Source organism: Eucalyptus grandis, chromosome 3 (assembly GCF_016545825.1).
Source record: "Eucalyptus grandis isolate ANBG69807.140 chromosome 3, ASM1654582v1, whole genome shotgun sequence".
In the NCBI taxonomy this organism is placed as follows: Eukaryota; Viridiplantae; Streptophyta; class Magnoliopsida; order Myrtales; family Myrtaceae; genus Eucalyptus; species Eucalyptus grandis.
In genome coordinates this window covers 47,759,962-47,867,407 of record NC_052614.1, presented here as the reverse complement: position 1 = coordinate 47,867,407, position 107,446 = coordinate 47,759,962, and the positions used below count along the sequence as shown (strand labels likewise).

The 107,446-nt window shown below is 39.6% G+C and overlaps 8 protein-coding genes and 1 long non-coding RNA gene across 11 annotated transcripts; 3 read left to right on the top strand and 6 right to left on the bottom strand.

The window, feature by feature from the left end:
- Positions 1–537: 537 nt before the first annotated feature.
- Positions 538–2,201, bottom strand: LOC120291895 (disease resistance protein RUN1-like). The gene is made up of 2 exons (XM_039309695.1): positions 2,076–2,201; positions 538–1,848 (listed from the first exon to the last, which is right to left on the bottom strand). Exons 1-2 carry the CDS (start codon positions 2,199–2,201, stop codon positions 538–540), a joined length of 1,437 nt encoding a protein of 478 aa, XP_039165629.1.
- Positions 2,202–3,758: 1,557 nt separating this feature from the next.
- LOC108958634 (disease resistance protein RUN1-like) lies at positions 3,759–10,858 on the bottom strand. 2 transcript variants are annotated; one of them, XM_039308229.1, is made up of 8 exons: positions 10,602–10,858; positions 9,648–10,132; positions 7,274–8,390; positions 6,241–6,528; positions 4,617–6,153; positions 4,431–4,514; positions 4,166–4,328; positions 3,759–4,083 (listed from the first exon to the last, which is right to left on the bottom strand). In XM_039308229.1, exons 1-5 carry the CDS (start codon positions 10,737–10,739, stop codon positions 4,705–4,707), a joined length of 3,477 nt encoding a protein of 1,158 aa, XP_039164163.1. In that variant the 5' UTR covers positions 10,740–10,858; the 3' UTR covers positions 3,759–4,083; positions 4,166–4,328; positions 4,431–4,514; positions 4,617–4,704. The 2 variants fall into 2 exon arrangements, with proteins under 2 accessions (XP_039164163.1, XP_039164162.1); XM_039308228.1 differs by having other exon boundaries at positions 3,759–4,328.
- A 24,961-nt stretch (positions 10,859–35,819) lies between these two features.
- LOC120285868 lies at positions 35,820–37,206 on the top strand. Of its 2 annotated transcripts, XM_039310441.1 has the most exons (4): positions 35,820–35,961; positions 36,060–36,338; positions 36,422–36,548; positions 36,868–37,206. In XM_039310441.1, the coding sequence occupies exons 2-4, from the start codon at positions 36,316–36,318 to the stop codon at positions 37,033–37,035; spliced, it is 318 nt and encodes a 105-aa protein (XP_039166375.1). In that variant the 5' UTR covers positions 35,820–35,961; positions 36,060–36,315; the 3' UTR covers positions 37,036–37,206. The 2 variants fall into 2 exon arrangements, with proteins under 2 accessions (XP_039166375.1, XP_039166376.1); XM_039310442.1 differs by having other exon boundaries at positions 35,913–36,338.
- A 13,695-nt stretch (positions 37,207–50,901) lies between these two features.
- LOC104439798 (disease resistance protein RUN1-like) lies at positions 50,902–53,082 on the bottom strand. Its single transcript, XM_018871089.2, has 3 exons — positions 52,951–53,082; positions 52,494–52,754; positions 50,902–52,398 (listed from the first exon to the last, which is right to left on the bottom strand). Exons 1-3 carry the CDS (start codon positions 53,080–53,082, stop codon positions 50,902–50,904), a joined length of 1,890 nt encoding a protein of 629 aa, XP_018726634.2.
- Positions 52,952–62,663, bottom strand: LOC104430136. Its single transcript, XM_039309694.1, has 6 exons — positions 62,657–62,663; positions 61,084–62,564; positions 59,307–60,395; positions 58,849–59,109; positions 57,131–58,753; positions 52,952–54,041 (listed from the first exon to the last, which is right to left on the bottom strand). The coding sequence occupies exons 1-6, from the start codon at positions 62,661–62,663 to the stop codon at positions 53,163–53,165; spliced, it is 5,340 nt and encodes a 1,779-aa protein (XP_039165628.1). The 3' UTR covers positions 52,952–53,162.
- Positions 62,664–62,676: 13 nt separating this feature from the next.
- LOC120286430 (TMV resistance protein N-like) lies at positions 62,677–64,978 on the bottom strand. Its single transcript, XM_039309693.1, has 3 exons — positions 64,971–64,978; positions 63,751–64,867; positions 62,677–62,988 (listed from the first exon to the last, which is right to left on the bottom strand). Exons 2-3 carry the CDS (start codon positions 64,753–64,755, stop codon positions 62,677–62,679), a joined length of 1,317 nt encoding a protein of 438 aa, XP_039165627.1. The 5' UTR covers positions 64,756–64,867; positions 64,971–64,978.
- Positions 64,979–65,877: 899 nt separating this feature from the next.
- Positions 65,878–67,195, bottom strand: LOC108958628 (TMV resistance protein N-like). The gene is made up of 2 exons (XM_018871087.2): positions 67,060–67,195; positions 65,878–66,588 (listed from the first exon to the last, which is right to left on the bottom strand). The coding sequence occupies exons 1-2, from the start codon at positions 67,102–67,104 to the stop codon at positions 66,115–66,117; spliced, it is 519 nt and encodes a 172-aa protein (XP_018726632.2). The 5' UTR covers positions 67,105–67,195; the 3' UTR covers positions 65,878–66,114.
- An 11,610-nt stretch (positions 67,196–78,805) lies between these two features.
- LOC120291445 lies at positions 78,806–80,157 on the top strand. Its single transcript, XR_005549477.1, has 2 exons — positions 78,806–79,262; positions 79,918–80,157. It is a non-coding gene; the product is annotated as an uncharacterized LOC120291445 (long non-coding RNA).
- Positions 80,158–84,131: 3,974 nt separating this feature from the next.
- On the top strand, positions 84,132–84,575 carry LOC120291894. Its single transcript, XM_039309692.1, has one exon. The coding sequence runs from the start codon at positions 84,132–84,134 to the stop codon at positions 84,573–84,575; it is 444 nt and encodes a 147-aa protein (XP_039165626.1).
- The last annotated feature ends 22,871 nt before the right edge of the window (positions 84,576–107,446 follow it).

The window sequence follows — 107,446 nt, the reverse complement described above, 5'->3', positions numbered from 1 at the left end:
GGCAGCAGATGGCTTTTGGAGGATGCATCCTACAGGCTACAAATAACAGTAAACGGTGTTTTGGTGAATCGCACCTTTATAAAAGCAGTACAAATAGAACACTGACAATATATGGAGCAATTCAAGTGTAGGGGTTACCTTCAGCAATGGTTTTGATGCGGGACTGTTGATGCCGCTACCAATGGCTGGATGCCAAGAATTTGTCTGGGGTATTTTGTGGCCCTGCACAGATCCAGTGCAATATGCACAAAAGGAATTCGTGGAACCGATAAAATCCAACTTTGTTTCGGATAAAAAGAATTGTAAACAGAATTGGAGCATGTACCTTAGGTCGCTCTCCAGTTTCTTAGACTAAAAGGAGATGTCCTGTTGAACACGCGAAAGTACAACAGTAGTTCGTACAGGACGGAGACTATTAAGCCGCTGGGTATATGTCCTGTTTAACACGCTTGGATAATTTTGGTAGACTGGGTCGATCTTCAAAGATACCTTTCACCTTCCTGAGACGTGGTAAATCTTTGAGCCCGTTAAGGTTTGTCACACCTTGCAATATAAAATTATCAGGACTACCAGACGATTTAAATCTTCAAGACAAACAATCTCTGCTAATTCGCAGTATTTTAGTTTTAGTTCTGACAGATGATGTTGCAGACTAGAAAATGTTGGCTTCGGAATCTTGCAGTGTTTGAGCCGCAGAGTCAATAAGCTTGAGGAGGGAAGTTGTGCGAGGTCTAGCTCCTTCATGTAGGATAAAGAGAGTTCCCGGAGCTGAGTAAGGGCACTAAAATTCCCAGGGAGATTGGTGACCTTTGAAACGGACAGTTGCAAGGTCTCTAGACTTGGTAATCTCGTGATCCACTCAACATTTGGAGTTTGACCCGATGACCCCGCTTCTGGCTGCTTATAATCTTTCAAGCATAGCTCTTTCAGATTTGTCAAATATGACAAGTCGGGGACTGCCATGTTTCTGGATCCCCAGCGGAGACTGACTAAACTGGCGGGCAACTCTGGTAGTGCTTGAAGTTGGTTGCATTGAAGGACGTCAAGGATTTGGAGGCGAGAGTGACCGCAAATGCCCTGAGGCAGCCCAGCCACATTGGACAACGACAATCTCAAAATTCTCAAAGAGGATAAGCCTGAAATATCACAACTAACTTGGCCCCCCAAACTTCTGCAGCCAGAGAAATCTATCTCTTCCAGTTTCTCCAACTTCGCAATATCTTCAGGAAATTTTTGTAGGTGAGTGTGTTCCATCTTCAGCGTTTTCAGATATCTCAAATCCTTGACTGACCCTGGTAGTTCTATGATTCCAGTGTATGAAAGGTCCATCACCTCCAGCAGCCTCAGGTTCCCCATGGAAGGTGGAACTTCCAACAACCTCTCACAATTCCTTAGAGAAAGTCTCCGAAGATTCTGAGGAAACTCAAAAGGTTCCGGATTTCCCGGATGCCAATTAATAGCACCATCCAGAGCAAGACTTTCGAGTTTCGTTAGGTGGCCTATTGGGGATATATCTTTCAGCTTTTCACAGCCACAAGCACTAAGTTTTTCGAGTTTCTGCAAAGAAGCTTTTTGGATATGAATTGTTTCGATGCCAGTTCCATCAATCAGAAGTTCCTTCAAAGATTTCATCTGGGCTAGTTCTGGGGGCAACTTCTTGACTCGCCTGCAGTTTCTCAAATTGAAGGAACTCAAGTTCTCCAGTCCGCGAATGAATGTCCCAATTTGAGATAGCTGAGTACAATCTTCCAGTATCAGAATCTCCAAATTGACTGGAGCTTGAAAGTCCAACAATGCATGTAACTTATCACATCCTCGTAGGTTCAAGACTTTCAATTCCTCCACCTTCTGCAATGAATGTGCAAAAGAAGATATCAAACTTTACTCACTCGTACCTAAAATCTTAACTCGAGATTAAAAAAGCAAACATCGGCGATACCTCCATGATTTGCCTCCCGACTTGTGAATATTTGGTGGCCGGACTCCAAGACAGATCAAGAATGAGTAACTTTTTCAAATCATATTACATAGCTCAGGCCAATCAAGCCACCTCAAATCTGGAAGAAGATTCTTACAGTTTCCCTCAATCTCAGCCCCATCCAGTCAGGTACCTCAAATTCGATTTTTGCCAAGCGCTTCAAATGTAAAACGGACGATGCCAGCCTCTCCAACTGGGAGACTAATGCCTTCGATACATGCATTAGACTGTCAAGTGTCGACGGGGGAAAACGTACGAGTAAGTTGAAAACTTTAATTTCTTACTCCTTTTAATGAAACGAGACAAATTAGATTTACAAAAATCAAGCGAAATGTATCGCATTAGTTTTATATTTCAATATAACAGAAGTCGAAATTGACCGTAATGTGTATAGCAAGTTACACATGCTAATCAACAACATTAATTATTTGACAAATGAAATGGTTTAGTGCATTGCTGATATGGCTACCCCAGCTGCACCCAATATGTTATTTTTAAATGTCAGAGTGGAAAAGAAAAATAATAGAAATCGCAGTTCAAGAGCCATTTTATCTTCTCCCAACCACCATGTTATTCGAATTGGCTCCCCAAATGACAATCCCACCTCAATTATCGCACGAAAGCACTATATAAAAGATGACAAATGAAAGTAATTATCAATTAAATGCTAATTCTGTGGTAAAGGGCTGTTGAACCGGTGGGCACTGGGCAGAGACGCTAACTGAATAATACTTACTGGTTTATACATAGAAATTATTAGATGCCAGAAGATCATCTAAATCATCAGAAAGGAATATGGAATGTTTGCAAAAATAGCGACAGAAGAGAATGTAGGTGGACTAGAATACATTTATTCAAGCGAAATGTATTGCATTAGTTTTATTTTTCAATATAATAGATGTTGAAATTGACGGTAATGTGTATAGCAATTTATACATGCGAATCGACGACATTAATTATTTGACCCAAAAAAAGAACATTAATTGCAACAAATCGCCAATTACAGATTCTATCGGTTCTTAAACAAAATCAGCATTAATGAATCAATGACCAAAAAAAGTATGAACGTTTTTTTTTACGGGTTAATACCCCGAAAAACCCCAAACTGGTACACTTGTGACAAATTTACCTCAAACTATTTTTTTGACCACCAAAAACCCCAAACTGGTATATCTTTGACAAATTTACTCAAAATTGGTACACTTGTGACAAATTTACCCCCTGCTAGTTTTCGTTACATTTTATTACCAAATTATTAAGTTAAATGACACGTGACAGTTGACTGTTATAATTTTACGCTCTGTTTGTCACAGTTTACAACTTTTGTGATTTTTTTGTGGTATTAATCCAATTTAGCGAAAGGTATATTTGTCGCAAATTTACCAGTTTAGAATTTTTTGTGGTCGAATAAATTAGTTTGGGATAAATTTATCATAAATGTACCAGTTTATGGTTTTTTATGGTCAGTCGGGATAAATTTGTCACAGGTATACCAGTTTGGGGTTTTTTATGGTCAAAAAAATAGTTCGTGTAAATTTGTCACAAGTGTACCAGTTTAGGGTTTTTTATGGTCAGTCGGGGTAAATTTGTCACAGTTATACCAGTTTGGAGTTTTTTATGGTCAAAAAATAATTTGGGGTAAATTTGTCACAAGTGTACCAGTTTGGGGTTTTTCAAGGTATTAACCATTTTTTACTTAAAACAATACTTTTGCTTTTTTCAATCAATATGTATTTTCTAGCAATGTGAAGAGGAGAAGCAGAAGAAAAATAAGGTGTGCCTCGACAAAAAGCTCTGTTCTCCATGCTTTGTTATTATTTATAGATGTATAGATGAATACAGAGCATGCTTCCCATCACCATGAACTCGGATTCTATTCAGAGGTGCGAGAGGGAAGAAAATGGAATAAGAAGAAGAGAAGAGAACGATGGATGAAAAGTATCCTTTTCCATGCAGCAGATCAATTCAAAGACCCATCTCCCTCTTTCTCTTTCAACATCGCAATCATCCTACTCAATTTCACGATCACGAGCACACTCTCTTGTAGTTCCTTCTAATTAGATCTCCATCAAATCATTTTCGCTTCGCCATCCTATAATGAACTCCTGGAGATTCGGAACCCGATGACTTGATCAACTGAAACGAATAAAAGCAAAACTTGAAGGCGGTGTTGAGGACGAATCTCACTAGCAGAGCTGAAAATAGTGAAGGCCCGTGATGGTTCACGTCCGTGAAGTCCTCGCAACGTTGCACACGGATGCTGCATCTTGTTTTTCTTCTTCGTCTTCTCTTTCTTCGTGATTGAAGAGCTGAGAGGCAGCGGATGGCCTTTGGATGATGCATCCTAAGGCTACAAATAACAGTAAATGGTGTTTTGGTGAATCACACCTTCATATAAACAGTACAAATAGAACACTGACAAAATATGCAGAAATTCGAGTGGAGGCGTTACCTTCGGCAATGGTTTTGATGCAAGATTCTTGATGCCACTGACAATCACCTGACGAGAAGACTTTGCCCGGGGTATTTTGTGGCCCTGCACAGATCCAATGCAATATACGCATAAGGAGTTCACGGAACTGATAAAATCCAACTTTGTTTCGGTTAAATGAATTGTAAACAGAATTGGAGCGAGTACCTTAGAGAGGTGGCCACCCGGTTTCTCAGACTAGGAGATGTCATGTCGAAGACTCAAAAGTTCAACGGTAGTTCGTACAGGACAGAGACTATCCAGCCACAGACCGAGAAGAAGGCGGGAGACAAGTGTCCACTTCACATCCACGTTCGCGTAATTCTGATAATCTGTCAGCATCAAAAGGGTAAACTTGCACCTTCCTGAGACGTTGTAAATCTCTGAGCCCATTAAGGTTTATTATCCGGTTGCAATGAAAAACTTTCAGGACTTCCAAAAGCTTTAAATCTTCGAGACCATCAATCTGTGCTAAATCGCAGTCCTCTAGTTCTAGTTCTGACAGATGTTTCAGACTAGAAAAATTTGGCTCTGGAATCTTGCAGCGTTTGAGACGCAGAGTCCATAAGGACGAGGGAAGTTGTGTGAAGTCTAGCTCCTCCATGTAGGATAAAGTGAGTTCCCGGAGCTGAGTGAGGGCACAAAAATTCCCGGGGAGTTTGGAGACATTTCGAAGAGACAATTCCAAGGACTCTAGACTTGTTAATCTCAAGATCCACTTTATATGTAGGGTCTTTTGATTCAATGACCCCGGCTGCTCAATATCTCTCAAGCAGAGCTCTTTTAGATATGTCAGATATGACAAGTCGGTGACTCTCATATTTTTGGATCCCCAGCGGAGAATAACTAAACTGGTGGGCAACTTTGGTAGTGTGTGTTGGTTACATTCAAGTATGTCAAGGGCTTGGAGGCGGTGACAATGACGGACAATGCTCTTGCTCGTAGTCGTAGACAGCCCAGCCAAATTGGATGATGCTAAGCTCAAAAATCTCAAAGGGGGTAGTCTTGAAGTACCGGAACACATCTTGCCCCCCAAAGCTGTGCAGGAAGAGAAATCTATCTCCTCCAGGTTCTCTAATTTCATAATATCCTCCGGAAATTGTTCTAGGTGAGTGTGCGCCATCTTTAGGGTCTTCAAATTTTTCAACTCCTTGACTGACTTTGGTAGTTCTGTGATTGTAGTATGTGAAAGGTCCATTACCTCCAGCTGCTTTAGCTCCCCGATGGAAGATGGAAGTTTTTTGAACATCGAACAATTCCTTAAGGAAAGTCTCCGAAGATTCGGAGGAAATTCAAAATCTTCCGGACCCCATTTAATAGCATCATCCAGAGCAAGACTTTTGAGTTTCGTTAGGTGGGCAATTGGGGATATATATTCTAAACGTTGACAGCAGCAAGCACTAAGATTTTCAAGCTCCTTCAAAGAATCATTCAGGATATTAATTTCTCTGATGTCAGTTTGATCAATCAGAAGTTCCGTCAAAGATTCCATACGATGCAGCTCTCGGGGCAACTGCTTGACTCCCTTGCATTTTATCAAATTCAAGGACCTCAACTTCTTCAGTTTACTGAATGTCTCAATTGCAGATAACTGATCACAATCTTCCAGTATCAATATCTCCAAATGGTTTGGAGCTTGAAATTTCAATGATGCACCTGACAGACGACATCCTTGTAGATTCAAGACTTTCAATTCCTTCACCTTCTGCAACGTGCAAAAGAGCGCGTCAAACTTTACTCGCTTGTACCTGTCATCTTAAAACGAGATTTGAAAAGTAAAGGTTGGCCATACCTCCATGATTTGACTCCAGATTTTTTGTTTTCGGGGGACCACACTCCCAGACAGATCTAGAATGACTAACTTCTTCAAATGCATATCATGTAGCTTAGGAATGGAATGGCAATCTCGCCAATCAAGCCACCGCAAATTTGGGGGAAGATTCTTAGTTTCTCCCTGGATGTTGGCCCGGTCCAGTCTGAGATACTTCAAATTCGGCATTTCACGAAACCCTTCACATTCAAAACTGTCGACGGGACCCTCTTCAACTGTGAGACCAATGCCTTGGACACGTTCAGAACCCTGTCAAGTCTCGGATGGGGAAAAACGTATGAGTAATTTGAAAAGCTTTAATTTCTCTTATTCCTTTTAATGAAATGAGACAAATCAAAATTACAAAATCAGCGGAATCGTGTTAAGAACAAAATCCTTTATTTTCTGTTCGAGATTGGATAAAGACAAGTAAGTTTATGCTGATGGGAATGGAAGGTTTATCTGAAATCTTTAGTAAACCACTAAAAAAAAATCTGTTGACGAGGCAATGCCTCTCTATCAAACCTTTCCAGAATTGTACCATATTTTCTACAAGCCGCAAGTTGTTGGAAGACAAGTCAAAGTTGTTGGCCTCGAAATCTTAGTTTCCTTTGCTTAGTAAAGAAGGAAGAGAAACTGGCCGCGAATCATTGAGGCACCAAGCTGTCACTTTTAGAAAACAAGTTGACAAGTCGACTTGCTTGACAATTAAGGTAACTCCACTGACGTAGGACTACCACAAATAGATGGTTCCCTCTTCACACTTGTAGTAACATAGAGAGATGAGAGAAAAGTAGAGAGGCCAGAGAAAGCCTTAAGATTGAGAGAGGCTCACGGCTATGGAGAGAGTAATCAGTCCGAGAGCGCGAAAAAACAGGAAGAGTTGAGTGTTTGTAGGAGGCAGTGTCCTCTATGAGTATTGTAGCAGCTAGTTTTGTGAAAGTGAGATTTTGAGTGTTATAATTGTATCACGATACCCCAAACTCAACAATGTCTAGAGGCTTTGAAAACTTACCTTAGGATTGTCTAGAATTTCAAGTGCATCACTGTGATTCCAAAACCTGCAGCGCTTATGATTAACTTTTCTCTTGATAATGTCCCTGCCAAAGTCTCGTATCAGATTGTGCATTCTTAATTCATTATTTTCTCCTTTTTCCAACCAATGCAACTTGCGAAGGGAATCCATTCCCAATGGACTATAGTAATCACAAGCCTTCCACATGTAAGGGGGAATCCTCTCATCTTTATCAATAAAAAAGCATGCTATGTCGAGAAACATCCATTGTAAATGGGGATGTAAAGATTCGTAACTGTCCATAAAGCAGGGTGAAATATCCTCTGGTAGGCGGTTTTTTAAATGGTCTGAAGTATATCTCCATGTTCCTTTGTCGTTCCTTTTCTTGCTTAAATTTGAAGCCTGATGTATAATAGCCATAGGAAGCCCTCCAATAGCTTTGACGATGTCTATGGACAGGGAATCGTACTCGTAGTCTTGGGGAGCCTCCCCTAGAAAAGCATATCGACGAAAGAGTTGAAGCGCATGGTGGAGTTCCATTGGTTGAACGTCGTATTTTTCAACTGCTTCATCGTAACCATTTAAAACTTTTTCATTGTCCGTGGTCACAATGATTCTACTTCCTGGACCAAACCAAGTGAGCTTCCCAACTAACCTTTTGATTTGTTGATCCTCACACACGTCATCAAGGACAATGAGAACCTTCGTATTACTAAATGAATTTTCGATAGTCTTAATTCCAGCACTACAAGAATCAAGTGGTTCACGTCTTCTTTTTTGAAGGGTAGCAATTAACCTTTCTTGCAAAGACTTGACTTCTTCCGCCTTCATATCTTCGAGGAAGCTACATTTTTGAAACAACGAACGCATTTTGTTGTAGACAACCTTTGCAAGTGCAGTCTTCCCGACACCTCGCACACCACATATTCCGACGACACGTACGTCACTTCCACATACTCTGTTCGCTCGTCCATCTCTGTAGACAACACCAAGCTTTCTCATCATTTTTTGAACATGACGATCAAGTCCAACTAGTTTGTCGGGTAAATCTTGGTCATCCTTCTTCAACTCCTCCCTGACACGACCAAGAACTACATTTACGAGTTCGGACTCATACCTGCAGACATAAGAGATGAAGCACTGGGATGACAACAAAGTTAATATATATATATATATATATATATATATATATATATGGAGAGCAAGTTTTAATGCATGATCTATTTCCCTTTCATGCACATACCAATATCGACATTGATGTCATGCTATCTCCAAAACAGAAGTTCTCGCCAAGGGGAAACCAACGGAGTGTGGTGGACCAGGTCGGCTGGTCTAACTCGCATCGTGTCAAAAGTCGAGCCATTTTCAAATGGCCGTTTCAATCGAGTAAGTGGTTATTCGATGAAAAAATTAGGCAAAAGTCCTAAATTTATTATATTTAAATATTTTAATTTCATCAATTAAGTCATATATTTTATTATCTTTTATCAATTGAATTCATTTAATTAATTTTTCTGGAAATCACTAATACACTGATATGAATAATTTTTTGTAATATTTACTTTTGAATTTTTGTATTAATTTTTATATTGTTTTTCTTTCCTTTCTCCTTTTTATTTCTTTTCGAGATTACCGTTTATCTTCTTCTTTCTGCGTTCACCATCTTCGATGAACGTAGAAGCAAAAAAAATCGAACCAATCTTCTTCTTACTTTGTCCTCCATCGTTCCTTCGAAATGATGTCAAGCTCGGCGTCTTCGAGATGTTGACCAAGCTGGACAACTGCGCGCTCCGTCACGCGCGACCTTGAACCCTAGATCTGGAAGGCTCAACCTTTGTCGCGGCGTCGAGGTCGAGCCGCCAGATCTAGAGGGCTCGAGCTCCGTCGCGCCAGTGGCGAGGGCTTCGCGACCCTCCTCTAAACCATCACGGCCGCAATGGCCTCGCCCAGATTTGGACGAGGCTGGACCAGGACAGCGACGAACAGCGGTCACATTAAAAAAATATAAATAAAGAAAAGAGAAGAAAAAAAAATCAAAATATTATTAAAATTATCATCATCCACCAGTCGTCCGACAGCCGGCCATATCATGTCTTTATAATTTCCAACTGAAATTGATAAAAGTATAATAAATTTAAAACTATTATATAATTTTCCCATCGTTCAACCGGCACATAGAACTTTAACCTGTTAAAAACCAATCCATTTCATAAGGATAAACTCAAAAATCTCTCTAGCACGCATCATAATCCATATGCTTACACATAATATATGTTGGAAAAGGTCGGGGTTAATTTTCACATCATCCTATACCTTTTTAAGTTTTTCCACTTATCTGGGAAAGAAAATGGGAAACCAGAAGTAAAAGAATTACCCGTCCTTTACGTTCTTCCGCTCATCTCCCCTTAATTTCTTGATCTTTGCAAGAACCTCCCTCCATGTTTCGATGATTTTTGCGTCGACTTTGTCCTTCTTATGTTTATTTAAGGACCTTCCAAAATGTCCAAGCGGATCTTTTAAATCGGAGGGACTTACGTCATAGAAAATAGGGAGAAGAATCTGTCCATCTGATTGTCTACACTTCCACATTTGTTGCAGCTCCATGAGGCAATGTTCACTGGCAGCATAAGTTTTGGAGAGGATGGCTATGGAGATCGTTGACTGCTTGATCGCTATTTTTAGCTCCGGCTTGATCTCTTTTCCGGCAGCGAGATCTTCGTCATCTCTAAAGACCCGGATCCCTGCATCTACCAATCTGCTATAAAGGTGATCCGTGAATCCTTTGCGAGTATCAGGACCTCTAAAACTTAAGAATACTTCATGAATGATTCCCGACGACGATGAGTTTGAAGGTGATCCCTGTCAAATCAAGGGAAAAAAGAAAATGAAGTTTTATGGTTCCTATGATGAACCTAACAAAGCAAGCAACCTTAGCAACTGAATTTTGCTACTCATGCATCTTGATAGTTCCAAATTCTCACAATTTTCTTAGCAATCAAATGCCGCTGCTGTAAAAAAAAAAGGTCGGTGCATAAATTTACATGCAATCTTTTCATAATTTTCTCAAATTTAGGACATTTTAAATATAGGGGAAAGCAAAACAGTGCTCAACAGACCCAGCGTATAACATCATTAGTGCTCGGAGTTTCGACAGGATCTCATGATTTCGAACATATATTGGTTCAATCGTTCACGTTTAAAGAAGATTTGTAACATTCCAGACGATGCTTAGCAACTGAGGGGTTGAACTCCAAGCAGAGGATCGATTCCACCATATTCATGTCGATGAAATAATAAAAAAAATCCCAAAGATCCAGAGGAAACAAACCTCTCTTTTTCTCTTCCTTCCAGCAGCCACACCTTCAGAAGCCATAACTGGGAGAATTATTAGAAACGCCACGGACCAATTCTCTCTCTCTCTCTCTCTCTCGTTCTCTTGCAGAGGGCACAGGAGGGCTACAGACATTATTAGACAACATTATAGATCGCATTTTACCCATGACCAAGACCGTTGACTTGCGGGCACCGGCAACGCGCTTGGACAACCAGATGGAAAATTGTCGTCTAGTCCCTGTCCCGCGTGACTAATAATTGTAAGAAGTCATTAGAAAAGCTCGAGAAAAAAAAAAAAAAAAAAAAAAGCGACGAGAAGGACTTTCCAGTGGTTGGAATCGATAAAGCAGATGCAATGAATTGATTGGTAGCCCTCTCAAGTCAGTTCCATTCAATCGGATCGATAAAGACGACGCAATGAACTGATCGGTTGTCCTGTCAAGTCCTGGTTTTATATATATATATATATATAGATGGATTCCGTGCAGGGCTAGAAGGACGAGTTCCCCCGTCTAGAGCAGTGTCCTCCAGCTGGAACCGAAAGTTGAAAATGCACCCGGTCAGTGTCCTCCAGCTGGAACCCAAAGTTGAAAATGCACCGTTCGAGTCCGAGTCCAGGTAGACTTTTTAATTATAAATGTTGTTAGAGCACAGATATCTTTGTAATATTTCAAGCCACCGGAATGTCCAGCTTTGAGAAAATATTGTGTACACGAGGTATGCCACATCGATTGGTAGTCTCTCAAGTCAGTTCTCTTCGATAGGACCGACAAAGACGATGCAATGAACTGATTGTTAGTGCTCTCATATTAGGCCCGTCTGTAGAAATTTTGAAAACGCCTTGACATGTCGGCCTCCTCCCTTCGTTTAATGTGCCATAAGCGGGTCCCACCTGCACTGTAAAGAACGGAGCACTCTCTCTTTCTTCTTTCGGGTGCATTATTTTCTCCAAGGGATGTGACAGAGAGAGCGAGAGCCTGGTCATGGTGGAAACCATGGAAGCCCCCAGGGCAAAACCCTAAAGCTCCTCGGACACAACTGCGTCACGCTCTCCCTTGCCACAGGCCAGCGAGGCGTCTAGCTATACGTCGGCGAGGTCTTGGCCTCACCAAATCCGTGAGCGTAAGTGTCGCCAGCGCCAGACCTCGGCAAGCTCATCCCTTGCCTGGCCGGTTGTCGGCCACCAGCTGAGATAATGGAAGATAGAAGAAGAAAGAAAATAAAAAAGGAAATAATTATAACTTAGATTTTTAAAAATAATTTTATAAGGCTAAAAAGGAAATGAAAGTGTGCGTCAGCCTAGTGTTTGGAAAATGGGTTTTAAACTCTAATTTAAACCCATTTATTTAAGTCCTAAAACTCATTTAAGATGGGCTTTTCAAAATCAAAGTGATCTATATATAATTTGTTTATATTTTAAACAGATTTAGAGTATATTCAAGACCCATTTTTGACCGGTTTAGAAAAGACACAAACGCCTTCAGAGAAAGTATCGTGGGCAACACGTGAAGGGCAAGGCAAACGACGAGGCGGAGTCGTGAAGGGCTGTCGATGCCCAATGACTTACAAGGTGGAGTTTGATGGCAATTTCCCCGTGAATACTTGTTGCGCGATCTGATCAGGAAAGGTTTGCAGCGTTTGGCGGATTGCTTTTCTCGTATTACGTAAAAGCATCGTCTTGGTTAGACGACATAGGAAAAAATTCTAATAAAAATCTTAAATATCTCTAACAATCTAAAATTAAAACACTTCTTCTCAAGTATATTTAGTAAGTGCCTTGGGAGTACTTGGGAGACTTGGATTGTGGGTTAAAAAAGAGAGTAATGGAGGAAGCTTAAGGAATCGATGGGCAGTTGAGAAAGAGAGGGGTCACGGGTATATATACAAATTTTATGATTTGTACCCAAGCTCCTCAAGTTTCTCTTGTAGATTTATTTCTCCGTTGAAATTTATTTTGCCACATTGCCATCTACAGTGCACTTTAACAGCTTAGGTCAGTTGAGTTTTTTTCTTTTTTCTTTTTTTGGAGGGGGGATTGAATGCAGATATATATTTTTTAAGCAAACCGTGAGTCATATGAACGTGCTAATAACTATTCAAAAGAACAAAACTCCTGCGAAAATCTTTCCCTCCCTTTGTTTGCAGACATGCTTCAGGATCGATAGAATTTTGGCGAAAAAACATTAAAAATTAAGGATAAGGATTTGTGTATAATTGATGCAGGTTTTGAAATTTTAAAAAGCGAAGTGAAAATTAATAAACATTGAGGAGCCAACTGACATAGGGGCAGAGCGTGCTTTTTTCCGTCGTTCCTGTTTCTTCTCTTTTTCTTTAAGGAACCGTCTTAGGTCTGATAACATCCGAAAAAAGATCTTGAGGCAAAATTCTTGACGAACGTCGCCTACAAAATTCTTCAGAAAAATGGCCATGGTCCGCGAAACCAGAACCATGCCACGAAACGTAAATATAACTTTCAAAGAAGTCTTTCTCAATCAGATCAGACAAAGTTCAAGTCAAATCGGGGCTGAGTTTTTAGTAAACTACATTAAAACGGCCCAACGTGTAAGAGTTTTCCTAATATGTGGACTATATTAATTGACGTTGTAATTTACCGTTTAACGGTTATCATTTTACGAGATTTGATCTAAGGTGAGATAAAAGATTTCTTAATTAATCTAATATGAGGTCATTTCCATTTAGTGTGGGTAGAGTTGAAGCAAATTTAGCCCATAATGGGGGATCCGGTTAGAAACTCTATAAATAATGCTTAAGTCTCTCATCTATAAGTGTTTATCTAACACTAAACAGTAAGAGCCGCTTCATTAAGCCAGTAATACGAAGGGAGAAAGACTTGATGTATGGATAATTCCCTCAATGTGTCGGTAATCCCTTTTCGCTTTCGCTTTTAATAACGATTGATCTTAAAATAGGTGCGTTAATCTTTCTACTTAATTATATATATTATTGTTCTAGTTATGGAGATTTTGGGGTTGCACAATTTGCATCCAACACAACAATGAAAGATTACCATTCCTTCTTGAAAAACGATTCACAATTAAAGGTGTGCAAGATGGACCACTCAAATTGAGAACTGTCCAGACTAGACAAAACCGATCGATTTTAGTCCAATTCCTAATTTCTAAAAGTGAAATTGTGTCTAGCCAGTTTGATTTTCGATTCAAATGGAGAACTGGATCAGACTGACTATAAATATTTTTTTTTTATAATTTCTTAAAAGATAAAAGTGAATAGATTTTATCACCGCCTGCGGTGACCTAGTTGGATAAGTACTCTTATGACGTCTGCCCAGGACGGAGGAGTTCAAATCCCGCAAGTCGCACGGATCTTAAGTGCGACTCGGGGTGGTGAGTCCTCCCGCTTAAAAGACCGTCTCGGGCTTACTCGCCTGGCCATCGGCTTTCGGGGGGTTTTCTAGGTCACAAAAAAAAAAAAAAAACAGGTGAAGAGATTTTTTTTTTTTTTTTATTTCTTCATAATAAAAAGCATCAAGGAGTGGGGAAAAAATGAACAGTTCCATTAGCCCAACCCAAAAACCGATCACTCCTACTCATGATCCAATTGACAGCAAAGGCAAAGGACGAGGTGCAGTCACGAAGGGCGGAGGCGCCGGTGTGATTTGTCAAATGAGAGAGACCGAAGTCAGGGCTTCTCCATCCGGAGGGATTAAGAGAGCAGGGATGAAGAGAGTAGGGGTGTGCATGGTCCGGCGGGCGATTCTACCTAGAACCGAGGGAACCGCCCGCTAAAAACCGGTTCAGAAAAATTAGAACAGGATCCACCCGTTTGTTGCATGGATCCATCCGGAACCGGACCGTCGGTCCGGTCCGGTTCCGGGTGGATCCATGGAACCGATCTTGACACGAAATAATTTTGATTTTCAACATAGATCCACTACGTGACATCAAAACAAGCCAAAAAAAAAAAACTAAATTTAAGTACGTGGAGATGTGGATGGCGGGAGAAGTAAACGCAAGTAAAATGGTGATAGGATTAGGAGACGAAGACGAAGGGAGTGAGATGAAATTTAGGGTTTTTATTAGTAATTTTTTTTTAATATTAAAAAGGTTAGGTCCGGCCCGGTGGGCGGGCGGGTGGGTGGATCCACCGTGGGCAGAACCAAACCAAGCACTCCACCGGTTCCCAAAAATTAGAACCTGAACCTGATTCCTCAAGAACCGCCGGTTCCGGGCGGTTTCGGTTTTGGGTGGTCAGGTGGTTCCTGGGTATTTTGCACATCCCTACAAGAGAGTATAGCCGAATCGCGAGTCGAGAGGGACAGGGAGAGTGTGAAACGTGAAGAGTGAAGAGAGAAGGGGGTGCGTCGCGTGAGACGGGAGGAAGAGAGAGAACGTGGAGTAGAAGAGAGAGAGAATAGCCCGCAAGAGTTTGAAATTTTCCTAACGGGTGGGCCTGCGAGCAATACGTGTGACACGCTGAGTGAACGGATACAATTATTATATGTAATATTTTCTCGAAAGGCGGGAGAGTGCTGACAATTCCAACAAAGCGGGACCCATCTAAAAGACCAACATGCTCACGTGCTTCGTTTGACATATGAGACCCCACACGTCTTGACTTGACTTGACTTGCAGTTTGCATGAGTAACAAAATAGAAGAGGGAATAACGATCAACAAGATGCTCCAAGTAAAAGAGAACATGTTTTTGGACACAACTCTAGTTGGTAATCATATTCTCCAAACAGCTAACTTGATAAAAACTAGACTCTCCCATCCTTTTTATAATATCACGAGGGCAATAGCACAGAGAAAATTTCTTCAAAAGCATGTCTAAATAGAAATTGATAACTACACTAATGTTATGTTTGAAAACATTATATAGTAATTTCGTACCATTAAAAAGTGCCATGTACCACATTTTATTACTGAAAAATTATCCAAAAATTCGTACACTTATTGTACTTTTATTAATTCATTCATAAACCTATCAATTTTGTTAATTGAGTTTCAAATATTTTCACGTCTTACAAATTAAGTTAATCCAGTTAATTTCAATGGAAAATCGTTATTATTTATACCGGTTATCATAAGTGATGCGACTGACGTTAACATAGATAATTTTAATTATATTTTAATATTTTTTCTTTTTTTTTCTTCCTTCTTCCTCCTCTAGCTAGTGAGGTTACCCTCGTCGACATCTGATGAGCCTCACCTTGCTATTGGCGAGTCTTGCCCTCACTAGACTTGGCCGGTCGTTGAGGTTTGACAATCGACTAAAGTATGAAGAAAGGAAGACAGATAAAGAAAGAAGAGAAGAAATTAAAAAAAAATTATTATTAAAAATTATTCACATTAACGTCAATCACGCATTATAAAACAACAATCATCCACATTAATAATTTCATGCCAAAATTGATAGGATAAATTCAAGCAAAAAAATGAATTTTTTATGATTCAATCAACAAATTTAAAATATTTAAGATTAAATTTATAATTTTTTAAATAATTTGCTCGAACACGACACACTCTATTGTGTGTGCTTGAACGATGTTATGCTCTTTTTCGACCAAAAAAGAAAGATGCTGCGTTCTTATCATCCAACGATCCAAGACTCTCCATGCCGATCGAACCGCTATGATGCAAATGATTGCCCGCATACTTTTCTGCAGAAGTAGGGGGAGGTGCGCCGAAGGAGCCTCTACATGTCCCTTTTTTGACTTGACATGCTTTTCTATAAATAAAGGAAGCAAGGACGACCAATTCTCAAAAAAAAAAAAAAAAAAAAAAAAAAAACATCAATGAGAATGCTCCTAAATAATCATAGGTACATATTATAATGTTTCTATTTTTAGAAATAATTTTTTAATAATAATTTTTCTATTTTTATTATATGAAATAATAAAGAACGTATTTAGTAATTGTACAAAATTCTTATTCTCCAAATAGAAAAAGAACAAAAATGAATTTTGTACAATACTAAAAAAAAAAAAAATTGATGTAGAATTTCTTTGAATTTTTAATGATTTTATGAGATTTTTCTTCTTTCCCTTTCTTATGCTTCTTCCTCCTTTAGCTGATTGCTGAGCCTCGGTGATGGCTAATGATTGGCTAGAGACAAGAGCTGGTAACTTCGCCAACCTCGTGAGGTCGGGGTCACCGTGGCTAGACAAGGTCGGCCTCACCTTGGCTAGGCGAGGTCGAGCTTTAGAATAAAAGAAAAGAAAGAAAGCAACTTATTCCATAAATTATTTTTGGGAACAATTAGCAATTTTTTCCATTTCTTATTTATATTTCAAATTTATTTCTTGGCAGTTTTCTACTTTGGAGAATAGAAATATTAACCAACATTTTCAAACTAGTTTCTATTCTTTTTCAATTTAAGAGAACACAAAAAAAAAAAGAAGAATAAATTTTCAGAAATAGAAACATTAATAAACATATCCATACTCTCTGCTAACTAATTCAATAAAAATATTAGATTCTCTCTTTTTGTTGGATGGCAATATCCGATTCAATCTATAGTATCATGAAGGTCCCTTGCTAGCCTATGTTTGCGCCTAATAATGATGGTATTTTTGTTAATTTATTGAATTAATTAGATTAAATTAAATTAAGAAATGATCTTAAAATTTTCAACCAAAAAAATTAAACTAATTTCTTTGGGGAACATTACATGAAAATGCATTGGTCTTGTAGAAAATTTTCAAGCAATGATTATTTTTTTGCTTTAATTAATTTCTTTGTGTTACTAATAAGTCATACCATCCTCGCATTAGGAACGCTTGTGATGAAACCCGACTCTCATGATTATTAGTTAATTTTTTAACTATTAATTCAAATTTTAAGTGAATCAAATAACATTTTTTTTTTTTGTAATTAATGACTTTTTAAAGCTGAGAAATGAAAAGAAAATTCAAAATTCCACTAAAAGTGGAAAAAGTTCCTTCACCATTTGAAAACACGTTGGTTTAATCGCCATCGGATCCTTTCGGATCCTTTCTTTCGACTTTTCTTGGACCCGATCAACAAGCGAGTTGAATTTTTAAGACAATCGCGTGCGTGAGTGTGTTGCTCACATTGGATGCACGCGCACATGGGTGGCGAGTGAAGAGAGAGAGATGTCAGGTGAGGTCACGAGGACTATAATGAGAAAGCGGCAGTGGGGGACAGACACGATGGAGAAAATATTGGCTGCAGCTCTGACTCCAGCGTGTCTTCCTCCGAGTCCATTCAATGGGCGACACGTGTCGCCCGGCAGCCTACGCCGGAGTCCGAGCGCGCCCCTTATATTTTCGGTAAAATAATCTTCTTCTCTCTCCTCTAGCGCCCGTACGCTAGCCCCGCGCTCTCTCTCCTCTCGCGAGTCCGCACGCATTTATTGTATTCTCTTTCCTCTTCCCTCGTTCTTTCCTCCGAGTAGAAGAAAAGCCATTCCAAGCGAGCGAACCTTTCAAATTTTGAATCTCTGGTTTCGCTCTCGTTTGCTACTGTTGGGAATTACTGATCCCCGAAATACCGGATTCGACACTAAATCGAACCCCTAAATCAATGCGGAAGACGAAGCCCGGGAAAAACAACACGCATCACCGATCCTAAAGCACACCACGGATTCGAGCGTACCTTTTAGCCACAGATTAAACACCGACGTTGATGGAGGAAGAGAAACTGAGCAATTCGATCCGATGAAGCCTTGAAGGGAGGAAGAACAAGCCGTATGCGTTATTGTTCTTTCTTTTTTTTCTTTTGAGAGAGAATAAGCGCGGGAGAGAGAAGACGTGAATTCTGATTTTAACCAAATGTCATCTCTCTCTCTCTCTCCTCCCTTTTATACCCCCTTCTTTCCACGGGCCCTATTCCCATGGACCGGGCTTTTCGGGCCCAAAGATGGGCGGACGGGCCTTAAGCCCATCTAATAAAGCTTTCATCTCCCACTCGCACATGGTGGCCCGAACAGTATTCTCTTTACCTCTCTTCAACATTCATACCGGTGAATAATCCGTGCGACCAGCATACTTTGAGAGCTCGTTACTATACATCTGTTAGGAATATATAGCAGCTCATAATGGGCGTCACATTCCGAGTAGATTTAGTATGCGGTACCTAGATCGATCGATCACATTTATATCTCTCTTGATCTCTTTTAAACAATGATATATATTGTATTCACAATTATAATTATCATAAAGACAATCATAATTGGTCGACCAGTGAATACAAAAACTACAATGTGATTCTCCAAAATCGATCTTCCTCTTTCCTTCAAACTCTCAATTTCAGTCCAGCTTGCTTTTCTAGAAATGCCCCATTAGATCGAATCATCTCATGACCATTGGCAACACCCTAAGATAGCAAACACTAAATAGAAATCTTGAGAATAAGTAAGAGTCCTGAGGGGACTAAAAATTGAGGAACTCTTTTCCTCAAGAGTCTCACACGTCATAAAAGTTGAGATCAAACTTTTTGCCATTCTTATTGGTCGTCTCATGCATACGTAGTATGAAATATGTATTACGGTATTAACTCCTTTCCCATGGAGCATATGTCTGCACTTTTCAATACCGTACAGATGATAGTTTAGACATACCTAATGTCTAACTTGAGTTCACATATCTACTCAATCACAAAATTCATAGAACTCACATCTGGCATCATAGACAGATAAAGTAAAATATGTGGGGTATTTTACTTTCGGACATCGTAAGTATTATGTCCTCATCTTAACACTTAGTTAAGGCGACATACGTATTTTAAGCTTGAGCTCTCGATTATCACCTAGATAATAAGCTTAAAATCAGTCTCATCTCTATTTATCACACAATAAACAGAGGCGATTACCCGTGTGAGTGGGCTAATCTTTTATCTGTCCGACATACTTCTCAACTTAAAATAATACACTAAGTATTAAGATGCATAAAGATCATACAAAGATTCATAGGCATTAATGATGAAAACACAAATTCATCAAATGTGAACACTTAGGGAAATTACAATATTCAGTACATTAGCCTCTACGCAATCCTAGAGATTTCATATGGCCACAAAACACATCTCTAGGTATTGGCTTTGTCATAGGATCTGCTACCATTCTATGCGTAGTATGTATTCTAAGTTCACATCTTTTCGTGCAACCATATCCTTGACAATATTATACTTGGTATCTATATGTTTGGTCTTGCCATGATATTTTGGATCTTTGGTATACGCTTTTGCTGCTTGGCTATCACAGTTAACCAACAATTAATCTGCAGCACTTCCAATAACACCAAAATGATCCAAAAAATCTCTTAAGCCAAACACTTTCTTACACTGCGCCGATAATGCCACGAACTCAACTTACATCGTGGACAAGGCTATACACTTTTGTTTTTACTGCTCCAACATATGGTGCCATTATTCGGTAAGAGAACAAACCTAGAGGTAGATTTCCTTTTATTTAAATCTCCTCCCCAATCATCATCAGAATAGCCTTAGAGTCGCAGATCATTTCCATAATAACTCAGCATATAATCAGCAGTCCCCTTTAGATACCTTAGTATTCTTTTAACGGCTTTCCAACGTGCTTGACCTGGATTGGATTGGTATCTAGCTCACCATTCCAACTACATAACATATGTCGTCTTGTACACATCATAGCGTACATCAAGCTCCCAACAGCACTAACATAAGGAACATGTTTCATTTGTTCCTTCTCTTGTGGAGTCCTTGGACACAGTCTATGGCTCAATCCTTCACCTTTTGCAATATGAGTGTTTATGGGTTTACAATCCCATATCATTCATCTCAAAGTTGGAAGACAACTATCTCTTGACAAATTAACCAACTCCATATTGCTTCGGCAACCGTATATCATCAACATATAATGATATGATCACAAATTGATCCTTGGATCTTTTGATATATACACAATGATCCTCATCAATCATCGTAAAATCATATGCCATTATGGCATTATGAAAACGTATATACCATTGTCTTGATGACTGCTTAAGACCATATATCGACTTCAAAAGTCGACATATTTTTTCTTCTTGGCCTTTCACTATGAAACCAACAGGTTGTTCCATATATATCTCTTCCTCTAATTCTCCATTGAGGAAAGCAGTCTTTACATCCATTTGATGTAATTCAAGATCCAGACTAACCACTATTGCCAGAATAATGCGAATTGAGGTAAATCTCACTACAGAGAAAACGTATCTTCATAATCAATTCCTTCCCGTTGATTATACCCCTTCACCACAAGGCGAGCCTTATGCCTTTCAATCGAGCCATCAGCCTTTCGCTTTATTTTGAGAACCCATTTGTTCCCAATAGCTCTGCGTCCTTTTGGTAGATCAACCAGTTCTCAGACTTGGTTTGATTTCATTGACTCCATTTCCTCTTCCATTGCATTAATCCATTTTTCCTTACTAGGGCAATTCAGAGCCTCATTAATATTTCTTGGCTCATCCTTATCTCGTGGAGCAATTATAAAAGTTTCCCCTTCAATGTCAAAATGTCGACGGGGAATACTTTGGCGACTTGTTCGCTATATGGGAGATTGTACACTTAGCACATCATTTCCCATTATGCTCCCACTCGGATTAGATAATGATGATATCATCTCATCTTGTGGTTGTAATTAAGAATGAGTTGAATTCAATTCATCACTTCTCATATTACTCCCACTTGGACGAACTCCACTAATATCATTATCTTGATCCAAGGTTTCAAATAGGAGTAATATTCCCTTATTTCGCCCTTCTTAGGAAATTCATCCACTAAGAATGTGATATCCCGTGATTCAAATTCAGTTATACTCCCACTTTCCTGCTCACCTACGAACACATACCCTTTTGAGTGTTCGGAGTATCTCATGAAAAATACTCTTCTTTCATTTGGGACCATATTTCCTAAATTTGTGAGAGGATTCATTATAGGCAAAGCACAACCCCATGACTTAAGAAAACCTAAGTCCGGTTTTCTACCCGTCCATAACTCATATGGAGTAGAACTAACTGATTTGGAAGGCACTCGGTTAAGTATATAGGCAAGAAGATTAACAACGCATCACTCCAAAAAAGTGATATGTAAGTTAGCATGCGCCATCATGTACCTAACCATTTCAAAAGAGGGTTCTGTTTCTTCTCTCTCGCAACACCATTTCGTTGAGGAGTATATAGAATAGATAACTGTCTTTCTATTCCTTTTTCATCACATAATTTTCTGAACTCATCAAATAAATATTTTCGACCTCGATCGGATCTAAATACTTTTATTTTCTTGTCTAATTGATTTTCAACCAAGTTCATAAACCTTTTGAAACAACATAATGCTTCAGATTTATGAGAAATCAAATAGACATATCCGAATCGAGTATAATCATCTATAAAAGTGATGAAATAAACAGCCCCATGCCTTCTTCTCACATTCATTGAACCACAGACATCATAATGGATTAAATGCAGAGGAAATTCAGCTCTTTATCTTTTCCAAATGGTTTCCTTGTCGTTTTCCCTTCTAGGCAATACTTACATATGGACAAATCGACTTTTTCAATATTGCCCAACAAGCCCTCTTTGGCTAGTCTATTCATATGTTGTTGGCCAATATGACCAAGTCTAGCATGCCACACATTCACATCATTATCACATGAAGTAAAAGACGTGAAACAAGGGAATAACATATTGACATCACCACAGTCAACATTCAGTACAATGAAACCATCTAGAAAGTGACCACAACCATAGCAATTTGTATCTAAACACAAATCTACACCTCTATTATGGAAGTTCATATAAAAAACAAGTTTAACCAACACCAAAAACAGACGTTAAATTTCGACGAATCTCTAGAGCATATGGAACGTCATGTAGGAACAAGATGCGTCCACCACGCATGTTCAATTGGCAAGGTGTGCCAATCCCTTTAACTTCATTTCTGGAGTTATATCCCACATAGATCCACTTAGTTCCGTCGGTATCGTCGGAATTCCACGAAGGATTCTCTATCCTTCGCTACATGGTCTGTCTTTCATGAATCTACAAATCCACAAAGGATTGAATTCAGCCAATAATTCAGAACTTGACACATAATCAAGGTTCTCAAATGTACAAGAGGTGTTTACCTTCTTTGGCTCACAACACGCGAGCATAGTGACCCTTCTTGTCACAATTGTAACACCTCACCCTTGACATTTTCTTCACTTGAGGACGTTTTCCTCTCTTGTGTTGGTTAACTCTTGATCTCTTGCAATAAGGACTTGATCCTTTGCTTTTCCACATATTGAACGAATCAATACGTTTGCGCTTAGAGCTCAAAGCCCTTTCGAGCTAGAACCAAAGATAGCCAATGTCTATTTTCGGCTCAAATGCCGATAGACAAGTCCTCTACTAGCTCAAGGTGGCGCACAAGCATCCTCTAGATCTTCCATAATATGGTCAAGAGCTTCTAGTGCTTCTAGCTTTTTCCAGCACATATTGAATCTTCGTATTCAATATTCCACAATCATTGCCGTTCATATCAGCAATTATGTTCTTAGTTGCCGAAACCATCGATCCGAACACATCAGACTTATATGCACGAATAATTAATGCCTATCTTTTATGCATCCCTATTTGCATAGACCCATCATATTAATGAATAATTTCAAGTAAGGTTTCAGAATCAAAAGGTCACTATGTTTCCAATTATCCTCCAAAATCCTAACTTAAAACTATCATCAATATAATTGTCTTATGCAAAATCAATTCTATGAAGCTACAAAAACTTCTAAAACTACCCTGACTAATTACCCACAAAGAACCAAAGAATAATGTAAAAGCAATATATAATAGAACATCCAATAAAAACAATAATGCTTTCAATTAACACAATTAGGTAGTAATCATTACATAATATGTCCACAAATCACACTTAACATATATCACCAATACAACTAACACCAAGTCAAAGACACACGAACCGGGAAAGATCCTATTTTGTTCAATTTCTTGATCTTTTCCCTTGAAACAATACAATAATAGTCATTTACAAAATCCATCACAATTTTCTTATAGGAAGCAGCTCCGTTGACATCCCATATGCGATTCAACACATCTTGCCATTCAGGTGGAAGAGTGTTTATGAAAAATCGTACCATCTCTAACTATGACATAGGACGACCATTCCATACGACCTGTTGAATTTTCCCGTTGACTTCAAGGACATGATCAATTAAGTCACCTCTCTCCCATCGATGATTAGTCCGTCGCCTATCATCTTGGACAAGCCCTATCCTTTTGTTCATCGGTAATTGCGCGAATAGGTGTGCGCAACCTCAAGGGAGGCATTGTTCCTGCAACAAATGCAGAACAAATAAGGGATCACATTATAATCCACATAGACTTAATTGAAAAAGAAACACATTCTTTTCCTTTTCCTCTTTTTTTTTTTTTTTTTTTTTTTTTTTTTTTTTTTTTTTCGGGTCAACGGTCAAAGTCAACTGTCGTCGGTCAATGGTGGTCAACGGTAGTCAACAGTCAACGGAGGTCACCGGTCAACGGTCGTCGGACCGGTCGGCCGGTGGGCCCGGTTCGCGCGAACCGACGGCACGCACGTCTTTGTGCGCAGCTGACGTCATGCAGACGTCATCCATCACGTGCGCGCGCGTGCCGGGTCTCGCGCGGGTCGGGTCGCCGGCGGGGTCGCCGACCGGTGACCGTTGGGGTCGTCGCGTGCCGACGCCATCGATGACATCACCCTAGCGGTTATTGACCGTTGGGTGACGTCATCCGACGCCGGACGCGTCGGTCCGCGGGCCGGCGCATGTCGGCTCACCGGCCGGCGGTGCGCACGCGCCGGTTCGCCAACCGGCACGTGTGCCGCACGCTCTGGGCGACGCAACGCTTCCGAGCGCGTCGCGCCCACGCTCAGCGGCTTCTGGCCGCGCGTGTGGGCGCGTGCGGCTTCTCCCGGCGGCGCACGACATACCTCCAGACTCGTCTCAACGTCGCCTTTCTCCCCATCTTTTCATAAAATAGTTTCGACATACGAAAACTCAGTAAAAAGGCATTAGAACGCTCGGGTGTCGGGATTTTTGTCCCGATCCGTACGGCCAAAAGTTTCTTCGCGCAAACTCAATCAAAGAACATGAAATTGATCGGGAAAACGTGAACTAGGGCTCTGATACCAATGTTGGGAATTACTGATCCCCGAAATACCGGATTCGACACTAAATCGAACCCCTAAATCAATGCGGAAGACGAAACCCGGGAAAAACAACACGCATAACCGATCCTAAAGCACACCACGGATTCGAGCGTACCTTTTAGCCACAGATTAAACACCGACGTTGATGGAGGAAGAGAAACCGAGCAATTCGATCCGATGAAGCCTTGAAGGGAGGAAGAACAAGCCGTATGCATCGTTCTTTCTTTTTTTTTTCTTTTGAGAGAGAATACGCGCGGGAGAGAGAAGACGTGAATTCTCCGATTTTAACCAAACGTCATCTCTCTCTCTCTCTCTCCTCCCTTTATACCCCCTTCTTTCCACGGGCCCTATTCCCATGGACCGGGCTTTCTAGGCCCAGCATGGGCGGACGGGCCTTAAGCCCATCTAATAAAGCTTTCAGCTACCCCGCGCTCGTTGTTGCTGCTCCGGCATTGCGTTTGTCAAGCGGTCGTTCCTCGCCGTCGCCCGCGCCGCTCGTCCTGTCGCTTCCTCCGTCTCTCGCCGGCGCTCGCTCTTTGCTCCGTTGCTTGCTCCATCTTCGCTCCGGCGCCGCTTTCCTTCGCATATTAATCGCTTGGGCGGCCGAGATTTGGGAGATCCCATTTCGCAACCGCCCGCAGAGCAGCGTCAACGCCTTCCGGGCCGGTTACGAGATTTGTGGGATGTGTACACGCAGAGCAAGAGCAGTAGATTGCCCGGAGTTACGGCGGGACGCCTTCCGGACCGGTTACGAGTTCTTGACGAGTGACGTGCCGGGCGTTCGCAACGCCGCCGTTTCGGAGATCGTGAAGATTTCCCTTCGCTCCTTCACCTTCTCCGATCCTCTCGCTGCTCATTCTCGTCCTGCGGCAACCCATTATCGACGAAACTTTCAGAGGCCAATTACCATTTTGGCAAGGAGAGAGTGCAGACGAAACTTTCAGAGGCCAAGTACCATTTTGAAGAGAAGAATGCCGCCCTCGAAAAGCTGAGGGCTCAGCTCGAGGCCTACATGAGATCCAAAATGAGTAAAGATGAGAATTCTCCGAAATCAGAGAAAGCCAAGGAGCTCGAGGCGTTCTTGAGCGACAAGATCAATCTTGAATGCGCTGAAAACGAATTATTCTAAGAGAATAAAGAAGCTGATGGAGAGGAGTGCAAAGGAAATGAATCCGCAGAAAGCGATCTTCATTCGATCGAATTGAACATGGACAACAACACCAGGAGCTACAAGTGGAGCTACGCGCACGACGATACTAATCAAGAGAACTCGAAATGGGTCTTGGTAAATAATGAGTTCAACTTCAATGGGAGGAGATCTTCATCCAACAAAATTCAATGGGAGAGCATCTCCTTAAGAAGAGGAAACTCTAAAGGGGCGAATCTTCATGATGGTGCCAGAACTCATGACAACCTGAATGGGTTCGACGCAGGGAGACTAATAGAGTTCTTCTCGCCAGCTAAAATGGACAGCAACAAGGAAGACGAAACCAGAAGAAACAGAGTGCTCGCAGGCCTGAAGGACCATCAGCTGTTGAATTTCGCTAGTCCGATCAGGCCATGGAGCCAGTCCTTGCCTCTGCAAGATCACGGCATGGAGAGTTGGACTGTGGGAGAGTAATGAATGCGAAATCGAAGCGAATCAGGATTAAAGAGTTTTTTTCCTTCTTCCTTTTGCGCTCATCTCCATGTTAGGCAGGGAATACTAGAAATTGCTAGCAAACGATGTCCTCGCGTTAGTCCTATTCGAGAATTTTGATACTATAATTGTACGTGTTGCCGGTCTAGTGCTGATGTTAAAAACCATCCCAATTCGCAATTTTAGTTCTTGCTGCTAAGTACCATGTTGATGTTGCTGCTGTCCCAGTTTGCAAGACCGGTGTCATTTGCCTGAAAGAACTTATAATAAACTTTTCCACGAGAGTTATGATCAACATGAGAGAATAATTCCACCTATGCTCTTCATCATTCCATGTGCTCCTTAACAACTCATTTCGTCGTCAACTGGCCAAATAGATTCTCTGGCATGAGGGCCAGCATTTGTTATAAGATAAACCGCCTGTCGAAATAAGACCAGGTGCATGGAACTGGAAAATATTGAAACGGCGAAACCCCAACCCCCCAAAAAAAAAAAAAAAAAAAAAAAAAAAAAAAAAACTCGACACTGAGCTACCGAAAGAAAAGATCGAATTAATTCATGAGAAAAGTCATTAATGTTCTTATTTCATTGCCAAGATACAGACTAGTTACAAGAGTCCTACTGCACAGGATACAGACATGTTTACTGTGCAACTGAAATATAACATTGCTTTCTCAACTATCAAGCAGGAAGTATTTATGAACTATGTTGCTTGCAATCAGAATTTACAATAGCCCATGAAGTCGAAAAAGTCGAACAAACAATCAGGAGTCGAAAAAGTTGAAACAAACAATCAGAAGGTTCCCACTGGGACCAACATTTGCTAGGCGTTTTTGCCATGATTCGTTCCCTCTCCTTTCTTCTCCAAGACGCCTTTTCTTTTGCGAAATGCTTCATGAGGAAATTAATCTGGTGAGAATGAGACCTCTCTTCATGGATCAACTGCTCAACCTGGATGATGGAACGATCGAGCTCGACTCCTAAGGCTGAGACGAGGGCTATAGTCGGTTTATGTTGCTTCTCGAGAGCACCGACCCGAAAAAGAACTTTCGGAAGCTCCTTCCACGTGGTTAAACTACTAACGACGTCCTTTAGAGGGCTCAATGACAAGAACCAAGACCTCATAAACTCATGACTTCCATCCAATCTCTGAAAGGACAAGTCAGCGACCAAACTCCCAAAATTTCACAAGAAATGCCCAACTTCTCAGCACTAAAAGTTCTGCAAGCAAATGAAGCCAGCGACGAAAGCATTATAGAAGAAGGGGGTTTTGAAGGGCGAGGATGGGTTGCCGCAGGACGAGAATGAGCAGCGAGAGGATCGGAGAAGGTGAAGGAGCGAAGGGAAATCTTCACGATCTCCGAAACGGCGGCGTTGCGAACGCCCGGCACGTCACTCGTCAAGAACTCGTAACCGGTCTGGAAGGCGTCCCGCCAGAACCCGGGCAATCTACTGCTCTTGCTCTGCGTGTACACATCCCACAAATCTCGTAACCGGCCTGGAAGGCGTCGACGCTGCTCTGCAGGCGGTTGCAGAAATGGGATCTCCCAAATCTCGGCCGCCCAAGCAGATTAATATGCGAAGGAAAGCGGCGCCGGAGCAGAGATGGAGCAAGCAACGGAGCAAAGAGCGAGCGCCGAAGCAGAGACGGAGGAAGCGACAGGACGAGCGAGCGCCGGGCGACGGCGGGGAACGACCGCTTGACAAACGCAATGCCGGAGCAGCAACAACGAGCGCGGGGTAGCAAACGAGAGCGAAACCAGAGATTCAAAATTTGAAAGGTTCGCTCGCTTGGAATGGCTTTTCTTCTACTCGGAGGAAAGAACGAGGGAAGAGGAAAGAGAATACAATAAATGCGTGCAGACTCTGCAGAGGAGAGAGAGAGCGCAGGGCTAGCGTACAGGCGCTAGAGGAGAGAGAAAGAAGATTATTTTACCGAAAATATAAGGGACGCGCTCGGACTCCAGCGTGGCTGCCGGGCGACACGTGTCGCCCGTTGAATGGACTCGGAGGAAGACACGCCGGAGTCAGAGCTGCAGCCAATATTTTCTCATGTGACTCGGATAAAAAGAAGAAAGAGAGAGTGGCCCACGAGAATTAAATAGATAAAGAAATATTAAATAGGACAAAATGTACTCGTTCAAGAGCGTGATCCGCATCATGATAAAGCATTGTTTTGCTCAATTACACTAAGGTAACTTTATCTTTTTGTTCCCCAGTATCATGATAATGTTGGAAGACAAAAAGAAAATTCAAATTTCACTGACAGTGGAAAAGTTCCCTCATGAAAATAAAATTCAGATATCTAAATGACTTTTATTTTTATTTAAGTAAATATTACTTCTAAAATTTCAGATGATAGCATTGAAATTCACAATCTTATTAAATAGCACGACTAACCTCATGAATCATATAGTAAAAAATCTAAAAATCCAATCAAATGATTTAATAGTTGTTAAATATGATGGTGCAAATAATCAAATATGAAGTCCAAAATTTTGTTAATTGACTATTAAGGATCCGTTTGTTAACCGAATGAATAGTAACTAATTATATTCTTTTATTCTCAATAATAGATTTGGAATAAAATCCATTTGGTAAATTTTTGGTTTCATGAATAAATCTGGAACAAAATCAAAAGGTAAAAATACTTGCTTCTTTATTCAAGAACAATTTCATAATTAAGCCTGATTTTTCTTCTTTTCTCTTCTCTTTTATTTTCTTTCCTTTTCTTCTTCTTCTTTTTCTTCCTTTTGACCAGTCCATGACCAACGACCTTGCCGGAGCGTCACCGACTCCGGGTGACTCAAGCTACAGTGAAGCTCATAGGCTTGAGCCTTGCCATGAGCTAGGCGAGGCTCGGCCTTGCCTTGGTTGGGCGAGGTGGATCGACGACCAAAAGAAGGAGAAGATGAAAAGGGAAAAATAAAAGAAAAATAGAACAAATTAATAAAATTCTTAAAAGATTTAAAGAAAATGGTTTGGACTAGAAATTTTAAAAGTTTTACGAATAACATTTTTATTTCGGAAATAAAATTTTTTGGCAGTTATTAAATACCTTCAAATGCTTATAAATTATTTTCGATAATGAATGGTTATCAAATGCACCATAATTATCCATACTTAAATTTTAGGCAACTAATTCAAGTTTTCATTTTCTAAATGTACCAAAATAAACAAACAATAAATATCAAGAATGCCCAATTCGTTCCATTTCGAATTTGCATGAGTCTAATTCATCGGACCTTAGCCTGCAAGGTTAGCCCATAAACCCCAGTCTAAGTCCATTATCCAAAATCCATCACTCTTACCGACCGACAAAAACACCCACGACTCGGATCATAATGATGTATAGCTACTTCAAAGAGCATACCGGTAAAACTTTGGATTCTTTTCAAGTTGAACAATGGACGCTATGAATTTTGCTGACAAATCGAGAACTCAGTAGGGCAGAATGATCTAACTGCGCCTTCAACTTGCCAAAGGCACCGCAAAATCCCATTAGGACACTCCATGAGGCCAAGGATGAGGTGGGCATTAAAGGTTATGCAATCTAAAACATTTACATTCTGTGATGCTCTCCATTGTGGACATGAGGGGTTAATTGTCCTACATTGGGACATCACACAGAGCATGCCATCTTTTCTGAGCTGAGACAATGCATTTCCTTCCATAATTCCATTGTCTACGGTAGAGGAACGTAACAGAGAAAGATTGAACCAAGGGGGTCGGGGACCCCAGAGAAGAACTTATCATATAACCTGAACAGAGGATTTCACTGACAATCGGAGACATGAAGATGCTCATGCCTTCAAGAGCAACAAGATGAGCAGAAGAGTCAACGGGAGGAAGGAAGAGGGAAAGAAGAAGATAAACATAGAAACGAAGAAAGAAAAAGAAAAAGAAAAAAGTTTTTGGACTTTTTTTTTTGTCAGTTCTACTCTATTCCTACTCTAACACTCACTTTCAGACTTTTGTCCGCTCTTGCAGGGCGTGGGAGTCGAAACCCACCCTTAAAACTTACTCGTCCCCACTCCCATTCCCTCCGAGAAGGTGGGGATTCGAACCCCTCACCTCCCCTCTTCCATATTGGAAGGGTGGCCACTGAGGCGAAAAGTCTTTGGACTTAAATGCCCCTAATTATGATTTGGAAAGTGGCATGTGAGATACACATGCTCACTGGGCCTTTATTTGAGGCAAAGTCCACTATTTAAGTTTTATTTGAAATTTTACCCCAAAAAAAGTGCTCGGGTGTTCTTTTGTCCAAAAAGATGAGATAAATAATTATTTAATTGGACCACCGCCTGCAGTGGTCGCAATGGTTTATGCTCTCTCCCCCTAACATAAGGGGAGGAGTTCAAATCCCCTCACGGTTGCTAGGGATTTTTAAGTGTGGCGTCGGGGTGGTGGGTTATCCGCTAGCGTCGCCCTAGGATTTACTCTCCGACTATCGGCCGTGCGGGGTTTTTTGGGTCACCAAAAAAATAAAAATTTAATTGGCATATAATCAAATAGCAACATAGTTAAAGCTTACTAAGATGTTAGATTGTCAACTTTGATGACAGGTTATGTTGCCTTGGTAAAAAATATCAAATAAATGAGTGTGTTTGGACTCAATAAGGAAAGGTAAAGCAATTTCGATGTATTTTGGAACCCACCTAATGCTTACAACAAGACAAGCCACTCGCGAACTGAAAATTAAAGAAGGCAGAGGGTAAATGAGGTAGATGGATACCAGATGACAGAACATAGGTCTTTACCCGACTTAATATATGTCAAAACACATTCCCCGCATTTAGGCCACAACTCCTGGATACTGCAAGGGTAAATCTGAAAGTAGAAGACACGATCATGGAGAAAACGCTTTAATCGGTCTATTCACTTCTTCTCTTTTAACTACTGAACTAAGACAAGCTTGAGACACAAACATCCTACAAGACATAGCAAACCTCAAGAAAGATAAGTTACCTGCCTAATAATTATGAAATGGCCTGAAACAGTACTAAAGTTGGTTTCTTTTTTTGGATTATCGTTTGCTAATGGATCACACTAGATTTCCTAATTCTCCATTTCTTTCCCCTTGTCTACTTATAGTGTGACTTTGGGACTGGAAGAACCTCAAAACACAGTTGCAATTAATAGTTTTGGTGATGGTCATCCTTGGACAGCACTGGTATATCATGATTTTTTTATGAGGCTCCAGAACTCCTCAAGTAAGTGGCCTTGCAATAAAACAAAACCTATCCGTCAGTCCGTATCAATCTTATGGGACTGAAAGTTTTGAGAAAGGACATGGTAGAGGTTTCTTTGCAATATAAACAGAAAATAGTGTTAAAATGGAATGTTTTCCATGACCTTTTCCTCTCTTTTTTTCCTAATGTTCTAAAAACAATTTTATCATTTCGTTGAAACACCTATATCTAATATAGACCTAATTACCCACCAAAAAAAAAAAAAAAAAACACCAGGATGTACGTGCCTTACTTGGTTTGTCCCGCACCTAAGTCCCAATGACAAGAATGATATCACCAAATTAAATAAAGTTATGGAAAGAGTAGTAGAAGATTAGATAAACAAGAAAAAAAGAAAAAAAAATGTGGGAATAGATGACACCCCCTTAGAAACTCCGCTAATCTGAAGTAATCTGCCTTCTGTATTCATGGGCTTTATGGTGTATAATGTTCTGAATGCCGGGTTAAGAGTGGGTGGAGAGAGAGAGAGAGAGAGAGAGAGAGAGAGATAGAGATGGTCAGCGAGAAGATTCAGAAGGAAAAATGAATGGCAATCGCCCGGTCCCGTCATGTTTATTATTCTTCACTCTGTTATGTGGAAGGAGAAGTGAGCCTATCATTTTCATGTTCTCTTCCTCATGATTAAGGTTGTATTAAGGTTGTGGAATACCGATATATATATTAATTTTTATATTTTCAAAACCCTAATTAACTCTCTCTCATGGTCGGCGCTCCTCCTTCCTCAGTCCTCAATGCTCCTCAAGCACTTTCCCTAAAAAAGAAACCCTAACCTCTGGTCGCCTCTTCGTCCTCCTCATGCACGATCCTCTTAATTCTCTCCCGTCATCTTGCTATCAGTCGCCTCTCAGCTAAACTTTCACCTCCAGCCCCCTATCGCCACATCACATTCGTGGCCTTACATACGACCCTCCCTGGCAGTCGTGGTCTCACCTCTCTCTCTTACTCTCGACTCAATGCAACGGTCGCTCTCTTGTTATCATTGCTTGATTTCTGTCACTGGAATGGGATTTCTTATGGGAATGCGGAGTTGATTACGCTAGAAATAAACACTCAATTTGGTGTCACTGACAAAAAAAAAATTGGTGTCTTCTCTCTTTTATGGGAAAAGTTTCGCAATTTTTTTTTCATTCAATTTCTTTTACGTTTCGTAAAACATGGAAAGCTACATCATCATGCAAGAGTGCTCAACCAACAACACTTAAATACACTGAAAGTCGAACAAAATGTATCCACATGACATTAATAGAGTAAAGAACCTGAACTGTGTTAGGAAAAATTAAACACCGCTTTCATATTAAGCCTCGAATAGGATCCCAGCCATGCCTGACATAAAAAATGCAATTAGTCTAGGCTAATGAATGCAAATTTCCCTAAACTTTGGCGATAACGAAACGTTAAACCTAGATATGAAATTGAGTATAAAATAAAATAATGCCGTGATGAAATTCGTACCTAAATGCAATTTTTGTTGTAAAATGTTGCGTTGCGAATATATAATAGAGAAGAAATTGAGAAGAGAAAGCAAGTGAACACCAAAGATAGTAGAGAAAGCCAGAGGAGAGAGTTTTATTTCCAGTATCTCACTGTTATTCTGTATTGTTGTATGTAATGTACATCAAAATTAAACTCCTATTTATAAGAGAACAAGAATGTACTTATCATTAATATTAATGTATTGAATGATATATGTACTGGATAAGGGATATGAACGTTCATTGTATATGGATATGTACTTAGAACGTTTGATACAAATGTACCATAATAAGTAAATTGGATAAGATGAATATAATGAATATTCATTCATGTATTTCAAAACTCCCCATTGAATATTCATTGTATTAATTATGAATATGCATCGAATGATACTGTATTATTAAAAACCTTAACTAATGGGACAAAAAACCGGACAAAAGGGAAAAAAAGTGCAGAGCACAAACTTGATGATTTCTCCATTTTATGAATGCATTAATTGCCTCGTTAAAAACTTTAAGCCGGAAAAATCCTGTGGGAAAAAACCGGACAAAAAGAAAAAAGAGTGCAATGCATATATAGCCACTGTTGGGGCTAATCAATCTTGCATCTTGTGAACTCACCGCATATCAATGCATAGTTTATAATACTTCTCCCTCAATTGAGCCATATAGCCATTTCTGTGGCTAATCAATCTTGCATCTTAGTTGTAGAGTCAAATAAATATCATACAAGGTTCATAAGAATTTCATAACCACATGAAAGAACAATAATAAGTAATACATTTAAAGCGAAATAACTAAAAATAAATCATTAAAATCATAAAATTCAAAGTTCAAATCATCATCCACCAATCTGATGTCTCATCAAAGTAATCAAAGGTTCTAAAAAAATCAAAGACATCTAAGGATGCATTTGCTACTTTAGGAGCAAGAGGAGTCCTACCAACGAAAATATTGTTGGTCTTAACAGTGGTTATGGTAGTATGATTGATTTCAATGGCATGAGATTCACCACGCTTACTCGTATTTTTAAAGATGCTTGGTATATGTTAACAAAATGCCTTGGCGTACGATAGGTACGTGACCAGTGCCCAATCATGCCACAACGATGACAAATACTTTCAGTATGAAGACTTGGCAGTCTTGAGACCTATGCAACACTCCACAAATCCTATGAACCGGTTAGGTGTCCGGTTCATTTGGTGGATTGAATGAGGAGTTAGATGGTACCCTTGGTTGGGAACTTACTGTGTTAATCACATTTTTTGGCTTCTCTTCTTTGCCATGATTCGGGTCAAAGTTTGATTTCATAAGGCGGTTAAATTTTGTCACGCCCCGAGCCTCGAGCATGCGCACATCCCTCGGTGGTCGATAGAATTTTGCGACGTTCCCAAGTCTCGTCGCCGACCCTTCATTTTCATTGCACATGCGGAAGCGAATTACTAATCCCCTGACCTCAACAAACATGGGATAGAAAAGCAGGACAACAATTTCCAAATCAAAATACACATTCATAAACACCTCAAGTTTATACAAAAGGTCTATGTCAAAAGAACTACCGAGCCACCTATGCTCCCCGACCCTTCCGCTTCAAGCTCCTGGCTCTTCACACTAGGGACCTGAAAATGGTTATTCAATAACCAGGGAGATATAAATCTCAGTGAGTTCCACCCCTAAGCCCCGGTTAGTAGGGGTGAGCGTGGTTCCCGGGTAGAACCGAGAACCGGAGAACCGAACCGCAGGTTCCGGTTCGGTTCCCGGTTCTAAAGGGACCGGTTCCGGTTCTCGGTTCCCTTTTTCAGGGAACCGGCGGTTCCGGTTCTTATGGGAACCGGAACCGACGGAACCGAACCGGTCAAAATTAAAAAAATAATAATAATAATCCTATAACACATTATTTCTCTTTTCCCCACGTGATTCCCCCTCTTCCCTTTCTTTTTCTCTCTTTCTTTTCTCCACTTTTTCCTCTCACGTCACTTCCGCCCCCAACTTTTTCTTTTCTTCTCTCTCCTCTTTCCCCCTCTCTCGGCCGAAACCCCCTTCTTCTCTTCTTCTTCTTCTTCTTCCTTTCCTTTCCTCTTGCTCGCCGTTGCTTCACCCACCACCACACCGCCGCCTCACGCTCTACTCACCACCACCACCACCACCACCACCACCTCTTGGCCACCGAACCACCACCACCCCGCCGCCCCACGCTCGTCCGACGAGCCATCTCGCCGTTGAGCCCAACGAATTGTCGCGCCGTTCGCGCCGACCCTCACCGCCGTGAGCCACCGCCGCCGTACCCAAGCCACTGTCACCACCTCTTGCCACCGCTCGGCCGTCCGGCCGTCGTTGCTCGTAACCGCCACTGCCTCCGCGTAACCGATCTCTTCCCCCTTGGCCGTGGGTTGAGCCGCGACCGCCGCCGTCTCGCCGCGCCGTCCGTGCCGCCGTTGGTGCCGTGAGACTCATGTCTTCTTCGCCGTCGCGCCGTCGCGTGCTCGCAGCCGCCCAACCTCCCTCAACACCCTCGAAGTTCTTGGGGTTCATGTGGAATCCCCGTCCCGGGTCATGGAGCTTGCTGCTATCATGGCCATTGCACTTACAAATGGAGGGGTTGGTGAATTTTTCTTCTACTGTTCTGTCTCTCTTTTCGTTTTAGGGTAAAATTTGAGTTTTTGTGAAAGATGGTATCCATTTGTTTTCGATTCTTCCTTTGCGGGGCAAGCCTCCAGATTGGCAAGATTTCATAGGCATCGTCACTGTTTATAAACTCCACTATTAGCTTTATTGAGGAGAACAATGTTGGTAACGCTACGGTTTGAAGAGCTCGCTAAATCGATTCTAACCACTGAAGTCGAGGTTATCTAATGAACTCAGAGCATGTGCATTGCTTTTTTGGCTGCGATAGTTAGTTTTAAAATGGCTTATTTTGCTTCATGTTGCGTTCTTTTTTATAGGAAACAAAGTGATAATCATAATATAGAAGAAGCCAAGAAATTGACCCATTAACTTTATGCTTCAATTTCTGGGCATCCCTTAACCGAGTCGTTACTGTACTTTGTATCAATTGGTTAGTGCTGTGCTGGCGCACTTCATCTTGAAGGAGAAACTACACAAGTTAGGGATGTTGGGCTGTGTGATGTGCATTGTCGGTTTTGTCATAATTTTCATCCACGCACCGCAAGAAAGTCTCATTACTTCTGTTCAAGAAATATGGATTATGGCGACTCAACCAGGTCAGTCTTCAGGCTTGGTTTATGTGTTCTTTATACGATCACTGATTTGCTGATAACTGACTGCATTTACATATCTTTTTCAGCTTTTCTGCTTTACATCGACTTGGTAATCATGTTGGTGTTCATCCTGGTTTCCATTTTTCACCTAGATGTGGGCACACGGATGTGCTAGTTTACACTGGCATCTGCTCATTAATGGGCTCTCTCTCGGTAAATCAACTGCTTCTCGCATCTTTTGGGATTTTTCTTCCTTCCAACCTACTTTAGTGTATTTACGCCAACCAGATTGTTGGAAGCTCCACTTAAACACAAGAGTTGACCTTGCATCGTTAGCTTTAGGTAGATCATTGATTCGGGGTGCAGGGAGGCTCATCACCAGGGACAAATTGTATTCTTTTCTGATTCTTTTTGTCCTGTCAAAACAAAGTTAATGAGTTACAATAATTGTTGTGGGGACATGTCTAAATTACTTCTGCATATGGGTATTTTTTCTTTCTCAGTTTTCATAAGTTGTATGATCTATCTGCAGGTGATGAGTGTGAAAGCCCGTGGGACTTCTTTGAAGTTGACTTTTGAGGGGAAGAATCAGTTGATCTATTCCGGAGACTTGGTTCTTTATGTTGGTGGTGGCTACATGTGTAGTTACCCAAATGAATTATCTCAACAAGGTCTGTCCCAAGATGTTATCCAACTTTAATTAGCTAACTTGCTTAATGCTGAATTTGTAAATTTCATTTGTCATTGCCTCACAACAATCGATAATATTGAATGACACCAAATTTCATCTTTTACAATAACTTTTACTTTTCCCATATGTTGAGATTACATAATATTGGGAGAAAAGGAAGTCATTGAATATATGCATCTTTCTTAACTAGATTTTCACCTATAAACTTGAAAATCTATGTTCCTGTGGCCTTTTGGCAAGGTTACTGCCCTCCTTCTTCATTGCTGGATGTGATCTGTCCTTTTCATTTACCTATGTGGTAATTCTTTATGTCGGGATTGGGGAGTTAAATCTCTTGCTTCAGAAACTATTTACAGTTGTTTTTTATTGCAAAAGGTTTCTTTGGGTTCTGTTTACTTGTGGATGATATAGTGCTTGATGAGAGCTTATCTTAAGAGCTTTTCTTAGTCTGCTTGGTTTCTATTTGGTTTGTCTATTTCCTTTTTGTTATAGTTCAAATCTGAAAATGAAAAAGAAAAAGAAAAAAAAAGAACTGTTGGAACCTGGAACCGACCCGAACCTCGTGACGTGGGTAGGTTCCGTGTTCTTGGTTCTGACGGGTAGGTTCCGGGTTCCAAGCGGAACCTGGAAGGAACCGGGAACCGCTCACCCCTACCGGTTAGTACACCAACTCAACTCGGGGTATCTATCCGAACTACCCCACCACAAGGAACAACCAAAGTCGATTCGCATACAACCTTACCTGGTATGCCATACCCCGCACGATATCACTCAGCATGATACACACAAAGCACATGGCCATTAGCTGATACATTTCATTAATCACATACGAGTCGCGTCACAAGCAATCTCACCTGGCCATTGCCACACTCTGCACGTTATCGATTCATGCGTGTGTGCCATAAACGATGTGATTCACTCACGCATATAATTAATGCATATAACAATTTCACACATCAATGCATCGATTCAGATCGAGCTATCAATCAATCGACTCAGTTGATTACATGTCAACTTGACCTTGCCTCGGTTACTTAATTGATACCGTACATTTCTCTCATGATGGAATATCTAGTCGTCGAGCTTACATGCATTCTTCAAGACGACATACTTATTCATAGAGCCCACGTGCATTCTCCAAGGTGATGCATCAGGTCACCGAGCCCACGTGTCTCTTTAAGATGCCATACTAAATCAGTGAGCCCACGTGCATTCTCCAAGGCGATGCATCAAGTCACCGAGCCCACGTGTCTCTTTAAGATGCCATACTAAGTCAGTGAGCCCACGTGCATTCTGCGATGCATCAAGTCACCGAGCCCACGTGTCTCTTTAAGATGCCATACTAAATCAGTGAGCCCACGTGCATTCTCCAAGGCGATGCATCAAGTCACCGAGCCCACGTGTCTCTTTAAGATGCCAAATATACTCATTGAGACCACGTGCATTCTCCGAGGTAATGCATCAAATTACCGAGCCCACGTGTCTCTTTCAAGATGTCATACTTAATCACCGACCCACGTGCATTCTCCCAGGTGATAGACCAACTCACCGAGCCCACGTGCCTTCTCCGAGGTGATGTATAACCTACCATGGATCCACTATACACATTTCTGGCGTTGTAAACCGACGCCCGGTATTTTCTAATTAAAATACCTATATTTCACAATCATCTCACAATTATACAAATCATAACTCAATTCATTCGGATGCCCATGCATTTACACATCCATTCACTTCATAAAATCAACACACATGAATTTTAGACATTTTTCGCATTCTGGATGAACAGTGCTCGTGAACAGTACTCGGTGAACAATACTTCATGAACAGTAACGCGAACAGTACCTCGTGAACAGTAAATCATGAATAGTGTCGCATGAACAGTAATTTCCAGAATTTAATAAACTATAAATTAAATTCAGAAATAATTAAAAGCATTAATTAAAGCAACCATCAATTAATTAAAGCCAAGCATACTTAATTAACCACATAAACCACATTAAGCAAATAAAGCAATATTAAGCTAGACTAATCTAATCCATCCATCTAACCACCTATCTTAGGGCTAATACAACTTAATTAAATCACTTAAACTAGAATTAAATCTAACTAAACCAACCCTAAGCAAGTTTAGGCACTAATCGAAGGATTAGGAGCTAAATTCACCCGTTAAGCGGGCCGGAGACACCGACGCGGCGGCGACGACGGTGGCTACGCACCGGGACCTCAACAACGACGATCCAAGGCGGTCCCAAGCTCAACACAGCAACCACAGCTCGGACTCCCACCGAAAACACCGAAAACACCCGGAGGAGAAACCGAGTTGAACGGCTTGGCCGGAGCTCCGGCGAGGGGTTTGGCCGGCAACCGGCGATACCTGGGGGTCTTGGGGTCTTGCTGGAGGTTGGGATGAGCAAAGGAAGGATCGGAATGGGAGAAAAATGGCCGAAAACGCGAAACAGTGCGGGCCGCGGGCGGACCGACGGACTAGCGACCGGTTCCTTCACGGCGGCGACCAGGCCTACCGGCGGCTCCGTTCAGAACTAAATCGATCTCGTTGGAACGGTCTGTCTCTCCCGGTCACGGTGATATGTGGCTCGTTGGCTGATTCATCCGGGAAGACCACTTTTGACTCGATTCTTTGACGGGGTCACCGGGAGCGTAAACCAAGGAGAGGGAAAACGAGGAAGAGAGGAGCTCGTCCGCTGGAGGCCGAATGGGGGAGAGAGAGAGATGTGAGGGCTGGTGTCACACCTCATTAAGGCCATTAAATGGCCACTTCAATTCCCCCATACAAAGTGACATCATCTTCTCTCTCTTCCTTTGCCTTATCCACATGCTTTTAGGGGCATTTAGGTCATTTCCACCTTGCACAAATTACTCATCTGACCTTGGGCTGAAATTGGTGGATGGCCCTAAGGATTGGGCTTGGCCATGAATAGGAATGGGCTTGAAATGGCCAAGAATTGGCCCATGGGCTTAGAAGATGAATAATTGGTTTAGGCCCAATGGGCTCATTTGCTTGGCTTAGACCCACTATGGTGGCCGTCCCACCTTGCGCCTAAGGCCCACATCGGCTTGGCTCGGCCCACTTCCTCACGTGCTTGCTTCCTCGGTCCGAAAATCCCTTTTTCAATTGGTCGGCTTCACGGCTCGTCGACCGTTTGATGTAGCTTCATCCAAAGTCCGTCCCAGGACATTCCCGATAATTCAAGTCCAATCCTAAGTTCTCTTCCCATGTCAATTTCGCCAAATTCCATTTCGATTACAACTCAGACTAACGGGTGGCTTGTGAGGATTCACGCGTGACCGACTAGTGCCAAACCATGTTCAAGACATCTCGACGCATGGACGTCCTTGACCGCATGAAATTACGGGGATAGATTCTTATTTCAAAGTACACGACATCGAGGATCGACATAGGGTCGTTCGTGGATTCGATAACAATGTAAACGGAATCACCCGTCGTTCCATTATGTTCTGTTCGCGAATCGACTTTTAGTCGTCCTTAGAATCAGCCTACCTATCTACGTGGATCGTCCTCACGTAAATCTCACGGTCAAGTCGTTTTCCTGTGTCGAGTCCTTTAGTCGTACGAGTTTGTCATCATTAGCCTTTTCCCTCAAGGTCGTATCTCAGAGTGATCAATTCCGAGTGAGATCAACCAACAATGCATTGACGAAATTCACATCCATTCATTCCTCAGAGGACTCGAATTTCAGGATGTCACAAATTTCCTGTCATCCCTTCTATAACTATGTTATTACCTGTGCTTATAGTCCTTAAAATGACCAGTATTTTTTTCAAAGTTAGCATGTGCTTCAAGTAATGCTTTTGAGCCAGCAGATCTAAGATCATGATTTTATTCGAAGCATGGAAGGTGGAAAACAATTCCGCATCAGCAAGTTTGATATCGCATAACTCAAGCCGAGAAATAATATCAAATAAAGCGGAATTATAGTCAAATGCTGATTTAAAATCTTGCAGTTTGAGATTTTGCCATTTATATGAGGGTCTCAAACGGATATATATTGGTTCTATAGGCTCACATGCAAATGACGGCGAATAAAAATCAGCGCATTTGCTTTATCCTTTTCATTTGAGATTCCATCATCTGTAATTGCATTAGCGAGACCTTGCCCCTAGAGGTGCATTTCCATGTCAAGGCACTAGGATAGATAATTCTTTCCACTCACTTCCAGGATGTGGAATTTGGGCTTTTCAATATTTGCCATAATCATTGCAAAAATAAATCATTAAATTTAATTAAAAGGATTTCCAAATATCTATCGCCACTTCAGGAGCACAAAAATACTTTTAGATTTGAAATTTGTAAGAAAAATAAAATGAAGAATTGATAGAAGAAGATGAAGTATAAGTTGATTAATAAAAGAATATCCACCTTGCAAAATATACTTACTTAGTCGGTAGATTTTCGTGCTGATAACGTGTTGTAAAATGTTGTGTTGCAAATATATAATAGAGAAGAAATTGAGAAGAGAAAGCAAGTGCACACCAGAGATCTAGAGAAACCCAGAGGAGAGTTTTATTTCCAATATATCACTGTTGTTTTGTGTTGTTGTGTGTAATGTACGTAAAAACTAAACTCTTATTTATATGAGAACAAGAATGTACTTATCATTAATATTAATGTATTGAATAATCCATATACTGGATAAGGGAGATGAACGTTCATTGTATAGGGAGATATACTTAGAACGTTTGATACAAATGTATTATAATAAGTACATTGAATAAGATGAATATAATGAATATTCATTCATGTATTTCATAACAATTTCAATTTTTTTTAATCTTTTTTCATCTCCAATATTTTATATTTTCCTCATGGAAAAAACAAACTAGAATCTAAGATAACATCCAAGGGAGACGAAGCACACACTGGACGGACCAAGGCCCAGTCCGGATTAGTGCACACATAACACCCACAATAAATCACGTAGGATAGGCTTGTGTCACTAACCGAATTCTCCCATACTCAAGTACCCTTGTGAGTAGAGCTGAGTGTGATTGGGGTGAAGAATGAGTAACATAGAAGGGATGATACAACTGGTTCTTAAGAGTGGCGTCAAGGTATTTGTGCTAGAAGTTCTATGATGGAACGATTACAACTACTAGGAGTTCTAAAAGTAGATTTGGCTTGCCATGTATAGATGGATGAGGAGTTGATGTTGCTCTCACCATGGCAAGCTGAAACTAGTTGTTGCGCCTTAATGTTCTGTGTGTTTTGCTCAAGACATTGGATACTCGAGCTAAACTAAGTGAGATACAATCCTATGTGATCATGCAATTCGACGTACTCTTCTTAGAAACAATTATTAAAAGAAGGCCGGTCCGATGATTTCGGCTCACTAGGCGCCACACAGGCTGTTTCATGGCCAAGAAACTACCGGTCCATGACACTTGAATGTCAATTACATAAGTGCTTGGTGCAAAATGAATGGGCAAACACTAAGGCTCTATTTATTTCGCGGAAAATAAATGATTTAAAAAATATTTTTTCTTCTAAAAATGCTCATTTGTAAAGCTTGAAATAATTAAGTAACAAATTTTTTTTAATCAACTATTACAATTTATGTCTAAATATTTTTGTGAATCACAAAAATATTTTTCATTTATTCATTTTTGTAAGTGATAAAAGCGATCAATTTAGAAAATTGTTTTTTGAATAATTTATTTTTCACAAAACAAATGGAACCTAATTCTAGCATCGTAGACGTCAATATAAACATGAATATGAGAAAATCAACTAACGTGACATGATGAGGTTCACCACTAAGGGCAAACACGACTTCAAGGCAAAATCGTTGTTTTTGGGTAAGCAAACATAATGGCCGGTGATGAGAACATTAAGACGCGAGCACATGATTTAAGCATTAAACAAGACATAATCAAACCTCATATTCGGGCTCATCAAACTGGTAGGACCGAGATAATGAGTTTACAACAACCAATAAGGCGAGGCAGACTGACATACTTGGCTTTAAACTACAATTTCGCGCTCGGCAGATCTGATGAACAAAAGATGACAGGGAACACACGAAAAACATAAGACTCCTACCTTAAATGATGGAAGGAAATAAATGAACAAGCTTGGATGGACCTCTCTCAAATTTCTCACTCTCGTTTCCTGCTCAACTCGCTCGTGTTGTCGGCCAACCTATAGCTCACGGCCGAACTTGATGGAAGAATGGTAACAATTCGAACAATATTGAATCAACGCAGCGGAATAAAATAATCTCTCCTCTTGTGTAAACCTAACAGAAATTGATATAATAGAATAAAATGAATACCAAGCATGCGAACACAAGACGATTTTTTACGTGGAAAACCTCCTCGATGTGAGGAGATTAAAAACCACGGGACCGGAGTCCACTCGAAATTTTTCACTATCAACGAAATTGGGTGAACAATGTTCTTCTCTAGCAAATACTAGAGGTACATAGTAGCAAATACCTCAAGAACATAATTCTTGGTAATACACATAAATTTCACAAGAGATCAAGGATAAATCTGACCAAAAACACAAATTTTGATCAATCCACGAAAAACTTGATGTAGGCAGCTTCAAACGAAAATCAAACTGTTTAGATTCGAGAAGATTGCGCCATGAACATAATGACAAAATTTCAGCTCAATCGGACCACGAATCGACCTCCAATGCCAGCTTGATGTAAATCAGATATTGCCTCAACCTCCAGATTTTCTGCTTTCTCTTTTTCTCTTGTTACTATTTCCTTTTGCGGCTATCACTTTATATAGATAGTGAGGAACCTTATTTTCTCATATAACTTATTATATAGGCTCAAGCCTTTTTTGGGCTTGCAACTCATTGGGTTTCCTCCACATAGGAGTGAACCTATCTAACAAATCTTCCCCATGATAATGTGTAGGGATTCACCATTCCTGCTATCAATTGGCAATGTTCAAGCTTATCTCTTGGTAAGAGTCTTCGTCATTATATTAGAGCCATTATGATCTGTATGAATTTTCTCAAGTTTCAAGAACTTTTCATCTAGAACATCCCTTATCCAATAATATCTAACATCAATATGTTTCGATCTAGAATGAAAAGATGAATTCTTATCAAGATGAATTGCGCTTTGGTTATCACAAAATAGCACATATCTCTTTTGCTTGAACCCAAGTTCTTCTAAGAACTTTTTCATCCATAGCATCTCTTTACTAGCTTCAGTCGCTGCAATAAATTCAGTTTCGGTTGTAGAAAGTGCAACACACTTCTGCAATCTTGACTTCCATGACACAACTCCACCCGCAAAATAAATCAAATAACCAGAGGTAGATTTACGAGTATCCATATCTCCTGCCAAGTCAGAATCTGTGTATCTAACTAATTCAAGTTTCCCGGTCCCAAAACTGAGTTTCAAATTTGAAGTTCCCCGAAGATACCTCATAATTCACTTCACTGCATTCCAGTGCTCTCTGCCTGGATTTGACAAATAGCGACTAACAACGCCAACTGCGTGTGCCAAGTTTAGGTATGTACAAACCATCGCATACATTAAGCTTCCTATAACTGAGGCATATGGAACACTTTCCATATCTTTCTTCTCTTTATCAGTCGTAGGACTTTGCTTCATATTTAACTTAAAGTGGGCAGCAAGAGGAGTACTAACCACTTTAGCCTTGTCCATGTAAAATTTCTGAATGATCTTCTCGATATATTTCTCTTGCGACAAAAACAACTTCTTAGCATCTCTGTCTCGAGTAATTCTAATGCCGAGAATCTGCTTCGCCGAGCCCAAGTCTTTCATGGCAAAAGACGTGCTCAACCGTTTCTTCAATAACTCAATTCTTGAAGCATTCCTGCCAATAATCAACACATCATCAACATAAAGCAATAGAATAATAAAGTCATCATCATAAAATTTTTAGACAAACACACAGTTATCTGAGGAAGTCTTCTTATAGCTTTGTTCTGTCATAACTGACGTAAATTTTTTATACCACTGCCTTGGTGCTTGTTTTAGACCATAGAGATTTTTCTTCAATTTGCATACATAATCCTCTTTCCCTTTCACTTTAAAACCCTCACGTTGTTCCATGTATATCTCTTCCTCCAAGTCACCATGTAGGAAGGTTGTTTTGACATCCATTTGCTCAATCTCCAAATCTAGGAAATTTGCCAAGCCTAATACCACACGGATAGAAGACATTTTCACTATTGGAGAAAATATATCATCAAAATCAATACCCTTTCTCTGACCGAATCCCTTAACAACCAATCTAGCTTTGTATCGTGGTTGTGAAGTATGTTCATCTTGCTTCAACCTATATACCCATTTGTTTTTCAAAGCTTTTTTACCTTTAGGTAATTTCACCAACTCAAAAGTATGATTTTCATAAAGTGACTGCATCTCATCTCGCATAGCATCAAACCGATTGCTTTTGTGCTCATCTTCTATTACTTCTGCATAGCACTCTAGTTCACCTGCATCAATTAATAATACATACTCATCTTCAGAATACCTAGTGGAAGGTCGTCGGTCTCTAACGGATTTCCAGACTGGAACATCCAGTGGAACATCTAATTGAGCCTCTGGTTCAGAAAAATTATTATCCGTTTCAACATGTTCAGGAACATGTGCGTTATTTGGAACATTGACTTCCTGTTGCTCTTCATCAACCTGTGTAGGAATATTTGTAAGAGGTCCTGGATCCAAATCAACCAAATTATCACTAACTTGTAGTGCTGAAGTCATCTATGTTTTCTCAATATCCTCTATTGTTTGATCTTCCATAAACACAACGTCTCTACTTCTTACAATTTTCTTTTCAATCGAATCATAAAATTTGTAGCCAAGCATATTCCGTCCATAACCAATAAATATGCATTGTCGTGTTTTCACATCAAGTTTAGATCTCTCATCTTTGGGAATATGCACAAATGCTTTGTACCCAAAGACATGCAAATAATCATAAGAAATATCTTTGCCTGTCTAAACTCTATTAGGAACATCAAACTCTAAAGGAACGTATGGAGTAAGATTTAATACATGCACAACTGTACTTAAAGCCTCACCTCAAAAGGATCCAGGTAGTTTTGATTGTGAAAGTAAGCATCTTACCCTTTCAATCAGTGTTCTGTTCATTCTCTCAGCTAAGCCATTTAACTGAGGCGTCTTGGGAGGTGTCTTTTGATGTCGAATACCTTGTTGTTTGCAATATTTATCAAAAAGTCCAATATACTCTCCCCCATTATCAGTTCTAATGCATTTCAATTTCTTTCCAGTCTGTCTCTCAACTGAAGCCTGAAATTGCCTAAAAGCATCTAACACTTGATCTTTAGTTTTCAAGGTATGAATCCAAATTTTCATTAAAAAATCATTTATAAAGGTAACAAAATAAAGAAATCCACCAAGTGATTTTGTTTTCATAGGACCGCAGACATCGAATGTACTAAATCCAGTATACCTGACTTTCTTGAAGGAGGGGAGCTTTTAAATGTAACTCTATTATGTTTTCTTGCTAAACAATGAGCACACTTCTTTAGCGCCGAACTTTTCAATCCTAAAAGCAGCTTCTTCTTGGCCAATATTGACAAACCCTTCTCATTAATGTGACTGAGCCTCTTATGTCTTAACTCAGCTGTATTTTCGCTGTCTACCGTATTAATTTTTTCTGTGGACAACTTTGCCTACATAATGTACAATGAAGAATATTTTTCACCTCTAGCCAAAACAAGAGAACCTTTGGTGAGCTTCTATTGACCATTGCTGAAGGTGCTGCAATACCCTTCATTATCCAACTTGCCTGTAGAAATCAAATTCAAGCGAATATCAGGTATATGTTTAACATTATTCAATACTAACCTTGTGCCATTGGTGGTTTCTAGGCACACATCACCGATGCCTACAGCTTGAGCTAGCCCATTGTTTCTCATCTTCACAGATCCGAAGTCACCTGACCTGTATGATGTAAAGAAATCCCTACGAGACGTAACATGAACGAATGCATCACTATCAATTACCCAACTGGTCTCATGAGATACAAAATTCACCACATCACTATAAAAAATAATGAGAAAGTCTTTTTTAAGTGCAGCAACACGATTGTCATCACTGTCATTATTACTTTTATTCTCTTTACCTTTCTCCTTTTGTTTATCTTTTTTTAACTGGCGACAAAACCTTTGAATATGTCACTTCTGATGACAATAATGGCACTCAACATTAGCAAATTTATTATACTTACCTCTGCTTTTATCTCTATTTCTCGGACCTCGAGACTCACTTCTTCCTCTTTTTTCAACAACCAAGGCATCGTAATGTGAAGAGGACAATCCTTGCGTCTTCCTTCTCATCTCTTCATTCAAAATACTACTCTTGGCCAAATCCATGGTAATCGTACCATCTGGGGCAGAATTAGACAAAGATGTCCGAAACGTCTCCCATGAGTCCGGCAAAGTACCAAGTAACCATAGTGCTTATATCTCATCATCAAATTTGATTCCCATCGCAGCCAACTGATTTATAATTCCTTGAAAAGAATTTAAATGATCAGTCAAACGAGTACCATCTTGATATCTCAGAGCTATCATCTGTTTTATCAAAAATAACTTATTATCCCCAGTCTTTCGAGCATATAACTGTTCGAGCTTATCCCATAAATTGCGTGCATGTGTTTCCTTAATAATATGGTTCAAAACATTATCATCCACCCACTGCCTAATATAACCACACACTTGACAATGAAATATAAACCATTCAGCATGAGTTCTATTCTCTGGTTTCTCTTCGGCAAATACGGGCAAATAAAAATCTTTCACATATAAAAGGTCTTCCATCTTCCCTTTCCAAATATGATAATTTGAACCATTCAGTGTAACCATTCTACTCGTATTCGTTTCCATTGTTTAACACAAGGCAGAAAAATCAAATAATAACCAGATGCTTTGATACCACTCTGATGGAAGTACGGTAACGATTCGAACAATATTGAATCAACACAGCGGAATAAAATAATATCCCATTTTGTGTAAACCTAACATGAATTGATATAATAGAATAAAATAAATACCAAACACGCGAACAGAAGACAATTTTTAACGTGGAAAACCTCTTTGATGTGAGGAGATCAAAAACCACGGGACCGGAGTCCACCCGAAATTCTTCACTATAAACGAAATTGGGTAAACAATGTTCTTCTTTAGCAAATACTAGAGGTACATAGCAGCAAAGACCTCAAGAATATAATTCTTGGCTATATACATGAATTTCACAAGAGATTAAAGATAAATTTGACAAAAAACGCAAGTTTTGATCAATCCACGAAAAACTTGATGTAGGAAGCTTCAAACGAAAATCAAACCGTTCAGATTCGAGAAGATTGCGCCATGAATATGATGACAAAATTTCAGCTCAATCGGACCACGAATCGACCTCCAATGCCAGCTTAATGTAAATAAGATATTGCCTCAATCTCTAGATTTTTTGCTTTCTCTTTTTCTCTTGTTACTATTTCCTTTTGCGGTTATCACTTTATATAGATAGTGAGAAACCCTATTTACTTATCATATAGGCTTAAGCCCTTTTTGGACTTGCAACTCATTGGATTTCCTCCACATAGGAGTGAACCTAGCTAACAGAACTCACTCTCATTCACTCACTCACGGTTTGGGAGAGCTATGGGAGATGCTCTCCAGCTCACTCTCTATTTCCGTTACTCCCTCTCTCTTCCATGGCTTGAATGGTTACGAAGTGAAGAAATTTCTTCTTTATACTCCCCAATTTATGCTCACCGTTTGGACCCATTTTTGGGGTGCAATGGAGATCCTTGTCCAAGCTCAATATGGTGAGGTCTTCTGTCCGATGGTTTATACTATGCACGGGGTTATTTGCCAGTCAAAGGGGAGGGGATTTGTCCGCTGGTTCGTGCCATACTTAAGAGTTATTGTCCATTCAAAAGAGGTAGCCCTTTTGCCTAAGGGTTTGTTCCATGCTTGGGGTTCAAGAAGTCTATTGCCCCTTGGACTTAGAGGTGTATGGCCGACCAGGTAGATCCTATCTTGACTACTTTGGTTCAAATTTAATGTGCCATTGTTTCCCTATATGGTATAACTAAAAAAGCCTTATCTGCTTGTCCAATCTTTTCCTATTTAATCACCAACGTACACTTATCTTTCCGATCAGGACGTAGACAAATTGCAGGTGGATCTATGCGCTTTCTCTAAGTTCCGCCGTTTGTTCATTAGCTTCTTAGGAATGAAGGGGAAGACATAAGGACAGGGGCTTTCCGGGCTAAGGTAAGGAAGGCAGCCTTTACTACTGTGAAAGCAATTCCTTTGTGGGACTTGGATTAGCGGCATATCCACTCTTTTCAAGAAGCAAACGGACAAAGGAGGCAAATTAAACGGGTTAATGTTGTGAAAAAGTGAAGCAAAATGGGTGATTCATTCGAGAGTGGTCATTATTTGGATGAATTTTAAAAGTAAATGATACGAAAAATGAGATATATGAACTCAAGTCCACGCAAAATGCAATATGCAAGTTTATGCAATATAGATATCTTTGGTTAGGGATCAACTTCCAAATGAATTCGATCCCTGATTTTTCTTATGAAAAGCACAAATAGTCTATAAGCAAAAATTTAAGTGTAAATACTATATTTAAATTAAAAGAAGAACCAGAAAAGTTGAACAACATGTAATGAAAAATAAATGTAAAAATTAACCACGTCGCTCATGTTGAATATGCAAAACATCCTTTCCTTTCAGATAAGCCTATGACAGCGTCGATTTGGCAGGGGAATTCATAAACTTGATTTAGAAAAGAGGAGACACATGCTAACTAAAAATTTGACAAATCGACTTAAGGCATAAGGTCATAAACCATAGGTAAATAAAGAATGAGAACTCAAAACAACAAACTGACCTAATTCTCTAACGGCCTGTTTGTTTATTTGTGTTTCGTTCCCCGAAACAAAAATTTCTATTCTTTTATTTCGGGAACCAAAAAGAAGAAAAACGCGTTTGGTAAAACTTTTATTCTCGGAAACAAAAATCTATTTTTTTTTTCGAGAATAGATTTGGAACAAAAACAAGAAATAGAAAAAGTTATTTCTTGTTCGCGGGAACAATTCCGAGAAACACTTCTTTTTTCTTCTTCTTTTTTTCTTTCGTTCTTCTTCCTTTGGCCGGTTGCGGGCCTCGGCCTCGCTAGGCCATCGCCTGGTCGGCGTCGCCGGTGGTTGGGTGAGCTCGAGTTTTGCCAGGCCAAGGCGAGGCTGACCTCGCGCTGCCTAGGCGAGGCCGAGCCTTGCCGGGTGGCCTTCGTGGCCGATTGGTGAACGGCCAAAAGGAAGAAAGAAGAAAAATGAAAAATATAACAAAAAAATTGAAAAATTAAAAGAAACAAAATAATTATACAAGTTTACCAAACACATTTATATTCCTAGAGTAGAAATTTTTTCAGTTACCAAACGCGTTCTTATATTCAGAAATTGTTCCCTGGAACAGAAACAAAAAAAAAAAAATTTCTATTCAAAAATTGTTATTCGGAATAGATACGTTATCAAACGCGCGTTAAATGACAAATCTGCCCGAAAGTAGCATGCACTTGAGGCGTTACAGATTTTGCCAGCTGAATTTTTCTAGGAGAAAATCAACCGGTGCACGACTTTCCTTTCGGAAGAGACCGATGTGCTCGCCTGGAGGGGCTGCCTTTGGCTCACGGCGGTTGATTTTGGCCTCGACCTGTCTTCAAAGGGAATTCAATAAAGTCAAGCTTGAAATTAACTCCAATAAAAATGCCTTATTCGTCTGCTCCCCTATCTTCCCTTAACAGGGTGTATGGCCATGCACAGATATCAGTTAGAACTGAGGAGAATCCAGCATCACGTAACCGGAAAACGAGCCATTACACGCTTCAATTCATCCTGTATTTGCACCGACTTCTCAGCCGGACATTCACTGATATTCAGCTTTTCCAAAGATGTTAATTTTTCTAGGCCTTCGATTTGACTGATCATTTTGCATCGAATGATCTCCAAAACTTTCAGCGACTTCAAATTCGAAAGATCAGGTAGACTGAGGTCATCACACTCAGATAGAATCAAACTTCTCAGTGAGGTTATCTGGCCAATCCCATTGAGATTTTGTATTTTGCAGTTTGAAATATCTAGCCTCTTCAGGGCTTCAAGCCCTTCAAGCCCTTCAATCTCTTCTACCGCAGAGTGGTAGAGCTTGAACGCTAACAGCTTATTGGGAAGCTCAGATACATCTCTACAGCTCAAACCAGGAGGGGTAAGCGTTTTGAGCCTTTCGAGGGGAGGAATATCCGTCAGCACAAACTTCAGCTTGATAACTTGCGAAAGAGAAAGTTCGAGTTTCCTCAGTTTAGGAAACGATATTGGGAAGGATTGTTCGCCAATCATTCGTGCCTTCAGGTCCCCATCACTTAAGCACAGCTCCTCCAATTCCTTCATATCTTCAAGAAGGGGTATGGCTTTCATCCTTTTAGAACTCACACGCAGACAAATTAGAGAAGGGGGAAGTTTCGGTAACTCTTCAATTTCATTGCACTGAATTAAATCCAGGGTGTGAAGACCAGAGATGGTGAATATTTGAGGGGGGAGGCTAGATATACTGGAATGCCCCAGCGTCAATGATCTCAGACGATGTAGTCCGTCAATATCACCGGGAATGGCCCCCTTCAAACTCCGACACCAGGAAGCATGTAGTTCTTCGAGCATGTTTAGAGTCCCAATCTCCCCAGGAAATGTTCGAATGAAAGAAGAGTCCATTCTCAGCACTACCAAGCTTTTCAGATTTCTTATTGAATCGGGGAGTTCAGAGATACTAGTCGCCGATATATCCAACTCCTCTAGTGACCCCATTTCACCGATAGAATATGGAAGCTTCTTCAAATAACGGCAATCCCTTAAAGACAAGCGTCTTAGCTTGAGCAGCTCCCCCAGTGAGCTCGGGAGCTCAGAAATTTTGGCACCATCTAATGAGAGATCGGAGAGAGCAGCCAGATAACAAATCGAACTGGGCAGGTGAGTCAATGCGAAGCACTTCAAGCCACTGAGAATTTCGAGTTGCTTCAAATTGCCTATGGAGATGGGGATCTGCCGCACGGAAGTCCCGTCAATAAAGAGCTCTTTCAGAGCTGTCGTACAACCTAGTTCCACTGGCAACCTGTTCAATTGGGAGCAGAACTTCAAATTCAGGGAAACTAAACGTTTCAAATTGCCAATTGAAGGATCTAGCTTCACCAAATGAGAACATCGTTCAAGAATCAAGATTTCCAAATCTTTGTAACCAGAGAAGTCAGGAGTGAGCAGTAAGTCAGAACACCCAGTAAGATTCAAGACTTTCAATTTCTCCATCTGCAAAGCCAATACAGAAAACACGCACATGGTCAATTCACAGATATTCAACTCGAGAAAGAAAATATAAAACAACCAAATGAATACCAAACCACCTTGATATCACTCCAACCTCTCCAGTCTTCCGTGAGTTTGCACCATGACAGATCAAGAATGACCAACTCTGTTAACACAAAATTTTCTGCACTAAAATCCAAAGGACACCTTCGCCAACAGAGCCACCTTAAACTAGCAAATGCACCTTCAAACTTTCCAGAAACTTTGACATTATCCAACTTGAGAATCCTTAGTTCTGGCATCATCTGCAAATTTTGAGCTGTGAAGTTAATGTGGGGAGCTTCAACGTCTTCCTTTCCCTACATTTGACAAAGTAACATAATCATCAGAAGCTATAAACCCATACACCCATCTGAAAAAAGAATATTTCCTTGTCCTACGTGCTAAGGTGTACATATATGATATGATTCCTTGAGAAAAAATGGAAAAAAAAATGTAGCCTGCATGTCGAGGTGTCTGTTTTGCCGGATAACAAACTGAACCAAAAATTTTTACCTTCTCCTGTATGTAAAATTTTCTCCCAATTGAATCTCCAGATATCTCTTGCTCAAACATATCTTTGCCACGGCGTCTCAGCAATTTGTGCATCTGCAATTCATTGTTTTCTCCAATTTTTGCAAGGGGCATCAGAATGCAACCAGAGGATAGATAACAATTGGGCCACATATATGAAGCAATTCGGGCATCCACACCAGAGATAAAACATGCTATGTCCAGAAATATATCTTTTGCTGTTGATCTAATTCTTTGTAACATATATCCAGTATTTCTTCAAGGCCAACTGTCGTCTTTTGAGAACTAGTCGAACGTTCTTCCATTGACTTCTCCATCTTTTTCCATTCTTGTATTGATTTACCCCGCAAAAATGAACCGACAACTTCAACTGCTAATGGTAGTTTCTCTGTAGCATTGACAATGCGGTTTGAGAGTCCATCATAATCAGGTATGGAAGATTGCATCCTGAATGCATGCTTCCAGAAAAGTTCAAAAGCTTGACCGTAATCCAACTCACTAACCGTGTAGTTACAAACCTTGTCGGAATCAAACTCTTCGAGAATTCCACTATTTTTGGAAGTCACAATTATTCGACTACCTGGACCAAACCAATCAAGCTGGTTTCCTACAACTGCATGAAGATCAGATGGCTTTGCCACATCATCGACAACTAATAGAACTTTCATTTCACGAAATATATCCAGGAAATCTTCTATTGGTTCATCGAAAGAAAGATCTTCTCGATCTCGTTCAAGGATATCATGTATCAACTTCTTTTGCAAAAACTGAATACTGTGAGGATTTTGTGTGGTTTCTTCGACCTCCGAGAGAAAGCTACAACTGTCAAAACAAGAAGAGATGCGTTTGTATACAGCCTTGGCGAGAGTCGTCTTGCCAATTCCATCAGTTCCACAGATTCCAATAATGCGCACCTCATCATTGACTTCCATCTCCAGTAAGTCGGTGATTTGTTTTGCACGATCATCAATTCCAACTACATTCTGAACGGCTGCAATCGCATAATAATTCCTATCTGAGGTTGCCACGTCTGCTGGTCGCTCTCTAGCTTTATCTTCCACTTTCTTCATCCTCTGCAAGAAAAACAGAATTTTCACCTAAGTATTATTGTAGACGGAGGAAAGAACAAATATCACCCGATCAGTCTCTCTCATATGACATTCCTTTAGTTCCAGGCATAGATACAAGATAATCATCTGTCATCGAATTGTTCTTATTGATGCAAAAATACGCGGACACTTATTCTATCAATCTCTGATCCATAATTCAATATCTACTCTCACACAATATTAATAAGGAAACTTGGGTAGTATCGTAATCAAATTAGGCCTTCATTTGTTTCATGAAAAATGAACGATTTGAGAAAAAAAAATTCACAAAAATAATCACTTGTATCACGTGAAATAATTAGTTAATTAACCATTTTTTTTTTTTATCAAGAACAATCTACGCCTAAATAATTTCGAGGGCGATGATAATATTATTTATTTATTTATTGTTGTTGTAAGCGATACTAGTAGTCATTTTTAGAAAAAGTATTTTTCAAATCGTTTATTTTTCATGAAACAAACAGAGCCTAAGTAACATTAGCATTTTGGAAGTTGGATGCTTAGTTTACTGACCAGATATTTCAACTTTCAAGAAATCTTGATATGCACATCACATCAATGGTCACGTTAATTATTAATTCTGTTCTAATCTCTGTAGTGTAAACAAGCTCCCAACAGCAAATGAGCACAATGCAAATAGGACTAACGTCTTAAATTCAGATGGTAGACTATTTTTAGACTCCAACTATGCAATGATCGATATTAAGTTCAGTTTACCTTCTAATACATACAAATTTCTTTGGTTCCTTCTGCATTATCATTCCTCACATTTTCTTGTGTTGTTGTTTCCAAGTCGAATGATCTACATTCAAATTTCGGAGATAGACGTCCTGGACTAATGGAAAGCAATGCCTAAATATTCTCACCGAATTCGAAATACACGTTCCGATACCACACTCTATTTTACAGATACTGAGCTTTTCTTGATTGGTTCCTTCTGGTCACTTGGTTACTTTACATGTAATTATATCCTTAAATTGAATGTCAATTATCAATTGAGAACATTGTCTATTCGCTACAGATTTTTTCAAATTTCTTGCTCAATTAATAGGTGGCCCGTTTACATTGGCACTTACATCTTTTTCATGGGACAAGCACGAATTGACAAAGATCAACAATCGAGAAAGAATTGAAAAAGATTGGCATGTGGACGAGCGATTGGCATCCATATTTGAAGGTATAAAAGACGACTAGGGGAATGAGGGAGAACATGCTGCTAGTGCTAGGGTGAACAAAGTTGAAATCCTTTCGGGCAAAGAAAAAATTTTGCCCCTCATTTTAGCCCCATGTCGATTTTTTTTTTTTCAAATTCATCCCTTTGATGACTATTTGCAAAACCAGCTGGAAATGAAAAACACCCTAGTCTGCATGGCACCTGCATCTCAGCAAATCGTTTGTTTATCGAGCACATCTACCTAAGGAAGACATTAGAGGACGAAATCGTAGGGAAAAAGCAATACTTGTTGAGAGATCGAGATGAAAGTAAGGTATATGGCCCAAAATAAAGAGTCGCAAATAATATGAGGATCAAATCGTATTTTTTTCCATTTTCCTGACTTAATATAACAGTTTTATAGACCAGTCCTAGTATACCCGGCATTAATTTTGAATTTTTTTATTTTTTTATTTAGGGTCTTGAGCAAGAATAATTCGAACTCATAGTACTCGAACCAAAATGGAAACAACTAAATCATCTGTTTCTCTTTCTAACTGTCAGTATTTAGCGTTCGTAAAGATTTTAGATGCTCGATTAAATGAAATTTTAATTCCGACTGTAAAAATGAGTAATATGAAACCCTAAAACTAAAAGCAAAATCCACTCCAAACATTCCCCAAGTAAAAGCAGAAGGCCGTCGAAAAATGAGAAACGAAAATGCACCTCCTCTGAGTAAGCCGAAAAATGAAAAATAAAAAAGTAAAGAGTCATGCTATTCTAATTCCATGTCCAGTTCCGTTTCTTTTCTATATTTCACGTTATTATATTAATTATTCATCTCATTCTCACTTCAGTTACATAAATCTTTTCTTTTGGGATAGTTTTGACGTACTACATGTACTACTATCTTTTAATGGTGTACTAATATAAATTCAATTGTTTTGCATTTTGAAACTAAAAAAGAGTTTTGTTTTCCATTGTTCCAATGAAAAATCCATAACCATCGGATACATTGTTTCAAGTTACTTTATGAAAATCTTTATATTGTGGTATTCTTTTTTAATTTAAAGTATTATGCTTCCAAATTACAAGTCTCTTTTTTGTCATAAGTTGCATTTTTAGTAAAATAATGCTTTCGCTTGTATAAAAGTTACATAGTGATATAAATAATGAATATTTGTTTGAGCAATATGTGCTTTAATTTATTTTGAAATAGTGAGCCGACGTGAATTCCCCATGGTGGCAATCTGCTATAGTACTAAAATCGCAAAATCAACTAGTCAAGCCCATTGGTGGCCAAAAGTAGAAACTATTCTAGTGTACTACGTAAGTACGTATGCATGCACCGGCAAAACAGCAAATAAATGTGTGACAAAATTATTGTTTAACGGGCGCGCGTGCTAAAAAACTAATGGATGCGACATGAATCAATTTTTTTTTTTTTTTTTTTGAGAAGGGTGAAGAAAGGTAATCAATAACTTTTTAAAGTCTACGGTCTAATGCGCAATAATGCCAAAGTTTAATAGGGCGATCATTGCTAAAAATTATGAAAACACATATGTTATAATATTATGTCCAACGCTCGATTATATAACAACGAAATAAATTCAAAAATTATTACGACACATTTATTAATTTGATACGAAACAACATTTCAAATTAAAAAGAACACGTCGAAGGAATATTTGAAATTATTTAAAGAGTATCCCTGATAAATTTTCTCCATTGTATTAAAAAGTATACCTTAGTCCATGTAAATTTCAGAACAATATTTTAATTTTTTACGATTTGTGTAGTTTTACCGAATTATAGCATCAAACTGAAATTATAATAAATCAATTTTCAAACCCATGCATTCACGTGCATCTACTTTATATTTATGAAGAAGATATCGCACCTTATTTGATGCATCCAGAAGAATCTCCTCTCTGTTACGCTTCGAAGATGTCGCACCTTGTTTGATGAAGTCCCCATGCCCCTGTTTTTCGACTGATCGTGCCCTTACATCCTTAATCATATTCTGTACTTGCACCGAGTTCTCAGCCGGACATTCGCTGATATTCAGCTTTTCCAGAGACGTCAATTTTTCTAGGCCTTCAATTTGATGGATCATTTTGCATCGTCTGATCTCTAAAACTTTCAGCGACTTCAAGTTTGAAAGATCAGGTAAACTGAGGTCATCACAGTCAGATAAAATCAAACTCCTCAGTGAGGTTATCTGGCCAATCCCATTGAGATTTTGTATTGTGCAGTTTGATATATCTAGCCTCTTCAGGGCTTCAAGCCCTTCAAGCCCTTCAATCTCTTCTATCGCAGAGTGGTAGAGCTTGAACGCTAACAGCTTCTTGGGAAGCTCAGATACATCTCTACGGCTCAAACCAGGAAGGTTAAGCGTTTTGAGCCTTTTGAGGGGAGGAATATCTGTCAGCCCAAACTTCAGCTTGACAACTTGCAAAAGAGAAAGTTCTAGTTTCCTCAGTTTAGGAAACGATATTGAGAAGGATTGTTTGTCAATCATTCGTTTCACGTTGGGTTCTGGCATTGGCAGTTTGGACGGAGGTTGGGATGCCTTCGGGTCCCCATCACTTAGGCACAGCTCCTCCAATTCCTTCATATCTTCAAGAAGGGGTATGGCTTTCATCCTTTTAGAACTCACACGGAGACAAATTAGAGAAGGGGGAAGCTTCGGCAACTCTTCAATTTCATTGCACTGAATTAAATCCAGGGTGTGAAGACCCGAGATGGTGGATAGTTCAGGGGGTAGGTTAGATATACTGGAATGCCCCAGCGTCAATGATCTCAGACGATGCAGTTCCCCAATATCACAGGGAATGGGCCCCTTCAAACTCCGACACCAGGAAGCATGTAGTTCTTCGAGCTTGGTCAGATTCCCAATCTCCCCAGGTAATGCTCGAATGAGAGATGAGTCCATTCTCAGGACTCTCAAGCTTTTCAGATTTCTTATTGAATCGGGGAGTTCAGAGATACTAGTCGCCGATATATCCAACTCCTCTAATGACCCCATTTCACCTATAGAATATGGAAGTTTCTCCAGACAAAGGCAATCCCTCAATGACAAGCGTCTTAGCTTAAGCAGCTCTCCCACTAAGCTCGGGAGCTCAGAAATTTTGGCACCTTCTAATGAGAGATCGGAGAGAGCAGCCAGATAACAAATCGAACTGGGCAGGTGAGTCAATGGGAAGCACTTCAAGCCACTGAGAATTTCGAGTTGCTTCAAATTGCCTATGGAGATGGGGATCTGCCGCACGGAAGTCCCGTCAATAAAGAGCTCTTTCAGAGCTGTCGTACAACCTAGTTCCACTGGCAACCTGTTCAATTGGGAGCAGAACTTCAAATTCAGGGAAACTAAACGTTTCAAATTGCCAATTGAAGGATCTAGCTTCACCAAATGAGAACATCGTTCAAGAATCAAGATTTCCAAATCTTTGTAACCAGAGAAGTCAGGAGTGAGCAGTAAGTCAGAACACCCAGTAAGATTCAAGACTTTCAATTTCTCCATCTGCAAAGCCAATACAGAAAACACGCACATGGTCAATTCACAGATATTCAACTCGAGAAAGAAAATATAAAACAACCAAATGAATACCAAACCACCTTGATATCACTCCAACCTCTCCAGTCTTCCGTGAGTTTGCACCATGACAGATCAAGAATGACCAACTCTGTTAACACAAAATTTTCTGCACTAAAATCCAAAGGACACCTTTGCCAACAGAGCCACCTTAAACTAGCAAATGCACCTTCAAACTTTCCAGAAACTTTGACATTATCCAACTTGAGAATCCTTAGTTCTGGCATCATCTGCAAATTTTGAGCTGTGAAGTTAATGTGGGGAGCTTCAACGTCTTCCTTTCCCTACATTTGACAAAGTAACATAATCATCAGGAGCTATAAACCCATACACCCATCTGAAAAAGGAATATTTCCTTGTCCTACGTGCTAAGGTGTACATATATGATATGATTCCTTGAGAAAAAATGGAAAAAAAAAAATGTAGCCTGCATGTCGAGGTGTCTGTTTTGCCAATAACAAACTGAACCAAAAGTTTTTACCTTCTCCTGTATGTAAAATTTTCTCCCAATTGAATCTCCAGATATCTCTTGCTCAAACATATCTTTGCCACGGCGTCTCAGCAATCTGTGCATCTGCAATTCATTGTTTTCTCCAATTTTTGCCAGGGGCATTAGAATGCAACCGGAAGATGGAAGATAGCAATTGGGCCACATATATGAAGCAATTCGGGCATCCACACCAGAGATAAAACATGCTATGTCCAGAAATATATCTTTTTGCTGTTGATCTAATTCTTTGTAACATATATCCAGTATTTCTTCAAGGCCAACTGTCGTCTTTTGAGAACTAGTCGAACGTTCTTCCATTGACTTCTCCATCTTTTTCCATTCTTGTATTGATTTACCCCGCAAAAATGAACCGACAACTTCAACTGCTAATGGTAGTTTCTCTGTAGCATTGACAATGCGGTTTGAGAGTCCATCATAATCAGGTATGGAAGATTGCATCCTGAATGCATGCTTGCAGAAACTTTCAAAAGCTTGACCATCGTCCAACTCACTAACCATGTAGTTACAAACCTTCTGGGGATCATACCCTTTGAGAATTTCCTTATTTTGAGAAGTCACAATTATTCGACTACCTGGACCAAAGCAAAGAATCGGGTCTCCTACAATAGCATGAAGATCGGATGGCTTTTCCACGGCATCGACAACTACTAGAACTTTCATTTCACGAAATATATCCACGAAATCTTCTATTCTTTCATCAAAAGAAGGATCTTCATGATCTCGTTCAAGGATATCTCGTATCAACTTATTTTGCAGCTGAATTCCAGCAGAACTTTGTGTGGTTCCTTCGACCTCTGCAAGAAAGCTACAACTGTCGAAACAAGAAGAGATCTGGTCGTATACAGCCTTCGCGAGAGTCGTCTTGCCAATTCCATCGGTTCCATAGATTCCAATAATGCGCACCTCATCGTTGACTTCTATCTCCATTAAGTCGATGATTTGTTTTGCACGATCATCAATTCCAACCACATTCTGAACAGCTGCAATTGCATAATTCCTATCCGAGGCTTCCATGTCGACTGTTTGCTGTCCAGCTTCATCTTTCATTTTCTCCATGCTCTGCAATAAAAAGAGAATTTCTTCACCAAAGTATTATCATAGATAGAAAAAAGAACAAACGTCACCTGATCAGTCTCACTTTTCTAACATTGCATCACTTCCACACATGAGATTGAAATTATTTTCCAAATAAGATTTAAGTACCAGAAAACGCGGTCACATATCTTCAAACAAAGGAAAAATTAACAATTTTCTTGAAAAATTTCTCATAAAGCATTTTTCCATTTTCATGAAGTTTTCCCACAAATAAACGCACCCTAAGGCTTCGTTCGTTTCGTGGAAAATGTGGCGTTTCTAGAAAATATTTTCTAGGAAGATGATAATTTATTCTGATGTTTAGCTAAAACATGAAAATGGAGTAAAAAATATTTTCCGTTGTTCAGTAAGGAAAATCTTTCTTTCCATGCACTCCTTTCAATATTTTTTATTTTATTTTATTTTTTAAATTGAGTTTTTAATTAATTTTTTTCATTTTCTTTTTTTCTTTTTCTACACCGACCGGCCACAAGTGAGGTCAAGCCTCGCCAGGTCCTCACCCAAGGCCAGCAAGCTTGGGTGAGGTAGCCGAGCCTAGAAGCATAGTATCTATAAGCCTTCACTTGTAAGAGGGAATCCTCTCATCCTTTTCAATAAAAAGGCATGTTGAGCAATATCTTCACTGTATGAAAAACAAAGATTAGTAACTGACCTTGATGGCAGCTTCGACTCCATCCTTCGGCTGGTTAACATCTTTGAGCTCATTAAGGTTTGTTATACCGCTGCCTCGAATAATATTCAGGACTGGCGAAAGCTCTAAATTTTCGCATATGTCCAATTCAACAGGATGGGAGAATATTGGTAAACTGGGACGAACAGAAAAGATACCTTCCACCTTCCTGAGACGAGGTAAATCTTTGAGCCCATTAAGGTTTGTTATACCGTTGCAATGAGAAATTTTCAGGAGTTCCAAAAGCGTTAAATCTTCAAGACCATCAGTCTCTGCTAGATCGCAGTACTCTAGTTCGAGTTCTGACAGATATTTCAGACCAGAAAATTTTGGCTCTGGAATCTTGCAGTGTTTGAGACGCAGGGTCCATAAGCTTGAGGACGAGGGAAGTTGTGTGAGGTCTAGCTCCTTCATGTAGGATAAAGAGAGTTCCCGGAGCTGAGTAAGGTCACTAAAATTCCCAGGGAGATCGGAGACATTTCGAAGAGACAATTCCAAGGTCTCTAGACTTGTTAATCTCGTGATCCACTTTATATCTAGGGTCTCTTGACTCAATAACCCCGCTTTTGGCTGCTCAGCATCTCTCAAGCAGAGCTCTTTTAGAAATGTCAGATATGACAAATCGGTGACTGTCATAATTTTGGATCCCCAGCGGAGACTAAGTAAACTGGAGGGCAACTTTGGTAGTTCGTGAAGTTGGTTGCATTCAAGTATGTCAAGGGCTTGTAGGCGGTGACAGAGACGGCCAATGCTCCTAGACAGCCCAGCCACACTGGATGATGTTAATCTCAAAAATCTCAAAGAGGATAGTCCTGAAATATAGCAATGAATGTTGCCCTCCAAATTTATGCAGAAAGAGAAATCTATCTCCTCCAGGTTCTTTAAGTTTACAATATCCTTAGGAAAATTTTGTAGGTTAGTGCGTGCCATCTTTAGCGTCTTCAAATTTTCCAACTCCTTGACTGACTCTGGTAGTTCTGTAATTTTAGTACCTGAAAGGTCCATTACCTCCAGCTTCTTTAGCTCCCCGATGGAAGGTGAAAGTTCAAAGAACTTCCCACAATTCCTTAAGGAAAGTCTTCGAAGATCTGGAGGAAATTTAAAAGCTCCCGGACACCAATTAGTAGCATCATCCAGAGCAAGACTTTTGAGTTTCGTTAGGTGGCCAATTGGGGATATATCTTCCAACTTTTTACAGCCGCAAGCACTAAGATTTTCAAGCTTCTTCAAAGAATCATTCAGGATATTAATTTTTCTGATGTCAGTTCCATCAATCAGAAGTTCCGTCAAAGATTCCATACGATGCAGCTCTTGGGGCAACTTCTTGACTCCTTTGCATTTTCTCAAATTCAAGGACTTCAACTTCTTCAGTTTACTGAATGTCTCAATTGCAGATAACTGATTACAATCTTCCAGTATCAATATCTCCAAATGGTTTGGAGCTTGAAATTTCAATGATGCACCTGACAGATCACATCCTTGTAGATTCAAGACTTTCAATTCCTTCACCTTCTGCAACGTGCAAAAGAGCGCGTCAATCTTTACTTGCTTGTACCTGTCATCTTAAAACGAGATTTAGAAAGTAAATGTTGGCCATACCTCCATGATTCGACTCCAGATTTTTGGGTCTTGGGGGACCAAACTCCTAGACAGATCTAGAATGACTAAGTTCTTCAAATGCGTATCATGTAGCTCAGGAATGGAACGGCAATCTCGCCAATCAAGCCACCTCAAATTTGGGGGAAGATTCTTAGTTTCTCCCTGGATGTTGGCCCGGTCCAGTCTGAGATACCTCAAATTCGGCATTTCACGAAACCCTTCACATTTAAAACTGTCGACGTGACCCTCTTCAACTGTGAGACCAATGCCTTCAACACTTTCAGAACCCTGTCAAGTCTCAGGATGGGGAAAACTTATGAGTAATTTGAAAAACTTTAATTTCTATTATTCCTTTTAATGAAATGAGACAAATCAAAATTACAAAATCAATGGGTATCCACTACGTGTTCTAAATTTTGTGAAGAACAAAATCCTTTCTTTTCCACTCGAGATTGAATAAAGACAAGTAAGTTTATGCTGATGGGAATGGAAGGTCTATCTGAAATCTTTAGTAAACCACTAAAAATATCTGTTGAAGAGGCGCCGCCTCTCTATCAAACCTTTCCAGAATTGTATCATATTTTCTACAAGCCGCAAGTTGTTGGAAGACAAGTTAAAGTTGGCCTCGAAATCTTAGTCCACTTGCTTAGTAAAGAAGGAAGAGAAACTGGCCGTGAATCATTAAGTTAAGGCACCAAGCTGTCACTTTTAGAAAACAAGTTGACAAGTCGACTTGCTTGACAATTAAGGTAACTCCACTGACGTAGGACTACCACAAATAGATGGTTCCCTCTTCACACTTGTAGTAACATAGAGAGATGAGAGAAAAGTAGAGAGGCCAGAGAAAGCCTTAAGATTGAGAGAGGCTCACGGCTATGGAGAGAGTAATCAGTCCGAGAGCGCGAAAAACAGGAAGAGTTGAGTGTTTGTAGGAGGCAGTGTCCTCTATGAGTATTGTAGCAGCTAGTTTTGTGAAAGTGAGATTTTGAGTGTTATAATTGTATCACGATACCCCAAACTCAACAATATCTACAGGCTTTGAAAACTTACCTTAGGATTGTCTAGAATTTCAAGTGCATCACTGTGATTCCAAAACCTGCAGCGCTTATGATTAACTTTTCTCTTGATAATGTCCCTGCCAAAGTCTCGTATCAGATTGTGCATTCTTAATTCATTATTTTCTCCTTTTTCCAACCAATGCAACTTGCGAAGGGAATCCATTCCCAATGGACTATAGTGATCACAAGCCTTCCACATATAAGGGGGAATCCTCTCATCTTTATCAATAAAAAAGCACGCTATGTCGAGAAACATCCGTTGTAAATGGGAATGTAAAGATTCGTAACTGTCCATAAAGCAGGGTGAAATATCCTCTGGTAGGCGGTTTTTTAAATGGTCTGAAGTATATCTCCATGTTCCTTTGTCGTTCCTTTTCTTGCTTAAATTTGAAGCCTGATGTATAATAGCCATAGGAAGCCCTCCAATAGCTTTGACGATGTCTATGGACAGGGAATCGTACTCATAGTCTTGGGGAGCCTCCCCTAGAAAAGCATATCGACGAAAGAGTTGAAGCGCATGGTGGGGTTCCATTGGTTGAACGTCGTATATTTCAACTGCTTCATCGTAACCATTTAAAACTTTTTCATTGTCCGTGGTCACAATGATTCTACTTCCTGGACCAAACCAAGTGAGCTTCCCAACTAATCTTTTGATTTGTTGATCGTCACGCACGTCATCAAGCACAATGAGAACCTTCATATCACTAAATGAATTTTCCATATTCTTAATTCCAGCACTACAAGAATCAAGTGGTTCACGTCTTCTTTTTTGAAGGGTAGCAATTAACCTTTCTTGCAAAGACTTGACTTCTTCTGCCTTCATATCTTCGAGGAAGCTACATTCTTGAAACAACGAACGCATTTTGTTGTAGACAACCTTTGCAAGTGTAGTCTTCCCGACACCCCGCAGACCACATATTCCGACGACACGTACGTCTCCTCCACATACTCTGTTGGCTCGTCCATCTCTGTAGACAACACCAAGCTTTCTCATCATTTTTTGAACATGACGATCAAGTCCAACTAGTTTGTCGGGTAAATCTTGGTCATCCTTCTTCAACACCTCCCTGACACGACGAAGAACTACTTTTACGAGTTCGGACTCATACCTGCAGACATAAGAGATGAAGCACTGGGATGACAACAAAGTTAATATATATATATATGGAGAGCAAGTTTTAATGCATGATCTATTTCCTTTCATGCACATACCAATATCGACATTGATGTCATGCTATCTCCAAAACAGAAGTTCTCGCCAAGGGGAAACCAACGGAGTGTGGTGGACCAGGTCGGCTGGTCTAACTCGCATCGTGTCAAAAGTCGAGCCATTTTCAAATGGCCGTTTCAATCGAGTAAGTGGTTATTCGATGAAAAATTAGCCAAAAGTCCTAAATTTATTATACTTAAATATTTTAATTTCATCAATTAAGTCATATATTTTATTATCTTTTATCAATTGAATTCATTTAATTAATTTTTTTTTTTTTGGAAATCACTAACCACATATGTAGTGGACACTGATATGAATAATTTTTGTAATATTTACTTTTGAATTTTTGTACTAATTTTTATATTGTTTTTCTTTCCTTTCTCCTTTTTATTTCTTTTCGAGATTACCGTTTATCTTCTTCTTTCTGCGTTCACCATCTTCGATGAACGTAGAAGCAAAAAAATCGAACCAATCTTCTTCTTACTTTGTCCTCCATCGTTCCTTCGAAATGATGTCAAGCTCGGCGTCTTCGAGATGTTGACCAAGCTGGACAACTGCGCGCTCCGTCACGCGCGACCTTGAACCCTAGATCTGGAAGGCTCAACCTTTGTCGCGGCGTCGAGGTTGAGCCGCCAGATCTAAAGGGCTCGAGCTCCGTCGCGCCAATGGCGAGGGCTTCGCGACCCTCCTCTAGACCATCACGGCCGCAATGGCCTCGCCCAGATTTGGACGAGGCTGGACCAGGACAGCGACGCATGGCGATCACATTAAAAATAAATAAATAAAGAAAAGATAAGAAAAAAAATCAAAATATTATTAAAAATTATCATCATCCACCAATCGTCCGACAGCCGGCCATATCATGTCTTTATAATTTCCAACTAAAATTGATAAAAGTATAATAAATTTAAAACTATTCATATAATTTTCCCATCGTTCAACGGGCACATAGAACTTTAACCTGTTAAAAACCAATCCATTTCATAAGGATAAACTCAAAAATCTCTCTAGCATGCATCATAATCGATATGCTTACATATAATATTTGTTGGATCAGGTCGGGGTTCATTTTCACATCATCCTATACCTTTTTAAGTTTTTCCACTTATCTGGGAAAGAAAATGGAAACCAGAAGTAAAAGAATTACCCGTTCTTTACGTTCTTCAACTCATCTCCCCTTAATTTCTTGATCTCTGCAAGAACACTCCTCCATGTTTTGATGATATTTGCGTCGACTTTGTTATCCTCCTCATGTTTCTTTAAGGACCTTCCAAAATCTCCAAGCGGGTCTTTTAAATCGGAGGGACTAACATCATAGAAAATAGGGAGAAGAATCTGTCCATCTGATTGTTTGCACTCCCACATTTGTTCCAGCTCCATGAGGCAATGTTCACTGGAAGCATAATGTTTGGAGAGGATGGCTATGGAGATCCTTGACTGCTTGATCGCTATTTTTAGCTCCGGCTTGATCTTTTCTCCGGCGGGGAGATCTTCGTCGTCTCTAAAGACTTGGATCCCTGCATCTACCAATCTGCTATAAAGGTGATCCGTGAATCCTTTGCGAGTATCAGGACCTCTAAAACTTAAGAATACTTCACGAGTGAATCCCGGTGATCCCTGTCAAATCAAGGGAAAAAAGAAAATGAAGTTTTATGGTTCCTATGATAAACCTAACACAGCAAGCAACATTAGCAACTGAATTTTGCTACTCATGCATCTTGATAATTCCAAAATTCTCACAATTTTCTTGGCAATCAAATGCCGCTGCTGTAAAAAAAAAAAATCCTGCATAAATTCACACGCAATCTTTTCATAATTTTCTCAAATTTAGGACATTTTAAATATAGGGGAAAGCAAAACAGTGCTCAACAGACCCAGCGTATAACATCATTAGTGCTTGGAGTTTTGACAGGATCTCATGATTTTGAACATATATTGGTTCAATCGTTCACGTTTAAAGAAGATTTGTAACATTCCAGACGATGCTTAGCAATTGAGGGGTTGAACTCCAAGCAGAGGATCGATTCCACCATATTCATGTCGAAGAAATAATAATAAAAAAATCCCAAAGATCCAGAGGAAACAAACCTCTCTTTTTCCTTTCCTTCCAGCAGCCACATCTTCAGAAGCCATAACTGGGAGAATTATTAGAAACGCCACGGACCAATTCACTCTCTCTCTCTCGCTCCCGTTCTCTTGCAGAGGGCACAGGAGGTCTACAGACATTATTAGACAACATTATAGATCGCATTTTACCCATGACCAAGACCGTTGACTTGTGGGCACCGGCAACGCGCTTGGACAACCAGATGGAAAATTGTCGTCTAGTCCCTGTCCCACGTGACTAATAATTGTTTAGAAAAGCTCGAGATAAAAAAAGAAAAAAGAAGCAGATGCAATGAATTGATTGGTAGCCCTCTCAAGTCAGTTCCATTCAATCGGATCGATAAAGACGACGCAATGAACTGATTGGTTGTCCTGTCAAGTCCTGGTTTTATATATATTATTTTATTTTTACTTTCTCAGCTTGGAAAACGAGGATGGATTCCCTGCAGGTCTAGCAGGACGAGTTCCCCTGTCTAGAGCTAAGCACGGTCAGTGTCCTCCAGCTGGAACCCAAAGTTGAAAATGCACCGTTCGAGTCCGAGTTCAGGTAGACTCTTTAATTATAAATATTGTTAGAGCTAGGGGCGAGCATGATTTAGATTGGACCGATCCACCCCTTAATTTTAGGATCAATCTACACAGTATTAGTTCTCAGTTTTTGGGATTGAAAATCGACCCTATTTAGCTTGGGACCGAGGATCGAACCGACCTAATGGGTTTAGTCCGGTTTCAAGGTCAATCCAAGACCAACTGATAATTTTTTATTTCATTTTTTATACTCATTGAAAAAACAATTGAGGACTAGATTGACCGATGGATTCGTCAATTCTAAGGTCAATCCAAGACCAACTAATAATTTTTTATTTCATTTTTTGTACTTATTGAAATGGCAACCGAGAACCGGACCAACCCAATGGGTTTGATGATAAGCAAGGTCAGTTAAGAAAGACAAGCGATGAGGGTTTAGTGAGATAAGCATCAAGTGTTGAGCGGGGAGCAACAAGCCAAGCGAGCATCTAGTGGTGAGTGGTACGAGTGACCCAAAGCGAGCGATGCGAGTGTCGAGTGGTGAGCGGAGAAGTTGTTTCTTTCGATTTTGGCAAATTGAAGACTAAGAAGACAAATAAGACGAAAAAAAAAAACGAGTACTAAAAGATGATGCCGTAAGGAGCTGTTTATGCCATTTTAGACGCCGTGAGAACTTCTCACAAAAACATTTTCCTCCTTCATAATTATGACTATTGATCTTGTAAAAAATATTAGAAATCTAAAAATCTAAGTTATTAAAGAATAATGTAAAATTACTTGAACTCCTCACTAAAAATTATTTAATGTTATTGACATCGTTTATTTTAAGGTTATTCTATATAAAAAAAATGATAAATAATATATTAAATATATAGGGTTGATCTGAGTTGAACCGACCATGAACTTTCAGGATCAATGACCAACCTGTACATCCAGGAATCTTAGGACCAAGGACCGACCCAATCTCCCTGCGAACTGGACCAGGATCAATAGGGTTGGGCTGGTCCAAGGTCAATCCAGGGTTGACCCTAGACCGATGCTCGGGCCCAGTTAGAGCGCAGATATCTTGGTAATATTTCAAACCACATGAATGTCTAGCTTTGAGAAAATATTGTGTACACAAGTGTACCACATCATATTAGGCCCATCTATAGAAATTCTGAAAACGCCTCAACATGTATGCCTCCTCTCTTCGTTCAATGTGCCATGAGAGGGTCTCGCCTACATTGTAAAGAATGAGGCACTCCCTCTTCTTTCATATGCATTTTTTTTCTCCTGAGAATGTGTGTGTGAGAGAGAACGAGAGCCTGGTCATGGTGGAAACCATGGAAGCCCCAGGGCACAACCCTAAAGCTGATCGAGCGCAACTGCGCCATGCTCCCCCTTGCCACGGGCCAGCGAGGCGTCTCACTAGACATCAGCGAGGTCTCGACCTCACCATATCGGTGAGCTTAAGCATCGCCAGCGCCAAATCCTGGCAAGCTCAAGCTTCGCCGGCTTCCAACGAGCTTGTCCCTCACTTGCTTGGCCTGGCCGGTCGCCGGCCACCAGTTGAGATAATGCAAGAAGAAAGAAGAAAAAAAAAGAAAAGAAAAGGAAATAATTATAATTTCAATTTTTTAAAATATTTTTATAAGACTGAAAAGGAAGAGAGAGAGTGCGTGAGCCTAGTGTTTTGGAAATTTTTAAAACCCATTAAGTAATCAAAAACCCTAAAATTCGCCTAAATCGATAAATTTATCCCAAATTTTTTTATTACACAAAAAATATAAAACTTTGCCAACTATAACACATTTACTCAAAAAAAAATTATAATACAAAAAATCCTAAATTTGTATTTGCTTGACATTTATCCCAAATTATAGAGGATTTTTGTCTTATATGTTATAAATTTTGTTTTCATTTTTCTCTCTTCCTTCGAAGGAAGTCGGGACGCTTGCCCTCGCCTACGTCCCTCACCGATCGCCCACACCCAACACCGCAAGGGTTGTCCTCGCCTGACCTAGGTCGGGCGGCCCTCGCATCCAGTTGTCCTTCACCATGGCCGGCAGAGGGAAGAGAGGAGAAAGAAAAAAAGGAAAAAGAGAACATAAAAAGGAAAATTAAAAAATCAAAATGTCATTGACCACGAGTTTGGGATAAATGTATCACAATTAGTAAAATTCGGGTTTTTTTGGATAAAAAAAGTTTGGAATAAATTTTTATTATGGACAAAATTTGAGATTTTTAATGCCTTTTTCCTTTATTTTAGTCTTAAAACTAATTTGAGATAAGCACTTCAAAATTGGAGTGATCTATATATAATCAATTTATATTTTAAATGGGTCTAGAGTATATTTAAGATCCACTTTGATAAGTCTAGAGATGACACAAAGGCATTCGATGTCACGCCCCGATCCTCTGAGCGCATGCCCATTCATCTGCAATTGATTAAATAGCGACGTCCCATGACGCATCGTCGACCCATTCATTTTAATACGCACGCGGAAGTATATAAATAATCCCCAGACAATAAAACAATTGGATAGGAAAGTAAGGCTTTGATTTATTTTTATTTTAAAAACCAAACAAGCCTTTTATAAACAAACAGGTTTATTTACAATATCGGATTGTTTATAAAAATATCGGCTCAACAAAAAGAGAACTGTCCTATGATCCACTAGTCAAACACGTTCGCCAATTCTTCGGTCTCCACCTTTCCAAATTCTAGGGCTTCCGATCCTCCACCAACTCCATCTAAGGACCTGAAAATTATTATACAATAATTAGTAAGACAATGTCTCAGCAAGTTCAACCCCCTAAAACCCAACCAGGAAGAAAATACGCCCTAAGAGCTGCCTAAGTACAATCACGAGTTAGAGGACTTACCTTGACCTCGGTTCCTTCCTGTAAGTCAATTCAATTCATACAATCATTGAATCATATCATCACATCAAGTCAAGAATTCAGATCAAGACATCAATTGATTGACCTAGTCGATTCCAAGACAATGAGAGCCTCTCGCGGTCATTTCAATAACTCATTCCCGACTATTAATCACGGCCCAACGGACACAACCTATTTTAGCTGATAATCATGACTCAATGGGCACAACCGATTCCAAGTTCGGTGGTAAATCACGGGCCGATTAGGCGTTACCTCTATCAGGTGGCAAATCACGGCCAGATTGGGCGCTACCTCTATCAGGTGGCTTTCTTAACTTAACCCACATTCTCACATGGTTATTCACCCGCGGTCCATGACATTGAGCTTCACACTTAATTTCCTCAATTAACATAACGTCATGACATATTTTTTCGTATTCAACATACCTGATAAAAATTATCGTGTGTGGGTACACAGTCGGCCTTAATCAAAGTACAATATTTTAAATTTAGAAAATCCCACTATTTTATATAGTCCACCAAAATATTTTTGGCGTTACAAACCGACGCTTGGTTATTTTCTAATCAATTACTGAAATTAAATGAATTTAAGAATAAATTCCAAAAACACAAATCATGTACAATCAACACAAATTAGAGCTCAATTAAATAAAGATCACACCACCGCAATCGCAGTATAAAATTCCAGTTACCGTTATTCCGGTCTAATTTCCAGAAAATAAATAAATAATTAAATAAATAATGAAATTAATTATTAAATACTAAAATTGCAAACTTATGCTCGTAAAGCCTAATTGGAAGCTGAGACGGACCCATAAAATTTCTGAATCAATCTAAATAAATACTAGAGCTTGTCTAGACCTAATTGCACTAACTATCCACCTAACATGCATCGATAATTAATTAAATTCACTAATCAAATCTAACTAACCACCTAATTCTAGCTTAACTTAAACTAATCAATCCTTAAGCATTATTAACTTACTAAAAGAGGATTAGTGAGTTAAACTCACTTGTTTATGGAATCGTTCGGTTCAAATTGATGGGGATGCGACGGGGCTCGATCTTCTCCAAAGTAGCGATGGCTTTCGAGCACGAATTGGGCCTGGAAATTGACCCGAGGGAGCCCATGACACTACTGGATTTCCACGGCTGCTGGGGCTGCTTTGAGCGGCTGATTCAGTGGGAGGAACGGCTACATTTGCGGCTTCAAGCGGGCTGTTGAAGAAGTCGCGGAGCTAGACCAAAATCGAGCGGGCCGTGGGCGGTGTTCTGGCGCATGAAGATGCGGAAAAAAATGGAGTCTTCGAAGGTGGGGTGAATGAAATGCACAAAGCCGAAAGGGTTGGGGTCTGTACCGAAAAAGAAAAAGTGGAAAAAGGGGATAAGGGAGAGAGGGAGAGAGAGAGAGAGAAAGGAATTAGAGAGAAGGGGTGGGGTTGGTCGGCCATGAGGGGAAAGGAGAGAGAGATTAGATTAAGAAAGAAAAGTCAAAGAAAATGGGAGAGAAGGGAAGGACACGGCAGAGAGCGGGGATGTCGTTTTTTTTTTGTGGGGGAGGGGAAGGGACGTGAGGCCAAGTGGGGAAAAAGAAAAAAATTAAATAAAACTAAAAGAAAATCTTATAATTGAATTTTTTTTTTTATTTCACTTGCTCTTGTTTAATTCAATTTGGTCCCCAAAAATCTCCATGCTAAACCGCTTGATCCTCACTTGCTTTCTTGCACCAAATTTCCTCAAACAACAAGTCTTGGGCAACAAAACGGCAATTTCCTTTAATTTTGAATTCTATTTCATTTTTCTGAATTTGATTTCTAAACAAACTTCTCCGATTGAGATCCAACTTGTAGAGGAAAAAGCCCATAAATTTTCCTTTCACTAATTCACTTACACTAGATGCCACAAATTCCTTCAAATTGGTCAATCCGAATTTCCGTTTGTTTTCCGAATCGTTCAAAACGATTTTCCGTAAAAATCTCAAACTCGCCAGAAATTCCTCGAAAGATAAGTCGACGTTTCTAAAATGATTCATGACATGACAAAACTTTCAAGTTCTGAACTCGAGTTCAAATTCACAATTAATTTCAATTTGACACAATTTTAGCGTGACTTAACCTACCGGGTTGCTTTTAGGAATTTTTGGTGCAATTGACCCGTGATCAATTTTCTTCAAGCCACACGTACCTCTTCGACACATTGGTGGCTCTCGATTATCGTAAAGACCTCAATGTTTCAAATACGGACAGAGGACGCCAAAACGACAAAAAAATCGGACTAGTGCCGATCGACGAAATTTTGCAAATTAGTGGAATCACCCACATTTAGCCATACATCTTAGTCAAACCGGCCTATCTCCGATCTCTGATCAATTTTTAATTGTGTTGTAATGACCCTTGTATATTAGCACGGTCGAGCAGTCGATTCGTAGTTGAATTCTCAAGTCTATTACGTTTAAAATCCTTTAACGGTTTCACCTGATAGTCTAGTTATCTCGTAAGTGACAATATCAGAGAAAAACACTATAGTCGCGTCTCTAAAAGGCCCGACTTATTTAATTGAAATCAGAACTGAATTTTCAAGATGTCACGTTCGGAGAAAATATTGTGGGCAACAGTGAAGGGCGAGGCAAAGGATGAGGCGAAGTCGTGAAGGGCTATCAAAGTCGTTGACTTTCAAGGGGGAGTTTGATAGCAAGTTCCCCATAAATACTTGTTGCACATTCTGATCAGGAAAGGTTTGTAGCGTTTGGCGGATTGCTCTTCTCGTATTACGTCAAAGCATCGTCTATGTTAGACGACGGGGAAAGTGCTAAAAAAGTCCTAAACCTTTTTTTTTTTTTTTTTGTCGATTTAGTCCTAAACATTTTTACGTTATGCTAATTCGGTCCTTTCAAGCCAATTTTGGCTGGATTTTGCTAATTGGACGTTGACCGGTTGACATGGCCTAATCGGCATTGACATGGATAATTTTTAATCATATTTTTATTTATTTTTATTTATTTTTCTTTTTCTTCCCTCTTCTTCCTCGAGTGGTTGTCGGACCTCGGCAGGCGGCCGAGGCGACGGCTGGCGAGGTCGAGGTTGACCTCCCGGCCACCTCGCTAGTGGTCGTGAGGGCAGCCTCGCACTGGGCCGCGAGGCTCACGCTCGTCGGATCTAGTGAGGGTCGAGCCTCGCCCGCCCAAGCCTTGAGGGCCAGCGAGGGCGAGCGTTGCCAGCTCGGCGCGAGGCCAGCTCTCCCCGCTCTATTCCCCGATCCCAATCTCGCCCTAGAAATTTCCTCCCTCTCGCTTGTCGTCGTCGTCTCTAGGGTTTACGAGCTCGGGGTGTCCTTGGTCACGTAGCTCGGCCCCCGAGATATTTGCTTGGTTTCCCCGCGACGGCGTCGGGCGAGGCTTGACCCTCGCCGGATTCGGTGAGGGCGAGCCTCACCGCCCGGCAAGGTGGCTAACGAGGCCGCCCTCACGGCCACCGGCCGTCTTCTTTGGCCGATCGCCAAGGTCCAGCGATTGGCTGGAGGAAGAAGTGGGAAGAAAAAAAGAAAAAGAAAAAAAAAAATAAAAAAAATATTCAAAAATATTAAAATATTATTAAAAATTATCAACGTCAACGCCAATCGTGCCACATCGTTGACCGGCATCCAATCAGCAAAATTCGGCCAAAATTACCGGAAATATCTGAATTGACACAACGTAAAAAGGTTTAAAATTAAATCGGCATCAAAAAGGTTTAGGACTAAATCGACATAAAGACAAAAAGGTTTATGACTTTTTGCACTTTTCCCGTTAGACGACATAGGAAAAAATTCTTTAAAAAAAGCTTAAATATGTCCAACAATTTAAAATTAAAACACTCATTCTCAGGTATATTTAGGAAGTGTCTTGGGAGTGCTTGGAGAGAATTGGATTGTGGGTTAAAAAAGAGTGACGGAGGAAGATTAAGGAATCGACGGGCAGTCGAGAAGAGAGAGATTACGATATATATACAAAATTTATGATTTGTACACAAGCTCCTAAAGTTTCTCTTATAAATTTGTCCATTGAAATTTATTTTGCTACGTTGCCATCTACAGTGCATTTTCGCAGCCTAGGTCAGTTGCTTTTTTTTTTTTTTTGTGGCCCGGGGGGGGTTGTGGAGATGAATGCGATTATATTTTCAAGAAAACCGTGAATCAAATGAACGTCCTAATAACTATTCAAAAGAACAAAACTCCTGCGACAGTCTTTTCCTTTCTATGTTTGCGGACATGCTTCAGGATCGATAGAATTTTGGGTAAGAAACATTAAAAAAAAATAAGGATAAGGATTTGAGTCTAATTGATGCAGATTTTGAAATTGTAAGGAGCGAAGTGAAAATTAACAAACATCGAGGAGTCAACTGGGTGGGCGCAAAGTGTGCTTTTTCCCATCGTTCCTGTTTCTTCTCTTTTTCTTTGAGGAACCATCTCAGATCTGATAACATCCAAAAAGAGCTGAAGGCAAAGAGAAGGATGCATAAAGCTCATTGACAATTCTTAATGAGCGTTGCCAACGAAGTTCTTCAGAAAAATGGCCGTGGCCCACGAAACCAGAACGATGCCTCGAAACGTAAATAAAACTTTGAAAGAAGTCTTTCTCAATCAGATCAAACAAAGTTCTAAGTCAAATCAGGGCTCAGTTTTTCGTATACTACATTAAAACGGTCCGATGATGAAGGATTATTATTCCTTCTTGAAAAAACGACTCACAACCCAGCGACGGCAAATGCAAAGGACGAGGCGGAGTCGCAAAGGGCGGTGACGCCAGTGTGATGCATCAGACAAGAGAAAACAAAGTTAGGGCTTCTCCTCCATCGTGAGTCCAGTGGGACGAAGAGTGAAGAGTGGAGAGTGGAGAGAAGGAAGCGCGTCGTGTGAGACGGGAGAGAGAGAGAGAGAGAACGTGGAGTGGAGAGGGAGAGCAGCCCGCGAGACTTTGCAATTTTTTTAAAAAGATGGGCCCGCAAACAACACGTGTCACACGGTGATGGCTGACGTGGCACAATGGTCGTAGATAACATTTTCTCGAAAGCGAGGAGAGTTTTGAAAAATCCAATAAAGTGAGACCTATCTATAACACGCTATAACGTGGAACGGCCGGTCCATCTACTATTTTATCGAAATGTCTCTTGCAATTTCAACATGATCACGTGCTTCGATGGACATATGAGATCCAACACGCCTTGACTTGACTTCTACCCCGAGGTGATTCTAGTTGGTAATTATATATATATATATATATATATATATATATATATATATATATATATGTATGACCCAGAAAACCCGCGCACTGCACCAAACATGGACAGCCTCGATGTGGGCCAGGTAACAGGGGGATAAACCCTAGGCCACGCTAGTAGATGACCCACCACCCCGACGTCGCACTTAAGATCCCATGCGGCCAGCGGGATTCAAACTCCTCTCCTCCTCGCAAAGGATCATGGAAGCCTTATCCAACAGGCCACCGCAGTGGTGGTGATGGTAATCATATTTTCCAAACAACTAATTCAATAAAAACTAGACTCTTTTGCTGGATGTATGTGCAAGGTCAATGTCTCATCCGTTTCATAATATCACGAGGGCAATAGCACAAAGAAAATTTCTTTAATGACAATATTTTAAAGCATGTCTAAGGCCCCGTCGGGTTTAGTATTCCCAAGGGGCTTTTCGCCCCGAAAACCCCTTGGAAAAAAATTTTGGTGTTTGGTTTAGTATTTGAAGGTGTCTTTGGCCAAATGCTGGCCTGTGAAATGTTGAAAACGCAAAGTAGGTGGGGATCTGCTTTGGACTTTTAGCATTTCGGAAATGCAAGTCCACCTCTACTATTCATCCGTTGACTTCTTTTTTGTTTTTTGTTTTAAACCGATCATCTTTCCCACACTCTAACCGCCGTTGATCGGCGCGACAGAGTTTTATCGGATTTTATTTTTATTTGTTTAAAAATAATAAAAACCCTTTGCAAATGTTGGGTTCACCTTTTTTTTTTTGGTCATTTTTATCTTTTGACAGTCAATAGCCCAACTTTTTATCAATACACTAGAATGATCATTAATTAACGAAGATGATTAATACTAAAATAATTAAAAAAATTATTCAAAGTTGAAAACAAACCTAAAAGAACTTAGGCCAAAAGTTGAGCTTTGCATATAATTTATAATCAAATTCTTTTAATATAATTTTAAATAAATTTACTAATATATATCATTTACATTACTCTTAACATGAAAATATAAAAGATTATTTAGTCATTGTTTCTTTTTACAATTTTAAAAATACTAAAACTAAAAAAACTTAATTTGGTCACACTAAAAGGCTTTTCAAATATATGTTTTCCGAACAGTCTTGCATTTCCCTAAAGCACTTTTCGGTTATAGTTTACCAAACAGTCTAACATTTCAAAAAACCCCTTTACTTCAAAGGTATTTGCATTCTTCCAAGGGCATTTCCCAAAAGCCGAACCAAACGGGCCATAAATGGAAATTGATAACTAAACTATTGTTTTGTTCAAAATATGATATAGTAATTTCATACCATTAAAAAATGCTATGCACCCCATTTTGTCATGGACACGCAATGAGAGAATTATTTAAAAAGTCTTAAAATTATTTTATTTTTACTAATTTAGTCATAAACTTATTAATTTCACTAATTAAGTTCTAAATCTTTTCACGTTTTGTCAATTGAGTCTATATAATCAATTTTGGCAAGAAATAATTGACATAAATGCTAGCGTCACTAATATTAACGTGAACAATTTTTAATAATATTTTAATTTTTTGAAATTTTTATTTTTTATTTTTTCCTTTCCTTTTTCTTTCCCATCTTCCTCCTCTAGTTGGTGAAATTGCCTCGCCCTCAGACGAGCCATGCCTTGCCACTAGTGAGGCTTGTTCTCACTAGCTCTCAACTTTAGCTAATTGCCGAGGCCTGACAATTAGCTAGAAGAGGAAGAAGGGAAGACAAATAAATAAAGAAAAGAAAAATATTAAAATATTACTAAAAATGGTCAACGTCAATGTCAATTGTGTCACATAGTACATCCATCATCCATATTAACGATCTTCAAACGAAATTGATCGGATATACTCAATTGATAAAATGTAAAAGTTTAATATTCAAAAGTTTAAAAAGTATATTAAGTATATGACTTTTTAGACAATTTTTCGCTACACAAAGCATACTATTGTGCATGTTTGAACAATGCTGAGTTCTTTTTCTACCAAAAAAAGAAAAAAACTGTGTTCTTATCATCCAACGATCCATGACACTTTATGCTGATTGAACCGTTATGATGCAAATTTAGTGCACGCGTAATTTCCGCAGCAGTTTGGGGGAGGTCTGTGGAAAGAGTATCTGCAGGCGCCTTTTTGGACTCGAGCGCCTTTTCCATTAACAAAGAAAAAAAAAAAGACAACCAATGGGAATGCTCCTAGTTGGTAATCACATTCTCCACTAACTAATTTTTTTTTTTGATTAGACTCCACTAACTAATTTAATAAAAGTCTTTTTGCTGGATGGCAATGTCCGACTCAATCCATATTACCATGAAGGCCCCTCGCTTCAATGATGATGGTATGTGAGTTAATTTATTGAATTAATTAAATTAAATTAAATTAATTCCTTTGGGGGATATTACATAAAAAAGGCATTGGTCCGGTAGAAAATTGTCAAGCAATGATTTTTATTGATTAAATTAAAATCTTCGTGTCACCAATAGGTCATGCCAACAACGCGGGTTAGGAACAATTATAATGAAATACGACTCCTATGATTATTCATTTATTTTTTTCACTAACAATTCAGATTTTTAGTGAATTTTTTTGGCGATCAAATAAGATTTATGTAACTGATTTTTTAAATTAAAAGTTTAAAAAAAAAGCTCCACAAGCGAGTAGAATAATCAAAAGTATACCACGCGCGTGGGTGTGTTGCGCCTAGGGGTGAGCATGGTTCCCGGGTAGAACCGGGAACCGAGAACCGAACCGGAGGTTCCCGGTTCTAAAGAGACCGGTTCCGGTTCCCGGTTCTATTTTTCTAGGAACCGGCGTTCCCGGTTCCGGTTCCGGTTTCAATGGGAACCGGAACCGGCGGAACCGGAACCGGTCAGATATTTTGAAAAAACAACCCAGGAGCACCCACGTCATTTCCCCCTTCCCCTTCCTTTTTCCCTCTCTTTCTTTCCCCCTCTTTTTCTCTCTCTCTTTCTTTTTCCCCCTTTTCCCTGCTCACGTCACTTCCTGTCCCCCAACTTTTTCTTTTCTTCTCTCTCTCTTCTCTTTCCCCCTCTCTCGGCCGAAACCCCACCCCTTCTTCTTCTTCTTCCTCTTCTTCTTCATTCCTTCCTTCCTTCCTCTTGCTGGTTGCTGGTTGCTGCTTCACTCACCACCACACCGCCGCCCCACACCCTACTCACCACCACCTCTTGGCCACCGAACCACCACCACCCACCGCTCGTCCGACGAGCCGTCTCGCCGTTGAGCCCGACGAGCTGTCGCGCGGCCCCTCGCCGCCATGAGCCACCGCCGCCGTCCCTAAGCCACCGTCACCACCTCTTGCTGCTGCTCGCTTGGCCGTTTGGGTCGTGATTGCTCCGAACCGCCACCGCCGACGTGGTTGAGGCATCGGATCATCCTCAAGATGAAAGCGATTGGGAAGACGGGGATCCTGATGGAGACATTATTTATGTGGAGTAGGTCTAACTGCTGCAGAGCAATAGCACTATGTTGCTAGACTGGGCATACTGCTGCTTAACCGGTTAGTTTGGTGTTGTCTTTGTAGGGAAGAGAATTTGTTTTCTTCTGTTCAATGACAAAATACGATAGCAATCGTATTGTAGGGTGCAGCTTAGCCATATTCTGGATCTTGTTGGAACAAATTGTTATTTATGTGCTATATTTTCATAGGATTGTATATGTTATTGTCTACTGAAGGAATAGCCAATGTGCCTGAAATACTTGGCACTGTATCTATATTATTTGCCACTCTACTCAACACTGCCCATTTGGGGTGAAGAATCTTCAGCTGATATTGATTTGACCATCTTCTTTTGCCGGCCTGAAATGGGAAAGAAATTATCAGCCGATTGATTCTCTAGTTAAATGCTAAACCCAATAGACAAGCTGAATCCTTTTGTTGAGGCAGTTTGCAGTACATGCAGTCCAGGCCTTCATTTTGTTGTAATTGGTAAATCTCATGCATCAAACTAAGAAAACGATGATTTTGCACTTCTTCTGCTAGTTTACGGCACAATGAACGGATTTGCAACTGTTTGCTTGTCCCGGGATAGATACATTTACTGAAGCACCATACGCATGCTCTTGTTGGGTTTTAAGCTTTCAAGTTGTTCTTTCAGTGATGCTACTTATTATTTTCAGAATGACAACTGAAAAGTCAGTCTCTCTTCATGCAGGTTTAGGGCGGTAACAATAAACCGCTCTTGTGCAGGAAAGGAGGTTTCATAACATCATATGGACTTGAAATATATCCTGCCGATCTTTGATGCAATCCTCATAGTTTTGTCCTTGCATTTGCCAACCGCACGCCATGGCAGCTATATTGAGCTTGTACTTTGTGTATCTGAGCATGTTGCCGTAACTTTTTGCAAGGAGCGCATAGCAACGACGTGGCACCTACTTCTTACCCACTCAAATCAAGAGCGAAATGCCAAGAGCATATGCTCATACAACATGCCCGTAGTTATTATTATGAAACATATTAACCATAAGGAATCACCAAATTATACATTAGACAATGTTTTATCTAGAAAATTATGAATTTAGTTGTCTATTTGGATGTAAAAGATTCACATTGTTGCGTATTGGCAGGTATTGAAAATGGAGAGCCAACTATTGAATTATTTCGGCTTCCAGATATTCGCGCCCACTACGAAAATGAAAAAAAAAGAAAAAAAGAACCTGTTGGAACCTGGAACCGATCCCGGAACCTGTGACAGGGTAGGTTTCAGGTTCTCGGTTCTAACGGGAGGTTCCAAGTTTCAAAATGAAGTTAACCCGCACCCGAGGGTAGGTTTCGGAGTTCCACCGAACCAGAACTTGGAACCGCTCACCCCTTGTTGCGCCTATCGCATGCGCTTGCGCAATGGGTAGCGAGTGAAGAGAGAGAGAGATATGTCAGGTCACGACTCACGAGGACTATAATGAAAAAGAGAGAGCGGCAGTGGGTGGCAGACACAGTGGGATTAGGATGAAAAAAGAGAAAAAGAGAGTGGCCCACAAGAATTAAATAAATAAAGAAATAATTAAATAGGACAAAATGTATTCCACCGAGGGTGTGATCCACACCATGATAAAGTGTTTTTTTTTGGTCAAATACATCATGATAACTTTATCTATTTGATCTCCAACGTCATGATAAAGTTGGAGAACCAAATTCCCACTACCCTCATGAAAAAAATAAAATAAAAGGTTATCAATGACGACTTTTTAAATTATTTTAGGTAGATATTACTGTTTAAATTTCAGATGATAGCATTGAAATTAAATAACTGTCCATCCCCATCTTAAAATTAGCTCGACTACCCTCATGAATCAAGAAAATCAAATCAAATGATCTAATAATTGTTAAATCTGATGTGTTGCATGCAAATTCATGCCCATAGTTTCCTTCATTGACAACTAACTATCCACACTTGAATTTTAGCTGGCTAATTCGTGCATCTAATTCACGTCCATTTTCCATGTTGCATGAGTCTAATTCTTCGGACCTTAGCCCGCAAGGTTAGCCCATAAACCACAGTCTAAGCCCATTATCCAAAATCCATCACTCATACGGACCGATAAAAACAACAAGGACCCGGATCCTAATGATGAATACCTAATCAAAAAGCCCGCCAGTAAAACTTTTGGATTTTTTCAAGTTGAACGATGGACGCCATGAAATTTGCCGACAAACCGAGAAATTAGCAGGACAAGATGATCTAAACGCACTTTCGACTCGCAAAAGGCACGGCGAAGTCCCATTAGGACACTCCATACGGCCGAGGATGAGTTGGGCATTACAGGTTCTGTAATCTATACATTTACTCAATCATTCTCTGAAGCTCCCCATTGGGGACATGAGGAAGTTGATAGTCCAACATTGGGACATCACACAGAGCATGCCATCTTTTCTGAGCTGAAACAATGCATTTCCTTCCATTGTCTATGGTGTAGAGGAAGGCAACGGAGAAAGATTGAACTAAGGGGGTCCAGCACCTCAGAGAAGAACTTATCATATAACTGAACAGAGGATTTTATTGAGAATAGGAGACATGAAGATGCCCCCGCGTTCAATAGCAAGAAGATGAACTGAAGAGTCAACGGCAGGAAGAGGGAAGAAGAAGATAAACATGGAAATGAAGAAAGAAAAAGAAAAAGAAAAAAGACTTTGGATGAAAATGCCCTTGATCATGGTTTGAAAAGTAGCATGTGAGATACATATGCTTGCTAGACCCTTATTTGAGATAAAGTCGATTCTAAGTTTTTCTTTTTTAATAGAAAATGAGCTCACTTTAAGTTCTCATTTGAAATTTTTCCCTTAAAAATGTGCTGGAGTGTTTATTTGTCCAAAAAGATGAGGTCAATGATTTTTTAATCGGCATATAATCAAATTAAGCCTCGAACAGGATCCCAGCGATGCCTGAAATAAAAAATGCAATTAGTCTATGCTAATGAATGCAAATTTCCCTAAACTTTGGTAATAATGAAACGTTAAACCTAGTTATCAAATTGAGTTTAAAATAAACTAAATTCCGTGATGAAATTCTTACTTAAATGCACTTCCGATTTTTTTTAATCAAATGCAATTTCCAATTTTTTATATTTTCCTCATGGAAAAAACGAACTAGAATCTAAAATGACATCCAAGGAAGGCGAAGCACACACTATATGGACCAAGGCCCGGTCTGGATGAGGGCGCACATAATGCCCAAATAAATCGATAGGATAGGGTTGTGTCACGGACTGGATTCTCCCCTACACAAGTACCCCTATAAGTAGAGCTTGGTGTGATTGGGGAGAAGAATGAGTGATGTGGGAGGGATGATAAAACTAGTTCTTAGGAGTGGCATCTGAGTATTTGTGCTAGAAGTTCTAGCATATAACGATTATAATTACTATGAGCTCAAATAGCGGGTTTGGCCCCTCATGTATAAACTGATCAGGAGTTAATGTCGCTCTAATGAGACTATAGCAAGCTGAAACTAGTTATTGTACTGTAATGTTCTTTGTGTCTCGCTCAAGACATGGGATGCTCAAGCTAAATTGAGTGATACAATCTTGTGTGAAGATGTGATTCGCCACATCATTCTTAGAAACAATTATAAAAAGAAGGCCCGTTTGGTGTTTTCGGCTAACCAGGCGTCGCACAAGCTATTTCGTGGTCCAGAAAGTGCCGACCCGTGACACTTGAATGTCAATTGCATAAGTGCTCGGTGCAAAATGGAGAAGCGAAAACTAAGGTTTTGTCCGTTTTGTAGAAAATAAATGATTTAAAAAATATTTTTTTTCCAAAAATGATCACTTTTATAGCTTAAAATAATTAGTCAATGAAAAAATTCAATTAATGACAACAATTTATGTTTAAACACTTTCTTATGGATGATGAAAATATTTTTCGTTCATCTATTTTTTTGAGCAATAAAAGCAATTAATTTAGAAAAAAATTTCAAATCTTTATTTTCTACAAAATAAATGAAACCTAATTCTAACATTAGAGCTCGTTTTCGGGTGTTTTTGGAAATATTTTCCAAGAAAATAACCATATTTTTTGTTGTTCGGCGAAAACCTGAAAATGAAGTAGAAAATATTTTTCACTGTTTGGTGAGAAAATCTTTTCATCTATGCACCCCTTTTAATAATTATTATTATCTTTTAAAAAATCGATTTTTAAATTACTTTAAATTACTTTTTTTTCCTTTTCTTTCCTTTTCTTCTTATTCTTCATTGGTCGGTCGCCGCCACAAGTGAGTTGGAACCTCACCATAGGCCGTGATCGGGCGAGGCTCGAGCTAAGCTCGCTCAAGGCAAGTCGAGTGAGCTGGGGCCTTGCTAGATTTGACCACCTAGGTGGGGCTCTCCCCCTCATTGGCCTCGTGGCGAGGCTCTAGCTTGCCTAGGGCCGTTGCTAGCCACCATCATGGCCGACAACTAGCCATGGCCAAAGAATAAGAAGAAAAGGAAAAAAAGATATATATTAAAATAAAATGAAAATTAGTTTGGTGAAATAAGTTATGGAAAATGTTTTCTATTTTTAAAAAGTGGAAAAATTTTCTTACTTTTGAATGTGTTTTTGTTGACATATAAATTTTGACGACCCAATTATTTGTTCATAGAAAATTAGGGATTGATTTTTAAGCTCTAAAAAAAAAAAATCCATCGAGCAAATAAAAAGGAAATAAGGGGATGATCAATTTAATTGATTATGTATGGAAGATGGGAATTCTAACTAGCTATTCTTGCTTCAATTAGATATTCAATCTCGGTAAATTGGGAGTTTTCAGCCAAAGATCAAGAAATCAAGAGAATAAAAGTCAACATTCACATAGATCCGCAGGGAGTACAAAGACTTAATGAATGGATTGCAGATGGCTTCAATAGAAATAACTCCTCACCCGAACCAGAAACGATGGCCTCTGTCCTTTGGCAAATCTGGAAAGCGCGTAATGGTTTTATATTTCGTCGACAGCGTTTGGACGCGATGCAAGTTGTCGATGAGGCCCTCACCACCGCTAGAGTTGCTTGTTTATCCCAGTGCAGATCATCGGGAACAGGAACAAGAGCAGCAATAGGACAGCTACAAATTAACCTTGGCGAACTGTGGAGACCCCCAGATCCAGGCTGCATTAAGGTGAATATAGATGGAGCTTTTCAATCTAACAGCAAAACAGGGACTATGGCGTGTATTTGCAGGGATCAAAATGGGATGTTGGTCGACGGACTCACCAGAGATTTCGACGCCTCGACAGCTTTGCAAGCGGAGTTCATGGCTCTTACCATCACTCTTTACCATCTGCTAGACACTGGAAGACAACGAGATCCACCGATCATCAAGTCGACAGCCTCATTTTAGTAGAATCGGTCAATGCCTCTACGCCATTGCCATGGGAAGCTCGTGCAATAGCTGCAGAGGCCGTCAGTCTCCTCTCCCGTTTCTCATCTTCTAGGGTAATGCATTGCAAACGGCAAGCAAATTCTGTTGCGGATTGGGCTGCAAAGGCCCATCAAAATGGGCTCCTCTCTCAAGATTGGGCTACCTCGCTGCCTTACTTTTTGCTTACCTTACTTTGTTCTGATGCTTTTGCGGCTGGTTGTGCTGTTTGTAATTTATCCCCGTTATGTTAATATTACTAATTCTTTCGACCAAAAAAGAAAAAGAAAAAAAGAGAATATAAGTCAAAATGGAAACCAAATCCAAAATCGGTGAGGATAATGGCCAGATTACTAAATTGAAAGGAAAGTATCAAAGAATTATACTCATCAGGGCTGAAATTCGGTAATCCCCACATTCAAAGAAGCGTAGCTTCGAACTTTCTAAAGTTAAGTGGAGGTTTTCTTTATAAAAGAATGGCGTAGAAGAAATTCAAGGGGGCGACGAAAAAGGATTTGTGTGAGAAAGAGTGAAAAGCAGAAAGAAAAAGTGTGAGAAAGAGTTGAAAAAAAGGAGACAAGCTTTTTCCGTCCATTTCAACAAACTTTTTCTTCTCTATATCAAAAAAAAAAAAAAACAAACTTTTTCTTCTGACAAGCTGTAGAAGGAAAAGAAAGGAGACTGCAGCAAAAGGGAAGAAGTCAGTACACAGAGAGAGAGAGAGAAAGTACAAAAAAAAGAAGAAGAAAAAGGCGAGGGTCTTCTTCTTCAGCAGTCCTTCGACCGGCGACCCAGCATCGTGACCCCCGTCCGTCGCCGCGTGCACGTCCCCGCGAGCATCGCCGCGCCCCGCGTCCGGCGACCGCGCCCGACGCCCGACGATCGTGCCGTCCGCCCACGCTCAACGTCTGCAGCTCCACCGTCCCGTAGCTGCCCGCCCGTCTACAACGCCTCAGCCTCAGCCTCCGCCGCGCCTCAGTCGACCTCCGACACAGCGATCCAGCGCCGCTCGCCACTGCACCAGCAGCCTACACCCCCGAGCCTCTAATCGCCGCGTTGCCACTGTTGCACTACCACCAGCAGCACCTCTGTAATTCGCGAGTACCGTCAGCAACTCCGCCCGCGACCTGTGCCCGTCGTCGCTGCTGGTTTGCCGTGATCTGTAGCCCAGCCACCGCTTGACACCGCGAGCACCCAGCACCGCGCCTTAGCCCATTCGCCTGCAACTCCACTGCCGCTCCTCCCGTGATCTGTAGCCCAGCCCCGGCTGTCTCCCTCGTTGGCGGCGTAAAGCGTCTGTAGGCTTTTTAAGTCCGCGTCAAATTCCAGGGTTACAGGCGGTGGAAACTACCAAGCTGGAGTATGGTAGGGGCAGAGGGAATTTCCGATGGAGCGGTGAAATGCGTAGAGATCGGAAAGAACACCAACGGCGAAATTCCTATGATGCAATTGGAGCTTATCGACAGAAAAGAATCAATTTAGATAGTCATTTGTGGCTTCGATGGCGACTAGATCAATGCATTATTGCTTCAAGAGAAGTTCCAACTCAGCACTCTTTGCAATTTTAAGAAGAGTTGCTCTTTGGATAGCACCGTACCATGAAAGTTGTAAGCTGTGTTCGAGGGGGAGTTATTGTCTATCGTTGGCCTCTATGGTAGAATCAGCCGGGGGATCGGAGAGGCGATGGTTTACCCTGTGGGAGGTGTCAGCGGCGCCATTAGTGAGCTCGAACACCACTCTACGCAATTTCATTTGCGAAGAAAAAAAAAGGGTTAATACTCTAAAAAATCCCAAATTGGTACACCTGTGACAAATTTACCTAAAATTATTTTTTTTATCATGAAAAACCCCAAACTGATATACCTGTGACAAATTTACCCCGACTAATTATAAAAAACCATAAACTGGTATATTTATAACAAATTTACCCCAAACTAATTTATTCGACCACAAAAAAACTCCAAACTGGTAAATTTGTGACAAATATACCATTCACTAAATTGGATTAATATAAAAAAGAAAATCACAAAAGTTTTAAACTGTAACAAATAGAACATAAAATTATACAAGTCAACTGTTATGTATAATTTAATTTAATAATTTGACAATAAAATTTAACCAAAACTAATAGAGGGTAAATTTGTCACAAATATACAAGTTTGGGATAAATTTGTCAAAAGTATACAAATTTGGGATTTTTGTAGTCAAAAAAATAGTTTGAGGTAAATTTGTCACAAATATACCGGTTTGGAGTTTTTCAAGGTATTAAGTAAAAAAAAAAAAAGAATGGAATTATCGAATATATATCAACCATTCATTCTATCTTATCTTGATTTGATTGCACTTTTTTCGCACTTAGGAGAGCTATTATATTAAGAGCTTTCTTTCCTATTAGTTGTATCTTTCCATCCTCTTATTTGTGGCTCCATTTGGAAAACTGGAGCTTCTATGGGTGCTTTAGGTAAACTAAATCAACTGAAACTCCAACCGGCTGAAGAAGAAAACAACGTTCATTTTTTGAACCCATTTTTAAAGAACTCAAAAAAAATTATAAAATTACAAAAGAATCATTTTTTAGTTATACAGGTTTTAAAAATAGATAATTTTGTATCTAATTGTATAAAGGTGGGCGTAGATCTATGAATAGGAGATGTTGTACAAGTATCTACGGGTCCTAAATCATCAACGTGAGTTCTCCAAGCACGTTGAAAATTCGGCCGAGAGTCGCTCCGCCGACGGAACACTTAGAGGAGTTCAGAAAGACCCTATGAAGCTTTACTATTCCTTGGGATTGGCTTTGGGCCTTTCCTGTGCAACGAGCCATCAATAAAAGTAAAGGGGTTGGATCAGGAATCCAATTTTGGATTCGGTATGGATAAAAGATCTTCCTATTTAGAAAGAGCGGAACAATGTGCTTTTTCGAAATCAGACTCTCTTTCTTCCAGCGATGAAAATGCATCTTCAGAAGGCTATGAAAGATAAGGCTATGACCTTTAAACATGTTCCTGATGTGCCCATGAATAGAAGACTTCAACGAAGCTGGAACATCCATCCTTCTATTTTTGATTGATGGAGGTTTTCTAGTTTTTGTTGTCTTTTGTTTCCTTTTGTTGTCGTTGCTCCTTTTCTCGGGGAACCATGGCACCCTTACACTCGTTCTAGACTTTTGTCTTCTTGAGTGTCTGTTTTTGTTGGTGCCAAGCCTCCCTCTTGTTTTCTTTCTTGCAAAATCAATATATTACTTACCTTTACCAAAAAAAAAAAAAAAGATCTTCCTATGTTATACTATTCAATTCTCGATGATGAGTTGATTTGATAGCTCGGAAGAATCCATTTTGTTATTAATAAACTAGGAAACGGGAAAAGAATAACTGAAAGAAAGGAAATCAATTAGTTATTCATGAAAACAGTTATTTGTGAATTGTTTCAAGCAAATGTGCATTCTCCTCTTTTTTTGGACAAAATAGGCAAACCCCTTTTTTCTTTTGATATCTCCGGGATGATAAAATTCATTTTGAAAAATGGACATATAAAAAAACAACAGAATTAAGAATTTCGGATTATACCGAGGTCTACCCAATGCTAGATGCAGAGGCACATAATAGATCGATATGAATATCATGAGATGTCCCGCAATAAAACCCGTTGTTGCTGATATCTTATTCTCGGTTCCTTCTTCTCCTTCTTCAAGAACTTGAGCTCGGAGAAGGAAGAGATAAGAGGGCCCTATAGAGAATGAATAAGCGATATTCACTGGGCCAAGAACACCCCCGCGAGTAAAAGCTTCCACGACCGGTTGACCAAAATGAGGATCCCAAATTGCAAAAGCATCACTAACTTGCGCTCTGACCCGAGTAGCATGGGGCACGTGGAATCCCATGCGAACCAGCAAGGACCTGTCCAATTTCTAATGAATCAAGATAACCATTTGTTCCCGTATAAATAGTCATTATCTGTTCTTCCACCATGAGAGGGGTTGCTTGGGATTCCCCATGGGGGTGGTGAAGGGAGAGCCCCAACTGGTAGAAAAAAAACCCGCAACCCCTTGGGGAGACTTGCTTACTTGGTTCGAAACATCTGGAAGTTTGGCTCTCAACCCATGCCCAATAGTCTCTGCCTTAGCCGACGCTTCGCCAAACGATCGTAGCTGCGCGCCCTTTCGCCACCGCAATGCTTGAACAACCCGTGCCACACCTTCGCCTATCCCTTTTGCCCGCGACGCCTCGCCAATTGCTAGAGTAGCTCGTCTCTACCGCTCGTCACCCTTGCCTGCTCGCCGCTGGAGCCTGACGTTGCCAACGCCGTAGCAACCTGCACCACCGCCTCTACCCGAGCACCAGCGCCCCTACCTCAGCCGTGTTTTGCCTTCGTTGCCACCCTTTTCAAGTTCCCTTAGGTAGTTTTTAATTTTATTTTACTTTATTTTTTAAAGTTTAGTTATTTAAATTGGAACATTGAGCGTCGATATTTGTAAATCTTGTAGGCATTATCCGCAGGGGTTTTTCCCAAAATTATTGTAATTATTAATTTGATCCGTAAGACTTCGGATCGGATTTTTAATTATTTTGAATATTTTTTATATGTTGTGATGTTTAGAGTTAGAGTGATCGTTAATTTAACCCGTGCGACAATAGGGTATTTTTTTCGATTATTTTAATTATTTATTTGATGAATGTCTTGATTAGTTTAGATATAATAATTGCTTGTCTTGGAAAAACACTAAAATATATAAAAATAAAAAAAATCAAAATCTGGCATCGAAGCATGCGGGTTTAGTAAATTAGGATTACATTTTTAGAACTACATTTTTAGGGTTGCACGTTTAGGTAATTTTTTGGAATAGATTAGGATTTATTTTTTGTATAGACAAACTCTTAAATAATGTTTGCACATTTTTATTAATCTCATTTAAAAATAATAATTTTCTAAGATAGGATAGGGTTTAAGTCAAGTTAATCCCTAAAATAAATTAGAAAAATATTTATTTCTAGATAGTTTAATTAGGGTTTTTATTAATTCCGAATTTCAATAAAAAAATACAAAAATATTAAGTGCATGTTAATTAGTTTGCATAATAGGTTCATTTAATTAGAATTTGTTTGTTAGTAAAATTAGGTAAAGTAGTTAAAATGCATGTTTTATAAAAAATTCTAATTTCAAGAAAACCCAAAAAATAATTGCTTACTTTGTGTGATGCAATTTATTTATTATTTTCTTTTATTTAAATGTTTAATAGTGGATGAGCATCCATGTGGTCACGATATTTGCATGATTGTAATCTAGGTTAAAATAAATCTTAGCTGCATGCAAATTTTTTTTTTTTAAAATAAAAAGAAATGATACCAAAAGGGCATTACAGAAATCCAGTGTAACTAAGTCCCCGTACCTAAAATTGTTGGTTCGTAGGAGTGAAATAATTCTCCCATTATTTTACTTAGGTGTCTAATCGACCTACTATAAACTGATTAGTGGCGACTCTTAGATAAAATCATTTGCACGTTATATATTTTAACCTTAAGTCACGAATTAGTATGGGCTTGGGAAAGCCCGAGCTAAATTTAAAGACTTAGTAGTCCATTAGCCTAAATCATAGGTGGTGCACCCGAAATTTAGGTCGCAACAGTTTAGCGACTTCGCTGGAGACTCATGTTAAAACACTTAGTGGACTAAGGCTAATTTTTCTTCTTCTTTTAAAAATGTTTTTGTTTGGCAGCAAGGACACCAGGTATGTCCCTAAGAATTCTAAGGTGTTAAATGTTTTTGCATATGGAAGGTATAAAGGGAGTATCTTTGCTAACTCTTGTCTTGCAGGAAGGTGTTGGGATTAATGATTTATTTTTCCCAATTAGAAGTGTTGTTTGCATTTAAATTGTTGTGCATGTTTTACTGCTTTTAGCACTACACTATTACACACACAACTTGCGGTCGGACTTGGGCTGCGATAGGATTCTTAAGATGGTGTAGAGAAGGATCCTTCCTCCAAAGCGAGACTGCTATGTAGAGGTTGACATTCTCTTCCCCGAAAGTCTTTCTTGGTATCGAATATGTTTGTCCATATCCGCGAGATTGCGTGACTATTGGGCATTCCATTTGACTAAGCTAGAGTTAGGAGGACCTGACACGTTAATGCGAGATTACAACGGTCAAATCATCCTCTTAGCTCCATTTTATTAAGCCATCTAGATAGAAATCGAGTCTCACATCTCATGTGCATGTCTATGTGATTGCCGTTGATTTTCCTTGGTGAAATAAGTCTTCTATCCCTATACCATGCAATTTATTTTGTTGTACTTTTGGGTCGGTCTATGACAATCTAGGTCAATCATTGATTTAATTCATTTGTCAATTAGAAATTAAATGAGAAAATTGCCAAGGAATGAGGCATTTGAAAGAAAAGGAAACTTTAGAGAATTTTTCTTCAATTCATTTCTAGGAAATTTGGTTTTACCAAGATGTCTATTTTTTAGGAAATTCCCTTCTTGTACGAACTTCTCATGAATAAAAAAATAAAAATAAAAAAATAGATTAGTTCGCTGTCATGGACTGACTCTCTATTTATACCTCATGCTTACATGTTCATGTTTATTTGAATTAGGTGATTATGGGGCAATCTCACTCACCCATCTATACACGGTCGAGAGCTAAAATGGCGGATCAAGACGAGGTGTTGGATCGTATCATTGTCAATATGAACAGATTACACACCTCCAAAGTCAAGTCAATGAATTGTCTGCATCGTGGCTTGTCTCGTCAAGCAAAAAGGTTGTGATGACATAGGTACTCTATCTTCAGTGAGAAACTGTGATTTAAATAAGAGAGCCAAGAGGACTTTTGAACCGCCTCATTTTCCTGAGGTAGCTGAATTTGATGCCACCATGAAGAGACTAGTGACATATCTAGAAGAAAGAATCTCTAACTTGGAGGGTTCACATCACAAGATCAAGGAGGGTGAAGAACTCAAGCACACATGATTCATGTTCCTAAGTAGTTCGCTTTCCTTATTTAATTATGGGCATGTTTAGTTGCACCTTCCCTTGCGGGGAATTCTTATTGCTTTTCAGGGATTGGTTTAAATTTCTTCTGTTTTGCTTTCTTTTAGTGCTTGAATATCACATTTTTCATTCCAATAAATGTAATTTGATTGATGAATATCATTAAAATTACAAGTTTTATTTTGAGGACATGATGGGATATGCCAAACTAGCCCGATGACGATATCCAACAATGAAAAGAAAATATCATCCAAGGAGAATTCTGAGGACTGGGCTTCTTCATGCTTCCTCATCCAAAGAAAAAAAAAAGAATAAAAAAATCATTTTTGAAGCCATTTCCAAAAGCATGCATTAGGTTAGCTCTATTTAATTTTCTGACTCATTTACTTCATATTTCAGAACATTACTTTCTTGGCCTGATAATAAAGCATATGAAGGCACATTGGGTCGCAATGATTTGGCTAAACTGTTACTCAACAAGTTTGAGACACACTTCTAAAGAGAGTAAAAGAGGATTATCCATCTTTGGTGAAAGAGTTGACAAATTGAGAACACTACAGATTCTAGTAGTGACATGACTGCGATAAAATCTCGATCCAAGCCAAAATGGATGTGCAATTTGAATTCACATTGATGTTGCATAGTATTCTATTCATGCATGTTCTCTTGTGCAAGGGCAAAGGCGGATTTTCAGTTTTCATTGATAAGGACAACCTAAGGACATCCATTGCTGAGGCAATCCCATTATGGAACAATCCCCCACATGAATATTTAAAACCATTTTTTTTAGTAAATTATTTGAATTTAACAAATTTTCATGCTAAAAGCTGTTTTTTTATTTATTTAAAAAAGGATTTTGCATGGTGACTCTTACATGTTTTGTCCACCAATTCCACTAAAGAACGTTAAAATGGACTAATTTAATGAATGATGTGGAATGAATTGAGCATACTAAATGAGACGAGTCGGGATGAAGAAAGGCGAATCATATCCTATACATAGTCCCCTACTCATACACTTGTGAGATGAGTGTAGGAAGTTTCATATCCACAAGGTAAAGAGTTCTCTCGTAAAAAGTACAACAACGGAAATGATGAGGGGCATGTTTATTTCTCTATCCTAAATACTAAAGGTGATCCCTTGCTTAACCCATTTGTGCCCCATTGATTATGGAGATTCTTTTCGAATTACCCCTGTCAAGAACCACCCCACATCAGGGCAAATTGGAGGTAAGACAGCATCATGAGGTGAGGAAAATGAAAAGAATTTTTCTTGCTCTCATTTGCATCAATCTTCAAATCGTGCTATTACATTGAATTCGGCAAAAGAACCTTTCAAGTGCCATAATTTGGTAGAAATGGACACTTAAGTGCTATAACTTATGAAAGGTACACTTAAGTGCCACATTTTAAGAAAAGTGGGACACATGAGTGCCATCTCAAATGGCGAAGCTGGCCGGAAATCATACGTGGCATTAAAATATTAATATTTCTCACTGATGTGTCTCGCCGGAGAGCTAAGTCAACTCGAATTCATCCCAAACGACGTCGTTTTGGGTGTTGGCCCAAAATAGAGCCCTTAAATCGTGAAAACGCTGTCGTTTTGGCATAATTTGAATTTTAATATAATATACAAATTAATTAAATTAAATTTAAAACTAAATTTATTTAAAAATTTTAAAAATAAAATTTAAAATATTTAAAATATTTACAAAAATTTACAAAATTTACAAAATTTTTTAAAAGTTACAAAAAAATTAAAAAATTTACAAAAAATTTCAGCCCTTAGTAGCCTCCTTTTTTTTTAATTTTTTAATTTTTTTGTAAATTTTTTAATTTTTAAAATTTTTAAAATTTATTTTAATTTTTTTAAATACATTTACATTTAAATTAAATTTAATTAATTTTTATATTAAATTTTTTACCACGTCGCACCAAAACGATACCGTTTTGCATTCGCTTCGCTAGAAAATTGACACGTTAGTGTTTTGGCCGGATTGGCACTCAAGTGATCCATTTTGCTCCGATTTTGGTACTTAAGTGTATTTTTTTGTAAGTTATGGCACTAAAGTGTCATTTTCTACCAAGTTATGGTACTCTAGGGTCTGAATGTCCATTGAATTCATATGGTAATTTAAGTGCCTTAGGATGATGAAGAATATTTCTTTCTCTATCCTATACAGTTATATCGTTTGCATAGCCCACTTACGCCTGCAATTTCATTTCTTTAAACCCAGTTGGTGATCATCCCCCACATTGGGGCAAGGCAAAAGGTAGATGAAGACCCTTGAAAGTTCGAGTGCCATTCAAAGTGTAATTGCTTGACGTATGCATTGTGCGCAAGAGTTGAAATCAAAATAGAACTAAGGGGCATGAAAAAACAGTGTGTTTGGAAAAAGCAAGGTCAATGCCCATGAAAAGAAGTGAAGAAAAAAATGCATGAAAACTAGAGGCATGAAAAAGCGGTGTGCCTAGTAAAAGTAAGGCCGATGCCCATAGATATATATATATATATATATATATATATATATATATATATATATATATATATAAAGTCAAGAGAGGTGACTATCAATTGTAAAAGGTTGCATTCCTCATGGAGTAGCATTCAAAGAACACAAATACCGAGCTTTTACAGTTAGTGGAGCACATTGCCAAAACAATCCCTGGTGAAAAAAAAAAATTGGTGGCAATGCCAAGATAATCATCAGCTCTCACCCTTTACACATCTTTCAGCCTAATGATCCTTTCGTTTCTTAACCTATGAACCCAGCCTATATTACGCCCCTTACAAAGTCTCTTCAGATTAGGGCATTTGAATTAATATGAGAGTTCATATGTTTATAAACATCGCTCGAAGAAGTGCAAGCAAGATTATTTCTTTCTCATTCTGTAGGGTTTTTGACTTATAAACCCGGAGATGATTACATGATTATTCTTTTAATAGCCTTGACTCAAAGAGTCCATTGGTTAAGCCATTGACCAAGCCCACATTATGGTCCCTATTAAAGATCCCTCCGATTGGTAACGTCGTACCGCTTGCGAGAATACTCGGACCCTTGTCGATATGGTGAGATGGAGTGATTCTCCTAAAATAGCCTTTCTGAATGAGAGTAAGTGAAAGTCCTTTCTAACTGAAAGTCTCTCATTTAGTATTCTTAGGAAATCCATGTCATGAATGAAAATTGTCTTAAACAATAATTTTCTTTAGTGAAAATTTGGGTGATGCAAAGATCATTATGCATGAACCTTGATTGAATTGATAAAAACTTCAGTGGATTTTGAAGTGCGCATTCCATAATAGCTTTAATTGCTTATTTCTTTGGTGAATGCACTTTTGCTCTAATTATGTCTGACAGGTAATGTTTTCTCAAAGACCCAAGAGCTCCTGACATTCAAGTTCCTTTCAAAATGCCTCATGATATTAGGAGATGAGAAACCTTCATGAACATTTAAGGTGCATCCTTAATGTTCCTAAAATTTGTTTCTACCAGGAGATGAAAGGCCTCCATAGGATATCTAAGTCCCAGAATACATATCCCTAAGAATCAGAGATATCACCAGGTAAGTATATCTCTACCCATACTCTAAATACTTGTCATTGCGCGGATATTCTCGACACTTGACTCGGTCAAGTTGTCCCTTTATATTGACATGGCATGCTTTCGTAGCTTAGGGTCCCTTTCATCGACCCGGCGTGCTTCCGCAGCCTGGTGTCCCTTTATATTGACTTGGCGTGCTTTTGTAGCCTGGAGTCCATTTCATCGACCCGGCATGCTTCCGCAGCCCAGTGTCCTTTTATATTGACCTGGCGTGCTTTCGTAGCCCAAAGTCCCTTTTATCGACCCGGTGTGCTTCTGCAACCCGGTGTCCTTTATATTGACCTGGCGTGCTTTCGTAGCCCAGAGTCACTTTCATCGACCCAGCGTGCTTTCATAGCCCGGTGTCCCTTTATATTGACCCGACGTACTTTCGTAGCCCAGAGTCTCTTTCATCGACCTGACATGCTTTCGTAGCCCGGTGTCTTATATATTGACCTGGCGTGCTTTTGTAGCCCAGAGTCCATTTCATTGATTCAGCGTGCTTTCGTAATATGGTGTCATTTATATTAACCTGTCGTGCTTTCGTAGCCCAGAGTTCATTTCATTGACCCGGCGTGCTTTCGTAGACTGATATCCTTTTCATCAACTCAGCGTGCTTCTATAGCCCGAGTTCCTTTTCAGAAATTGAGAGCCTGTGGATTTCACCAAAATCTTTCAATCTGTTTTTGACATCTCAATTTGGATTTGAATGTCATGTAAACATCTCACTCTGGATATGAATGTTTTTTTTATTTTTCTTGTTATACCTTAGTCTAGATTTAGGTATTTCGAGTTCCCAAATTTTGACATCTCAGTTTGGATCTGGATGTCTTAATTATTTTCATCTAAACATTTCACTTTAGATGTGAATGTTTTTTGATCTTTCTCGTTATACCTTAGTTTGGATCTAGGTATTTCGAGTTCCAAAATCTTGACATCTCAGTTTGGATCTGGATGTCTTATTTATTTTCATCTAAACATTTCACTCTGATGTGAATGTTTTTCGATCTTTCTCGTTATACATTAGTTTGGATTTAAGTGTTTCGAGTTCCAAAATCTTGACATCTTAATCTGGATCTGGATGTCTTATTTATTTTCATTTAAACATTTCACTCTGGATGTGAATGTTTTCCGATCATTCTCGTTATACCTTAGTCCGAATCTAGGTATTTCGAGTTCCAAAATCTTGACATTTCAGTCTGGATCTGAATGTCCTTTTCGATCTTTCTCGACTCTTCAAGAAACCTAAGTGAAGACCGGGTACTTGTGGAGTAAGTGAAAATTTATCCTATACCTCAAGATGCTCTATTGCACTGATTGGTAAGTAATTATAGGTATGCTCTCTCCTTTTGCATCAGGCATTTGCATTAGCATTTTCATGCATTATATAAAAAAAAAATACATTTCAAAAGAGATTCGTTTTCACAAAAAATAATAATAATCATTCGATGTATGTGCATGATCAAAATTTAGGTCTTAATTTGTCTTTGAAGGCAACCTCTACGAGCTCATCTTTAAAGAGGGACAGTTGTTGATACCTAAAATTTGGCAACCCAATTATTTGTTCATAGAAAATTAGGGATTGATTTTTAAGCTCTAAATAAAAGAAATCCATTAGAGCAAATAAAAAGGAAATAAGGGGATGATCAATTTAATTGATTATGCATGGAAGGTGGGAATTCTGACTAGTTATTATTGCTTCAATTAGATGTTCAATCTCGGTAAATGTGAAGTCGAATTTCCAACCAAAGATCAAGAAATCAAGAGGATAAAAGTCAAAATGGAAACCAAACCCAAAATCGGTGAGGATAATGGTCAGAATGATAAATTGAAAGGAAAGTATCAAAAAATTATACTCATCACGGCTGAAATTCAGTAATCCCCGCGATCAAGGAAGCGTAGCTTCGAACTTTCTAAAGGTAAGTGGAGGTTTTCTTTATAAAAGAATGGCGTGAAAGAAATTCAAGGGGGCGACGAAAAAAAGATTCGTGTGAGAAAGAGTGAAAAGTAGAAAGAAAAAGTGTGATAAAGAGTGAAAAAAAGGAGACCAGCTTTTTCTGTCCATTTCAACAAGCTTTTTCTTCTGACAAGCTGTAGAAGGAAAAGAAAGGAGATGGCAGCAAAAGGGAAGAAGTCAGTAGAGAGAGAGAGAGAGAAAGTAAACAAAAAAAGAAGAAAAAGGGGAGGGTATTCTTCTTCAGCAGTCCTTCGACCGGCGGCCCAGCATCTGCGACCCCCGTCCGTCGCCGCCTGCATGTCCCCGCGAGCATCGCCGCGCCCCGCGTTCGGCGACCGCGCCCGACGCCCGACGATCGTGCCGTCCGCCCACGCTCAACGTCTGCAGCTCCACCGTCCCGTAGCTGCCCGCCGGTCTGCAACGCCTCAGCCTCAGCCTCCGCCGCGCCTCAGTCGACCTCCGCCGCGCCTATCCAGCGCCGCTCGCCACTGCACCAGCAGCCTCCGCCCCTGAGCCTCTGATCGCCGCGTTGCCACTGTCGCACTACCACCAGCAGCACCTCTGTAATTCGCGAGTACCGGCAGCACCTCCGCCCGCGACCTGTGCCCGTCGTCGCTGCTGGTTTGCCGTGATCTGTAGCCCAGCCTTCGCTTGACACCGCGAGCACGCACCACCTCACCTCAGCCCATTCGCCTGCAACTCCACTGCTGCTCCGCCCGTGATCTGTTGCCCAGTCCCAGCTGTCTCCCTCGTCGGAGTCCGACGCCGCCGCTCTTCTGCAACCCGCGCCCAGCAGTCTCTGTCTCAGCCAACGCTTCGCCAAACGACCGCAGCTGCGCGCCCATCCGCCACCGCAACGCCTCAACAGTCCGTGCCGCACCTCCGCCTGTCCCTTTCGCCCGCGACGCCTCTGCCAATTGCTAGAGTAGCTCGTCTCCGCCGCTCGTCACCCCTGCCCGCTCGCCGCCGGAGCCCGACGTCGCCGACACCGCAGCAACCCGCACCACCGCCTCTGCTCGAGCACCGGCGCCCCTGCCTCAGCCGTGCTTTGCCCTTCGTTACTACCCTTTTCAAGTTCCCTTAGGTAGTTTTTATTTTTATTTTACTTTATTTTTTTTAAAGTTTAGTTATTTAAATTGGAACATTGAGCATCAATATTTGTAAATCTTGTAGGCATTATCCGTAGGGTTTTTTCAAAAATTATTGTAATTATTAATTTGATCCGTAAGACTGTCGGATCGTTTTTTTAATTATATTAATTTTTGGGTATTTTGATAGTAATTTAATTGTTAAATCATTATAATTATTAATTTGATCCGTAAGATTTCGGATCCGATTTTTAATTATTTTGAATATTTTTTATATGTCATGATGTTTAGGGTTAGAGTGATTGTTAATTTAACCCGTGAGACGATATGTTATTTTTTCGATTATTTTAATTATTTATTTGATGAATGTCTTGACTAGTTTAGATATAATAATTGCTTGTCTTGGAAAAACATTAAAATATATAAAAATCAAAAGAATCAAAATCTGGCATCGAAGCATGTAGGTTTAGTAAATTATGATTACATTTTTAGGACTACATTTTTAGGGTTGCACGTTTAGGTAATTTTTTGGAATAGATTAGGATTTATTTTTTATATAAACAGACTCTTAAATAATGTTTGCACATTTTTAATAATCTCATTTAAAAAAATAGTTTTCTAAGATAGGATAGAGTTTAAGTCAAGTTAATCCCTAAAATAAATTAGAAAATTATTTATTTTTAGATAGTTTCATTAGGGTTTTTATTAATTCCGAATTTCAATAAAAAATGCAAAAATATTAAGTGCATGTTAATTAGTTTGCATAATAGGTTCATTTAATTAGAATTTGTTTGTTAGTAAAATTAGGTCATGTAGTTAAAATGCATGTTTTATAAAAAACTTCTAATTTCAAGAAAACCCAAAAAATAATTGCTTGCTTTGTGTGATGCAATTTATTTATTATTTTCTTTTATTTAAATGTTTAATAGTTGATGAGCATCTGTGTGGTCACCATATTTGCACGATAGTAATCTAGGTTAAAATAAATCTTAGCTGCATTCAAAAATATTTAAAATAAAAATAAAAAGAAATGATACCGAAATGACATTAAAGAAATTTAGTGTAACCAAGTCCCCGTACCCAAATCGATTAGTGGCGACTTTATCGCGACCCAATCTCGCCACCTTTGAAAAAACGGGGAAAGGTCGGGTTTAGGAGTACTTGATCACGAGAGTTCCCTCACAAGATCATGAGCTCTCCCAAGCTCATACTTTGAGCGACGAGTTTATTTATGCGATCTAGTTGTTTATGACAACCTAAAAATAGACAGAAGTCGCCACTAGCCTTGTTTTGAGGGTCGACTAGAAAATCCAATCGAGGATCGAAAGTGTTCCCTCAATTCCTACGCAACAAAATATCTAGGTTCGGAGACTTGGGTTATGCTAATATTTCTATTAACGCCCTTTCGGTACCTAAACAATATGTTGTGTTTTCCTAACATGTCAATGCATTTCTTTTTACATTTTCGGGATCATTAGTTCTAGAATAAGTGATCATGCGTGGTTTGTTACTTTTATTCTCTTCTATTCCTAGAAAAACATGAAAGAAAAACAATAAATGAAATTGAAATTGCGAGACAATAAGTAAACAATCAAGGAAAGCAGTAAATCTATCATGCAATCCTAAAAAAGTATAAAAGAGAAACACAATTAAAAAGATAAAAGATAAAGAGAAAACCCGCAACTCGTAGGGTTTTATACAACAGATGGGACTCGAGACATTTGTCGGGAAAACAAATGGTACATGATAATGGTCGGAATGGACATCGACCTCTACCGTCTTCACGTTTTCTCTACCTTTGGAGTTCTAATCTAATCCTAGCTTAAGAAATTTATAACTAGGCACACACAGTAGAAGGAAACAAACATCACAAATAAGATCAAAGCAATTGGGGTAGGGACGTACTTGAAATTTTTGCAAAATGGATGTTTAAAATGTTGACAAAATTTCGGGTGTCAACAGCTGCCCCTCTTTGGGTAGGAGTTCAAAAAGGTTGCACTCTAAGATAAAATTGATACCTGAAATTTTTAGTTGACTTGACTTTGAAAATAGAAAAAGATAAAAGCAATGATAGTTGGTTAGGGACGTGCCTGATACTTACCTTTGCTCATCGGGGTATCTAAACTCTTGTTGAGGTTTATTTACGTCTTTCGCTCTCTCTCTCTCTCTCTCTCTCTCTCTCTCTCGTGAAATGGAATGAAGGAAATAAAATCACTAAATGAAAAATGAATGATTTAAGGATAACCACTAACCTAAAAACAAGGTTTAAGGATCATCTAGAACCTAGAGAGACAAGGTTTGAGAATAACCTTGAATCTAAAGACAAGGTTTAAGGATAACCTAGAACCTAAGAAAACAAGATTTTTACGGATAACCTAGAACCTAAAGGCAAGGTTTAAGGATAACCTGAAACCTAAGAGATAAGGTTTAAAGATAACCTAGAACCTAAGAGACAAGGTTTAAGGATAACCTAGAACCTAAGAAACAAGGGGTATGGTTTAGTGTAACCAAAAATAAAAAACAATGATATGGCTTAGGATGACCAAAAACCGGTTCACTAAGGAACAAATATTTTGAAAAAGCATTTCGAGATTGCTTGAGAGCCAATCTTGCGAAATGATGTCAATTGTCAAATTCCTTCAGAGAGGTTTTTAATAAAATGAGATTTGATTAATCATCTAATAATTAAGTCAAATATGCCAACTGAAAATATCCTAATCAAAAGAAGTCTTTCACACTGACTCTCAAAAGGGCTTTTATTCCCAACCATTGATATGAGAAAACTGTTTAAATCTCACTGGAGAAGTCTCACTTAACCTATATCTAAGGCTTTCGAAAACGTTCACAGTAAATACAATCCATTGATCAAAAGGTCTTTTGAAAGGACCATAATGATGGCTTGGTCATGGGCTTACACAAAGGGTGTGTACTTTGAGGCCAAGAAATGAAAATTCAATCAATATTTTCATTGGGTTTACAAGTCAAGAACCTTGAAGATAAGATAAGATAGGATTGCTTCCACTCCTTCTAGCGGTAGCTCCTATGTGATACTCTCATTTCAACTCGAACCATCCCAATCGGAAGTGACTTCGGATAAGGGTTGTAATGTTGGTTCGGGTGAGGCTTAAAAATGCTTGAAAAACTTTCAGATATCACAGGTTAAAAGTGAGTGATTATCTTGGCATCATTATTATTACACGACTTTTCAAAAATTTGACTCTTGAAATTTAACCTATCTCGAGAGTCCTTTTGATAATTTGTCTTAAGACATGAGAGCTTCACTCTTTGTTTTAATGATATTGCTTGCAATACATGTTTTCTCTTGCAAGGCATTTCTTTTGTTTTTCGATTGATGGTCTTTTGCATGACCATTAATTTCGCTCTTCTTTGCATTTTTTCTTCGCATTTTTTTATCATGGGCATTAGCCTTACTTTTACCAGGCACATTGCTTTTTCATGCTCCTAGTTTTCATTCTCTTTAAGCATCTAGGACTCTCGAGTGACATTTACAAACATTATCAATATTCTCAATTTTGTTGGTAAATCATGTGCCTTGCTCCAGTGTGGGGAGATAATCATCACCTGGGGTTATGAAAGAATTGTATAAGGTTCAAATTGGCTAAGCAAAGAATAATTGTGTTTGCGGTAGTGAACGGAATGCTCTTCGTCACTTTAGGATGCTTTAAGTTTCGGTAAGAAATCACCTGAAGCTAGCACAAGAAGATTGATGCAAGTGAAGGCAATACAATCTTTCTTAATCTTTTGCTCCATAATTTTCAACCAAGACCCCCTATTTTGCCCCAATGTGGGATTGTTCTTGACAGGGTTATTTTGGAAATGCTCATTATTTGGCTCAAAGTGACTTGCAAGGGATATCAATAGTGTTTGGGATTGAGAAATGAAATGTCTTTATCATCTCAAACCATGTATTCACTGTGAACGAACCCTATGCCATAAGACATGTTTTTTTTTTACTCAATTCTCTCAAGGAGTATATAAGGATGTGTTTGGTAAAGAGGTTGCCTCTCATTATTTTAGGCATTGCCACTTGGCATATTTAACAATCATTTTCAGGTTTTCCAAAGCACACTTTGGTCAAATTCAGCTCCCTGGGAAATGAAAATGTAGTGAAATTTTGTTTGAAAAAACATGTTTCCTTGACCCTACTGGGGAGAATTTTGGAAATCAGGTTAAATAAAATTTGTGGACAAAACAAGCTTTGCTCAGCACAGGAGTACACTTCTAGAATTCTAGAGAAGATGGCAATTTTTTGAAAGTTCTGCATTTCTGAGATGAACCTCTTGTGAACAGGTAGAATCTTTATCAAAGATCCCGCAAGATGAACAAACATGCAAATGCAATATGTATGCATGCTATGCATAATGCAAATATCCTAAAGTGGCTCAAAGGCCTTTCACTTTATTCATGGATAATATTTCTTGACAGCATCAGCATTTACTAGTCTTGGCAATTCTTGACCATCCATTTCTAAAAGAATTAATGCACCACTGGGTAGCACTTTTCTTACAATATATGGACCTTCGTAGTTTGGAGTAAACTTCCAATGAGGATCTAGAATGATAGGTAAGACCTTTCTCAAAACAAGATCGTCTAATCTTGCGGTTGAATGACTTAACTACTCTCTTCTGATAGCTTTGTCCATGGCATAAGGCTTTTACCCGCTTTTCATCAATCATATTAAGTTGTTCAAATCTTTGCTGAACCCATTCAGTTTCAGAGAGCTTGATTTGAGAATGTATCCTCAGTGAAGGGATTTCCACTTCCACGGGTAACACGGCTTCCATCCCATAAATCAACGAGAATGGTGTTGCTCCAGTTGAAGTGCGAATTGAAGTTCAATAAGCAAACAAAGCATATGGCAACCGATCATGCCAATCACGATAATTTTCCGCCGTTTTGGCTAAAATCTTCTTGATGTTCTTATTTGCCGCTGCTACAGCTCCATTCATCTGTGGGCAGTAAGGAGAAGAATTCAAATGGTGAATGTGGAATTCTCCAAGTAATTCATCCACCACCTAGTTGTTCAAGTTTGATCCATTGTCTATGATGATCGCTTCAGGAACTCCATATCGAGCGATGATATCATGATGGATGAACTTTGCCACGCTCTTTGCAGTAACATGTGCATAAGAATTGGCTCCAATCCATTTGGTAAAGTAATCAATGGCTACTAAGATAAAACGGTGTCCATTCGATGCTTTAGGATTAATTGGTCCGATGATGTCGATGCCCCACATTGAAAAAGGCCAGGGCTTGGACATTTGATGTAGCTCATTAGAGGGAGCGTTGATTTTGTCTCCATAGACTTGGCATTGATGACAACACCTCACATTCTGAATACAATCGGCTTCCATGGTCAACCAATAGTAACCGAGCCTCATGATTTTTCTTGCTAAGAGATGACCGTTTATATGAGTGCCACACTCTCCTTCATGTATTTCTTTCATCAGGTGTTTAGCTTCTCGTGCATCCACGCATTTCAGTAAAACTGAATCGAAAGACCTTTTATAAAGAGCTCCTCCACTGAGGAAGAATTTGGATGCCAATTTTATCAAATATTTTCGGTCATGGGCTTGACTCCCTTCGGGAAATTTTCCTTCTCGAAGGTAATTCATGATGTCATAATACCAGGGTTAACCATCAAGTTCTTCTTCAATCATCAGGCAATAAGCAGGCTTTTTCAAAACATCAATTTGCAAAGGATCAACGCTTAAACTATCAGTTACTTGTAACATTGAAGATAAAGTCGCCAAGGCATCGACAAATTGAGTTTGTGATCTTGGCAGATAATCAAAAGAGATTTCATCACATTCCTTGACCAAGTCTTCGGGATATTCACGGTAATGAATCAACTTTACGTCCCGCGTTTGCCATTCACCTCCCGTCTGGTGGATGATGAGTGCAGAATCACCATAAACTTGAAGCTTTCTGACTTTCATATCGATAACTAGTTGCAAACCAAGGATGCAAGCTTCATATTCAGAAATATTGTTGGTACAAGGGAATACCAACTTTGCAACTACTGGATAATGTTGACCTTCTGGAGATATTAAAACTGCCCCAATGCCAGAACCAAAAAGTTAACTACACCATCGAAATACATGGTCCACTTGTTAGGTGAGCCCAAATAAATTCGTTCATTGATTTCATCACAATCATTAGATTTCCTGGGATTTTTAGCCAACATATCGGCTATGGCTTGCCCTTTGACAGACTTTTGTGACATGCTTTGAATATCAAACTCAGAGAATAATATTTGCCATTTAGCGAGTCTCCCAACCAATGCGGGCTTCTCCAAAAGATATTTAATCGGGTCGTTCTTAGTCACCAGAAGGATGTGGTGATGAAGAGTGTATTGCCTCAGTTGGTATAAAACCCAAATCAAGGCTACACAAGTCTTTTCCACTTCAAAATATCGAATCTCACAAGTAGTAAACTTCTTACTGAGGTAGTATATGGCACGCTCTATTCCATCCCTTGGTCCTTTTTGTGCTAACATGGCTCCTAAAGACTCTTTGTGAATGGTGAGATCAAGATTAGAGGCACGCCTTGGATAGGTGGTATGAGCATAAGAGATTGCGAAAGATATCGCTTAAGTTCTTCAAATGATTTTTGACATTCTTCATCCCATTTGACCTTGGCGTTCTTTTTTAACAACTTAAAGAACGGCTTAGCGGTTTCTGACAATTGAGACATAAATCTTGCAATATAATTCAATCTTCCCAGTAAGTTTCGGACTTCCTTAACAATAGAAGGAGCTGTCAAGTCGCATATGGCCTTCACCTTAGAGGGATCGATCTCGATACCCTTGTTACCAACTATAAATCCAAGAAGCTTCCCAGACTTTGCCCCAAATATGCATTTTGCAGGGTTAAGCCTCAACTTGAATTTCCTTAATTGATCAAATAGTTTTCTTAAGACTTCAACATGATCTTCACCTTATCTTGACTTTGCAATCATGTCATCAACATAAATTTCAATCTCCTTATGCATCATGTCATGGAATAGTGTCACCATGACTCTTTGATATGTTGCCCCTGCATTCTTCAAGCCAAAGGGCATAACTTTGTAGCAGAATGTTCCCCATGGAGTGATGAAAGAACTTTTCGTCTTGTCTTACTCTTTCATCCATATTTGATTATAACTGGAAAACCCATCCATGAAGGAGAACAGTTCGAATCCGGCAGTACTACCAACTAAGACATCAATATGTGGCAGAGGAAAATCATCTTTAGGGCTTGCCTTATTTAGGTCACGGTAAATAACACATACTCGGACTCGTCCATCCTTCTTCATAATCGGGACTACATTAGCAATCCAATCAGCATAATGGGTGACTTCAATGAAACCAACATTTAAGAGCTTCATGATTTCTTCTTCAATCTTTTTTGACAACTCGGGTTTTGTCCTTCTGAGCTTTTGTTTCTTCGACGAAACATTAGGATCAAGTGGTAACGCATATTCCACGATCTCAGGGTCTAAACTCGGCATATCAGCATATGACCAAGCAAAAACATCTTGGTACTCTTTCAAAAGCCTAATTAATTTATTAGCATCCGCTTGAGAGAGACCTGCCCCAATCTTGGTTTTTCTAGGGTTATCTCGATATCCTAAATTCACAGTAATTGACTGTTCGATGGTAGGAGGTTTGGACTGTTCATGTCTGAGCCATTCCTTTTCAATAACTCGAGGATCATCTTCATTCTCTGAGTCGGAATAATGGGGTTCGTCACAATCTTTTGAATGCGAATCCGAACCATGCAAATGACTATCGTGATGTGAAATGTCATGCCTGAGATGCAATCAAAAAATGGTTAGTATTATATATACATATATATATATACATATACATATACATATATATATATATATATATATATATGTATATGTACATATACATATATATATATAGACACACACACACACACACACATATAAATGGATGCAATGTATGTAAATGTCATGAAAAATTTATTTTCAAATTCAATTTTTTTTTCCTCATGTCATCGGACGTCCTCGTTCCACTAAAACATTTTGAAACTATAGATCGTGTGGAGGCTCAGGCCTCAAAGCATCATCATAGGACTGATTTGGGAAACCTCACACGTCTATTAACAAAACGTGAAGTTTATTGATATGCGAAAATTGCATTACAACGTATATCATCTTGGATCCATAGAGTTTGTGATCTAGATTATTACAAGGACAAACGGATGAAATGAATGGAATTCCCTCACAGGGGAGAAATGAATGGAATACGACTAAAAATTAAATGCAAGAACTAGAAACATCCCTTACACAGCAGGAATTGTGAGCTCTTCATCTTCACCAATAGTGCCAACCAAACCATCTTCAAACAAATCAGCAAAGTGGTAGACATTGGCCTCTTCTTCTTGCAAGAACTTCGGTGGACCAGGAAAGAAATCCTTCAAAGGTGGAGACAAGAAACGTTGGTAGCTCTTACCTTTGATGTTTGGGCCTTTATGATTACCTTGATCCTTATGGCCATCCTGATAGTCCAGGCCTTCACACTTGTTGATTTTGACCACCTTAATGGGATTTGGCATTGCCTTGGGGTGAGCTTACCCAAACCTTTCCCAATAGCAAAACCGTTATTGAGTAGTTCTTTACTTGACATCAAAGAGGCTTTTGAGAACCGAGGCTTCTTGATAATCGACCCAACAGGCACATGAGTGACAGACACCATCTCAAATGAGTGATAGCTCGACTCTCCCTTGACCTCAGGCTCAATGAAAGGAATGGCAGTGTTATGGAAAGTCTCAACATCTCTTTCACGTCGGATAGTCACAATCTTTCCATCGATGAAAAGTTTCATTATTTGATGAAGACCGGAAGGAATGATCCCTGCAGCATGGCTCCAAGGTCGTCCCAATAGCAGGCTAAAAGTTGCTTGAGATATCCGGTGCACTTGAAATTTTTGAGTCATGGTAATAGGGCCAATTGTTAGTGGTAAGTCGATTTCCCCTATTGTTTCTCTTCTCACCCCATTAAAAGGCTCGAACGGGAATATTTGGAGGAGAGATATTTTCCATTCCTATCCCCAATTGACGGAGGGTGGATGAAAGGCAAATGTTCAAGGTAGAGCCATTATTGATTAGAACCTTCGAAATCTTAGTCTCAAAATGTTGAGCGGACACATATAACGCTTTAGTGTGTGCTTGGCCCTCAGGAGGGAGGTCCTTTTTAGAGAAGGT

Bases quoted from the DNA above. Each gene is read 5' to 3' on its own strand.
- LOC108958628 (XM_018871087.2), bottom strand. From the start codon at position 67,104: ATGGCTTCTGAAGATGTGGCTGCTGGAAGGAAAGGAAAAAGAGAG. The intron at 66,589-67,059 runs GTTTGTTTCCTC...TTGATTTGACAG, and splicing joins GAAGGAAAGGAAAAAGAGAG to GGATCACCGGGATTCACTCG.
- LOC104439798 (XM_018871089.2), bottom strand. From the start codon at position 53,082: ATGCCCCTTGCAAAAATTGGAGAAAACAATGAATTGCAGATGCACAAA. The intron at 52,755-52,950 runs GTAAAAATTTTT...TGTCAAATGTAG, and splicing joins AATTTTACATACAGGAGAAG to GGAAAGGAAGACGTTGAAGC. The intron at 52,399-52,493 runs GTGGTTTGGTAT...TTGGCTTTGCAG, and splicing joins GAGGTTGGAGTGATATCAAG to ATGGAGAAATTGAAAGTCTT.
- LOC120286430 (XM_039309693.1), bottom strand. From the start codon at position 64,755: ATGATGAGAAAGCTTGGTGTTGTCTACAGAGATGGACGAGCCAACAGA. The intron at 62,989-63,750 runs GTAAGTTTTCAA...GAGACTTGACAG, and splicing joins AAATTCTAGACAATCCTAAG to GGTTCTGAAAGTGTTGAAGG.
- LOC120291894 (XM_039309692.1), top strand. From the start codon at position 84,132: ATGGCCTCTGTCCTTTGGCAAATCTGGAAAGCGCGTAATGGTTTTATA.
- LOC120291895 (XM_039309695.1), bottom strand. From the start codon at position 2,201: ATGCATGTATCGAAGGCATTAGTCTCCCAGTTGGAGAGGCTGGCATCG. The intron at 1,849-2,075 runs GTAAGAATCTTC...CATTCATTGCAG, and splicing joins GGCTGAGATTGAGGGAAACT to AAGGTGGAGGAATTGAAAGT.
- LOC108958634 (XM_039308228.1), bottom strand. From the start codon at position 10,739: ATGTCTGTAGCCCTCCTGTGCCCTCTGCAAGAGAACGAGAGAGAGAGA. The intron at 10,133-10,601 runs GTTTGTTTCCTC...TTGATTTGACAG, and splicing joins GAAGGAAGAGAAAAAGAGAG to GGATCACCTTCAAACTCATC. The intron at 6,154-6,240 runs GTATGGCCAACC...TGCACGTTGCAG, and splicing joins TCTGGAGTCAAATCATGGAG to AAGGTGAAGGAATTGAAAGT.
- LOC104430136 (XM_039309694.1), bottom strand. The intron at 59,110-59,306 runs GTAAAAACTTTT...TGTCAAATGTAG, and splicing joins AATTTTACATACAGGAGAAG to GGAAAGGAAGACGTTGAAGC. The intron at 58,754-58,848 runs GTGGTTTGGTAT...TTGGCTTTGCAG, and splicing joins GAGGTTGGAGTGATATCAAG to ATGGAGAAATTGAAAGTCTT.
- LOC120285868 (XM_039310441.1), top strand. From the start codon at position 36,316: ATGGATTATGGCGACTCAACCAG. The intron at 36,339-36,421 runs GTCAGTCTTCAG...TATCTTTTTCAG, and splicing joins GATTATGGCGACTCAACCAG to CTTTTCTGCTTTACATCGAC. The intron at 36,549-36,867 runs GTAAATCAACTG...ATCTATCTGCAG, and splicing joins CATTAATGGGCTCTCTCTCG to GTGATGAGTGTGAAAGCCCG.